The sequence below is a fragment of the Cornus florida genome, unplaced genomic scaffold (assembly GCF_030987335.1).
Source record: "Cornus florida cultivar Cherokee Brave unplaced genomic scaffold, ASM3098733v1 CherokeeBrave_3.0.0_Hap2_Chr06, whole genome shotgun sequence".
NCBI classification, from domain to species: Eukaryota; Viridiplantae; Streptophyta; class Magnoliopsida; order Cornales; family Cornaceae; genus Cornus; species Cornus florida.
Genome location: NW_026775576.1, coordinates 106,140,144 through 106,284,322, shown reverse-complemented (window position 1 = coordinate 106,284,322; position 144,179 = coordinate 106,140,144). Strand labels below are relative to the sequence as shown.

General features: G+C 34.3%; 11 protein-coding genes across 16 annotated transcripts; 5 read left to right on the top strand and 6 right to left on the bottom strand.

Annotated features, from left to right (window-relative positions):
* Positions 1-25,365: 25,365 nt before the first annotated feature.
* LOC132313704 (protein SRC1-like) lies at positions 25,366-26,430 on the bottom strand. The gene is made up of 2 exons (XM_059812608.1): positions 25,982-26,430; positions 25,366-25,594 (listed from the first exon to the last, which is right to left on the bottom strand). Exon 1 carries the CDS (start codon positions 26,349-26,351, stop codon positions 26,019-26,021), a length of 333 nt encoding a protein of 110 aa, XP_059668591.1. The 5' UTR covers positions 26,352-26,430; the 3' UTR covers positions 25,366-25,594; positions 25,982-26,018.
* Positions 26,431-29,327: 2,897 nt separating this feature from the next.
* On the bottom strand, positions 29,328-30,282 carry LOC132313703 (protein SRC1-like). The gene is made up of 2 exons (XM_059812607.1): positions 29,781-30,282; positions 29,328-29,557 (listed from the first exon to the last, which is right to left on the bottom strand). The coding sequence occupies exon 1, from the start codon at positions 30,205-30,207 to the stop codon at positions 29,809-29,811; it is 399 nt and encodes a 132-aa protein (XP_059668590.1). The 5' UTR covers positions 30,208-30,282; the 3' UTR covers positions 29,328-29,557; positions 29,781-29,808.
* Positions 30,283-34,812: 4,530 nt separating this feature from the next.
* Positions 34,813-52,698, bottom strand: LOC132313702 (FH protein interacting protein FIP2). 3 transcript variants are annotated; one of them, XM_059812604.1, is made up of 11 exons: positions 52,574-52,698; positions 51,754-51,863; positions 44,763-44,897; positions 43,676-43,831; positions 43,201-43,284; positions 42,905-42,951; positions 42,631-42,704; positions 41,532-41,590; positions 39,838-39,897; positions 36,397-36,477; positions 34,813-35,088 (listed from the first exon to the last, which is right to left on the bottom strand). In XM_059812604.1, exons 1-11 carry the CDS (start codon positions 52,620-52,622, stop codon positions 35,035-35,037), a joined length of 909 nt encoding a protein of 302 aa, XP_059668587.1. In that variant the 5' UTR covers positions 52,623-52,698; the 3' UTR covers positions 34,813-35,034. The 3 variants fall into 3 exon arrangements, with proteins under 3 accessions (XP_059668587.1, XP_059668588.1, XP_059668589.1); XM_059812605.1 differs by having other exon boundaries at positions 52,564-52,677; XM_059812606.1 differs by lacking the exon at positions 43,201-43,284.
* A 4,396-nt stretch (positions 52,699-57,094) lies between these two features.
* Positions 57,095-60,690, bottom strand: LOC132314768 (co-chaperone protein p23-2-like). The gene is made up of 3 exons (XM_059813588.1): positions 60,671-60,690; positions 58,824-59,007; positions 57,095-57,283 (listed from the first exon to the last, which is right to left on the bottom strand). The coding sequence occupies exons 1-3, from the start codon at positions 60,688-60,690 to the stop codon at positions 57,110-57,112; spliced, it is 378 nt and encodes a 125-aa protein (XP_059669571.1). The 3' UTR covers positions 57,095-57,109.
* Positions 60,691-62,723: 2,033 nt separating this feature from the next.
* Positions 62,724-65,879, top strand: LOC132313701 (membrin-11-like). Its single transcript, XM_059812602.1, has 4 exons — positions 62,724-63,050; positions 63,726-63,846; positions 63,952-64,101; positions 65,148-65,879. Exons 1-4 carry the CDS (start codon positions 62,806-62,808, stop codon positions 65,307-65,309), a joined length of 678 nt encoding a protein of 225 aa, XP_059668585.1. The 5' UTR covers positions 62,724-62,805; the 3' UTR covers positions 65,310-65,879.
* A 4,728-nt stretch (positions 65,880-70,607) lies between these two features.
* LOC132313700 (GDP-Man:Man(3)GlcNAc(2)-PP-Dol alpha-1,2-mannosyltransferase) lies at positions 70,608-75,322 on the top strand. Of its 4 annotated transcripts, XM_059812600.1 has the most exons (8): positions 70,608-70,666; positions 70,753-71,015; positions 71,767-72,053; positions 72,568-72,754; positions 73,442-73,510; positions 73,871-74,064; positions 74,734-74,843; positions 74,945-75,322. In XM_059812600.1, the coding sequence occupies exons 2-8, from the start codon at positions 70,776-70,778 to the stop codon at positions 75,187-75,189; spliced, it is 1,332 nt and encodes a 443-aa protein (XP_059668583.1). In that variant the 5' UTR covers positions 70,608-70,666; positions 70,753-70,775; the 3' UTR covers positions 75,190-75,322. The 4 variants fall into 4 exon arrangements, with proteins under 4 accessions (XP_059668583.1, XP_059668582.1, XP_059668584.1 ...); XM_059812599.1 differs by having other exon boundaries at positions 70,625-71,015; positions 74,734-74,828; XM_059812598.1 differs by having other exon boundaries at positions 70,627-71,015.
* Positions 75,323-77,228: 1,906 nt separating this feature from the next.
* On the bottom strand, positions 77,229-85,989 carry LOC132313699 (ubiquitin-conjugating enzyme E2 2). The gene is made up of 5 exons (XM_059812597.1): positions 85,698-85,989; positions 85,563-85,588; positions 83,050-83,139; positions 82,815-82,903; positions 77,229-77,778 (listed from the first exon to the last, which is right to left on the bottom strand). Exons 1-5 carry the CDS (start codon positions 85,820-85,822, stop codon positions 77,650-77,652), a joined length of 459 nt encoding a protein of 152 aa, XP_059668580.1. The 5' UTR covers positions 85,823-85,989; the 3' UTR covers positions 77,229-77,649.
* A 6,933-nt stretch (positions 85,990-92,922) lies between these two features.
* Positions 92,923-95,185, top strand: LOC132314765 (LOB domain-containing protein 20). Its single transcript, XM_059813587.1, has 2 exons — positions 92,923-93,300; positions 94,847-95,185. The coding sequence occupies exons 1-2, from the start codon at positions 92,923-92,925 to the stop codon at positions 95,183-95,185; spliced, it is 717 nt and encodes a 238-aa protein (XP_059669570.1).
* Positions 95,186-104,620: 9,435 nt separating this feature from the next.
* Positions 104,621-113,999, top strand: LOC132313698 (uncharacterized). The gene is made up of 10 exons (XM_059812596.1): positions 104,621-104,806; positions 105,795-106,020; positions 106,128-106,285; positions 106,381-106,526; positions 107,182-107,244; positions 107,344-107,436; positions 110,835-110,996; positions 111,477-111,568; positions 112,342-112,508; positions 113,286-113,999. The coding sequence occupies exons 1-10, from the start codon at positions 104,728-104,730 to the stop codon at positions 113,582-113,584; spliced, it is 1,485 nt and encodes a 494-aa protein (XP_059668579.1). The 5' UTR covers positions 104,621-104,727; the 3' UTR covers positions 113,585-113,999.
* A 3,015-nt stretch (positions 114,000-117,014) lies between these two features.
* LOC132313697 (cationic amino acid transporter 2, vacuolar-like) lies at positions 117,015-125,431 on the top strand. The gene is made up of 14 exons (XM_059812595.1): positions 117,015-117,637; positions 118,270-118,471; positions 118,672-118,756; positions 119,815-119,955; positions 120,067-120,185; positions 120,275-120,371; positions 120,495-120,667; positions 120,789-120,855; positions 121,767-121,925; positions 122,459-122,735; positions 123,386-123,494; positions 123,829-123,941; positions 124,262-124,337; positions 125,036-125,431. Exons 1-14 carry the CDS (start codon positions 117,472-117,474, stop codon positions 125,190-125,192), a joined length of 1,941 nt encoding a protein of 646 aa, XP_059668578.1. The 5' UTR covers positions 117,015-117,471; the 3' UTR covers positions 125,193-125,431.
* Positions 125,432-127,627: 2,196 nt separating this feature from the next.
* Positions 127,628-143,975, bottom strand: LOC132313696 (replication factor C subunit 3). The gene is made up of 11 exons (XM_059812591.1): positions 143,830-143,975; positions 143,582-143,692; positions 143,448-143,480; positions 142,626-142,794; positions 141,918-142,099; positions 135,497-135,633; positions 135,244-135,342; positions 133,007-133,076; positions 132,850-132,924; positions 130,812-130,857; positions 127,628-127,911 (listed from the first exon to the last, which is right to left on the bottom strand). The coding sequence occupies exons 1-11, from the start codon at positions 143,911-143,913 to the stop codon at positions 127,853-127,855; spliced, it is 1,065 nt and encodes a 354-aa protein (XP_059668574.1). The 5' UTR covers positions 143,914-143,975; the 3' UTR covers positions 127,628-127,852.
* Positions 143,976-144,179: the final 204 nt, after the last annotated feature.

The following is a 144,179-nucleotide window of genomic DNA, read 5'->3' as shown; positions in this document are numbered from 1 at the left end:
CCCCACACAATAGCCCAGTAATTCCTGGCAACACCGCTCTTGTCCTTGGCCACTAAATTGAGTAAGTGAGTTTGTTTGGTCTTGGATATAACTAATACCTATCCCCCGCTCACCATCACTAATTCCAAACCCTGTCCGGTGTTCCTGTTGTGCTCCGCCACACCCCACGCTCCCAAAAATGGCACATGAGGGTCTTCCGGGTTCACCGGAGAGATCCTAACCGTGTGTAAAGGCACCACCTTCCCTTCGTTTCGAAGGGACACGGGCTTCCCGTCACTCCCCATCTCAAGGCTAAATTTCTCGTGATTAATGCTAGTAGGGTACTGCATTACGGTTGCTGCCATTTTTTTTTTTTTTCTCTCTCTCTCTCTCTTAGTTACAGTATTTATTTCTTTGTAATCTGCTCTGCTTATAAGGAAAATGGAGGTCCAGCCTCACCTATTTATAGAGCCAGCTGAGCCCACTAGTAATTAAAAGTACTGGAGACTAGTAATTAAAAGTACTGGAGAGAAAGACAAATTAAGTCACTTACAGAATCTCATTTATATTATATCACTTTATTTATTTCATACCTTAGCTTCATATATATATATATATAAGGACAACTACCTTTTCCTAGCTACTTCCCTTCCTTTATTTCTCTTTTATTATTATTATTTTTTTTAAAGTCACACTGCTCCAAAAAGAATATCTTATTTGGGGAACCGCAACCCACGCTACTGGAACATATTTGAAACATACTACTCCTACTAATTTGTAGGCCCACTAAAACAATGATTATAAAATGAAAAATTAATGATTACATGAAAGTGGCATCTTATATATTAAACTATTCCTTTTCAACAATTAATTAAGTTCAAAGTAAAAAAAAAAAAAATTGATCAAATTAAGATATATATACACTTTCTTCGTCATAATTTTTGAAATCGACTTTTAATATGGAACAGAAATTATATATATATATATGTGTGTGTGTGTGTGTGGATAAAGTCACATAAATTATAAAGATAAGAAAAAAGGAATATATAAAAGAAGAAAAGTATTGTGTCGCTTCCCAAAAAAAAAAAAAAAAAAAAAAAAAAAAGGTGATAATGAAATTGTTCGAACAAGGTCATCTTCAATAGCATTATCTAGCTCATTCTTTGAAGCGACTCAACCTTCTTTTATATATTCCTTTTATCTTAACTTCATAATTTCTATGACTTTATCGATTGTTACAAAATTTGTAAACACGCTCTCTTTTTATCTTTTCTATCATCTATTGAAACATTTACGACAAATAGTAACTTAACTTCTTTTTTTTTTTTTTTTTTTTTTTTTATCAACCTTTTTATTTGTCCTATTATCTCTCTCTATATAAATTTATATTATATAGATTTTTTTTTTTTTTTTTGGAATAACTCCAAATATATGAGACTTCGGATTGGGTAAGTTGCTGAGTATGACCGTAGAGGCGTAGCCCTATATTGTCGTAAGCTCCTAATGAGAATCGAACTCCAGACTAGCCTAGTGCTAGTTGTCGTTATACATATATATATTTTTCTTGGAAATTTATCATCTATATAGCTGTCCCTCTATTAATCAACAAATAACTTATTGAGAAAATTACGACATGCATTCTTAGACAAATTTTAATATATAGGTGAGTATATATATGTGTGTTACTTCTTGTATAACGAAGATTGTCATGTCACAAATAAGCGCATTGAAGATTAAAGGCACCCCCTCCCTCCCATCAATATTCTTTTAAAGGCAATGCTTAACTACTCACCCCTTATGTGCTCCAATAATAAAATAACACATCAGCTTTAATAACAAAATAATCCACGCTCTCCTCTGTTTTCTCAGATCAACTATTGAATAAACGTCCAATCAACGGGTCAGTGGCCTAACGGTATCAGCCTCTTATTTCCTAAAGGGAGGTCAGGGGTTCGAGTCTCGAAAGAGACAAGTGTGTGAGAGTACCAACTAGAAAACAAAATATAAATAAATAAATAAACGTACATGGCTTTTTTATTATTTTGCTGATTTTGTTATTAAAGCTGATGTGTTATTTTGTTATTAGAACACAAAAGGAGTAAGTAAGGTAAATGTAATATCCTTATTTTTTAATAGGATATAATTGAAATTTAATTATGTGTTTTATGTGCACTTTAATTGATTAATTGATTATTTGTTTTATTTGTATTTAAATGTGATTATCTGGCTATGTGTTTAATTGTAATTATTTTAAATTAATTGTTTAATTGTTATTTATTCTAAATTAATTGTTTAATTGTTATTTAATTGTTTATTTGTTATTTAATTTACTTAGTTGATTTAATTGGTGTTTTCATTGATGTGTGTTATCTAAGTGGCTTGTATGACTTAATTGATTATAATTTGTATGTGTCGTATATAGTTTAGGTTTAGGGTTTTTATGTTATGGGGTTATGTAGCCGACGTGTAGTTTGGTTGGAGTTAGAAGTAGGGTTAATAAACGCCTATATATATAAAACAGTATATGTCTACTAGGGTTGAAAACCTTATTCACGTAATAGTCTTGAGAGGGAAAACAGAGGCACACGGAATGGTTTTGAGAGATAAACAGAGAGGGTCTTAAGAAATAAACATAGACGGTCTTGAGAGATTAATTATGGGAGTTGCTTGTGGGTTGAGCCAAGAAGCAACAGAGGAAGAGAACAGTGATCAGAGGAGGAAGAGATAGTCTTAGGGTTGCCGAAACGTAGAGACGATGTTAAAAAGTTTCAAACCGAAACCTAAAGGCAAGTTTCATTCTATCTCATTCCTGTAAACTTGTGTTTTGTGCATTCTATATGGTCTCCAGGAATTAATTCAACTTTAAAAATGGAAATTTGGTGCAAGTTATCAGACTGTAAATTGTTTGTATGTTTAATTAACTGATGTCGGTTTTCTTGCATAAACTGTTTTGTTTTCGTTTTAGATTTTTGTCAATTAATTCATACTGGAATGTGAGGAGTTTCTAGGACTATAAGAACTTAAATTAAACCCTAAGAATGTTAAAAAGATTCGGGACAGGGACGTTGAACTTCGCCGGAAGCGCAGAAACAAACAGATGAAGCAGAGAGGGGTTCTCATGTAATAGACTCTATATATATAATTTAATGGAAGCCAGGCATGTTGGTTTATACTGTGTTAATAGACTCTATAAAAGTTAAATAATAATTTACTTGTTGTCACGGAATAGGGAAACTTTATTGCTAGTGGTTGGATTAGCAAAGTAAACAGACTAATATGAATGAAATTGTAGGATTTGAGTATGATTGTATCATGCCTTGGATTCATAATGAAGGATTAAATGGACATCATGAAATTTATATAGTAATTCGCATGCTGTTAAGGATTGTGGAAGGTTTAAATTGCTAGTCTTGATTAGTAAATTTAATGGACTAGTATGAAAGGATTTATGGGATTTTTGTATAATGTGCTCAGTTAATACTTCTGATTATCATTATAACATGCTATGGATTTTAAATTGATGAACGATTATAATATCTGTTTTGTCAATTGGATGGATATGGATAGTTTAAATTGTGTATCTTTACTTTAGCAATTTAAACGGAGGTTCTATGATTATAATCATATATTGGATGCATGATAGGATCTTATCTATATCTAATTTCTATTATGTTTGTCTCTGGATGTATTTGATGTTCATTTGAGTGTGCATCATTTATGGATCATATGCATTGTATGCACCGGTATGGGACGGTGGCATATTGGGGATGGATTAGATTAAAACGCTAAATCCTACTTCTTCATACATACAGAATGGATTAACTAAAATAGTTAAATCCTACATGGATGCATGTCCTGTCAACTAAAACAGTTGAATGACATAACGGATGTTTTTTTTTTTTTTTTTTTTTTTTTTTTTTTTTTTTTCTATATTAGGAAGGATTTATATATATACTTATGGTACTGTGATATGAGTTTGATTCTCAGGATCATGGTTAGGGTGTGTATACCGCAAAGGATGGGTAACTGGATATTGCTGATGTTCCCTGACAGGAGATGTACATGGTCACTGGAAAGTGTGATTTTCATGTTACCTTCTATGCAGACTGAGCTACACTATAGGCTAGTGAGCATCCTATAGTGTGTATCTATTTCTATATGAACTATTTTAGTTATTGCCGAGCTATCTAGGATATATCTGCGTATCTGGTTTATGTATAGATTGTAGTCGGATGGAACTTGCATGTGGGCCCGACCCACTCTTATTTTTCAGGTGTTCGTCAGTACCAAGCTTAGAGCTTGATCGTGATGAAGCAGTAGTCACTCACTCTTCTGACTACATAAGATTTCCGTTCTTATTTTAGTTTTGGATTTTGGTTCTGTAATTTTTTTCATTTGGAATTATTAGGGGTTCACTGGATGGATTCTCGAGTTATACAGAATGGAAAGATTAAGTTATATTAATCTATTAGTTTGGAGGATTTTTATATTTAGAATTCTTTTCAACGTGTTATTTTATTTTTAATTCTTTTGTACTCTTACTTGTTTACATATTAATTGTTTGGTATTCTTCGGATCTGTGTTCGAACTTGATCATCCGTGACTCTAGAATCGAGGGGTATCACTGTAAAGCTACCACCGGCGAATAGTTAAGTATTATCCTTCTTTTAAAAAGACAGCAAACAAATGAGACAACCAAAGACGTCAATAGCCCCCCCCAGCGGTGAGTAGCTAAGCATTATTCTTCTTTTAAAAAGACGACAAACAAATGAGACAGCCAAAGACGTCAATATCCCCCCTCCCCACCGCACCCCAAGCCTCAGTACAGGCAAAAGAGTATGTTTGTTTAACCAATGATCATTAATCAATTATTATCTCCGTTCCAAATTAAATGTTCATCTTTTTAATTTTGGCTATCCCATTTGTAAAGTCAAAGTATCTTTTTATAATATTAGCAATTTTGAACTTATAAAAAGTAAAACATCACAATTATAAATCCACTATGAACATATTTGATAATTCATTCACTACCAATACAATAAAAAAAATATTAAAACATATCATTTTAAAAAGTTAGATTTTCCGAAAATAGAAGTTTAATTTGGGCCAGATGAAGTATAATTCATTAATATAAATAAATTCCTCTAGCACACACACACACACACACACACACACATATATATATATTGAACGTATATGCAATATTATATATATATATGAAACTTTTACAGAGCCATTAGTCCAATGGCACAAACAACCCAACAACAAGGCAGCCCAAAATAAATACAACACAGTGGGGGGTGTAGCCCAATTAGCCGATGCTATTAATGGAGACAGAATCATTTTTTTTTCCCGGTAAGTTAAAATTTATTAGAAAAGAAACAAAATAGAAGAAAAAGGGAAGGGCCATGCCCAGACAGAGGAAGGCAAAGAAAACTCCAGACAAGCTGGGAAAAGATACAAGCACTAAAAGAAAAGGAACCCAAAAAAACACACCCCTACCCCCCAAGTTCTACTACTGGGGAATGAAAGCGATGACTGTGCTCGGAAGGCTCCAAGTAGTGGCGACAGACCTCGACAAAGTACAGTCTGTAAAACGAACCGTGGAGAGCTTGCTCTTGACACAATCCTCAATTTGTTTCCAAAACTGCTCCACTGTAAGTCTATAATTTGTAAAGGTTCTATTGTTTCTCTCCCTCCAAATGAAGTACACAGCGCATGCGAAACATAATTTGTACATCACCACCTTAGGAGATTTTGACGTCGAGCACCACAGGTTGGCAATCCAGTTTGCAATGGCCTCAATACCCTGCTCACCGGTGTAAATTCCACATTTATGCTGTAAAAACTGCCATACTATATTAGAGTAAGGACAGTTAAAGAAAAGGTGATTATGACTCCTATCTTCCAAGTTGCAAAGGGAGCAGGCTCTGTCAAATTGCCTATTCGAAAAGCGAGATTTATCTCTGGTTTTAAGCTTGTGATGGATAGCAACCTAAGCTATAAAAGAATGTCTCGGAATGTGGTTTTTGAACCAAATGACATGGGACCAGCTAATCAAAGGACTAGGGGAAAGGAGAGCAGTATAAGTACTTTTAAGATTAAAGGACCTAGTAGGGGAGAGGGAACAAGAGACTTTGTTAGAAAAATTGTTACTAATGGGAGGAAGTAACTCAGTAGTTCCCACTGTTGGAGCTAAAATCTAGAAGGCTCTGGGAATTCTCCAATGGGATTGCCGAATAAGAGAACTAAATTTGGGATTAGCACTCCAATGAGAATTTAAGATCGATTCAGCACTAATTCTATTATCCAGATGACCTAATGGTAGCCAGTAATCATGCCAAAAAGAGATGTTCTTGCCATCACCTACCATGTGTCTGATGAAAGGCCTAGCCATTCCTCTCAGCTTCAAGAGCAATCTCCAGTTGGAAGAGCATATTTGGTTAGTTTTAATGGTCCAAAAGCTACCCTCTTTGATGAGGTTGGAATGAGCCCAGTCGAACCACAAAGATTGACCTTCATCACTGAACAAAAACCAAATGTGTTTGAGGATAACAATTCTATTAAGGGAGTAAAGGTTAGGTAGACCAATCCCTCTATAATCCTTAAGTTTACACACCTCTTTCCATTTGATCATAGCACCTGTAGACTTGAGGTCAACACCAGTCTATAAAAAATTTCTTTAAGATTCCATTAACCTATTGGAGAACTTGATTGGGGAGAATGATGAGGCTGTTCCAGAAATTATGGATGCTAATAAGAATGGACTTAATGAGTTGTACTCTACCAGTATAAGACAAAAACTTAGAAGTCCAATTCCCCACCCTAGATGTAATGTTTTCCACCAAGCTTCTACAGTCAGATGCAGATAACCTGCTAGAAGAGAGGGGAAACCCAAGGTACCTAAAAGGAAAGTGCCCCATCTTGAACCCACAGGCCTCTATAAGGCTTGAGTAGACATCAGTAGAAATATTAGAGGTAAATACCTTGTATTTACTAGGATTTGGTGACAGACAAGATGCTCCATTAAAATCATTGAGGGCATTAAGCAGAGTAGATAATGAACTGAGGTCCCTATGAAAAAACAACATCAAATCATCTACAAAACAAATGTGAGAAAGCCTATTTTTCTTGCATCTCCAGTGGAACAAGAACTCAGGGGCCCTCTGAATAGCATTGTTGAGGAAAGATGATAAAACATCCATAACTATAACAAAGAGGAAGGGGGAGAGATGATCACCTTGCCTTAATCCCCAGGAACCCCTGAAATACCCCACAAGTTCTCCATTAATTGCAATAGAGTATGAAGGAGTAGAGATACAGGTGGAAATCCAATTGATGAATAAAGGAGGGAACTTGAGAATAGTAAAGGCATCAATAAGAAAAGGACAGCATACAGAGTCATAAGCCTTCCCGAGGTCCACCTTCACAGTACACTTTGGAATGGGAGATGATGTGTTGTGATACCCTCAGATTTTCGGATGCGGGTTGGCCAGGCCCATGCCCGATTACCCGAGGATATCAAACCAATTAGCAATAATCGAACACAGAATAATTATATCAAAAGAGATAAATAAAATTTGCTGAAATGAAAACTAAAAGAGTAATCCAATATTTGAAAACCTCAGAATAAATAACTCCATTGATAAATAAGATATTTCAAATACAACTGATTCACTACGAACACATATCGTTCTCCAACTTATACAACTTGGGAATCCATCCAGTGGACCCCTAAAATAACCCACTGAACTCAAAAGACTGGAAACAAAACCCAAGTCTAAACACAAAATATATTCCAATGTCATCGGTGGAGTGAACAACTATATCTGCTCAGCACGATTAAGCTCTGCAGCCTGGAACTGACGAACACCTGTAAAGAATAATAGAAGAGTGGGTCAGGCCCATGAGCAAGTTCTAATCTAGCTGCAATCCATACAGTGACCCGATACGCAGATACACCGTAGATACCTCACAATATTTATCTAGTCCATACATATATATATCCACACTATGGGACATTCACTGAACTACAATAGGGGTCTCAACCTGAATAGAAGGCAACATGCGAAAACGCACCCAAAGGTGGGCATGAGTACCTAGACCTAACAGGGTACACCTCAACCTACTATAGCTAGCTACGCATCCACTGCATATACGCGTCCTAACCAACGAGTCTGAGACTCAAGCTCATCTCGTGGTACCATAACCATATATTTAAAGTCCATTCAAATCCATCCATAGGAACTCCAATAAATCGTTCAGCTTATTCAGCTGCACAGACTTATATAAGAGATCCAGTAAGTCGTTCAGTTTATTCAACTGCACAGACTTAAATATAAGGAGAATTATGTTTTTATAATTCGTACCCTTCTTCCCAAAATAGGTAGGACTGAGTATTTTGAATCAGTCTGTCCCTAGTATGTCACCGTCCCAAACCGGTACATACAATCCACAAAATCCATATAATTGATAGAACAGGCAAATCTGTTCACCAATTAAAATCCATAAGGTAGGAATTAACATTTTGAGCTAAACCATACCTAGTATGCCACCGTCCCATACCGGTGCATACAATCCTCCATATCCATGTAAATTACAACATTCAAATGATAAGCAAGTAATTTACAATGCAAAACCAAACCCAGATAAATGACAGAATTTTAATGTGAGAATTCAGCAATTAAAATCCAATACATAATTCCAAATAATTGGCCAAATTTAATATAAGAATTCAGCAATTATAATTCAATATATGATTCCAAATAATTGACCGAATTAAGTATAAGAATTCAGCAATTATGTTCCAATACATAATTCCAGGTAAATTACAAGGCATAATTAATAAGCACGTAATTTATAGTCCAAAACCAACCATCCATATCATTGCAGAATAGTATTTAATATTTCAACCACTTAAAACCAAAACCATGTAAATTACAGACTATGAATGATAGTACAGCAATTTAAAATCCAAAACCAATATCCAATTAATTGCAGCAGATTTTTAAATGTTTCAGCAATTTAAATCTAAGCGTTAAACCATATAGTTGCAAGAAGCAATTAATAATTCAGCAACTAACAACCAGAGAATGCATAGATCACCTCTAATATACCAATGACTCTATCATGCATTTAGAATAAATTCTATAATCATATTATAGTCTAATAAATTACTAAATTAATTTAAGCAATTTAATTCCTTCCATCCGACAACAGGGTACTAAGTTGTATACTTATATTCTGTTTTATCGTTTAGCCAGAGCCATGCACTATGCCCTAGGTCCAATCTATTAATTTAAAAGACTTAACTGTGCTTTTAAACTTAATTTAGAATCATTATATAACACCTTAAATTGTCAAATTAAAACAAGACAATTAATTTCCTTCCAGCCGTTAACCGACGTGTAGGGGTTAAATAGCACACTATTAATTCCATTAATATAAAGAGGGTATTTTATGCCATTCAAGACCTTAATTACATCTTAGAATAATTATTGAAAACCCCCATTAATGTTTCAAAACTGTTCATGAACCCAAGTGCTCCAACAGTAAAGTTTTTACGCCTTAAAAATAAATCAAAAATGAATTTCAGAAAAGAGCCTGCTCAAAGTTTCTAGGAGCAGGCTCTTAGAGCCTTTTTTATGCATGGAGCCGGCTCCATGGATCCTTGGAGCCGGCTCTATGGTTGGTGGGAGACGTCTCTCTCCTCCGTGAAGCCGTCTCTTTCCCCCTCTGTAAGCTTCAATCTGTTCCTGCTCTGTTTCACCTCTGGTCTATTCTTAACACTCAATTGGTATTTAAATCTGATCTTGGAGTTTAATTAACATCTAGTAGCATCCCATTAGTTTGTTACAATATTTGAAATCAATTGCAGAAATTTTAACAAAGCCATTAAACTAAGATGATTAAATTACAATACTGAAACTAATTGGTAGGATCAGTTCTAATCCATCCCCTCTGTCCTTCATTACCCCTGAACTTAGGAGTCCTATAACATCCCATTAACATCCCCATAGTTTGTTTACAGTAAACAAAAACAAGTACAGTACACCAAACACAATAGAACTATCATGCTTTAAAGAACGGAACTGGAAACAGTCATGCAAAAATTATATCAGTTTTAATTTCCACACAAACATACCATTAATATAGCATACAATAATATGAAGTTCCAGTTAATGATTTGCTAAATCCTAGGGGCTACCTAGGTGCACAGAACACAAGCCAGAGGGAAGGAGGAAGATCAGAACTTGCCTCTGTAATTGTTGGTCTGCTTTCCTCTGTTCTGGCCACGCTGAAATACTGCTTAGCCTCCTATTACTTCTGTTCTTCCCTTCTCCTAGGTCTGACCTTGAAGCTTCAGTCGAAAAGCTCACAAACTTGCTCTGTTCTCTCAAAACCTCACTCTGTATCTCTCTGTGTTTTGATACGTGAATAGGGTTCTCCAACCCTTCCTTCAGATTATAACCGTATATATATAGGCATAGATAAAACCTAATTCTAATGATAATCTAATACAGAAAACCTAGATTAAACCCTAATCGGCCATAGGATAAAACCCACGTTATAACCCTTGTCTGCTTCCAACTACTGGACCTCTTAACAGAAAACCTAAATAATTATTAACGTAATCCAACAAAAATTAATTAACTTATTATATTAAAATTAAAATTACTAAATTACTTCAACTAATGAAAAAAAAAAATACCAAACACATTTAAATATAAAAAAAACAATTCAAAAACACCAGAAAACAATTAATGCAAATATACCTCCATAATTAAACAATTAAACCACAATTAAATCAAATAACAAAGTCAAACAATTACACACTTAAACAACTAGTCACATAAAAATAAAATAAAAATACCTGAAATTCCAATTTTATCCTTTTTAAAACAAGGGGTATTACATGTGTGGTAGCCCTTCATCAACTCTTGAACAATAAAAAAGTTATCACTGATTTTTCTACCCTTGATAAATGCAGTTTATCATTTATCAATAATGGAGGAAATAATGTTTTGAAGCTTTCTAGCCAATAGCTTGGAGATGACCATGTAGATAGTATTACAGCAGGAGATAGGTCTAAAATCATTTATGGAGGTGGGATTGGGGACCTTGGGAACCAAGGAAAGGTAAGTAGAGTTGATCTCCCTCGGCATCTGCCCATTGGTGAAAAACTCTCTAACAACTTTGGAGATATCATTGCCTATAATATTCTATGCCTTCTTGAAAAAAATAAGCATTTTAACCATAGGGGCCAGGAGCCTTAGAGTTCTTCAAGGAGAAGAAGCATTGTTTGATGTCCTTTATGGATGGAATGTTGAGAAGATCAGTAATAGAGGATTCAGGAATGGACTTGTTATAATTCTCATGAATGGATTAAGAGCCGGAGTAGGGACTAGCATTACTCCCAAAAATATCCTTAAAAAACCTCAAAGCTTTATTCTTGATGACTGGGATAGAATCAGTGATCTCTCCACTAGCCAGAGTGAGTCTACTGATTTTCTTTTTGTTGCATTTATTGCTGAAAGTTTTCAAAAAGAAGGCTGTATTTTGATCCCCATCCTTGAGCCAGTTGACCCTAGCTTTTTGTTGAAAAAGGAGTTCCTCGATTTTAGAGAGCTCAATGTATCTCTGAATGAGTATTTTCTCAGTACTTCTAATCTCCTCATTAGAAGGATCATCATCCAGACTAGTTTGGCATATCTGTAACTCACCCTTGGCAGCGAGAACTCTGTTGGAAATATCACTAAACTCCTTGTTGTTGAGTTGTTTCAGCTTGTATTTGAGCAGTTTTAGCTTCATGGCCACCTGGAACATGGTAGAGCCGTCAACTTGTTGGGACCAAACAGTAGCAACAATATCATTGAAGTCTTTGTGGTTAGCCATAAAGTTGAAGAACTTAAAGGGGAACTTCTTCTTATGGTGCCTTTCACCACATTTAAGAACCATGGGAGAATGATCAAACACTTCATACGGTAGAAATTCATAGCAAGAGAGGGGGAATGAGGAGGACCATTTATCATTACATAAAATTCTATCAAGCTTCCTGGTAATATTTGCAATCCCTGGACTCTTATTTGTCCAGGTAAACCTAAAGCCAGAGTACCTAAGATCAGATAGTTTAGCATTATGAATGCATTTATTGAATTCAACAATTCCACTATTCCATCTACCAGAGCCACCAAAAGCCTTCCTTGGGTGTCTTATGACATTAAAGTCACCCATAATTGCCCAAGGAGATTGGCACACAAGAGAGGCAAAGGCAACTAACCCAAACCACAACCTCCTCCTTTGTAAGGCAGTATTATAGGCATAGACAACAGAGATATAGAACTGCTTCTGATCCTCGATTAAAGTCACACTACAATGGATGTGTTGAGCACCATCAGACATTTTATGGACAGTCAGAACCTTGGGATTGTACAAGATCCATATCCTACCCAGAGAGGAATGGGAGTAGTTGGGAAACATTTTCCATGATGGAACAATCTTCATATGGATAGTAGAAACATTAGCCTCTTGAACTTTAGTTTCAATAATGGCTAGAAATTGCAATGAATGATCATTAATGAGCTTTCTTATTTCAATTTATTTTTTAGGGGAATTGAGACCCCTGATGTTCCAAGCTGCAAGGATCATAAAGAGGGGGAACAAGCAGTGTGATACATCTCGATTCTAGAGCCACGGGTGATCAAGTCCGAGCATAGATCCGAAGGATACCAAACAATTAATACGTAAACAAGCAAGAATACAAAAGAATTTAAAATAAAATAATAAGCTGAAAGAATTCTAATATGAAAAATCCTCAAAAGAATAAAAACATTAATATAACTTAATCTTTCCAATCCGTACAACTTGGGAATCCATCAAATGGACCCCTAATAATTCCCAACTATAAATGAAATACAGAACCAAAATCCAAAACTAAAATAATAAAGGAACTCCTATGTAGTCGGAAGAGTGAGTGTCTGTATATGCTTCATCACGATCAAGCTCTAAGTCTGGTATTGACGAATACCTGAAAAACAAGAGTGGGTCAGGCCCACATGCAAGTTCCATCCTACTACAATCCATACATAAACCCGATATGCAGATACGTCCTAGATAGCTCGGCAATAGCTAAAATAGTCCATATAGATATAGATATACACTATAGGACGCTCACAACCTATAGTCATCACACCTGAGTAGAAGGTAACACACAAAACGCACGTAGCGTAGTCATGCACACCTAAACCTACCAGGGAACGTCATTAGGTCCAGTTATCCATCCAAGGCGATATACGCACCCTAATCGTGATCAGGAGACTTAAGCTCATATCACGGTACCATAATGATATATATTTAAAGTTCTCTCCTATCCATCCCTAAGAAAACTAGTTAGTCGTTCAGCTTATTCAACTGCACAGACTAAAAATAAATAGGATTTTATATTCACAATCCATTTCTTTCCTAATACAGAAAAGTAAAACAACCATCTGTTATGTCGTTTAACTATTTTAGTTGACAGGACATGCATCTATGTTGGATTTAACTGTTTTAGTTAATCCATTCCGTATGTATGAAGAAGTAGGACTTAGCTTTTTAATCTAATCCATCTCCAATATGCCATCGTCCCATACCGGTGCATATAATGTAAATGATCCATAAATGATGCACACTCAATTGAACATCAAATACATCCCCAATATCCATATAATTAATAACGCTAGTATTTAATGGTTCATCAATTAAAATCCAGCACAATATCCATGTAATTGACAGACATATTTTAATAGTCCAGCAATTAAAGTCCAAATCAATAATCTAAGTAATTGTAGAATCAAGTCTAATATTTCAGCAATTAAATTCCAAAACCGTAATCCATGTAATTGCAGATTAAAATTTAATATCTCAACAATTATAACCCAAAGTAAGTGTGACATTCCTCGAATCCGAGACATGACATAATGCTAATCAGAAATATAAACTGAGCACATTAATCTAATCCATGACGTATAAATATAAAACGATACATCAAGTAGTCCAAAATATCATGAATAATATCATATATTCAATTATTGCATTTAATCTAAACAATAAAATAGTTCTAAGTAGTACGCATTTAATTACAGAAAAAGAAATTAACATGCCTCTCAAATAGACTGTAAAACATCCACAGCATGATTAAACTATTTCAATTCAGTTGATTGATTTAAAATAGTTTAAAACAATATCCATAAATTAACCATTATGTTAATTTTATCCCAAACCTAGCATACTATTTTATATTATGCATTCCAGTTAATTGTCGGGTCCCAGAAATTCATTAAAATTATTTAACCAGGCCCAACCATCCCTAGATACCAACTCCCGTGCCAAAATACAACACTGGACAACCCATATGATAATTCCAGGAACCAGTTGATGTAAAACCCCAAGTGTTGACTGTTTCGCCTAAACCGGTTGATGAAAAATTCTAGATGTTGACTGGTTCGCCTAAACCGGTTGATGTAAAATCCCTAGATGTCAACTGGTTTGCAAAGATCCACTGAATCTAAAAGATGTCGACTGATTCATCATAGATGTCGACTGGTTTAATAACCAGTTGACGTTTTTCCCCAAGGTGTCAACTGGTTTCAACCAATTGGTCGACCGAATTACCAAGGTGTCGACCGGTTCATGCAAACCGGTCGACGTATGCACTAAACCGGTCGATCGAACTGTGACAGTTCGTCTTCCATGGCTCCGACGACTACGTCTTCCTCCATTAAGGTCCTAAGACTACTGTTTTAAGTTCAGAACAACCCTAAACATTATGTAAACCTCTTATGCATAATTTAAACAAGTTAAAATCACAACTTATGTGATAAACTTTAAACAAAATTCAAACTTATACACATACAATTAACATACTGTAATTCAAATTTTAGCATGCATATATGGTTGATTTTTAATAACTTAAAGTTCCTGGAGACTACCTAGGCATGCACAGAACACAGGTTTAAGGGAAGGAGAAAGAAATAGAACTTGCCTTTAGGTTTTGGTTTGAAACCTTTCAACGTCGTCTCTAAGTTCCGGCAACCCCAAGTAATTCTCCTCCTCTGATCACTGTTCCATTCCTCTGTTACTTCTTGGTTCAACCCACGACTAACTCCCTTCAAGAATTCCTTGAGCCTCTATATGTTTCACTCAAGCCTCTCTCTGTTCTCTCTCAAGAACCCTTACATGAATAGGGTTTATTTTCCAACCCTAGCCAACGTATACCATTCAATATATATAGGCATTTACTTAAAACCTAATTTTAATTCCCAACCTAATTATAAGACGGCTAACCTAATTACATAAAATAAAACCCTAAACTATATATGACACCTACAAAATATAAACTAACTAAGTCACACAAGCCATTAAATAAAACACGTCACTTAAACACCAATTAAATTAAACAATGAATTTAAACTAAATAAACAATTACAATTAAACATATAGCCAGATATTAAACATTTAAATGCACATAAACCAAATAATCAAATAAAATGCACATAAAACAAATAATCAATTAAAATGCACATAGAACAATAATTAAATTCTAATAATATCTTTTTGAGAAGTAGGGGTATTACAAGCAGTAACCTGGTTGGGGTCAGGATCACCTTTTTTTTTTTTTTTTTTTTTTTTTTTCCTTCTTCTTGATGGTGCTCTCAGTGCAAGTAGAGTCCTCATTCGGTGTAGAGCTAGAGCAGCTAGAGTATGAAGGTGCATCACTTATAAGTACAGGTCTCTGTGAGGTTGCCTTACCTGAAGCAACATTGTCAAGATTTTGTGAAGCAATAGCAGCATTTTGCACCTCTTCAACAATAGAATCATCGTTAGTGGCCTCCTCAGTGTGCAGATCCCCACATATACCACTAACAGACTCCTTCAACTTGCTCTTCAATGCAGTAGTAGTAACTGTATCCTTTTGTTTTCCTGTGCTAATGATCCCATTAGAGCAATTCCCCTCCACAAACTTTTGGTTCGAATCTCCATCTGGAGCTTCACCATGTAAACCTTTTTTCTTGCTCACCGTAATCCATTCTTTCTTATGACTAGTGCTAGTACCAGGGTATGGAACAACAAAGGGGGGTTGATTAATATTTGGACAAGTCATTTCTTGATGGCCAAAACAAGAGCAGGAAGAGCAAACAAGAGGTTTCCATTAGAAGTCAGCCACAATATCAATGATTTCACCACCAGGAAGTTTGAGGGTAAATGATTCAACTAGAGGCTTGGAAGCATCAACTTCGACACAAATTCGAGCATAGCTAATTTTTCTTCTAGTTTCTGTGAGTTCATCAGCAAACAAGGGACGCCCAACAGTACTGACAGCATAGCTGAATCCCCTAGGAGTCTAGTACTCAAAGGGGATATTGTAAAATTGTATCCAGAGAGGAATAAATCTGCAAGACTCCTTAGTAAGCTGTAATCCCTTGTGCCATTTCTTCAGAATAAGGGGTCTTCCCGCAACTATACAGGGACCATTTTCAAGAACCATGTCACAGTCAACCTCACTACCAAACTTGAAGATGAAGAAGCCTTTGTCATCAGCCAGGACATCAGTAAGCCCACAACCGCTCCACATCTTCATGGTAATGGTTTTGACAAGGGAGTAAGGCAATTTTTTTTAGATTTAATACCCCACAATGGAAGACTTCCATTCTTTCTCACCACCGCCGATAATTTCATTTGGCATGGTGACCATGGGAGGAGAATTGGTAGAAGGGGGTGGTAGTATGAATTCAAAATTCATCTTGGGGCCCACCCTATGACCACCAGCTGTAACGTTGGCCCAGCTCCTAGTAGGCAGATGAGGTTCAGGGCTTGATGAGGTATGGGTAGTAGTTAGGGAATTGTGTCCAGACCCACAGTTGCTACTATTGTGTAAGTTGGTAGGTTGGTCAATAGCTACATCAGCTAAATACCCGGGATATGACTTGTCTTTGGTAATGGTAGGCACTTTCACAGGTGACGCGTGAAGAACTTGGCCTTTGGTGTGGCTTTTAGCAGCCTTTGCCTCCTCTCCTTTCCCCCATTGGGTGCTTTTACCCTCTACCCTTTGTCTAGGTTCAGAAGGTTAGTCACCAATAGGGAGTTGACGTTCCTTTAATAGAGCTAATTGAATGTTAGCAATCATCTCTCTTGCTTGTGCCAGTTCAACAATCGCATTACCAAGTGCTTTAGCTGGAGCACCAGCCATAATCTTTTTCGCTAGAGCTGCGGTTCTATTTTCATAGGAAGCCTCAAGATCATCCACATTAGTGGGCGTGATCTGAACATTCTCAAGACTGAGGTGAGACCCCAGCATGGTATGGGACAAATTATGTGGTGACGTGGTTTGTGGGAGGAGAATGTTTGGGCCAGAAAGAGGTGAAGGGAAGTGGGTAGGAGGTTTGGTCTTACCCATACTTTAGAGCTATAGGGTTGGGTTATGGCGGTGGCGATGAGGTGTAGGAGGAGGTGGTAAGGGGAGGGAGATGGTTAGGTGGTTCATCGCTGGGGAGGATTTCATTAAAAGATTTGTTGTCCAGAATCATTTTACCAGTGCACAAAATAGCCTTTGTTAATTGCAATAGTAATACAATTCAGTAGTAATGGAATAGTAACAGTTAGCAAAGGATATCCACAATTTGATGGTGATGGAATGAAAACAGGCAATTAAGGCGTCGTTACGACATGATTACCCACGCTGTTGATCTGGTGGCCATGGGGAATGCGTGATCGATTCAGGTCTTTTGAGTCCCTGTACTCGGTAGCAAGTACCTAGATGGTATGCTTCTTTAATACTCTAAGAGTGTCAACAATAGAGGTGGTTATCCGTCGTAGTACCTCTGACTGTGAAGCAGATGTGTTCCTGTAAAGTATTGAATTCCTTTCTTTCCAGACAGAGATGGATTCTAGGGCTTCGATTGACACAGTGGTAACTAGCCCAGATTACGAAACGTTTATGACATATAGTAACTTACTTTTTTTTCTATTAACCTTTTTATTTAGGGTCGTGATACTCAGACCGACGATTTTGGCTTATTTCTTAGGCAGAATCCAATGTGGCAGTCCAACAGCTAGCAATGAACCTAAAAAAAAAAGACGTCTGGAGTGGGTTTGTTCGGGCGTGGGTTTGTTCTGGAGATAGTGAGCTTGTAGCAAAGACGGCTGGGTAAACCCACTTTAATTTCTCTTTAAGCCAATACTGAATCTAGCCGGTTAGTTCAATCGCCCATGGATATTATACCTCCATTAACAACACCCCAAATCGATAAAACAACCCCATCCGCCCACAACCTTCACTACCACCCAAGCCACCATCCATCCGCAACCAAACCATACCTACAAACAAAAATCAAAATCGCAACCCCAAACCTCCATTACCACCACAATCAACCTAATCATAGAACCTGAAACCCGAAACCCAATTGAAAAACAAAATAAAACAGACAACAACAGTGGACAACCCAAATCCCGGTCTAAAGAACTGAAACCAACCATCGCTGGAATCTCGCTATTACAGTCACTATTCAATAGCATTTTAGTCCACTTCACCTCCATTCCGTTCTCCTTCCTCGTTGCCTACAGTCTCATCGGTACCATCTGTCTATCGCCGGCATACAAACGCTCGCCATCAGTTCGCCATCTTGGTCACCGAGCAGTTCTCTATGCTCCTTTCTTCCTCGCTGCGGTTCTTAGCCTTGATTCATTTTCAGCCATCCTCGCTACATATCAGGATCAGTCCTCACCGATCTTTGATTTATTGCCCCCAAACCTAACATCAGAGGGCAAAATGAGCCCCCCCATTGCTCTGAAACACAAAATCTTCATCGCCTTTGTTGAGTAGAGAGACGAATACGGAGAGAAAGTTTAGGATTCAGGAACGTGTGCGCCGGTTTGAGCCGGAGTCGGAGTAGGGGATGACAGACCGGCGCTTTAGGCTCACGTTCTTCCACCGTTGCATGATTTATTTGAAGCCCACGATTTGGGTGATTTTGTTGACCTTGACGGCGGAAGACAATCACTTCACCCGCATCTTCTCGCCGGATTTGTGTGTGGTGAGTGAGATACTAGAGAGAGGAAGGAAAATGCCAACTAAATTGCCACGAGTATATCCACGTAGACTCTGCCTAACTAATCGGCCAAATACCTCAGCCAAAATATCATTTTCCTTTTATTTATGTACTTATATTCAAATCATAGACTACATGACGAATATCAAAGCTTAATGATTATAGGTATTTAAAATCCAACAATTGATAAGATTGGTATCCTCCAAATATGGGTTGTCTTAAATTGAACTGGGATGCCTCTTTCTCTACGACTTTAAAATGGTGGGGGAGTTGTCCTTGGTGATTATTACGGTTTTTCAGTCAAGATTTCGTCTTTCTGTTTTTCAAAAGTGTTTTATGTATACACAAATTTCGTATTCGAAAATTAAGGAACAAAAATGCATAACATGATAAATTTAATATAATCAGGAAATGAGTACAATCCTTTGTGATCGACTTCCTTTACAACAAAAAATAAAAAATCTCCCTCTAATTCAATCTCCTTGATGTTTGGTGTAAGGACTTCACAAGCTTGATCTTGAATATGTTGTGATGAACTTTCTTCAAATTTATGAGTTTGGAGAAGGTTTGATTGGATTTTCGATCGAAGGCTGATGGAGCTTGATGTCAAACGGTGGATTGAAGGTCTTCAAAGAAGAACAACACTTGTGTGGCTTGCTAGCTCTTGTTGTACTCCGTCTTCAGAAACTTGAGTGTTGAAGGTCTTTAAAGAAGAATGACACTTGTATAAGCATGCTTGTTATACTTTATCTTCAGAATTTTGAGTTTTGAATGTGTAAGGCTAGGCAAAGTTTTAGTAGTTTCTTAGTCTCTCTGTCCGTCAATCTCCAAATGTGTAGGGGTAGCTTTGTATTTACAGGGGAAATGGTGGGAGTGTTTAGTTTGAAAACTCCCTAATAATTGTGCAAATTCAAATTTAAATGTTAATTAATCACATTTTTTTTTTCCAAAATTTGAACTTTTAGGATTTTGACAGGACACGTGTTTATTGATAGGACCCGCATTCATAGAATTAAATTGACCGAGAATGTCTGACTTATTGACAACTATGATGAAGCAAAAGCAAAATTTTAGTGTCTACGTTCTCGAGGGAAGTTGCAAAAGTGCTCATTTTGAAAGAGAGCTCAAAGCTGCTGTTAGCATGGGGTTATAATTTGATTTTTGAATACTATCTAATTATTATATATTCGTGTGGGGCTGAGCAAGTATTTCCATATTCATTCACGTCTGAAGTATCTTTTATGGGTAACACCAATATATTTTACACACACACACACACAATTATATAGATAATAGATGGATAGTTCCGTGCATTATGGAGTGAGGGCATGTGCATGCAAGATATTTAAAAACAGAACAAACAACATATGTATTAAAAAGACATGCAACAGGCCGTGATGGTAGTAGCAATAGTCTTGGCTTTTATTTAAAACGGAGTATTACATATATCAATTATATATATATGTATATAACAAGATATATGCATGCAGAGACCTTTTATTTACTACTACTATATCATATATATATATATATATATATATGAGCAGGCCAGCAGCTTCATCGGCCAATGCATGGGAGGATGGCCCTACTTAACTTTTGAGGACGATCTCCCCAGAGGGGAAGAGGTTCCAATGCATCTCAATAGGATTTTTACGGTCGGGATGCTCCATCACAACACCCTCGTAAATCTTGGGAACACCCTTGTTCTTGGCCTCTATGTAGATGTGGTAAAGTACTTTCCACTTCATGCCTAAATCATCTATATCTATTTTCCAGCCACCAATCACGCACACGAACACCAAATTCTGACCGGTCTTCCTGTTGTGCTCGGAAACAGCCCAAGCACCCACCGTTTGCACACGGGGGTTTTTGAGGTCAACCGTAGTAGTGGTAGTCTTCTCTAAACCCACCACCTTCCCTTCTATTTGAAGGGACACCGGCTTCCCATCACCACCCATTTGAAGGCAAAGTTTCTCATGATTAATGCTACTAGGGTACTGCACTATGGTTGCTGCCATTCTCTCCCTCTCTCCCTCTCTCTCTCTGTCTCACTACTTATTTCTGTGTCTGCTCACAAGCAAAATGGAGGTCGAGGCTCATCTACTTATTGCCAGCCACTACGAATTACAAGTGGAGAGAAAGACACACTTATTAGAGAATCTCATTTATATTGTAGGGACTATATGATACCTTAGCTTTATATGTATAGGACAACCACCTTAATTTCCCTAGATCCCTTCCTTTATTCCTCTTTTATCTTTTATCTTGTTGGAGAGAGAGGTCACACTCGGGCGAGTTGGATCCATCAATCATGTGTGTCCAACTTTTAGAAATTAAAACAGATTTAATTTTATTAGGAGGTTCAATTCTCGAGTTTACGATTACTTGGGATCATGCATCCGTTGCCATACTTAGCAATTTACTTGGCCCGGAGTTGGAAGACGCCATTCCTGGTCTTCTGATATTAGTCGGGACGAAACCTCGAAAACGCGGGTTAACTTAAAAAAAATAAAAATAAAAACTCACTTTTACTTTGTAGGCGGACTAATTTATCATGCTTAAAAAAGAATAATTTGGAGATGGAAAAAACGTTTTTTCCATCTCTTTCTTAATTTCAAGATGAACAGGGAAAGTGACATCTTCTTATGCTATTCCTTTTTGACAATTAAGTTCAAAATAAAAAGGCCAAGTGATAATAAATTGTTCGAACACGAACAAGGTCGTCTTCAATAACATTATCTAGCTCATTCGTGGAAGTGACTCAATACCCTTCTTCTTTTATACTATATTCCTCTTATCTTATCTTTTTGTAGTTTCTGTGACTTTATTCTTTATTACAAAATTTGTTAGCAGGCACACTTCCTATCTCTTCTACCATCTATTGAAACGTTTTGTTTTTACCGCTAAATTGGATAAGTATTATAGACAAAATGAGAGAAGAGTACATATGCTCAAGGGAGCAACTAAGGCTTTGTGACAAGGTGTTACTTATTGTAGAATGAAGATTGAGTGAGAGTGTGTGACAAAGATTGTCAATGTAAAATGTATGCATGTGCGAATGTTTTACTTGTCAAAATAAATAAATAAAAATACTTATTGTATAACGAAGATTGTCATGGCATAAAGATTAATGGCACCGTCCCTCCAATTATCTTCTTTTAAAAAGAAGGCAATTAAGCAAGCCAGAGCTAAAGAAACAGTATAAGAATGGTGAAGTGAAGTTGAGGATGACCCTCTTAATTTATTGCGTTGAAACGATGAATTAGTTTGTTTAAAATTCATTAATATAAAATTTTCAAGCACACTTCTTAGATAGTTACATACTAACATAAAAGATGGGAAGCGGTTTCTCAATTTAATGAATCTTTTGTAATTCCCACCTTATCCTTTAGTCACAGAGTAAACAAATGTTTTTTTTTTTTTTTTCAGATGTGTTCCAACCAAAACCCTACCACTTCACGATCTCTCATGTTCTCTCCAACGTGAGCTGCCTAGGTTTTATCCGACAACAACAACCGTGCTCCAATCCTACAACGACGCCCGGGAATAAACGATTCGATCTACGCTGATTGTTTCCTTTGTGTTGGGTTCGTTATTTGACTTTGGGTAAGAAAAAATGAAGTATGTTAATTAATTTTTCTTAAACTATCGATTTTCTTTGGTTGTGACTTATGAGGTATAAAATTTCTCTCAATTTTAAACTATCACTCTCGGATTTATTTCATAATACAGCATCCTTGATTTTATTCTCTTATCGCTCACTTTTAAGGCTTAGTTGTATGGTAGGGTTTTTATTTGATTCTATCATGTTTAAAAGAAATAGCTGGAATAAAAATAATTTTTACCATAGGTAGAGAGTGGAGAATATTTTTTATTAAGTGGTTTTAGTTATGCATATCATCTGTTTGATATATTTTCTCTTTGCACATCTGATTTATGCACATCACAACTTTGAAGAATCTATAGCTGTTGATTTTCTATACTGTGTAATTCAAGCATATCACTAAAATATATTCTAACTTGACACTGTATATTTGAAGGAAATGAAAGCTATTTCTTAAAAAATTATTTACACTTTTCTATATGTTTTCTCAAGTAAATTAGTGTCGAATAAAGAAAATCATACCTTCAATCAACTTGGATGTTTTTCAATATAAGAGAACAATTTATTGCTTCATAAAGCACCGTTTGACTCTTTACATCTATGATCCAAGAAAAGAATTGATGAAATTATAATTATGAAGCTCATGGAAGAAATGTCAATTTGCAACTTTCCCTGTATCCCTTTGATTACAAGTCACACAGATAAACATGATGAAAATTAATAAAATACCTAACAATAATTACTAATAATTGATGAACCAAGAAAAAGAAAAAAAAAAATTTGAAGTTGACAATTTTTCTAGATGGTGTTTTGCTTATCTAGTTGCACTATGCACTCTAATTTTTGGACCTTCAAACTAAATTATCACTAATTGATAGTGAAAAAAAAAAATTAACTGATTTATCTTACTGTCCAAAAAAAACACTGACAAAATAGTTATTTTTTTAAAATACAGTATAAACCAAATGAAAGTGGTAGCTTTTTTGTCTTCTATGTAAAAGTAGAACCCTTTCTATTTAAACGAAACAGAATCATTTTCACTTCGAACTTGGACTATTAATGCAACGGGCCAGCAGTTTGTCCAGGCCCGCCGGGCCCTTAGAATTATAATAGTAGAGCCCAGTGCTGAACAGGCCCAGCCGATGAAGAGAAAAGTTCTACAAATATCATACTTTTTATTGATATTTTATTTATTTTTGTTTCTATATTCTTTTATGTTATATTATATATTTAAATTTATAATTATTTTAATTAAAGTTCAATCTCAAAAATATTTTGTAGATTTTAAGGCAATCATTTTTAATATGTTAAAATTTTAAAGTTATAATTAAAGTTCAAATCCAAAAATCTTTTGTAGATTTTACAATAAACATTTTTAAAAGTTGATCAAATATAAACGAGTATTTTTGTTTTGCACTATAAGAATATTAGAAGGTATTAAAAATGTTTAAAGAAATAAAAAAAAATTCTAAAGAATGCTATTTACAAGCTATAAAAACAGAATCCTTCTATACATTAGTCAACTAAAACATCTATTTTTGCACAAACATGGAATCAAAACATTTTCGCATTGCAGGCACTGCTTCAAATAACTCCACAACTTATATGAATTAAAAATTATTATTAAAATTTTCTTTTTCTTGAAAGGAGTAAGTATTCACACTTTTTATCCGAGCCCTGTCACGTTTTGAGGACGCAGATAAGTGTTTTTATTTTTTGAATCTCAATGATTGATATGTCATAAATAAGCAGTAGCAGCCCAAACACACTTATTTATTACTATCATAGGCCATCATCGCACATACAAAATTTGTTGAATCATAAAGACTAGTACAATTTAAATTTAATGGATATAACCATTAGAGATGTGGTAATCACTGCTTTTATTTAATTTTTTATTATTTTCTTTTATTTAACCAACCACAAGGGTACAATGTTAAAAAAAAATTTAACGATAAGTAACCGTAGGTACATCTTATATTTCAACTTGGGCCTGGTGTCCAATTCTTTTGTTTATCCTTGGTTTGTAATCTTTACTGTTTTGATCGTGGGCCTTCATCGCAATTGGATTGTAATCTTGTTTCCCAAAAAAACACACTTGGGGCTTGGTAGCCGAAGATCGGACCAGGCCAAATCCGAACTGCATTATACTCGTCGAGCTTAACACTGAACAAGGCCAACCGACAAATGCCCGCCTCAAATCCCTCTCTATCCATCTCATTTTTGTGGTGCGTATATACCTCATTTATGTTTTTGTTTTTATTTTTCGGAAGAAAAAATTCTTATTTTTTATTTTTATTTTTTGGAAGAAAAAATAAACCTCAATAAATCAAAAAATTTCTTATTGCTAGGTGAAATTCTTAATAATGCTATGAAACTGTCGTAGCTTTGAACTAAATTAAAAACATGAAAAAGTTGATTGATACCCTCAGATCTTTTTCCAAATTACACCTTACACCATGTACGGTGCAACAATTTTTCATTCGTTAGTTTTCACCGTACAAAGGAGATTTGTCCAACACAGTCCAGATGCTCACAACACAGTCCTGTCCTGTTATGTCATAGAAATATCATTTTCTATGGTCTTTGGTGACTATGCACTATAATACCAAATTTAAATTTTCCAAAAAAGTAACACAGAAAAGGATAAGATAAATTAGATAATCAAGAACCAAGACAAATACAAAATATCAATAATAAATCCATAAACACAACAATATTATTAGCACAATATAAACATAACGTACTAGGCATTACATTCACTCCTTCACTCGAGTAAAGACAAACTCCATAATAATACTGTTCGGAAGTAGCTATTCAAACAGCAAATATCCATTTCTTTTTTCTTTTCTGTTTTTATTTTTATTTTGGCAACAGTAACTTAAAAAAAAATAAAAACTCCTTCCACATCACTCCATCCACCTAGCTGCAACAACCAAAAAACACAGAATTAAGAAGTTAAATTAGACTAGCCAAATATTGCATTTATATATAAATGAAAAGTGTGTATATATATATATATATAAAACAAAAATAAAATGGATATATTTACACAAACACGATCCACATATATGTATGTTAAAAAAACAAAAATAAAAGGGATATATTTACACATATATATAAGCGCGTCTATTTTGATCCATATATATGAATGTTAAAAAAAAAAATAAAAAACAAAAAAATAAAAAAATAAAAAAAAATAAAAAAAAAATTGGATATATATATATATATAAGCGTATCTCCGTTGATCCATATGAATTCGACAGTTTATATATACATATATTATATTATATTATATTATACATGTATGTACCTAGATAGGAGCGTAAAAGCGGAGAGATCTATGAGATCTAATCGCTGTCGCTGCTGCTGCTGCTCTCATGACCGTCGTGGTGCTTCTTCTTCTCCTTTTTCTTCTTTTTCTCGCCCTTGTCTTGGCCATCGCCATGGCTCTTATCGCCATGGATCTTGTCCTTCACCTTATCCATGAATCCTTCCTTGGGCTGGCCACTGTGTTGCTCCGGCTTGTGATCTCCGCCATAGTGCTCCGGCTTGTGCTGATCTCCGCTATAGTGCTCCGGCTTGTGCTGTTCTCCGACGTGGTGCTCCGCCTTCTTCTTGTCCTCCTCCTTGTTGCCTCCCATGTGGAGGGTCTCTCCGATCTTATGCATGATTCCTGCCATTTTCTCTCTCTACTTTCTCTTCTCTTAAAATGGATTGCGAATTTGTGATTTGATCTGATGGAAATTGGATGTGGAGGATCGTGTATATTTATAGGCGCTAAAGAGTACAACAAAAGACCATTCCCCTCTTATTGACAAAATTACCCTTGACCCTTTTCTTATGTCTCTTTTTCTGGTCCCATCCTCATCATTACCAAAAAAAAATAAATAAATAAAATAAAATAAAATAAAAAAATAGAAGCTATGAATTAACGGTAGACTGATCACTTTCATTCACTATAACAAAATCTTTCTTAAGAACTTGTCCATTGAAGCATCAATAGGTCACAAAATTACCCTTACCCTTTTCTTATCTCTCCTTTTTGATGATCTATCCTCATCATTATCAAAAAAAAAAACGAAAATATAGTATATCTTTTTCTTTTTAATTTGTTAAAACAAATAATATTATAAGAATGGATTATTTTATTTTTTTAATTATATTTTAATTATATATATATATGTGCATATATGTATTTACATTCAATTTTTATAATTACAACTCATATTATTTTCTTTATTTTTGAATTTGTCAAAACGAGTAATATTATAAGAATTAATTATTTTATTTTCTTTTTTAATTATATTTTAACTATATATATATGCATAAGTGTTATATATTGATAATAAGTGATATATATGTATATATATATAATGACAAAATATACACATAAACATTAATTAAGTGAGAAGAAAATAAAAGAAGAGAGATAAAAAAATATTAAAGAATAAATTTGTCTTAAAAATTTATATTTTTAATTTTTTTACACCTTTTAAGTAAACATAAAATTATAAAATTTGTGACTAGTAAGAACCGGCATCGTGAAGGGTGCAATTAGTACTCCTCTTTAATCTTTATCCTCTTAAACTGATAACGTGGCTTAGTGAAATCGGAGCATCCAATAATAATGTGACAACACACCAACGGATAAGTTAAACATATAATACCACTATAAACAACACGTGGCAAACCAACCCTCCCCTCCTCCTCCTCCTCCTCCCTCATTCACGCCCTAAAACTGAACAAAGACAATATCTGGATCTCCAACAAATTTTGTATGTACTTTTTGGTAAAATCTCTTGCAACATCTTCAAGGAAGACTACCAGGCGGACTCCGATGACCTCAAATATCACAACTCATGTTTTCTCAACTCTCCAATCATTGATTTGATCAAATGATAAAGCTTGGATCCCCGATTTTAGACCAGATAATCGATCGATATATATATCGAATTTTTTGAAATTTCGTCGTCGTCATCATCATCATCATCTCCATCATCAGAGAAACGACACTAAAAAAACAGAGAAATCTTCCTCAGCTTCCAAATGCATCACCTGTTTAGACCTCAATCATCTTTTACTATCTCTTGTTGATGATAGGAGGGAAAGCGATCCGAAGTGTAGCTTCCAAATGCATCACCTGTTTAGACCTCAATCTTCAATTTTTTCTTCCTGTTCCCAATTTCTATTTGGGATTGGGTGGCAAAACAACTTTGAGCTTTGTAAATTTTACAGTTCAGGATTTATTTATTTTTGTGTTTTCTTAACTTAAGTACTTTGATCCATTTTAAATATGTCTTTCAGAACAGACAATATTTAAAATGAGACCTAAAAAGTAGTCGCAGTAAATTTGTGGATGCCATTCAAATATCTGATTGATTGATTTCATTTTTAGTTATAGTTTCTTTTTATATATATATATAGATATTGTTTCAGTGAGATTTTATATATAGAATTATATACAAATATGAATTTTTGAAAAGAAAGATTTATACATACTGTAAAAAGATATATCTATATAGAAAGAGAATTGACTTACAAAAATTTTAAAAAAACGTATTGGAAGAAGGGTCTTAAAATCTTTTCCGTATAAAGGTGTTATCAATTTTGATGCTTTAGTATAATATTGTGTGTCATTTGATCACATGGGCATGGCGGGATAAACTGCAATAAGAATGCATAATTTAGGGGTTTATTTTTGTAAATTTCGTAATCCAGAAGGGTGTTGTAAATATGTCAATAGTTGGGATTTTTTTATTTTTACCTTATATAATTATATTACATTATCCATTAGGGGAGTGAAATAATGACAATGCCCTTGTTATGCGACGCGGCATTTGCATGACAGATGTCACATCATGGTTTGGTACACCGTCCACTTGGAATACTTTTTTTTTAAAGTTAAGAAGATTCGTTGTTCATGTTTAAACATTTTTGAGCTTCTCTCGATATCATACTCATTGTGAAACTAAAACCTAGGATTGAAATCAGAAAATATTAGTTACAAATTTGAATAATAATTAATTGACTGAGCTGATCATGAGTCTTAACGATTTTTTATTTTTATTTTTTGGTGAAATTCTCAAATGAATCAATTTTTTATTTTTATTTTTATTTTTGTTGTTAATACACGCTCTAAAAAAAAATAATAAACTGTTGTAATTTTTAACTAAATTAAACACATAAAAAAGTTGATTTGAGACCATCGTATCTTTTTCCAAATTACACATTAGTCCTCGAGGTGCATTCTCCATGGTGCGCGCAACAACAATATTTTCATTCGTTAGTATTCAGCCCTCGTACAAAGTAAATTTGTCCAATTATAAATAAGAATTGTTTAAGTATTTTATTTGGTGATTAATAATTAATGGATCCATATGCTAACAACAGATAACAGTCGTGTTACGTCATACTATAAATACTACGTATCATTTTACTTGGTCTTTGGTCAAGGTAGTCCGTATGGCCATAGTAAAACAAGCACCAAATTTATTTTTTCCCAAAAAAGGAACACAGAAAAGGATTGAAGCGGGCATTTCGAAATGACAGCATCGAAGATATATTTCTCTATATACACGGTTACGGTTATCTCCGACTGCGTTCCGTAAAAAGTGGCCCAAGATAAAAAAAAAGCTAGAACCAAGACAAATACAAAATATCCAATAATACAGAAACACGATATTATTAGCACAATATAAAACTAAGATAACATACTAGGCATTACATTCACTCACTCATTCTTGCGTATACATAACACTCCATAGTAACACTCCATAATAATACTGTTATGAAGTAGCTACTGAAACGTTTTTCTTTTCTGTTTTTATTTTGGCAACACTAAGAACTTTAAAAAAAAAACTCCTTCCACGCCACTCCATCCACCTAGCTGCAACCGAAAAAACCACACAATGAACAAAAGTCAAATTAGATGAGCCAAATATTGCATTTATAGATAAATGAAAAGTGTATATATAAACAAAAATAAATATGACATATTTATATATATATATATATATATATAAGCGTATCTCTGTTGATCCATATGAACTTGACAGTAAACATATATATATATACATATATTATATTATACATGTATAGACGGTATATACCTAGATAGGAGCGTAGAAGCGGAGATATCTAATCGCTGTCGCTGCTGCTCTCATGACCGTCCTCGTGCTTCTTCTTCTCCTTCTTCTTTTTCTCGCCTTTGACTTGGCCATCGCCATGGATCTTGTCCTTGACCTTATCCAATATTCCTTCCTTGGGGGGCTGGCCACTTTGTTGCACCGGCTTCGTATCGCCGCCATACTGCCCCGGATTGGTCTGACCTCCGCCATACTGCCCCTGATTGTGCAGACCTCCGCCTTGCTGCCCCTGATTGTGCAGACCTCCGCCTTGCTGCCCCTGATTGTGCAGACCTCCGCCATACTGCCCCGGATTGTTCTGACCTCCGACGTGGTGCTCCGCCTTGTTCTTGTCCTCCTCCTTGTTGCCTCCCTTGAGGGTCTCTCCGATCTTATTCATCATTCCTGCCATTATCTCTCTCAAGCTACTTTCTCTTTTCTTTAAATGGATTGCGAATTTCTGATCTTATGGAAAATGGATGTGGAGGATAGTGTATTTATAGGCGCTAAAAAGTATAGAAAATCTCAAGAAAATCAAAGTATGACTAAACATTTGTACGGTAACGGATAATGTTTAATTACTCACCTAGTAGTTCCATCTTATTCACTATTTATGTGCTTCAATAATAATTTATCATATTTATTTTAATAAAAAAAATAACTCATATCTTTCTGTATTTTTTCGAATGAATGTGAAATTTTTTTTATTAAAACTGTTATGTTAAATTGTTATTGAAACACACAAAAAATAAATAGGTGAAGCTACTCATCAGTGTGTAGGTGAACATTGTCCTTATATACTTATATTACATTATCCATTAGGGGAATGAAATTATGACAATGCCCTTGTTATGCGACGCGGCATTTGCTACTGACAGATGTCACATCGTTGTGTGGTGGCACCATCCACTTGGAATACTTTCTTTTTAAATATTGCCTCCAATTTAAAAAGGTTTTAAAATTTTAAATTTTATTATATATAAGTTATATTTTAATTATTTTTTAATATTATTAAAAATTAATAAATATAAAAATTTAATACTAAGACTAAAAAAATTATATTCTAAAATAATTTTTTATTTTTTCTCTACTCTTCATTCACATTTTTTAAGACAAAAATATTGAACTCAAAAATTTATATCCTTATATATATATATATATATATATTTTTTTTTTTCCCTACCTATTTCTCCCTGCTTCTCCTCCTCGTACATAATCTTAATATCGATCCCATTTATATCATTAAGAATAATGATACTTGGTGGGACGGTTTTGGCCTAATTATAATCCGAATCCAATTTGGCTGTGCCACGTCATTCCTTCTTCTAAAACGTTTTCTCTCTCTTCGATATTATCTCCTCGATTTTTCCTAACTTCATCTTCTTTTCTTCTCTCTATCTCAATCTTTACCAGTTCTTTTTATCTCATCTCTTCTATGTATCTGATTCTGGCTTCTCTCTTTTCATCTCGATCTTCCTCATTCTCTTCTCTCCGGTTTTAGTTCTCTCTTTTGATTTGGCAAATTCAAATGGGAAAAAAAGAATTGAATTAACAAAGGAGAGGTTGTTCAGTCAAGCCCTTGATTTTTTTACTCATGAGTTGAAGAAAGTATGATGGGGCTATTTCTCTGTTTCAACATAAGATGGATGTTTAAGGGAAGATGGGTCATTCCTGAACTAAAATTTTAAGCCTTTTGGATTAGAAAAGATTGCGATTGTGATACACTCAGCGTTACTTTATTTACATATACACATGTGTATTAATTTAAAAGATAAAAATAAATATACTTATGTCCTCTCATTGTTTAATAAAAATGCATTCACTTCATTTATGTTTTGAGACTCAAATACAAAACGCGAACAACAATAATAATATTATATATATTAATATTTTTAATTGTTACGTATTAAATGACAAATTTTATGATTATTAATTTTTTTGTATATAAGTTATTAAAGATATAGAACTAGTATAATTTTATTTAATTTAAATTATTATTTTTTTAATCTTTTATAAAGATAATAATGATATATTTTTTTGTCTGGGATGGGTTGTTTGAAGAAGCAAATTTTTTATTTTTTATTTTTTATTATTGAATTGAAGTGGCAGCATATGCGAGGACATAATTCCACCAGGAAGGAACATATCGTGGATGAGAGAGAGAGAGAGAGAGGATTTAGCTTCTCGTCTTTCTGCATTTTTTTCTGGCAAAGGAAATATCGAGGAAGTTAAATGACGTGACACATGCACGTCAGATTCGGACTATAATTCGGCCAAATTAATCGGCTCAAGTATTACTCTTTTCTTTTTAAAGAAAAAATCAAAAATTCGAATTTCAATGGAATGGCAGTACAGTGGGTGCGTATTTGTTTTAAAAATAAAAATAAAAATAAAAATAAAAAAAAAGGTGTCATTACTCTTTGTCTTTTTACAATAACACTACTTTTTTCTTTTTTCTTTTTTCATAAAGTATACCCGTAATGAATATTTATGTATTTTACCGTGAGTTTGGGAGGGTGTTGAAACTTTTCATATAATTTTTTAAATTTTTTTCTTTTATTTATTTATTTTATTTATTATTCCTCACATACTTTCTCTCCTCTCTCAACAAGTAGTCTACTTCATCTCTCATTATAAGTGTATATAATTCCTTTTTTTATCCGCTCAATACTCATACTCTGAATTTGAACTCATTTTTTATTATACCAAAGAATTTGTAAGAGCATTAGATTAGAGTTTTCTAAATCAGGTTTTATTGTTCTTTTTCTTTAATTATTTTTAGTTTTATTAAATTTTGTTATTTTAATTTTTTGTATATATATATATATATATATATATATATATATTTCATATATTTGTGTATTTTAACCAAACTTAAATACAAGAATCTAATTAATATTTTTGCATTTCACAAAGTGAGAAGTATGATTTTTAAATAAATATTATTTAATATTGATATATTATTAAACGACCACTTTTTAATTTTTACTTAAGGCCTCAAGTTATTTTGAGTAGCTTTAGTGATTATAATTATTTTGAGCAGCTTTAGTGATTACAATTTTAATAAAAATTTTGCACTCTTATAATTTTTTTGACTAAATTTGTGAGGAAGATGTTGGAATTGAGTACGGTGACATCTGATTAATCCATCTTTTCTAACAACTAATTCGTTACTACTATATAATAATTACTTCTTTTGTTTCATTTTAAATATCAATTTAAAAAAATGTGACTTACAAAATTTGTCTCATAAAAAATGTCATTTTTAAAAAATTGTGATAATTTAATTGTTACCCAAAAATGATACTTTTTATAAAGCCAAAGGATTAAATTACATTTTTTGAAATCCACATTTAAAATGGGGCAAAGGACGTTTGATTGATGACAGAACTTATTTTTTAATATTTTGAGATTGGCTTTAAGTTTTATCATTAATATTATAAGTATTGAGATATTTTGTGCAAGCCAAAATATCCGAGGATTAAGCCAAACCCGCTAAATGGGCGTAAATGATGAATGGATATACTTTAGTAGACAAAAAGCCAAATAGCTTGTGATGACTATTGATACAGATGTTTCTAGAAGACACGTGGACACTGGATATGGAAGTGATGGGACTATTGATGCAGATATTTGTAGAAGACACGTGGACGGTGGATATGGAAGTGATGGGGAGAGGTTAACCAGAACCACAAGTTTTACGACATCAAAGAGATCCACATGACTCTTACACATAGTCGTACCACTTCATGGAGCCCACGAAACACTCTTTATTTATTCCTCCTAACTTATTATCGGGGCAGGAAGAAATGTGGACAATAAATCTATCTACCCTCCGTAAAAGTCGTATCAACGCTTTATTATTTGTGTCTCATCTCTTGACACGTGGACAGTGTACAGTAGCTTGCCGACACTATGGTCTTGGTATCCTAAGATGAGCGACCACGCTATCAACACTTTGGAAGGACTACCAGCATTGCACTTTTTAGCGTTGCCGACTAGAATTTAGGACACGTATTTGCTCCTTTTTTTTTTCTTTTTTTTTCCTTTTTCTTTTTCTTCTTTCAAGTAACCTAAACACGGGGATAGTATCGAAATGATAAATTACGGAGTATATCATTTTGAGAATTTGTACATATATATATATATTAAGTTACTTAAATACACGAAATAATATCGCAATTAAAATTCAACTGAAGCTTCAATCGAAATTGGGTTCATATAATTTTTTAAAAGAGTTCGAATTGGATTAAAATTCAACTGAGAAGTTTCAATTGAAATTGAGTTCATATTATTTTTTAAAAGAATTCGATTAATGTGTATTTACTTTCATTTTTAAAAATACATATTAAAAAAAAAAATCCACTTTGTTCTGCATGTCTTGCGCTCCTAACTGATACAGCGAAGCGTCCTTTGAGGTACCGACCAATTCTTCTCTTTTTCCCTTTTAGTTTTGAGCAAGTGACAAACCGACCTTTTCTCAAAAACGAATGGACTTAACGACCCTTATTTTGCTATTTTTAACTACCTTTTATTTTTTATTTTTTTATCTTTTTCAAATCACTGACCATAATGGTTCTGATTCATTTTCAGAAATACCCAGAAAAAAGTTAATTTAAAAAAAAAAAAGAAAAAGAAAAAGTAGGAAAAAGCCTTCACCAGGTTCTTTAATCTTTTAACGCATGCTAGGAAATAAAAATACTGAACACTTCCCACCACCAACATTTTCCATAACCTCCATTACAATGTAAACTACCAACTACTTAAAAAAGTCCCAAGGCCTTCTAGGTTGAGAATTTCGTAAACATAATTCTCTGCCACACACACACACAAAAAAAACCTCAAATTCATAAATAACTACCTTGGAAACTGTTTTTTTTTTTTATTATTTTAAATATTGAAAAAAAAACTATTTTTTTGACAATTGAACCAAGCAAAACTTAAGCTTGATAAGAAATGGACCAAAGATATTACTCAACATTGTTAGCTTAAACAGGTTAGCTTCCCAGTCCAGCAATTATCCACAAACCAAAATTTTAATATCTTATTCTAGTCCACTGTTACTGAATCTCTGTACACTACTCTGCACATTAGTCTCAAGTTACTAGAGTCCACTGGCAGAAATAGGGAAAGAGATAGGGGGTAAGACTTAAGAGAAATACGATTGTAAAGGGAAACAAGTTAGGCATAGAGGACAATAATATCAGTTACATTAGATATATATTGCATTACTCCAATGTCATCTGATAGCTCCAAGCAAGTTGGCACCATCCAGCTTTGCACCTTCCAAATGCTGCGTGCAACAACAGAAAATGTACTTTTAAGCAACATAAAATGGAATAATAATAATAATAATAAATGCAAGAAAATAAAACCTGAGAAAGAAAAAAGAAATTCGATTTCATACGCAAAGAATTACCAAACAATTAATAGATCTCCTCTCTCCCAACAGGACAACTTCAAAGGGAAAGGAATAGAAGAGAGGAGTATAATGGTCAGAACATTTTTTATTTCCTTTTTCTTTTCTTCTTTTCTTTATTTTGTTTTTCTTTCTTCATTGAGTATAGTGCATTGAGGGAAGGGGGACCTGAAAGAGCACTAGAATTTACAAATGTATATATCAATTTTCCATTTATTATTTGTCTCCACTTTACTAGAATATGCAATAGAATGAAGATGGAGGAGAACAGATAACAGTAAATCGTGGTGGCATTTATACACATCCCTGATGCACAATTTACATCTCTACCAAAACATGTGTAGAAATGAAGGATCTAGAGAATTACCAACAGCTGGAAACCTATAAAACCTATGGTAACACAGGCATAACTGTGTTATAATAAAGCAGGACAAATTTCAAAAAGTAGACACCGTCAACCTATTGCCTAAAGGACGAGGCATGCCAAAAAAAACTTAAAATAGAAAGTTTGGATCATTTTTGTTCAGGTCACTTGGAAACTCTTGGATCATATTGTTCAGGTCATTTAGAAACTCTTAAACTCATGACCAACATATCTGTGGTGTGGTCACTATATGCAGTCCCATGTTATGATACAGCAGGAGAGAAAATAACTGCTGCTTCAAAAATAGATTGCAGCAGTAACTTCTCCAAATCAGACCTTGGGCATGAAGGATAAAGAATTGGTCATTCGCGAGATAGGCTGACGCGGACACAAGTTTCAAGACAAGTCACATCCGTTAAGTGTTCTAATTCACAAATCTCGACCTTAGCCCTGAGAATGATACGAGGATACAGGCCAGGGGGCAATAAACGTGGGAACTAATTTGAGAGAGCCTATTGAAAGCCAGTTAACTAATAATAAAATGGTCAGTAGAACAGGTTTCCGATTTGGAACAGTGTTCCTGCACTTCAATTCATAAGCTACAGGACATCATGAAAGCTTAATGGATATAGGTATCAACCGTTGAACAGATGAGAAGAATGCTATTCCATTTCCAGGCAATGTTAAATAATAATGCTCCACCTAGGAAAAATTAATAATAATAATAATACACCAAATATATTGACGATAACACTGAAAACTTAATTTTTCACACAAGTTCACAAATTCTTAGAATTCAGTTGTATCTGTTTTCTTACTGTATCACGAAGATTGACGTGCCTTAAGTAAGCTCGCTGAAGATTTGCACCCTTCAAATTTGCATTAGTCAATTTTGCACCCTGAAATATACATAATCAATCCCACACATTACTTATGCTATTCAAGTTACTAAACAAAAGACGAATATATTGGTAACCTGAAGAAGACCCAGAAAGAGTGGACGACTATTATTATCATTGTCATGACGATGATGATGTCCAAGGATAAGGCTCATAAACAGATAAGGTTCACCATTTAAATACAACAAAAAAATTGAGATATCACAAATTGGAAGAAAATTGTAGAATCATTCACAAACACTTCCACAATTTAAACAAATAATTTGATGTAACCATTAAGGCGAGCCTTGGCGCAATGGTAAGGTTGCTCCTTTGTGACTGAATGTCACAGGTTCGAAACAAGAAACAGTCTCTCCATAGGCGGAGGTTAGGCTGGATACACCTCTCTCTCCCCAGGCCCCGCAGTGGGGGGAGCAACTCTCCCCAAACCCTACAGTGGCAGGAACCTCGTGCATTGGGCCTAGCCCTTTTTTGTGATATAACCATTAAAGGACTATTCAATGCTTGCTCAAGTGATTTCTGCACTTTGGCCTTTGACCCAGAAGCAAAGAGGAATCTATATTTGAAAAATAACCCAAAAAGAAAGAAAATTGAACGCATTTGCTTTTGCAACTGAATGAGTGTGCACGTGTATAAAACTATATACTGGTTTAATAACATAATGAAGTTCTCCTGCTCTAGTAAATAACAACTAAAACCCCATAAAAGTAGTGTGTACATATCTGTATTCAACATAGTAGCACAAACAAGTTAGCAAGCCAAACATCTCATTCACCTCGATGGCTCAAACAAGAACCAAGTACATGCTTCCTCACCAGAAAGCAAAGAAAATGAAATATCGCACCTTGTATCCGCACACATTCCTCACTTAGCTATGAACATGATTGCATAATTAATTTGAAACCTAATTTCAGAAACTTCTTACCAATCAGGAGAGAGAAAGGAGGCAAAAAAAAAAACTGGATTTAAGTTCTGTTTAATTTATTTTCAAAGAGGGAACAAAAAAAAATAAAGTGCTACCAAAAGCAGGAAAGGAGGATGAATTTAGAAAGTCCCCACATGATCCTGTTCCAAAATAGAGGTAACATAATCCCCACTTAAAATGATGGTAAGCAACAAAATTTCCTTTCCCTGTCATGCTAGGGTGCCCCCAACTCATTTTGAGTCGGAAAAAATCTTTACTAATGCACAAAATCACTTGCAAACTCCTAGCATCAGGTAACTCTAGCAAAGTTGAACATGAGGTATCTGGTTCCTGAGCTGCCACTTTGACCAACTCATTCATCAGTGTGGGTTAGGCAACAAATTTCGTACTTCAACTTCATGATTTTCCATTTTCCTCGGGCGTCCCAGCTCAAATAACAAGTCTGTCTTCCAATTTCCTTCATATCATATTTGACGTACTAAAGTTAGTCTCAAAGTTACTCATCTAGAAAAAGGAATATCAGGCATCTCCTTCCTGTCTTTCTTTTGTGCTATCATGTTCCAAACTTTACCAAATTACATAAGCCGGTAGCAGTATTAAGGATGATATAACATCGATTTTTCTCTCCCTCATGTGTTTAACTCCTAAATTAAGCCTCTCATGGTGCAGATCTTAAATGAAAAACATGTGAATTGCTAAAGCATTGTAGAATTTCTTATTGCTCAAGAAAACTACTACATTTGCCATATCTACTTTAGTTCATAGCATGTGCCTCTACTGTAGTTCATCAAGTAAAACAATATAACCTATTGAACATCAGTGGGAAGAAATATTATGAAGCACGCAGGGGCGGAGCCAAGGGGGGGCTGGGGGTGGCCATGGCCCCCCCTAATTTTTTGGAATTTTTTTTTAGTAGAGGTAAAAATAAAAATAATATAGTATGTATGGTATAAAATCTGTACTTGGCCTTAAGAAAAAAAAAAAATTTCTTTAATTATCATTTAACAAAAGATAATTTATATATAATCTAAAAGAAAGTGATTTAATTGACGACTATAGAATCCCGATAAAAACTGACTCATATAAAAATTTAATGTGACTATCTTAAAATTTCAACTCAAACATAGTTCTTTCCATAATGTGACTATCTTAAAATCCTTCCAACTCAATTACGATTCTTTCCATAACCTTATTATCCTAAAATTCCATCTCATACGTGATTCTTTACGATTACTTTTTTTTTTCTTTTTATTTATTTTTATTGGAATGCTTTTATAAGAATTTTATAACATAATAAGAAATTAATTTTTACAAAATCTAGAACAAAAATTTCTTTTGAAGTTTTGAATACCAACAAAAATCGATGATTGAAAAATCTAAATTCTTATTTTATTAATTTGCTTGTGTTTTTTTTTATCATACTTATAATTTTTATTGATATATTGTGTAATGATTATTAATTTGTGCAAGTATTACATGAATTTCTTATTTTTTTTACAAATTAAAATCTAATTGTTTAATTAAAAAAAAATTTATTTATAATTTTGGCATAAATCTTATTTGTGTTTGTTCAGAAAGTTTGATAAAAAGCTTAGTTTAAATAACTAGTTTTTTTTATTTAAATAAATTGGCAAAAGTTTAGATAGATATATTTTTGTATGAATATAATAAATAGTAAAATATTTTTGCCTACGTAATATTTTTTTTTCTCCCCAAAAGTTCAAATGTTGCTTATAATTTTGGCCCCCTCAACCTCAAGATCCTGGCTCCACCCCTGGAAGCACAGGTATGGACATGCGACATGGGTATGACAATATATGGGAGATACATCAAATTTTAAAAAAAAATAGGACACTGGCACAGCAGGGATATGTCAATAAATTATATATATTTTTGTGCATACAAAATATCAACTTTTGTTCATTTTATCCACATAATCATGAATATAATCACTAATTTGGAGCTTAGAGTTGGATGAGTGTTATTATTGTTTGCTAAAACTGTATTTTATTTTTCTATTTACCCATAATATGTATTAAAAGTGCATTGGAAACCCCTTTTCTTTCGTAATTGCAAAACTACCCTGTCGTGTCCTTAAAGTATCCCAAACACGTCCATATCCTGTCCCCACTCTGTTCCAATGGACAACTCTCTTAGTGCCGTGTCCAACTAGAAAAAATATAGAAGTTTCGGGACACTCCTGGCAGTGTCGGACACATGTCAGGCCGTGCCTGGGTGTGTCCCTGTCTTACACCACCACAGCACCTACTAGTGGAGTGTCTTGTGTGCTACTAGGAGAAATATTAAACTTTGAAGATCTATAAACAATTCTGTTTGTTCGACTCCTTATCAGTGTACATTGTTTATATATACTATTTAACGAAAAATCAGAGCCAGATATTGGTGCATAACCACAATCCTGAGAAAGATTTTACCTTCAAATTAGCTCCTTCCAGATTGGCTCCTTCCAAGTTGGAATTGGTAAGATCAGCAGTCTGAAGAATTCAGTACAAAGATTAATAAATCCTTCCAAGTCAAAAAAGAAAGAAAGAATAGGAAAACTTTCATAAATGTTCAAAGACAAACAAATCCTTCCAAGTCAAAATAGAAAGAATAGGCAAATTTTCATAAATGTTCACCAACGACAAAAAAAAAAAAGAAACTTTTCTTCTGATCTTTCTTGTTTTCAAAGAACACATTTTCCCCTTTTCTTGAAGTATATATCTTTCTCAAACAAATAAATGCTTTCACCACTCACTAGAACATCACAAAAAGTATTTAACTTCACTACAGCAGAACATGCAGCAAATTCATCTACACAAAATTTTCTATCCACATTGATCAAAATTTTGGAACTTTGCAGTAAAATTTTTCTCTTGCAAAGCATTGGAAGATTGATTAGTTGACCAATGACTAGATATAGTCAGAAATTATCAAAATAACATAAGTAAACACTAGCATTAGTTTTTTGATCTCAGACTTCTTCCATTGCTAGCTATGACTGATAACTTCTTGTGGAATATCAAAGAAACAGGTAACTTCTTGTTGACTATCAAAGAAACAGGAAACATAAAATTAGGAAGGAGTATTGACAAGCTAGTAAAGATGTGTGATATATTGTTTTTTGAATCTCTTACCAATGCTAACAAGATTCAGACCACAATGAGTTCTGCAACAGTAGCAAGAGGAGCCAGGAGGGTGACAATTAGAAGCTTGTCACTAAGCATTTTAAGTCACACGGAAAGAGAGGTCAAATGGTAGCGGGTTCTTTGTGGAGTTCAATTATCATCCAAAAATTTGATTGGGACCGGGCTAATGCCCATCAAGATCCAAAGGAAAGCCTATTTTAAATTATTTTTTGTATTAATCAACTATTTTAATGTAGTCCATATATGTGTGTATATATATATATATATATATATATATAAAAAGAAAGATCATATTTTAATATAAACCCAGTCATCCAATATATTATGTCTGATTAAACTCGAATTATATGTGATCATTTATTATAACAATTATTGAAATTTTGTGAATATTTAAAATTATTTTCTAGTATTTGTATATGACTACTATTTTAAGAAATTGATTATATTAATTATTTTTTAACTATCTCCTGCAAACACGTTTATGGAACTTCCCTGTGCTCAAGTTTCATTTTTACTCCTATAGAGATGGAGACGACACAGCCTACCAAAGTCTGTGAATCGGATTCCTAGACAAATGAGATTCTTAGGATTAATAAATGCATCTCCTATGCGGGAGTTATAATGGGAAAGAAAAAAGGACACCAATATGCCACTTTAAAAGAACTACAAAATAGTCTTCAGAGCCTTCTTATTTAGGATGTAATGCAGGTCGGCTGGCAAAATGATTTAACCGAAAGAAACAAAAGAAAAAAGAAAGAGGCTATTAACACCGACAATAATAACCAAAGTTAAGCTTTGGTCCAATGACCAGGTTTGTTTGGGGTCCTTTGGGATAGCATGATGCAGCCTTCAGACAAAACCACTTCAGGCAGATGACCGTAGTCACCAGGCCCAATATAATGTCAAATCAATTTCAAAGAGAAACCAAACATATCCAAATATGAGTGAACCATATAATTTATATTTTATAGATACTGAACCTGTAGGTGTGCAGAACGCAAGTCTGCCCCACAGAAGCTACAATCAATCAAACAAGCATCTGCAAAATAAAAAGAGAAGATTTAATTCAATGCAATTTTTCCATGAATAGTCAGCTTTGGAACTATGTTACATGGACTTGGGGCCCTCTTTCGTGCATATTTTATTCATCTTTGTATGAATGTAGTATATGTATTCTTACAGACATTTTTTTGAATAATCGAATACATGACTTATTTTTCTTCTCTTCTTTACTGTAGGCACAAACCCTGAAACTGAAATCTTAGCATAAGTGTTTCCAAAAGTTGGGTGTGGGTACATAGGCATGTCCTATACATTTAAATACATTATAATGTATGACATTTTTGCTTAAGAATATATTTAATAGAATTTAAATTAAATGGGACTTTGGTGAAATTAAGGAACTTCCATCCATCTCTACATGTGAAAGTAGAAAACCCTTTACTATCAAATTTGTGCTTTTCACTCTTCTTCCATCATCGCATGTAAAGGTTTGACATATAATATTTGGATTTGTGTATTTGACATATACCCCATACCAAATTTGTGTGGCATTGTGTCGACATGGGTACCTTGGAGGAACAAGAGAGTCCATCTAACACAGATCTAGAAAACATAAACAAGAATTACAGCGATCAAGTTTTAAAATTTACAGGAAAAATCAATCAAGCCCTAAAATGAAGGAGCCAAAAATGAATAACCAGAAAATTTGAGCTGCAGGGTCCCACCATGGGATTCCTACGGTCCTACCTTCCAGGACTTAGTCCAAAAGACCAACAAGAACCAAACATACACTATCTTAGATTTAACAAAGTCCAAATTCGGTCCAATTCATCTTACAAGAGCTTAGTGGCACAAGTTCATGCATGAATTCTTCGACTCCCTAAGTTAGGAGTGAAGTAGTAAATAAAATTCACAGAACCCGGGAGAAAGGAGTTCCAATCATTTTTTTCCCTCAACTTCATGCTAGCGTCAATAATAGAAAAGGTCAGAGTCCATCAGAACATAGCTCTAGCAACAATTGCAAATAAATAATGTAAAGATTATTGAGTAATTATCAGGATAAGAAATAACAATTGCCTTGTAAGTTTGCACTCTGAAGATTAGCTCCAGCCAGTAAAGCTCCACGAAGATTTGCCCCTGTGAATTCACATCTTCCCTAGGCAAGAGAGAATTATTTAAGGCAGCAGCAATCTATACAAAAGTCTATATGAACTACAAAGTACCAATAAGGTAATGATAATCAAACAGTGGGGACTTAAATAATATTAGACAGCAAAAATTCAGCAACTTTAAGATGGCTGGCAAATTTGAAAAAAAAATTACAACTTAGTAGGAGTTTGTCGAGTCTTACTCGCGCAATGTTGCATTGTGAAAAATGGAAGCCTCAGCATCCACATCCTACAATAAAAATCAAAAGTTGCATGTATAATTCGAGAATCCTCCATGCTTTTATATATAATATCACAAAGCAAACTTAATATACTATAAGTAAAAAAAATCAAAATAATTGTCTGTCCATAAAATGACTCAGATCGCAGACTGGCACATGACAAGAATATGGTTTCCATTCATAACAAATATATCCATACAACTCTCAGGAAACTAACAATAAGCATAGCAGAGATATTGCATTATGTCGAGACCTACCCGGAACTTCGCACACTGGAGGTTTGCACGTGAGAAGAATACATTTCTAAGACATGCATAACTGAAGTCCACATATGACAAGTCCTGCATATTTTCAGAACAGATCAAGTTGGAGGGAGCAGTACCTTCTGTACATTTTTTGTCTCACATCCTTCGACATCTTGCAGAGATTTCCAAAAAGGAAGGATGAAAAAATGGCAAACGAAAAGTAACAAAAAAAAAAAACACAATTTGTCAAATTAAGAAGCACTCCACTCTTTCTGTCATCCTAGATTGAGATTTCTATAGTTACACCCCCACAAGAAAGCACACAACTGGAACTGGGCTATAAAAAAACAGAACCCCTCGTGTATAAACTAATTCTAGAAAGCATAAATGCTGTAACAGCAAGATAATCACTTCCCCTTTGAACCAAATCTGCAAGCACAAATATGGAAGTCATTATGAAGAAAGATCTGGGAATGGGAAAGGTTACCAGTTTAGAAAGATCAAGGCCAGAAAGATTCACCCCTCGAAATCTGACTTTCTCAGACTGAATGCATTTGATAATATCAATGCGTGTCAGTTCAGTATCTAACTCCTCACCTTCATTCTTCTTATTCAAAACAGCATTGATTCCATCTATTAGTCCCTGAAACATAACCGGTACTCTATGATTGAGAGACAACCAGAACTTACCTATAATTGTGGAAAGACTGATACCAAAAAATAAAAAATAGAAAATAAAGAAAAGAAAAAAGAAAAGACAAATAAATAATGTATAACATTTCCGAATTCTTGCAAGAAGATCTATAAATCTTCAAAACATTTTCAATATGTATGAAGTCAATTTGTTCAGGATGTTCAAGAAAATATTTTATGCATTGCTTGCTGTAGCACAGACCTAAATATCATGGCGTTCAACTCTCTCTCTCTCTCTCTATATATATATATATATCAGTCTCAACAAATACATCAATTCTCAACAAAGCCTTTCCTAACTCTTGGGATCGGCTATATGACAAAAGCATACAGTATGTGGGGCACATTATAATATGTATCTCCTTAATTGGATTACTGCCGCTCTCTAAATGACAATTATCATAAGAAGTTCGAGTTCCTTTTCAAGAAGCTCCCATTCAAGCCCAAATTGCAATTTGACCAAGGCCTTACAAATTGAAAAATATCAAAACACGTCAGTTCCCAACCATGTAAATCAGAAGTTCCGAGATTATTATGTTCTTTACAAAGCTGAACACTTCCCTAGAAGCTGGACCTTTTATATCACAAATGAAGGGCATCTAAACAACAGGCATTGGCTTATTTTAAGAGAAAAAGGAAAAGTAAGAACAGGAAAAAATAAAAATAAAAAGGAAAGAAAGGAACAAAGAAACTAAAGGAAAAAAAGGTAATAATCATTGTTGCGTTGCAACTTAGTGTGAACCAAATAATTTGAAGCAGCATGAACATTTCATCAGTTAATGGCATTCACTTGACAAAATGAACACAATGTAAAGCTGACAATAAAGCTCGACAACCAAGACAGGATGGATGCTATTCAACTAGATGTAATAAAGACTTACAAGAAGCTGAAAGTACTCTGCCTCTCGAAGAAGCTCTGAATATTCAGAATCCTTTAGTGTGGGAATTACGCCATCCCTCAACCAATTTAGAATATGACGAAAATGTTCCCCATCCCTATCAACAAAGACATACCCCTGCAAGAATTCAATACAATTAAAGATTGATTTATTCATAGACTAGACATAATAGATCGGGTATAGAATTCAAATATGAATCCCATTGAAGTATCAGTTTATGAATGAGCTCATCAATACACCACACCAAACATAGCAGCTTTCCATGAGTGTCCTATTCGTAATTATACTGCCATTCTAATCATAGCTGGCTAAATGTTAATCTTTTAGCTTATTTTTCTTGACATCATATAACACGATCGACTATGAATGTTGAGTTTATATAAGTTTTCAGAACTTCCTTTGTTTTCTGAACAAATCGAAAAACCAAATGGATCAAACTCATCCTTGGCTGCTAGAAGACATATTGGCGTTGCATTGAGAGGAAGCAAAATATGATTGTATCTTGAGTTGTAGGTCAAAAAATGTTGCATTAAGGAAGCGACATATGATTGTATCTTGAATTGTGATGTTGTGACCCGAATTTGGTGCCGGGTTGCGTTGCAACCCACTTATGACCCGACGACCCATTGGATGAGCTTTTTGACCCCTTTTTGCTTGTGGACCGTGGACCCTTATTAGTATCTCTTGTAGCCCGATATATAAGGGCACTTAGGGCGGAGACTTTCGCCAGATCTCTACCGTGGACGTAGGCTTTGCCAAACCATATATAAATCTTTGCGTCCTTTGTACGTGGTGTGTTTTCTTTTCTGTCATATTTCGTGATTGTTGCTTGGGTTCGTTGCAATTGTCGTTACATGAATTGTAGGCACAATTCCATCAATTTTTGTCACGACTATTACTACTTTAACTCAAGGTCAATACTATCTACCGTTGACCTCTAATTAATTAACACTAGAAAACATTACTGTTTATGAGATAGGAAATACCATAGATAGTATCATAGTAGATAAAAAATTATGACCTGTAATGCATTGTGATAATACAGCTACAGTACTGGAACCCACAGATAAGTTTATGTAACAGTATTGATGCTATCTCAACAATGATCCACATCAATGAGAGATATGCTACTCTCTCCAAGATGAGAACACTGATGAAAATTTCCACGCCGTAGATCCAGATATAAGATTTTGTTGGATTTCACAGAAAGGAAGCTCTAGCGTCTTTAAGTAAAGATTTGCAGCTACTCCATCATAATTCTATAAAATTGTTCTAGTTTTAGTATTAGGAAAAAGATGCACTCATTCTATGTGTCGGTCCAGCAAAATTGTTGAACAAAAGTGCAAGTAAAACGTGCTTATTGATCATGGGATGCAGAGTTGGTTCTGTTGACCTTAAGGATTCCATCCAAGGACAATCTAGAGGTTTTGATGATAACAAACCATTAATGGTGTTTAAGGACTAATGTTTACATTGAGTGTTATAAATTATTCACATTCAAAGGATGACCTAAATGAAGCACGAAAGATCATTCCAAGTATTCCATTATTCAAGATCACATCAAGGAAAGTAATGGATACAAAGAAGACATGAAATTGCAAAAAACCAAATGCAAAGTCCATCCAAAGATGGCTTGGACTACAACGAGCAAGAAAGCAACTCAAAGAAATGAAGAAAGCGAGTCTACTTAAAAGCCTACACGATCATGGACAAAGCGTGAAGAAAGGGGTAGATAAGATGGTGAGTGTTTAGGATTCAATGTCAAAGTATTTATGAATCCATTTGAAGCTCATTTCTATAGGACCATGCATATCGTGTCATCATTCATATGCTCCTATATCCATTAGCAATAGACTATGCACTTCATTCATATATAATTGACACATAAAGTTATTGCTAAAGAGTGAGTTAGTTCAAGCTTGCATAAGCTTTGAAAGAACTCATCACTTGTGCTAGAAATGCTAAGACCATACACATCAATCATATAATTCATATTGGTCAACAATTAAGGCATGAGAAGCCTTCATTACCATGAGTTGGTAACGGACATTAGGACCCCAGAATGCGCGTCATGAAAAACTGTGTTTTTGGCTAAGTGTAAAAAATGGATTTTTGAAATAATGATTATTTCAAAATAATTTTTCCCGGTAATAACTCTTTATATTTCAACTAGCCTAAACTAATTTTATCAGAATTTTTGACCAAGTCTACATTGGTCTACATGCGGATTCATTTTTACCAAAACTGTCGGAAATCCAAATTTGTACTAAAACTGAATTTCTACATTTTGATTTAGTTGGATTTCAATTTTCTAGTATTTTTTATTGAATCCAAATGGGGGGTACTTCCTTATTTACATTGTAAACTTAAAGTATATAAACACATTTACTTAAATGTTTTCAATGGAAATAAGGTCTGTGCAGATGTCCTGTAGTGCACTGTCTCACCTGTTTACTTAGAACAATTCATGAGGCAGCAGGTCTATTTCGGTCTACCGAAATTCAGGACCATTCTATTTCGGTCTACCGAAATAAGGAATCATGGCCAACCTGAACCATTTCGGTCTACCGAAACAGAGAAGGGTTTCACTTCGGTCTACCGAAACACAAGGGTGTTTCATTTCGGTCGACCGAACCTTGCCCAGATCTGAATCTGAACGGCTATTTCCTCTCGAGCAGTGTGCACAACAGCTCTATTTTTGAATTAGATGCTAAAATTCTATAAATAGAGTAAGGGGACTTCGGGATTAAGAGTTGCTACCATTGACAAACATTATATAGCATCCAAAGAGCTTTGTTCTTCATTATATATCATACTCTCTCATTCCATATCATTAGAAGAGTATTGAGCTTCATTGTATTCATATACATACTCTAGTGTGAGCTAAACATTGTATATCAAATCTGTGAGAGATTATTGTGAGCTTTGATTTGCATATCAATCTTTGAGAGATACATTTGTATGCAACAAATTTGATCTTCAATTTGTAAGGGCTGGTGTGGCCCGAGGAAGAAGAAGCAAGCTAGCTTCAATTTGTAAGGGTTGGTGTGACCCAAAGGAAGACTAAGGGAGGTTGTCTCTTAGCAAAGTGAAGTAAGGAGTTGTTTCATGCAAAGGTTTGCTCTCCACCCGTAAGGAGGTGCCATAGTGGATTGGAAAGTCTCAAGAGGGGTCTTGAGCCGAGGAGTAGGAGTTTCCGAATCTCGCTAAAATCGTCGTGTGAATGTTTGCAAATCTCTCTTCCCTTATCTCCTTACATTTATGCTATTAATTGTTCATGTCTATATATTTATTATTGCATAATTGTTGAAGGTTTTAAATAGAATTTGCAAATCGGAAAATTGGCCATTGTTTGCCATAGACTCTATTCACCCCCCCTCTAGAGTCAATACTTGGGCAACAAGTTGTTTTCCGATTTTGTATTTGGGCTTCCCTTGGGGGCGTCATTAAGAAGATTATCAGTTTGGGATCCGGTGGTTGAAAGATTTGAGAGGCGGCTTGGGGGTGGAAAAAGTAGTACTTGTCGAAAGGGGGGAGGCTGACGCTTATGAAAAGCACTCTTTCGAATTTGCCTACATACTTTTTGTCCCTATTTCTGATGCCTAAGACAGTGGTTCAAAGACTTGATGCGATTCAGAGAAATTTTTTTACGGGGAGTCATGGGAGACGAGTACAAATACCACCTAGTCAATTGGGAGAGAGTTTGTACTCCTAATTTGAAGGCTAGATGTGTTCAACAAAGGTTTGTTAGGTAAATCGTTATGGAGATTTGGGGGCGAGAGGGAAAGATTATGGAGGCGAGTCATCTCTTGTCACTACGGGTAAGGAAATGGAGGCTGGTTTTCTAAGGAAGCAAGAGTCCGAGCAGGTATGGGGTCTTGGAAGCTCATTTGGAATGGGTGGGATGAGTTCTTCAAATGTATCAAGTGCAAAGTCCAAAACGGAAGACAAGTCAGATTTTGGAAGGACTGGTGGTACGGGGATTTTTCTTTGGCTTCTAGATTTCCTCGCCTTTTCGGGATTTTCATGAATAAGCATGCTGTAGTTGCTGACTGTTATCGGCTTGATAATGGAAGGGTTACTTGGGATGTGCAATTTCGTAGAGAGTTTCAAGATTGGTAGATTATAGAGGTCACTGATTTCCTTGCATTGTTGTATTACGATGTGGTGGAGGCTGTGGGAATGGATGAGATGGTGTGGAAGGCTTCCTCGAGAGGGGGGTGTTTGAGGTTAGATCTTTTTACCGGAATCTAATGGAGACTCCTAGCCAACCCTTTCCTTGGAAAGCTGTTTGGAGGACAAAAACCCCTTTGAAGGTGGCTTTATTTGCATGGACCGCTGCCCTTGGAAGCATTCTCACTTGTGATAACCTCGGAAGGAGACACTAGGTCATGGTGAGCTGGTGTTGCATGTGTAAGAAGGCGGGGGAGTTTGTGAACCATCTTGTGCTACATTGCCCGGTGGCGAGAGATATTTGGGATATGTTCTTGGTTGCTTTTGAATTGGCTTGTGTGTTTCTTGAGTCAATGGTCGACCTGCTTGAGGCTTGGAAATGGTATATAGTGGAGAGCCGAGTGCGTGATGCTTGGAGGGCCACTCCTCTATGTTTATGGTGGGGGCTGTGGAATGAGAGAAATACGAGATCCTTTGTTAGGGAGGAGTCTCCTATTTGGTCTCTCAAATACAACATACTGAATTCATTTTTATTTTATTTTTTTTGTAAATGGGCAGAATTGTATATCTACGGATAGTCTTTTGGATTTTTTTGATAGCATAAAGTTGTAACGTCACGGCTCGTGGCTTGTGATTTCTTTTGGTATCGCTCCCCTTTTGAGGGCCTTTAATGAATTTTTACTAATCGCAAAAAATTTGATCATTAAAATAAATACAAAAAAAAGGTTAGCCAAATGCACGAGACTCCCGCCACTACAGGGTTTGGGAAGGGTAGATGTATGCGGTTTTACCTCTACATGCAGAGAGGTTGTTTCCTGTTTAGAACCCGCGACCTCTAGGTCGCAATAAAAAATAATAGCTGATCAATAAAAAAATTGATAAATAAACAAACAAAATAAGTTTTCATCTGTCATTATAGCCAATCAATAAAGTAATTCAAGTACTTAGTGACCACAAACCATTGTTACCATCCATGATTTTATACGAGTTTTTTTTTCTTTCCTGAGTGCCTAACAGTGTATATCTAAAGAGGAGCATCAAACATCATATGGCCATACCTATCCAAAATCTATTGATTTAACTAAGCATTAAATACACTAATGCTTCCTCCACATCCAACAAAGTGACTTTCCACAGCTTCAACATATGAGAAGAGATCTTATTGTCATCCAATAAAGCAATGCATAGTGCAGAATTGTAAATGACAGTTTCTCTAGAAAATTAAAATGCATTACATGTCACAAATGTCTACAAGAAATAATATTGTAAAACTGATATATACATAGCATTCTTAGCTTCTATCTAACCAATCAACCCTTTCTTAACAGAAAAGAGATCCACTAAAAAGACTGTCAAAATGAGGTTAAACCCATGTACACACAAAGTACAAAGGTATCACACAGAAACCAAGCTCCATCCAAGAAACTAATGTCTCAAATATATAAAAGAATGGGAAAGAAAAACTCCCTGACAACCAAAAAAGTAGCTCAACATCAAGCATTTTAGCTTATAAAGCTGCATCTCCACTCATTTATTAGACTGCCCCCAAAAAATCTAGCCATCGGCCAATTAAATCTAAAAGGGTAAATAGAGAAGATATTAAATTTCTAGCAACACCACAATGAAACATAAAATCATCTATGGTTATCTTTTGTACTCCTTCACATACAAAACTGTCAACAATAACTTGCCCATCTGCACTAGATTCTCAATGGCCGAGATAGCCTACAAGGCTGCTATCCATACCTAAAAAGCCACCCCTATTGAAGGCCCCCCAGCAAGTCTACATCCTTCAAAGGAAAGTTGAATGCACCCTCATAATACGACACTTTATAGAACTATCACACATCAAACTTATGCTCCTAAAGAATTTACCACTTCAAATAATCCTCCGTATCTCCATGACTCTCCAACAAAAAGCGCAATACAGAAACTAAAGAACTCATCAAATTACTTGATCTCCCAAACCTGTACTCCTCGACTAATCAAGGATGCCGATGACACCACTCTGAACAAAACTCACATGATCATGATTGCTTTCTCACACACTGTGATACAAAATGGATTTGGAAGTAGCCAATCAATCATACTACTTTTAAAAAGCTATCAAGCTAGAGAAGCACTATGCAAAAATGTAAAAATTAAAAAAAATTCAAAACATTTGTATATAAAGCGCCCGTCAATCATGAGGTAAAATTTAACATGGTTCGCACCTCATTATTCCATCATACTTTAATGATTAAGTCTCATGGGGGCTAATTTACCCATAAATGTTTCAAGGTGTTTTCTAAAGCCTTGTATTGAGATGGAGCTTAAGGCATAAAGCTCAAAAAGATTTGTAAGACTATGGTGATCATGTTAGATGATTTTTTCAAAAATCCTTCCACTGAGAGTATCTTGTGCCCAGCAATGATATCTAAAACATTTGCCTACAGCATAGCTCACGCATGAATTAATCAATAAATTGAAAAGGTACATGATCGTCTCAAGTAATGTACAGACATTGCTCCATGAAATGAGTATCACAAAATTGTTATAAATATTTATCTTATGGATGTTACCTAATTGATAAACTCAAATAAATCTTGATCAAATAAAGTTTAGCAACATTGGCAAACTAAATTAGGTTTATCAAATATGAATTTGGCTTATGAAATCCATGGGTAAAAATTAAAGTGTGAGAAATAACATAATTAAATCCAAAGAATCATAACAGACAGTGAATTTCAAAAAATAGCTACAAAAATACTGAATGTAAATTTGTCCATAAAAGTGGATATTCACATTTTTGTACACATACCTTCTCGGACTCGTGGCAGATAGTGTGACGGCCACTGAACATTGCAGCTAGCATTGAATCAGGCTCGCGATGAGTCAAAGTATCAACCGTCGTGCAAAATTTCTTTCCTCCTGTGAATAAAAACATAATACGAGTGGACTTATACAAAGATCGGTTTCAGCATTCCCGGGGGTTGATTAATTCTATATAGACAATGGGGGGGATTAATTCTATATAGACAATGCTTATGGCCTTCAGTCTGTACTTGTGCACATATGTTTCAATTTGTGTGTGAGAGAGAGAGAAAACTGACATGAACACTAAATTTACCAAATTATGAAAAGTACGGCATATCTAATGCTGAAAATTTTCGCTGATTGATCTCATTTTTTGTTGTAATCTGCCATATTTAATTCTTTTCTTTTTCTTTTTTTTCCTTTTTCCTAAGTACGATTTAATTATACATAAAAGAAAAGAACTGGCAACCACGAGCCAGGCACACAAATTTTAGCATGAAGAGTCTATTGCTTATGGCCTTCACTCTATACTAATGCATATATGTATCAGCGCGCGCAAGGTAAGTAAGGGAAAAAGAGATACAGAGAAAGAATCTGACATGAACGCCATTAAATTTACCAAATTATGAAACTAAGGTTTCCTAATGCTGAAATTTTTTGCTGATTGATCCATTTTTTCGTTATAATTTGCCAGATTAGTATATTCGCTACGTTTATCATCAATCCAAAGTCATTTCAATACATCACAAGCATCCACAAAAATATCGAAGAGTATAATCACATCGAAATTCAAGGAAGCGAAAAATATATATACCTACACTCACCGATGTTAAGACGAACCAGCGTAGAAGAGGCATCGGAGTACATCGTCATCAGTCCGATGCTGCTAATGCCAGCGACAGAATGGGCTGAAAGGTATGACTTCCAAACAAGTTTCAGATATTTTATTATGTGATGAAGACGGTGACCGACGGTCACTTGAAGCGTGTGGATTCTGTAACGCCGTTAACCATTTCAGCCGTTACATAACCTAATGATTGATTGCTTAGCTGATTTACAACTAAAATTAATTTAATTTTTTTTAATATGACGGAAAAACTAACTTGAAAATCCCATTCAACCAAACCTTGCACTATGTAGTAATAAAAATTAAATAAATTAACTTTATATGATTATATTCATATATATCTCACACTCTCGCTTCCAAAAAAATATCTTGTTTGAAAAACCTTGATTCAATTATTTAAAAATAATATCTTATTTGGAGAAAGGTGACTCACAATGATTTTTCAAACAGAACATCTTTTTTGGTACAAAGGATTTTTATCATAATTCTAATTCAATTCAGTTAGCATTTAGCAAAAACCATCATGAAATAGATTCAGTAATTGTGATAAGTCAAATAGCATTTAGCAAAAACCATCATGAAATAGATTCAGTAATTGTGATAAGTCAAATAGCATTTAGCAAAAACCACAATGAAATAGATTCAGTAATTGTGGTAAGTCAAATAGGTCTGATATCTTACTCTAAATTTTAATCCCATGAATACAAATAATAATTTCTTAGAACTAGGGGAAAAAATCCAACCTTTACCTGACCGGCACGATGTAAAAAATGGCATAGGACTATACCCATTTTTAATTAAATTTCGGGTATAAATATATATACTGAAAAAGTGAAACAATATTCAGTGTCTTTGATTTATTAAAAGCAATACAAAATTAAGGAATGCGTAAATTTTGGTCTAGGGTTGCTGAAATTGCCAGCGAATTAGATTACATTTTCCTTCCATTCATCTTCATCCTCCAGATTGTTCTCTCTTCTATAAATATAAATAAATAAAAAATAGTCCTCACTTCTCCATAATTTTCCATTTGGACAACTTGGATGTGATACAAAATGGGAAAGGCAATTTACGTCGGTGATATTTCCAACCAATCCAGGGCAAAATTTCATTTAGAATAATACTGTAGTTAAACCCAGAAATAGAGGTGAAGGCCACTGAATGATACTCAGTGATATTACAGAGTTGTCACCATAGTCTCAAGAACCTCAAGCGTACTAAAAGATAGTCTCTAATAAGATATTCAAGTTTTACATGCCAAAAGACTGAAAATCAAATTTCAGCCCCTACTTTCCATACCCACAACTTAGATCAGATATATATACAAAGTAAAGAGAGGACCACAGTTCACATTTTATCAAAGGTTAAAACTCCATCATCATCATGTTACTCTAGCACTTCGTCTCTTGTTAGTTTCCTCTGGCCTTCTCCAAGTCAGGAAGATCTGCAATGTATGTCAGAAATAAACAAAGTAAGACAACTAAAAATCTGCGAGAAATTATGTTTAACAGAGTAAAATTAGCAAGCAAGCTATACAGAAAAGCTATAAGACAACAATGTTTAGATTGTTGGCAATAGAAACTAAAATTCTGATGTTAAGTTCACATGCCATTACAACATTGAGTAATTCTACAGAATAGATGGAATCAAATATATGATCACCGCAACTTCAGCCATTGAAATATTGGGTCTGGGATGCAATTCTTATTGTCAAACCAACGAAACAAGTAGGATTATCCATAAGAAAACAAAACAGGATCACAGATAGATATTCTAGGAAATTTTTTTTTTCCCAAGTATAATCAAGGAATATTTAAGTAACTAACATTTTTCAAAAAGGAGAGAATCAACCTCAATATCCAATAATTTCTCATTAACAGGTAGAGAGGTGACCAACCATATGGTATTGAAACCCTTCTTACTTTTCAACTGGACTAAATAGTACTGAAAAGCATTTCTCTTACACAGGTCAGATTTGCAGCTTTAGAATACAAAGAGGTACTTGGACAAGTATGACATGATATATGTAATTCTATATACATGTGTGTGTGTGTGTGTGTCGTGGGTACTCCAGCAAAATTGAAAGGCATTCCTTGGTGCAACAGCTTGGGCAGCCACTCTATAAAAATAAGGGAAAAAGTTAGGTATGTGCCTATTCCGTCCCTCCCAATATCCTTAATCAACAGGGACCAACAATGCTTCAAAGTCAAGCTAATTTACTTGGTCAAAAGGGCTTTAAAGTAGCAATGAGGGTCTCAGTACTGTTCTGGGCTGTAGAGTGGCATATCTCCTTTCCTGGTACTGCAACTGGGTTCTCCCATCAGATCCAAAAGCAGTCTGGGGTACTGTGAGAGGTTTGAAAAGAGGCAGGTGGGTCGAAGAGACAGTACCATCCAAGGGAGAGATATTGACTCGCAAGTTTTTACCATCTCTGTCTCAATGCCAAAAAGTTGAGAGAGGTAGGAGCATGATTTCTTTGGGGTAAAGGGGAGGAGTTCTAATACATTTTTCCCAATTATTAGCTCTCCAGTTCAAGTTGGTGCTTTGTGGATAAAATGTCTAAAGGAGTAACCATGCTTTGTTATGGAAGTAATTGTACAAATATGCCTTAAACATGATGGCCTGTGGCATAGGATAGGGTGGGGTGGCAGCCTCAGAATATGGGGACACCTCAGGGGACTGGTTTACAAAGTAAACGGGCCTCAGGAGATGGGTGTCAACAAGAGCATTAGGTGGGGATGAGGAATTCACTGCAAACATTGATTTTTGAGTACGGGATGAGGGAGGACTAAATTTATATTAGATGTTTTGCATGGAGAGGGCTCTTTGATGGAGGCTTTCTCTCAATGGTTTAGGCTATTTAATTGCTGACTTCCACACACTTGGCAGGAATAAACTGCTCTTCGGATGTCCGGTTTGTGGATCATAAAGTATTAGGAGAGATTCGAGGATGGATTTCTTATAGCATTTCTACATAGTGGAAATTAGGAGGGCGGGAGCAATGGTAAATTCAATGTGAAATCTTTTTACAGCTACTTGGTCAGGTCCTAAGAGGGGGGATCTCCTTATAAAAGTATTTGCAAGGTTAAGACTCCCTTTAAAATATTGTCAAGGTGTAAATTTATACCTAATTGGTGTTACGTGGGTAAGCAATAGTAAATAAAGGAGAAGGGTTGCGTTAAGTAGCTTGGCAGCCGGCATAAACCTTTGCCATGACCAATAGTGGATTGATTGAGGCCATGGCCTTAAATAGAGCGGAATGAAAACATGGGATTCATGTAGACAACCCCAAATAATTGGGAAAAGGCTTGGTGGTTGTTGTTGGTGAAGGTGGTGTTACATGAGTAAGCAAGACAGGAACGAGTGGATCACCTCCTAAAATCATAGCAAAATGGCTAGAGATTTGGTTCTGCATTTTGGTGTTGATTGCATTCTTGTATCTCCCAGACGGTGCCAGATTTGCTTCATAGTTGGAGAAGGGGTTGGAGAAGTAGGAGGAAGAAGACCACCTAGGAGGCAATTCCCATTTGTGTTATGTGGCATTTCTGGGGAGGGGAATTGGCACCATTTTAACAGATAAAGGGAGAGGTCAAACTTGCAAGAACAACTACTGATGTCTTCTGTTGGTATGAGAATACATCAGTACCAAGGGTACAAAGAAATTTTCTAAAAACTGGAATATTTGCATTTTAAAGTAGAGCAAGTAGTCGGTAATCGAGGAACTTTTAAAGTTCCATTTCCTATAGAAACTAATGATAATTGCTTCATTAGGTTTTCTAGGTATACATTAGTCTATTTACATTTTGGCGAGGTACCAAAAATGGGTATAAGGAGGTTGGTATTTTTCGGGGTTGCACTAATACAGAAAATAGACAAGCTGATATCAAGTCGGATATTCTTTTATAAAAGAAAAAGACCATTTGAAGTGGATAAGGTATTGCATTAATGTTTTTTAAGTTTATAAAAGATGAAATAGAGAAGTAGCGTACATGGGAAACTCTGTTTCTAGAAAATATCAATATAGTGATTTCCTTAACATTAAAAAGAAGTGAATACAATCAATGGACAAAGGTCATGCGAGATCATAAGCAAATAGCCATGTTTAGAATAAGCAGGTCGTTTGCGTATTTCATTTGTCAAATAAATTTTTGGAGAACCCAGAAATTGTTTTTAGTACGTGTCCACCTAACAAATAACCACGTCACTATCACAAAATTCATTGACAGAAAGGAGTAACAGAGAAAATGATCATATAAAATACTCTAGATAATGCAAGATGCTTCAAGTATTCAAAATGGAAGAGAACAAAGTACACAACTAAGTATAAAATCTATCTATAATATAAATTCTCATGATTTGTTGTGGTTTATAAACTCTTGTCATACGGGAAAACAGCTCAAATATGACCACCGAGAAGACAATATAAAGTTTGGGAGAAAGGCTAAAAATAAACACCAATAAGAGACTATATAAACTTCGGGAGCAAGGCCCATATATAAACACCAATAAGACACTATATAAACTTACAACTGCTCGACTCTTCATCCTCATCACACCATTTGTTCCAATCAACTTTAAGGTACGGAGCAGGTTTTTCTTCAGACTTCAATATTCTTTTCCACCAACCCTTCTGCTCTTTTTGAATTGAGCATGGTATGTTCCTTAACCCAATGTTAGTTTTGCAGCCCTGAACAATAGGAAATAGTAATCATGCCATTACAAAGAGGTACATCTTATCCCTTCAAAGTTTAAACCAAAAGAACCTTGATAATGTGACTAGCTAACAACCCCAGGGCAAGAATGATCATGCTTTAAACAATAAACTTGCTGGATAAATAACTAGGAAAAAATAAATAAATGACCATAAAGACAAGGGATTGACACAATTTAACACCTTCAAAATAAACAGCTAACATGATTTCTTTTAAGCGTCACATGAATTTCCTAAAACTTTCATCAGAGAAGAATAACTCAAAAAGTAATTACAGAACAATCATGGAGACTTTACTAATGATTTGGTGGAAAACTCAAGTGTTCAACAAATATTATGTCCTTTGCAGGCTTGTAGTCCATCCATTTGTTGCAAAAGAAGTTTGTGTTTCACAACTTTTACAATCACATATTAACTTCAACAACAGTTTGATGTTGGGAACAAAAGTTTCAATTTTTTAAGTTGTTATTGGCATTTTATATTGATGATGTAGAGTAATGCTACAGACAAATATAAAATAAAATCCTAAATTGCTCAGACTCATTAGACTAAACCATTGATCTCTGAGTAATCTCTAAAACATAATCTGCAAAACAAGCAAGAAGGAATGCCAGTTGTGTTTTCCCTTTGCCCCTATGGTACTTTAGCAGTGTGACACTCATGTTACCACTAAATTCAATGTAAATTTTAGTTTAAGCCCATCCATGGCTCAGATGCTGGCCCTTAAAGCAACTTTGAAAAAATGTTAGAAAAGTCTAAAGCATTCAATAGAAAGCCTGCATTTCAGATGTGATAGTTTGCCACTTTGTGAAACAACACCAAAATTGGTTCTGGCAAAAACTTTAAATTTTCCCCAATCTTTTGTTATAGAAATTTAGTAGTTGATTCTGATTTTAAATATCTTTATTAGCAGCCGAATCAAATTTGAAATTTTCTATAACATAATCTTGATACTTCTAAATTTTTGATGCATCTATCCTAAATCAGTAGGTGGTCGGCATTCGGTTTCGGATTACATATATTACATGGACTTGAGTACGTGTGTTGGGTAGGGGTATGTATCAGACATGTCAAATTCGAAAACAAAAGGATATAGGGACACTGCCAAATATTCATATTATTTAATATTTTTATTCTATTTTCTAGGTAAAAATAATATCTTTATATAACACACCATCCAATCTATGCGTTTCACTCATTTTAAAACAATAATAAAATGAAATTGGATTATATGATATACTTTTTAGGTGCATATTCAACCAAAAGAGTTTGAGACATATTCTATACCCATGTCCGTGTAATGTGTGTCCGACACGGGTACTTATACTACTTTCGAAAAGTCCATAGTTGAAGATAAGAGTTGCATCAAAAATAAAAGATGAAATTATATATTCTAAACATATAAGAAGAGATAGTAAAAAGCATCATAGAATACAACAAAACAAACATAAAATTGATCAAGGTTAAAACATTTGAAAAAAATTAAAAAATTAGTAAAGAGTAGTGAAAAGCTCACCTCGGGTACAATTTTACCATAAAGTTCCAAACTGAAGTCAAAGGATTCACCTTGCACACCCACAGCAGAGAAACTAAATAACCCCTCAGGCTCACATTTCACGGATACATTTTTTGCATCAGGTAAAGCAATGGTCAGGAACACTTTATCAGAACGTTGAGCCCAAAGAACCTCCGGATGGCAACTTCATCATTCACGTAAATCAAATCAGAAACAGGCAATCAATCTAAATCCAGATATTACACAACAACTAACACAAGTTCCACTACATGTTACTTTTAAACTAGTAAACTTTAATTTCCTGCTATTGTTTTTTTTTTCACAGGCGCAATATAATCGGTCGTGGTTAATAAGGCCATACATTTTCCTTGTGATGCCGTTGAAATGGTGATAATTCAACTTAATAGAAGCTCAAGCTAAAATGGTTGCAGTATCAAAGTGAAGCATAGCCGTATATTGGCATATACATTTCAATCCAAGTGTCCTTATATTCACACACACATACCAATCAAGCTGGATCTTCGAAATGACATCATGATAAAAATAATAATAATAATAATAATAAATAAATAAATAAATAAAATAGAGCCACGATATACAGGCCCAGCCTGTGAAGCATTTTCGTTTCAAATAAAAAAAAAATGTATATGAATTCATGTATCAAAATTCCAAATGGGTTTTTTTTCAAAACAAACGTAATTGATACTAATACTTAATAAAATGATTTTAAATGGTACAAACAACATAATACAATCATTCAATTCCTATCATACTTTTCAAATGAAGAGAACAATCACAAACTCATATACTTGGTTCATCTTTTCACTGTTTTGTTTCTTCCTTTCGACGTCAGCACAAAAATGGGAGTCGTTCAAAACTTAAAATGAACTGACAAAAATATAGTAGAAATTAAAAAAGAAAAAATCAAGTGATGTACCACTTTTGAGGTACAGTGCTATAGCTGCCAGAAATCATGGAATTGTTACCGAAATTAAAAAATAAATAAATATTGCAAGTTAAATGAAAATCGGAAGACATGAGTTTACCTCATTTTCAACGAAAATAAATAGTACTTCGACTGGAGAACTGTACAAACCCTCCCGAGTCAAAAAGAGTCAAAGAAAGCCCTCCCAAGAAGACGAGTGTAGTACGGGTCGGGCGAAAACCATACACAAATAGAAACTAGAGAGAGCGTATTATGAGAGCCGCCCCCACATAATACGCTTCGTTCTTTTAAAAATAAAAACCAATAAATCCTACTAAAAAATAATAATAATAATTTATAGACACTAAAATTTTCATTTATACCGCCTTACTAAATAGACGTCAAATCTTGTAATTATAAATTTATTCAACTAGTATTATATAATCTAATTTTTAATATATTCCTTTAAGTTTTAATTATTTGATAAAATTTCATTATGATTTAAATAATAATTAATTTAGTTAAAATTTAATTAAAAAATACTCCTTCAGTCCTAACCTACGAGCGTCTTTTTAAAAATAAGTCAAGTGCACGTATTAGATTCGAAAAAGGAAAAAAAAAACCTTTAAATTATGACACTTGTGCACAAATTCCTGCTTACACATTTAGAAATTAGATTAAAATAACCTTAACAACACATTTTATAAAATATATACAAAATTAATATTTTGTGAATTAACTAAAAAGGGTAGCTCTCACTGTTTATGGGTTTTCGTTTGCTCACCAAGAAGAAACCAGTTGGGTCTATAAGATTACACAACAACACACTGAAACTCGCCGAAGCTAGAACTCATTAAAGCTCCATACGTCTGAAACTTAACCAAAACCAAAATTGGGTCGCTACACTGTCGTTCCTAAAAACCTCTCACTCACCGACGACATCACCCATGACACGTGGCAGCTCTTTGTTTCTCCTCTCTCTAACACAGACCACAAAAAAAAAACCAGTACAAGTAAGAACTCAAAAAACCCATTGTGGACAAAAATTAGGCCATGTCATCAAAATTCAAATTAATCTGACGTCACTAAAGGTCAACTTTAAATGAATAAACGAGAAGCCAAAATTGACTAACACTTGGTCGATATAAGCGCTCCAACAAAAAAACAAGATGAACTCATAAAATCTCAGACTTACAGTCGATCGACAGGCCTTGAACCTCAATTCGACCAAGCCATCTCCTGTCAAATGAATAATGAAGAGTGATGGTAGGACTCTTTGAAGCCAGTGGGAATGCAGAAGGGACTTTGGAATGGAGGATGAAAAATTAGCTAAGTCTTGCTAAGGCAGGACCCAATTTGAGGATAGAAGTGAAAGACATGCTGGAGTAAGTACATAGACCTTTATAGCTACCCTCTATTTAGGTCATTCAAGGAAAGATGTACACCTGGCGACATAACCGAAAAAACAGGGATTAGGGCATCATGATCCATAAAGGAACATGAGCCTTGACTCATCTTATTCGAAGGCCCAACATGTACAACCTGAATGACCTAGGACTAAAAAAGGTAGCAAAGGCAAGAAGGATATGGACACACGTAATTCGGGCTCTAACAATACTCTAGACTCCATCTTCTCTACCATCATTTCAGTCTTCATATTGGACTGGTTTTCTCTCCCTTAATCCACTCTTCTGTATTCCTTGTATTGTTTTAGTGGTATTCCCAGATATTTTCATCTCTTAGTTTGACTCGAAAAAATGATATATACACCCATCAACCGGTGGGAATCTTCTCAAACGCGGTACTGCCTTCCGTCAACAAATCTTCAACGACCTGGCATGGTTGTGGACTTGGAGGTTGCCGTCGTTGCTGCTGCTCTGGATAGAACACTAATGTAGAAGTTTTCGTGTCTCACCTGGACTTGAATGAACGGAGATAAGAGTTGTAGAAGCTTTTTCGTGTGTTCTCATGATCTAGTGGTCAGCTAGACTCACCGGAATAGTTTACTCTTCGAAACTCATGTAACTGCTCATCTCTTGACTTATCACAACTTCTTGAACCCAACTCATTATATGAAATACTAAACTTAAGCTCAACCTAACCCTATTTTCAACTCTAACTACTCAACTCAAGGCCAACCCATCATTCTACTTTTAAATTCGGGCTTGTAATTCGGGCTTAGATTCCATATTAAAAATTGAGGTGAATTCAAGTTACTCATATAACTAATCTTCACATCAAAAATTTAATATGATTTGGAATTAGTTTTAAATTAAATTACTTTAAAAACAATATTTAAAGACATTTTATAAATTTTCAATAAATTACAAACAAATTCTTAAAAAAGTAATTATGTTAAATGTTAACATACAATAAGTTAAGATTTAACAAAAAGTTAATCGTAATTTAAATATTATATATAATGTATTTAAAATAATATATATATATATACAAATAATATTAGAATTCGGGTTCAGGTTGCTAGTACCTCAATCTAAGCACAACTTTAATTAAATTCGGGTTGATATTTTTCAACTCAAACCCAACCCTATCTATAAAAATAATTGTCCAAACTCAAAAAAAATCAGACGAGCTCGAATTACCTAACCCAAGTTACACCCTTACTTTTAACACAACATTTAAACATTATAAAAGTTTTAAACACACGTTTAAAATAGGGGACAAAGTCCAACGAAGAGTATACAGGGAAAAAAATTCACCCTTGAGAATAAATCTGGTTCAAGTTGATAATGCTTTATTTATTAGTCTAAATAAATTTGGTTCAAGTTAATAATGCTCTATTTATATTATTCTAAAAATAATTATTATTAAACGTCATTACAAACACAATAGGGTTCTAACGTGGCAAACTACTATTGCAACACGATGTGGCATGTAACTTAAATCGGAGGATCCGACCGACCAGAGTTCCGTACGAACCCAATCAGTGAAAAAACAAACAAACAAAAAAAAAAAAAAAAAAACTGAAATTAAACTCCATACCAAACCCCTTCTCTCTGTAAAATAGTCCTTATCATTTTTTCTCTCTAAACCGCCATGGCTGTGGAAGGAGGGGGGACATTATCGGAGCTTTACCAAAACTCGAAGAAGCTCTTGCTGAGGACCAGAGACGGTCTTGAGAGGCTCGAGAGGTTGGAGCTCTCGTCGTCGAACAGCCTCGATTCACCGGAACTCTCAGTGGCCGTCAAGAGGGACATTGCTCAGATCCAATCACTATGCGTCGATATGGATCGCTTGTGGAGGTCCGTCGCAGCCAAATCTCAACGCGATCTCTGGAGGAGGTTCACTTCTAATTATCTATATCCTCTATGTATATATATCCTTTTATGTGTTTCTGGATATCAATTAATCACATGATTGATCTTGTTTTGGTGCGTTCTCTGTTGAATTTTTATTTATTAATCGTTTGATTTTATTTTTTATTTTTGGAATTTGTGGTTCACTTATCTGTTTAGGTATTGTCATTTGAAATTTATTAATTCTAATTTGTCATGTTTTAGTTTTCTGGTGGAGGTTCAATTCTAGTGATGTCTCTTTTCTATGTTTTGATGCGTGTTCAATTGTATGGTAATATTTAAAGGTTGAATTTTTGTTTCAGTTATTTGTTTGGGATTGTAATTTGAAAAGTGCGCTCAAATTTGAATATGGAAATTGGCACATTTTCAAATGTGTGGAAAATAAAAAAGTGGTGGGAGACTAGTTGCTACCACTGCTTGGCAATTAACATCACCATACAATTCTTGGTTTTCGAAAAATTAAATCTATTGAAGTGATCTTTCAGCAGCACAAATACACTGATTATAGTCACTGTTAGTTTCTTATGGTTATTTTTTTAATTCAAGAATAAATAGTTCTTCTGTACATCGGTTCTATGTTATATTGTAACTGCTAATGCAATTTGATGGTCTTGTATTTGTACTTGATGCGATAATATTTTATGTATTTTTTACGCACAGAAAAGTGGAACAAGTAGCTGAAGAGGCTGACTCATTGACAGATAGCCTGGATAAGTATTTTTTACGGAATCAGAGACGGGTGCAAGAAGCTAAAGAGAGGGCAGAATTGCTTGGAAGAGCCGTAAGTTATTATTTCTCCCCTTGATGGATTAGCAGCAAGCTTTTCTATGTTTTGTCTTTTGTAGTCCTTTACTAAACCATATAATGGATTTGTTATATTTTACAGAATGGGGAATCCTCTCATGTATTGAGAATTTTTGATGAGGAAGCACAAGCAATGCAGTCAGCCCGTAACTCTTCCAGGATGCTGGAAGAATCTCATGCAACTGGAGTTGCCATCCTTGCCCAATATCACACACAAAGGGAGCGCTTGAAGGTATCTGGAATCAAACAACTGCTATGCATTTATATAAATTTATGTTTTACTGTGCATCAAGATTCCAGCATTGCAAGGTTATATCCACTATAGGATTTCTATTACGGGGCAACCTAAGTGGTGGTGACATACTATAAACTTCTCAAGAAGGTTCTTTGAGATTAGGAGCCAACCTTCACCATAGTGGCAATATATATTGTGATTGGTACCCAACTCCATTAGATTGAAAGCCTGCAATTGGGACTGTTGTAGGAGGCAATTAAATTTTAAGAATAATTCATTCTGATATAATTGGTAACAGTGTTTTCTATGTTTGTTTCCTGTTCTATGTTTTGTTTTTGAACCTCTATCCTTTGCCTTTTTTTTCCCCTTTCTTTTTAATTTTGATGAATGTTGGGATTTGGGTATTCTACAGGGAAACACCCATTTTAGATTCTTTCTTTGTACAGGGATTTCGGAACTGTACAGAGCTTACAACGTTCTCGAATGACATTGACACACGTGTGTGTCTTTGCCAGTCTGCCTGATATCTTTCCAAACTTGTAGTGAGTGTGGACACTCTATAGTGGTAGTACCACAACATTAGATTTCCCAACAAGGAATCTGGGATCTAAACTTGAAACCTTTTAAGCATTGCTGGGGAAATATATCACATGGTCAATAGTCCATTTTAGCATTCCAGTTCCAGTATTAAATTGACGGTATATAAGGGTCATCCAATTAAATTCTAATGGATAGGTAGAGTTGTCATAACATAATCTATGCCAGTGTTCTTCGAGTTTTCTACTTGCCTTACATTGTCTATAACAAATGTTTAGAATTTGGTATTGCAATAGGCATGAAGGTGCACTGGTGTCAACTTTTACTCTACTCTTTATCCCAATGCTGGTAACACATTCTTTAAACATAAAATAGGAGAGACTGTTGGATTCTGAGAGTGGTGTAAACGGTGAAACATAAAAGGATATTACTTCTAGAAGTGACATTTTTTGGTAAGCATTGAAACTGGTAAAGACCTTATTAAAGTAAGTCCTATTTTGGTGCAGGGTGCGCAACGGAAAGCACTGGATGTACTGAACACACTGGGGCTATCTAATTCTGTATTGAGGCTCATTGAGAGGAGGAATCGGGTTGATCAATGGATTAAATATGCTGGCATGGTTTTGACAATCATCATCCTAATTGTGTTTTGGAGGTGGACGCGATGAACTGTGTGACCGTGTATTGAGTGGGTGAAAAATATATCTTCCCTCATTCTGATATCCTCTCGGATAGCTAAATGATGCTGTAAGATGCAATTGCTGAAAGCAGGCAGACACAGAGAATTTGTTTACTGAGCCCTTTGTAGATTTTACTTGTAGGGTTGAATTGGTGGTGGTATTGTGGGACACAGTGTAGCTGGAAGTGGAAGAGAAGAGAGTGAGAGAGAGAAGATGTCTAAAGAGCTTTAAGAGTATCGGGTAGGAATAGGATTGCTTTCTTCAGCTACTTTCAGGTTGAAATGTGGCTTTCCCCTTCGCGACACTGTAAATTCTGTAATGACTCCAAAGTGTTAAATCAGTTGTCAAAAGGGTAAAAAGCCAAAAGGACACTGGTTATATTTCTGATTGCAAAGACAAATCTTTACTGTAAATTGTGCCTCAATCTTTATGATTTGAGAAAGAGGTTCACGATACTTTTTGTAGCACTTTTATTCTCCAATTGAAAAATAAGTTGTGTAATATACGTTTTTAATATTTTAAAATTGTGCAAAATTATCCGGCTAAATTTGACATAAATGAGTGTTATAATATTTATTTTACTCGTGTCATATATTACTAATCTCAGTCCAATAGAGTTCATTAGGATTAATGAACAATGAGGTTGGCCTCTGGGCAAAAGATTGCTTCCTATATATAAAATCAAGGGCTTTGCTTCTATGAATCCCTAATATGGGATGTCGTAATCAAACAACGGATGAGAGATCCTTAACATACGATGCACTTTTGGATCCACTCTCTTTGTATATTATATCCTTAGCGACCGCTGCGAACCGCCTGTGGATTGTATCCTGCTGTGATGGGATAATGATTTTCACAATGAGATCCTCGCGCGGGAGTCATCTTTTCAAGTCTCCGTTGCCAACCCACCTGCTATTAGATGCTCTAAGTATCCGCCTCAATGGATCGGGGAATCTGCTGCATCCACAGGACATGTCGCGTAATATTATTGATTGAGCAAATTTGTAAGGTGAATTAAAAAAATGGAAAATGATTTGTTAGGAATCTAGGAATTGGCTGCGTCAACCAAAAAAAGGTAATTCAGATGATTGCAAAACGTTTTAGTTGGAAAAAAAAAAAAAGAAAAAAAAGAAGAAGAAGAAGAAGAAAACAGCCCAGGCAAACGATGACTTAAGTTCTAGACCCTACCCCACGCCCCCAAATATGGTTTATATTCTCTCTCCTTTGTCTTTCTCTCTCTAACTGTGGTGTGCCCTCAAGAAACTGGGTTTGGTAAGCAAAGTACTATGTTGAACTGTGCAGCTTCTTTGTCGACATCATCTTTCAAGCTTGGTTGATCTCTGTTATGAAACTCTCCGTTGCTCGTTGTTGCTCAATGCTTCTAGTCGGTGATCATGGTGATCGCCGGACTTAGGACAAAGTGGTTGGTGAGATGGGGCCAAAAAAAAAAAAAAACAAGGATGTCTCAAGAAATATTACCTTTTTGGTCATTTCACAAAATAATATTTTTTATATATATTTTATAAAATGCCGGGCAATTTAATTTAATTTTATCTTAAATTTGTAAGTAAGGTCTATCTACACAAATATCATAATTTAAGAATGTTTTTTATATATGAATGATTTAATATGTTCCATAAGTATATTATAAGGGTGTTTCACTTCATCCTTTTTAATCACTATGTTTGTATCTAAGGAATTGAAATCATGGAAAATGATTATAAATTTATAATAATAGAATAAGTTTCAATAATCTCATTAACTAGATTACATAGGTGCGGTGGCATAGCCACACAGGGATAAGTGTAGGCAATTGCCAACGAATTTTTAATTTTTTTATGAAAAGAATTTTATATTTGTATTGTTACCCTTTTTAAAATTTGACAGTGTACACATAATATCCTATATATATATATATATATAACCAAAAATTCATTCACGGGAGGAATATAATCGTGACATAATTGTAAATATATATAACATATCTATCAATTTATACTTTTCCAAAAAAATATGATATTTTTTTTTTACTTTCTCAAAATATTATATTCTTTGTCACTTTATAAAAAAAAATATTTCATACTACCACACTTTTTGCTTTTACCATAAATAAATGGATTATTTTTATCACATCTTCATCTTTAACATTTTTCACAATCCAAACAAAGTAAGTGGAACAACCATTTACCAATAGATAGAGATTCGAACAACCATTTACAAGTAGATAGAGACTCGATCAGTTGTACTATAGTGCGGCAGACAGGTAATTTCATTTTTTTTTTTTTATCATCTAAATTTATTATTATTGATATTATAATTTTAATTAAAAAAATTATTAGTTATTACTATAAAAAATATTTTAGGGCTTGTTGTTCTTTTAAATTTATTTTGTGCATTTTTTTACATATGTGATATATAAATAATACAGTTAGGCAACTGTATTATTTTCTTTTTCATATATTATTCTTGATTTATTGAATATGATTTTTTTTTAAGTACATTTAATTAAATGAACTCAATTTTGAAATAATAATGAATAATTTGAAAAATCGTTATAAATGTTTGAATAAAAATATTATGAATTAATATTTTAATTTTTACATATATTGTTTTAATTCAAATTTTATATATATATATATATATATATATATATATATTATTGCTATTAAAAGTTTTTTTTTTTTCTTTTTTTTTTGGGAAAGTTATTGCTATTAAAAGTTGCTCCAGTAATAAAGAGTCACGCCTTTAGCCTCGTGGATATCAGGTTCTATTTGTTTCCCCTGCAAACTATCACTAACTAGTGACCATTTCCTATGTAAAAAAAAAAAAGGGAAAATTACATATAAATGGAGTCAAAGTTCCATATTTACTTAGAGACTGAGTCAAAGTTCCATATTTCTCTAAAATGAATTGCTGAGGTGGCACATGGTTTTTTACTGTTTAGAAATTGTGGTGCCTAAAATACCCTTCCGCGAAGGTACTACTTTTTCTTCGAAGGTACTACTTTTTTGAACTGAAGGTACTACTTTTTGGAGTCTAGGTACCATGTTTTTTAAACACCCGCGAAGGTACTACTTTTTCTCCGAAGGTACTACTTTTTTGAACTGAAGGTACTACTTTTTTGTTAGGGAAGGGTATTTTAGGCACCACAATTTTTTAAACAGTAAAAAATCATGTGCCACCTCAGCAATCCATTTTAGAGAAATATGGAATTTTGACTCATTCTCTAAGTAAATATAGAACTTTGACTCCATTTATATATAATTTTCCCAAAAAAAAAAACCCCTACATTACATCATTTATATGATTTGATTTATTTATTATTATTATTATTATTTTTTGACAAGTTGATGTCGTGGTGATGGAAAGAAACTAGACATCATGCACATTGAATTAATTCACAATTAGAATATGTTCGATTTGGTTATAGATGTCAGCGGGCGGGCTCCAATGAGGCACTTTTCCATATTCGTTTAAAAAATCTTTTCATCATGTTGGAGTCGCCCTAACATACATATGTTTAAAAAAAAAAAAAAATCAACTTGAACAAATTGAAGATAAATTATATATATATATATATATATTTTTATTTTTTTTAGTACAATCAAATATTTAACAATCATAATAATAAAAATGTTGTTAAAATTTTAAAATTATTAAAAGAAATAAAGTAAATTATAGCTAATAAAACCATCTATTATTTTTTATTTTTAATAAACATAGTTTGATTCATCACTTTCGTTTAATCTTATCTTCTGCAATCATATGCAGGGGCGGAGTCAGAATTTTATTTCCGAGGGGCACAATGCACTTGTTAAAAAAAAAAATTAATAAATATGACAATATAATTTTTTTAAATCAAAAAGACAAATAAAAAAAAAATAGTTGTAAAATAATATACTAAATAAACACCGTAAAAAAATATAGTTACAAATATAAGAATCAAAATATTAATTAATAATATTTTAATTAAATATAATCATAAATATCATCGATAAAAAGAAATAATTTTTAAAAAAATAGAAAAATAAATAATTATACATAAGTGAAAAAAATAATTTTTTTTTTTAAAGGGAAACAAAAATTAGAAAAGGAAAAATATATTGTATATTTGAAGAAGGGATATATGTAATTTTTTTTTTCAAAAGGAAATTAAAAAAATTTGAAAATTTGAGGGGGGTACTATTTAAAATTACCATGTAAGTATATATATATACCAAAAATATATACCTATGTATAGTAGGTTGGAGCAAAGTGAGGGGGGGCACATGCCCCCACTGGGCCTTAATTGGCTCCGCCCCTGATCATATGGTAGATTCTAGGATTTTTTAAATTTTTTTATCCTTTTACATTATATTCTAATAAGATAAATATGTACTAACCAAAAATTAGATATATATTTTAATCACTTAGTTTCTACATACTTAAATCTTATTTTATTATTTGTTATAAGTTAGAATTTCGTTGGCGACGACATAAAAGGTTTGCTATTGGTGGGATGGGAAAGTGAAATATAAGGGGAAATTATTATATTTTTCCTAATTAAGGAGAATTGGGACGTAAGGTTTAGTCGCGAAAAAACATAATTTGAATAAAGTAGGTTTGTAAAAGTTATGTAGGGCCTTGGGTATGACACGTGATGGGTTGTTATTGAGGTACAATTTTTTATACAAAAAGGTATAAAATAACCGCTAGAGCTAAAAATAGTTAGTACAATTTTTTTTTTTTTTGTGTAAATCTACTCTAACATATCAGATTTACCAAAAAAAAAAAAAAAAAAAATTTAACAGACCGCTGGAGATGCTCTTAGAATTAAGAAAAATTTACCATATTCTAACGACACTTAACATCGTTATCTCTCTCTTTTAACCTGACCGACGTTTTATCTCATCTTTTCTATAAATAGGGCTTTTTAGTTGTATATTCATATATATATATATATATGTCTTGATATTCCTCCAATAGTAGGAATGAGCAAGAGCAGAGAGAGGGAGGAGGGAGAGATAACGTCGTGAAATTTTTTTAAAATTTTGATAAATTGTTTTTAATTTTAATTTTAATTTTTTTATAAATTAATTGACGTGATTTAATACTAATAGTAAATAGATTTTAAGTATCACATGTCATAATTAGAGAATATTTAAATTAGAGGATTCAATTCCATAATTTAGACCATGTAATAACAGTATTAAGGTACATAGTAACTTTTGAGTTATTTATTTATTTATTTTAATTTATTTTTTAACAACAGTTATGAATCAGGACTAAACATCATGTATACAATTTTGTATAGTTGTTTATAGAAATGGTCGAATAAAGACTTCCATTGCTTTGAAGACTTTATTGTAAGTAGGATATATCATTCTTTCTTGTTCTCTCTAAACAGAGTCGATGGCGATTGTGACATTGATATGGGCTCTGATCTCTGCAGTTTCAGCCCTAATAATTGCAAGAATGGTATGGATTGTGATGGGAGGTCGCTGGAATAGGAAAAGGGCCGTAGGGTTCTTCCACCCCTATACCAACGACGGTGGCGGTGGAGAGAGAGTTCTCTGGTGCGCCGTTAAAGCCATTCAAGAAGACACTCCTCATCTTCATTGCATCATCTACACCGGAGACCACGACGCTTCCCCTGAAAGCTTGACGGCCCGAGCCCTAGATCGTTTTGGTGTCAAATTAGTCTCTCCACCTAAGGTGTGTAATATATATATATATATATGTATGTTTGTATGTGTATATGTGTAACCCCCTTTTTTTTTTTTTTTTTCCTTCATCCAAAAAACTGAACTTTGTTCTTACTTTTCAAGCAATGGGAAAATCATACTTGGTCTTGTTTTTAGTTTTAGGTGCTTGAAATTCTCACATGCTTGATTTGCAATGTGATGCTATTAGAAAAAAAAAATCAAAATTTTTATCTAAAATTTTAATCGGACATTTTTATTTTTTAATAGTTGTATTGAGGAAGAACTTTAGGGTGTGTGAATGAAGACATCATTAAATTGGATTTCATTACCTCATCCATTCCAGCTTACTTTGCACTGTTTTCAATTGAGTCCCTTCCATGTGTCATTATTTACATATGATTTGTAACACCTTATTAAGTCAACACCTCCAATGTGCAGTCCATGACAGAACTACCAATTTACAAGTTTTTCTCCAGGTTTGTGTGTCATGCATAAAAAAGATCATGAAACTCAACATTTTGCACCACTTTTGCTTATAAATATCATTACTATCCAACACATGTTGAGAGAACAAAAGTTCAACTGCCATTAAATTTTCACCATACATGATTCTGCTAGTGTAATAATACCTTCTTCTTCTTTTTTTTCTTCTATATATAATAATTCTTGTTGTCTGATTGATAAGTCTATTTTAATAATTATATTCTTTATTCTATTGTTTTTTTTTTCTTTTTATTTTTTCTCTTTTTTGTGGGTTTCAGGTGGTACATTTATATAAAAGGAAGTGGATTGAAGAAACCACTTACCCTCGTTTCACCATGATTGGTCAAAGCTTTGGTTCAGTCTATCTTTCATGGGAAGCTTTATCCAAGTTCACCCCACATTACTATTTCGATACTAGTGGATATGCTTTTACTTATCCGGTTGCACGCATATTTGGATGCAAAGTTATTTGCTACACACATTATCCAACCATCAGTTTAGACATGTTATCTCGTGTTCGTGGACGGAATTCAATGTATAATAATAATGCGTTGATTGCTCAGAGGTTTGTTTTGTGATTGCATGCTTCTATTGTAAGTACTTTCTCTTGAAAGGCACGCATGACTTTGGAAAATGATCCAAAAGTTTTTCTACTATAATTAGATGCTGTGAGGAGGAGAATAGATGGCTCCTTCAGCCTCTGATAGGAAGGGCCACAATTCACATGTTTGTTGCTGTTTGTCTAAGATTTGTTTGAGCAAAGATATACCCAACCACGAATTATAACATTGTTTAGCTCATCCAATCTTATTATGCCCATGCCCTCTGCACAGTCACGTCTGTAACCCTTTCTTTCTAATAAACCTGAGAGTTCTGGAAGTTTTATTTTACTGTGGTGGTTTTCATTTATCATCTGCTTAAGTAGTTGTTAAATTTCTGAATTTTTATTATTATATTTTTTGAAGTTTGATAGTAAGTTAAGTCTCCTATTAAGTAATTGTTCTCCTCATAAGTTAAGTCTCCTATTAAGTAATTGTTCTCCTCACATGCGAATCTTACAAAAATCACTCATGTGGCAGCATTTGGCTATCCCAGTGCAAGGTCATCTATTATATATTATTTAGCTGGATGTATGGGATAGTAGGCTCTTGTGCACACCTTGCAATGGTGAACTCTTCCTGGACACAATCTCATATTGAGAAGCTCTGGGGAAATCCAGGCCGCATTAAGCGAGTTTACCCTCCTTGTGATACTTCAGGACTTCAGGTTGGAACTTCTAATTTCTCTGGTTCTTTAATTATGTAATGCTCTGCTAGATTCTTTCAAAGAACAAGAGAGACATTTTGTTTTTCTTGAATGAGATGATTAGTAGAAAACAAGAGAGACATTAATTAAACCTTAACAATTTTTTTTATGTTGGCTGGTACCTCTATGTTTCTAAGCTCTGAAAACCAGGACTACTATCTGGTGGATGAATTGGATTGGTGTAATACTTACCCACCAAGAAATGGAAAAGCATTATACTTGCGGAAAAAGAAAGGGGCAAATGTAGAAAAGTAGATTCGTTTCTTATACATTCTTTAAAATTTCCCTTATATTCTTTCTGAAATCAGTTTTGGGGCTAAATGTTCCAATATCTACCAAGATTTCTCTCTCATAATCATGGTTAATTATTTTGTTGGTGAATTCCTCAATTTGCTATTGGGGGGAAGGAGTCTGCTGCCACCAGGGTTTTATGCCTACTCAGTTTGGCCTTCAAGTTAGGTTTCTTATTTATTTCTAGCAAGTTGTTTTGCTTCACAATATCCCTTTATGTTTTTTGTAATGGAATCCCTATCCTATACTTGGTTTCTGTATATATTGTATATTTTTTTATTTTAATTCTTCTACCATTTGTCTTGATATATTTTGGTTCAAATTCATGTATATTTTAACCGGCTGTAGTCTAAACAGGTACTTCCCTTGGAAAGACAAATGAAAAATCCAACAATAATTTCTGTTGCTCAATTCCGTCCAGAGAAGGTGGGCATTTTTATAAATCTTTTTTGCACAAGGTGCTATAACTATAGTGGTCATTTTTGGGGGCCTCTATTAGTTATTTCAAATCCCTTTATACTTCATTCTTATGTGCGTGTGTGTATTTATATGTCTGAAAACCCTAAATTCTGAACCCCATATATATATATATATGCCTAGTTTTGGTCCTCGTCAATTGAGGGTGCTTGGAGGGACAGATTCACTATCAGACCTACCTCTGCATAGAGTGGCTTTCCCTAGACTCAAAACCTGTTTTCACACGCTTGGCAGCATGGGCTTTTACCTTTGCACAAAGCAATGGCCCCCATGCACGCACACTAACAAAAGAATTCATGTATATACCAGGCACATGCTCTTCAACTTGAGGCTTTTTCAATTGCCATCAATAAATTAGATGCAGACTTGCCTAAACCAAAGCTCCTATTTGTGGGTAGTTGTCGGAATAAGGCAGATGAGGAAAGACTGCAGAATTTGAAAGATCAAGCTATTGAACTGAAGGTGGCAGAGTATGTAGAGTTCTACAAGAATCTGATGTATAGGTTTGTTCCATGTCACTTCTTATCAGATATCATGTTGATTCTATGAATGTGAAATGCCCATATCTGAACAACACTTTATTTTACTTTTACGTAATTCCATGAGAAATCCATGAAACCCTCAATGATTTCCCACGGGTTAAATTAGAGCGTTGATCTATCTTTTCCTTTTCCATTTGACAAGTCTTGAGCATTGCCTTGAGGAAGATGATTATGTGGCAAGTGTTAGATTCAAATTATGTAGTGAAAACATGGTTTTCTGGTGGAGAACTCCTGGTGATTTCCTTCACTATAGTTATATACATCCAACTTTATCATATCTTATTACAGTTCATGAAGATGCAAATAACCATGGATCCAGACAAACTTGGATGATATGACTGGTTTATACTGTTACTGGCTTACTGCCTAAATCTTGGATCCAAATACCAACACCTAAATAGAAATCAATTTTTGGTTGCATATGTTGGTGATTGATTTAAAAAAAGTCAATCTGATCAGGTTGAACTGAAGTTCATAGACCATATAATGGATTCTTCTGTAGCAAGAAACATGGAAATATCCTATGGGAACTCTTAGATATATCTTGTATTACTCTTGTATGATAGATTCTTCCCGTAATTTCCTTTTTAAAAATTGTAAGACTAATTTGATTTTTCTTTTGTACTGCAGAGACTTGGTGAGACTCCTAGGGAGTTCTGTTGCAGGGCTCCATTCCATGACAGACGAGCACTTTGGCATAAGCGTTGTGGAGTACATGGCTGCAGGTGCCATACCAATCGGTGGGCTGTTTTAGATATTTGTGTCTCGAATAATGATAGATCCTCTAAAAGAATTTATGTGCATTTGCACGTATGTAGCTTACACATTTCCTCTTTTTCAGCTCATAATTCTGCTGGCCCAAAAATGGACATTGTGTTGGAAGAAGATGGACAACAAACTGGATTTCTTGCCCAAACTGTGGAAGAATTTGCAGACGCCATACTGAAAATTACTAGGATGCCAGAAACGGAAAGACTTAAGGTGGCTGCAGCTGCAAGGAGACGGGCATGCATGTTTTCAGAGCAAAAATTCTATGACGATTTCAGAGCTGCTGTTCGACCAATTCTGTGCAATATGAACGCATAAATATGTCTCACTTGTAATGTACACTAAAGGGATCTCACTTGTTTGTTTGTGTTTTTTTACCCAGGAAGAGCATAGGTAGGAAAACTGTCATATTTCAATATAATCAAAGGAATATAATGTTTTTTTTAATCCACTTGAGAATTGAGATGTTTCATTTAAAATTGTAAATATTTTAATATCTTCCTTTCCAGTTTAGAAATAGCCAAATGGAAAACGATATATCAAGGAGAGAAATCAGGTTCGTAGAGGAATCACTGCTAGATTTGATGTTGACTCATTGAGAAACTAGGGGCCTTGTTTTGTTCAGTTTTCTGTTGAGAATTAAAAATTAGAAAACTGTAAAACAATTGCAGTTTTTTGAAAACCATTTTATAAAACTTAATTAAAAATTTTATTAAAAATTTCTTTTATAATTCTGAAAATAATTATATATGTTTTTTAGATCAAGACTTCTAGAAAACTAAACCAAACATTTTTGGTTAATTTGAAGTATGATGAGATTGCATCACTTTTGGAATGAGTACAAGTCTAGACGTCGAATCTCCCACTAAATTTCAAATCTTCGTCTTTTTTTTTTTTGTTTTTTTGTAAAATATTTTTCATAATTTTTTTTTAAAAAATTTTTTAGTGTTTAATTGTTGTAAAATATTTATGAAAATAAATAAATTAATTATTAATTTTTGATAAGTTATTTTACACTCTTCTAGAAACCAACTTGCCAAATTCGCATTTTATCCCGATTTTCAGTTTCTAACCCGCTTGATAGACTCGACCCAAATACTGAAAAATAAATTAGAATGTTTTCTTTATTTTTTATTTTTCTGGTGTTTGGCAAAAGTTTTGAAAACATTTTTTGTGTCTGGCTTCTTAAAGTATTTTTTAATTAAAATTAAAATTCTTATTTGAGTTATTGATTGTTTAATTTTTCTCTTATTATCAATTGGTCCAATTATTTTTATACCAACATTTGATTATTTAATTTTTCTTTTTCTTCTTTTACATTTTTTTTTTCTTTTTTTTTTTTTTTTTTTTTTTTTTACCAAAGGGCCTGTGACCAAATGGTATAACCTCCTCATCTTCAAAGAAGAGGGGAGGGTTCGAACTCGGGCGTGGGCAAAAAAGTGTGTGTTTGCTTTAACATCCAAAAAAAAAAAAAAAAAACATTTTATTTATTTTTTTTCTCTACTCTACGTATCACTTTTAAGGATTTAGAAAGTAATACGATTATTAAGCCAATAGTGATGACAAAAAAAATATAATAATAAAAGCAAATTGAAGAAACCAAAAATAGGAAATTATATTTTAGAAAGTAATACTACAAGTTAAATATTAAGACAATAATGATGACAAAAAAATATAATAATAAAAGCAAATTGAAGAAACTAAAAATAGAAAATTATATTATTATTGTTAAAGAAGAGATTCGCTTCGTATTTCTTGCCCCACAATAAATATTGGGTTTATTTGCTCTTCTCTTAAGAGTCGTTTTGTTTCTGGTCACTATAACACATGTAAAAGAAATCATTTCTTTCTCTCTCTAAAAACTCTTTATTAAGAGGCTCGTTTCTCTGTCTAAACTCTCTCTAGATTACTTTTTGACCACTATGTAGCTCTTCCATGTACTTTTTTTTTTGAGGAGATTGAGAGGGAAATTGATAGGTTCAAAAAATGACTTTTGAAAGATTAATTAATAAGCTATTTTGGTGAAGTTTTGAGAAATTATTTGAAACAACCGAAATACACAAAATATTTTACTCGGATAGACTAGTTGAAAATTCAACCTATCCAAAATCTAGTTCAGGTGAACTCATTATTATGCAATCTGCACACTTTAAAGGCAAAATATCTACATAACGAAAGATGTTACTAATCTTTATATAATAATCAATATCTATATATATATGAGTCGAGCAAAGAAAGAAGTCTGAACAGTACCAACACCAACAAGCCAGTGGCCTAGCGGTACCAAGCTCTTACTTCTCAAAGAGAGAGGTCACAGGTTCGAGTCTCAGTGGAAGCATGTGTGTGTGAGTACCAACTAAGAAAAAGAAAGTCTGAACAGCAATTCATAGTGTTCAAATGTTCTGTAAGAACATTACAATAGAAAATCTATCCTTGACCCCCACAATGAACAATGACAATATTGTCCTAGACATCACTACAATAATACTTCCTATACAAATGCTCCAAAGACCACACCGTGGATATATGAAACATTATAACAGAAGAACCGGGAGCAATCACTGGGCAATCATGAGTTTCAATCATAGCTGTCTACAAGCGGAAATCAAGTCATTCGAAGCAATTTCCTAATAAAAATGCTAGAAAGTATATTGTACAGCAAACACAAAGGTTTGGAGAAGTATCACTTCAAAACCAACAACATTAATACCACTCTTTTTTTTTTTTTCACAATTATTTTTTTGGGCATGACAGAGACACGTGATGTTTTTCTCGTTTTTAGTCAGCTGTCCAGCTCTGCTCCACTATTTCACGCACTCTTCGGTTGTATTCCCGCTTATTTTCACTGAACATGCGAGCTGCCTCAGAATTTGCCGGGGAGTTTGGGTTTGGATCGCAAAGCAGAGACTGGAGAGAACATAAGCAATATGACTCTTTAGTGTTAATGATAAATTATGTGAGAATCACAAAAACACATGATACCTAAGGTGGCACACAAAGTCAATCATTCTTGTATACAGACACGTAAAAAATCAACATTAAGACTGAAAATCAATTTAACTAGGCAATACAATCAAACCACTTCAGTTGTTAAAGAGAACATCATAATAATTATCAAAAAAAAAAAAACAGAACATCATCATAAAATCATAACGATGGGGCCCACAATAAAGGAAGTTTAAGATAGTTTATTGACATAAGAAGGGGACACCATGATGTCAGTGAATCAGAAATCAATGCAGAGCAAAACCAATCAATTGGAGAAGTTTCTATATGAGAAACAGGTCTGCTCTAACTAAAATGACCCATGATCATATGCAAAATTGAAAATTTTGCTACCTGAAGAAATGGCACTACATAACATATTATTAGGACATAGTGAAATGAAGCTTTTCATACAAACGTCACTTCGTAATTTTTGAAATGCCTACACCCTAATGCATGCCATGAGCTTGAAATGCCAACAGTGCATTTAAACTCCCTAACTCAAACAACTAGTCTATAATGCTTAAAAAACAAATGGATAGATGCGGAATCTCTCACTAATTATAGTGTTCCTATATGGCTATATGTTAGTTGCAGGGTGGTTTTAATACAGGTTAATATGGTTTTTATCAACTAATAACTTGTGTGTAGTATCAAATAGTGTTGTTAAAGGCGCGCTTAGGCTCGAGGCGCAGGTCTAGTGCTTGTTGTCATCCCAGGTGCATTGATGTTTACTAGGCGTGCGCCTCGTCCTATTTATCGGGCGCGCCTCGCTGTTTTTTTTTTTTCTCTAAAAAATTATTATTCTCTTTCTTAAGCTAAAAAGGGTACTTTTGGCAACTTAATAAACAAATAAAAAAACCTAAGCGTATGAGAGAAGGAACTTTTGTTCAAAAGAATAAACAAATAAGAAAGCCCAAGAGTCGGTGTCAACCAAACATGGAAAGAGTGAGACTGTGAGACCAACGACGAAGCCCTAATTGTAGAGATGAACGATGAAGCCATGTCAGTTCTTTCTTCTTCTTCTTCTTCTCCTCTCTCCTCTCCTCTACCCCTCTTCTCATCTTTGCTTACTTCTCTCTCTTTGTCTCGTTCTCTTCTCTCTCTCTCTCTTTTGGGCTCTGTTTTTTCTTCACCCTTTATCTCTCTTCATCTACTTCTTTTGTTTATGCATTTTTTTTTTTTGGGTTAATAGATTTATTTCTTTTTGTGCTCTGCTTTTCCTTTCAAAAACAAATTTTGTTTTGCCTTTCAAGAAAACAAATTTGTGCTATGTTTTATGTTCTTGAATGCTTATATAGTTGACGGAATTATTTTTTTACATTTGATATTAATTTTTAGAATATTGATATGACTAATGAGATGAATGCTTTTATGGTAGTTTAAAATTTCAATGTGCGCCTCACGTCACTCAAGCGTGCGCCTCACGCCTAGGCTCCAAAGGACCACTAGTGCCTTGGTGCACCTTGAGCCTTTAATAACACTGCTATCAAACAACATTAAAGTGGCTGCATATGAATTTGATAAAATTGCATGAAATACACTGTTTAGCAACCCTGTAAAACATATTTACCTGTATTGTATTGCTCCACATGCTATCCAACCCTATCGACTCCTCGGCTCAAAGACATAATTGAATAAATCATCGGAAGTTACTGACCCTATGTTTATAGCTAAGATATACCAGGACTCAGAACTAGGAAAGAACTCGCATCACCCATAGCATTTTCTGATCTCATTAAATATACAATCCAACTTACAGATATTCAAATATTCTCCAGAACTTGCTATTTTATGATAAAAAATAACCAAAACTCCTAAATAATCTAGTGTTCATGAAAGTTTTAAGATAAAACCATGTCAATAGTTTGTGGTTAAATTAATCTACAAATGATATAGCATTCATGAAAGTTCAAAAACAACTACTATAAACATCTTCTGTTACATAAATCCTATTTTTTAAAATAAATAGGTCTGACAGTTCATTTTTCATAATTCTCTTTCCAGATTTGTTATTATCTCCTTTCTGCTTCAGTATTTTGTTTCTACAGTCATATACGGAGATTTAAGGTTTATAAAATTTGGTCATTTTTCACTCCCCAACACTTTTTTGGTCACTTAAATGTTCTCAAATTCATTTCTCTACTTAAATATAATTATATACACATATATAATATGTATACCAAGTGAAGAAGGATTTACTTTTGTTGAAGGATTCATATATTTAAGTTACACCCTCTCTAACAACTTTTGGAGTAGATGGTTGTTAACATGGTATGAAAGCCAAAGGTCTTGAGTTCAAACCTTACCATTACCCTAATTAAAAAATTGAAAAACACGCGTTAAACCAAAAGAAGGCCACACGTGAGGGGGCGTGTAATGTGTTGAAGGATTTATATATACAAGTTACATCCTCTCTAACAGTTTAAGCTTTTGGAGTAGATGGTTGTTAACAAGTTTATTTATACTTTTTATGACTTTCAAAGAAGGAAGTAAATGCTTATTTATGAAAAAAAAAAAGAAAAAAAGAAAAAGGAAGTAAATGCTGATAGATTTATATAAGCAGCATTGCTACAATCAAGTAGCAGCACAAAGAACAAAACTACATTGGATGCGCAAATCATTGATATGTGTGATGCTATTCACAAAAATGAAGAAAAGAAAGGTTTAAAAGTAAAATTGGTGAAAATTGAAGTGACGTTTTTTTCCCCTTTATCGGGGAAAGTTGAAGTGACATGTATTTTGGGCTGCTTTTGTTCTCTTCAATGGGGGGAAAATTCCGCCAATGGGGCTTTCTTTATTGGGGACTTAAAAGACAGCATTGCAGAAGTATTTTGTCATAAAAATTGGTATGTGCAAATCCTATGAAGCACAAAAAGAATTAGAGGATTGTTGGGGTGGGGGCATGTATCTGTTTAAATAGATTTCAAGCTTTTGATCAATAGAAAGCAAGATTAATTCAAGGAAGTTCGTTGAACTTTAGGTGTTCAGAGCTGACTTGGACATTCCCGGCTCGGCTCCAATAACGCAATTTCAGACAAATTACAGAAGTGTCCACTGAAGGTAAAAGCTAAACAAAACTTCATCCACCAAAAAAAGATTACTAAATCCAGTTTCCAAGGAATGCCAACAATATGCAGTTTACCTAAACCACAGATCCTACTCATGGACGAGTAAACAACTAAGATAAGGTCAAAATTGGTCATCCTTAACAGGTTGTGAAAGGAAACATTTTATGTTGAGCATAGAAGTAGGAGGAGAAAAAGGTGGAGTGTGGAAAGAACCGGGGGAGCCAACTCTCACCGAGAGAGAGAGAGAGAGAGAGAGCAGATTCACATCTCCTATACCCTATGTTACATGGACTCGGGTATGTGTGCCGGATATGGGTATGTATCCACACACCGGATCTTCGTATGTGATTAACTTGCATGCATTGTATGGGTACAAACACAATGGAAGCCCCCATGATAAAAATGATTGTCGCATTAGTTGACTAGCTCTGTGAGTTGGTTGGATTTAGATCTAAACATGACAGACAAATCGTATAGCAGCTATTTTGTGGGATGAAAAGTTCTGGACATAAGATTTTGAAATTTGATAGAAGAATGATAAAATATTAACAATTGTAAAAGTGGTTCAAAATTATTCTTTTTGTCAAATCCGCTAGACAATGGGATTAAGCAAACAATGAAGATCTTGAAAGATTCAGGCCGTGCATATGTGGCTATTAATAGAGGGAATTCCACAAGCTCAAAAACTCTAATAAGCAATAACTTGAAGCTTTCCTAAAATTTTTTAAACATTGTTAACCACCATCTACTCTAAAAGCTTAAGTTGTTAGAGAGTGAGTAACTTCAATACTTATATCCTCTAACACGCCCCTCATGCCTGGCATTTTTTTGGTCCAACAAGTGTTTTCAATTTTAATTATCAAGGTGACGGTGAAGTTTGAACTTTGAATTTGAGACCTTTGGCTCTGATACTGTGTTAACTGCAGCTACTCTAAAAGATTAAACTGTTAGAAGGGATGTAACTTTAATGTTTATATCCTCTAACAAACATAAATCTCACTCCAATCATCATGACAGACCATTTTACAGCATTCAAAGTATTCACTAATATAACTTATCAAAAGAAAAAAGAAAAAAGTATTCACTAATATAAGCTCTATAGAGGTGCTTGGCCTGATACTTTGAATGATGTCTTTAACCAAAGTTGACAACAGACTGGATTCGGCAGGTTTGGATGACTCCAAAATTACCCAAACCCATTTGAACTAACCCAAGTGCAACCAACCCCATATTTCAAGTATTTCTTTTTAATATTGTTTTATACTTCTATATTTACTAAATGACTGTTACCGCAGGATGCTGGAAGGGGTGGAGTGGGTAAAGACATTTTTTCCTTTTTTGAAAGGCAAGCAATTTCATTGAATAGGCAAAATAGCCAAATTATACACAATCAAGTGAGTACAGACTCAATCTCAAACTCTCATTTTCTTTTTCTTTTTCTTTTTTGGTTTAGGTAAATACTCACACACCAATTCCCACTATTGGGCTCGAACTCTCACCTCCCCTTTGGGGAAGAGAGGTTACACCAACTTGGCTAATGGCCCCTACAAGAGAGGTTTAAGAATAATTCTAAATATTGGTTTACCTTTATGCTACAAGCTTCAATAAGAATACAAGGTTCAACAGATATGAATTGGAACATCATTTTGAAATGCTCAATCGCAAAACCAAGTTGTATAGTGCGCCATATGCAAATGGTAAAAACAAGTTTTGTGAACACAAATACTATGGATCATTAATGAGTGAAATGATAAAAACTCAAAGTGTTAAGTCTGAAGATGCGGGTTGAAGCATTAATCAGTCACTTTATACAAAATAATAACATTAGAGATAAACAAATATGTGACACGAAATAGCAATTATTTCCTGATTATCAAGAGCCCACACCTGAATAGAAGTGAGTATAGCTGCAACATCATATATTGGACTCCACTGATTCTGTAGAATATCCAAGCAAATGCTTCCATCTGCATAGACTGATCAAATCCAAAAACATAATCAGCAAAAGGACCTGCTGTGTAGGTATGCTGAAGGTAGAGTATGGCTGACTGTCAATCAAGACAATGACAGCAAGGAATTAATCAATTAATGGACAGCAATAAAGTTAACAAGTACGACATACTGTTTGGATGGAACATCCGTGAGACAAATCGGACTGTAGGTGGTTTGTTTGGGTAATCCTCCGTGAATTGCAGAGTCAACTTAAACGTACCTGCACTTATAAATACTTTAATGCTAAACAGAAAGAAAGTAACAAACGATTTCTAAGCAGAGGTGAAGCAATATATATATATATATCACTAAAGTACCAATGAAACTAAAAAGCCAACAATATTTAGTTATCTACCATAGCTAACCTACAAATCTTTCTCCATTATATATAATACAGTACTTCAACAACCCACTTCATGTTACCCAACACAACTCATGAGCAACTGTGAAGCATGGACATGGATACGGGATACGGACAAAATATTACAGATTTGGCGATATGAAAAATTCTTAAAAATAGGATATGGACACGACAATATATATGTTTTATGTAAATATGCATAAAAAATAATACACACACACACACACACAATTTAAAATAATTGGCCATCTTGTTATATATGGTGTTACTAACATGCTCTTATAAAAAAAATGACAAACAAGCTAAGAATTGAGAGTTGTCTTGCATGGATAAATTTTGGACTTAAATTAGTCATGATACATTCTCATTATATCTCAATACTTCTTCCTAAGAAATTCTAAGATTTTTCTAATAATTAAATTACGATACTATACTTGGAAGAGTTACATGTTTAACGTTCAAGACTTGCAAAAAATGCCCCGAAATATCTGAAAGTATTGGATGTGTGGACAACAGAAATATCAGATTCATGTTCGAAATATGACATATATAATATATTTCAAATTATGGATACATTTAAGTATCGGACACGTATTCGAAAGTATCTGATATGGACACAACATGAATATGTCTCCTTATAGAAGTATCCATGCTTCATAGATGGGCTACAATCCACAAATGCCAAATTAAACAACACTTGGCATTGACAATGTGAAATCATAATTCAATCACATCTAGATCACACCTCCTAAACAAGATAATGCATTCTCAATGAAAACAATGGCGAAAAAGCAATCAGATTAAGGTTTACACAGCACCTGAAGTCATCCCAATGTGATTCTTGTTAATTAAGAGTGGTTGGGAGGGGTATACTGGATACAACTCATAGTCGTATTGTCCCAAAGAAGAATGTCAAAACTCCCAAGATATTGAGAAACAATGAAACCAGTAGGCTCATTTGTATACAAAGGTGAAGAGGTTGATCCCCTTGCTCCCAGTGAAAAACAATTAAGTAGTAGTGACTGTAGATGTATAAATAACACCAAAGCCTAACTGAGAGTCTTGTTTTCCATCAACAATGAAACTCATATAACCAGTTCCAAAAATAAAAAATAAGAAATCCAATAATGCTCAATAGGTAACTAGGAAAAAATGATGCTCAATAGGGAGATAGATTACACTACACAATTCCACTAAAATAGACTCTTGAAAAGTAGAACTGTCCTCAATAGGATGTTTTTTTAACCTTAAAAAAGTTTTTAAGACATTATGTCAGCATGAGTCATGACAATATGAGAAAAAACCCTCCATAGGTCCACGTACTTCAGATAACCATAGTGATAACTTTCTTTTGGCTCACATAGGAAAAAGTCGTTAATCTATTATTTTAGAAGTGAACCTTTATTTGGTTATATTTTACACATAATGCACCATTACACAGATTTTGGAGTATTGCAACAGGTAAGAAGAGCATACAAAATTTTGATGGTTCTTAAAATATAGAACAATTATTTCTATTGATTGTCATTTCAGTGACCTAGAAGCTATCACAAATAAACATTAAAGAACCAATTTTGGATCCGGTTACATGAATTTCCAAAAATGTTACATTAAAATATAGGCTTCCAGGAGGTTACTAAACAAAAATTATGTTTGGCCAAAGAATCTAAGATAAATCAATGAATTTCACTGTTTGTATTCTTCACCCTCCATCTACTAGGAAGTGCAAATTCTACCTATCATGTCTATACACTCTAAAGCAAAATGACTTCAAACATGAAAGATCACATTTTTGCAAGACTATCAACCACATAGTTCTTCTTCCACTATATTGAAAATGAAGACTTTTACTAATGCTTCACTAAAAACCCCTTTCTTCTTCTTCTTCTTCTTTTTTTCCCTTTTTTGATAGATAAAATAATCATTGTATTAACTTCCGGGGAAAAAAAAACATTGTAATGAGCATCCTTGAGAATAACAATCGATTTCTGAACCATGATTAAGAAAATAAGACATTAACCAATCAACACAACACACACACACACACACACACATATATATAATCTGTGTGCGTTCAGAAGCCCAAAAATGACTAATCACAAACACTATAAACTAAAAGCAAACAGCAGCCACAATTAAACATAATCCAGAATCTTAAAATCTCATCGAATCTGAAAAATTTACCAAATTTCAAAACTATGACGAATGAACACACGCATATATATGTTATATAGCTTAATTGAAAATCAAATGGTAGAATTGCAGAGACGAACGTCACTAACCTCCATCCCAAGGAGTATCATCAGGTCTACGAAAATCAAAAATCACAAAATGAATCAGAACAACAAAGTTAGAAATCGCCCAAATAAAAACACATAAATCGCATATGTATAATATATGTATGTATGTATATATACCCAAAAATCACAGCGTTCCACAACATGATGTTGTTGTCCTGAGGAGCACCACTGATTCCGGCGGGTGGATCTTGCTGCAACCGCTTGAAATCCCTCATCAACCTCTTCCTAGCCGGCGTCGACATGGCTTTGAGTCTTGTGCTATTGCAGTTTTACCAATAAGAGCATGTACATAGATACATATACATATAGAGAGAGAAACTACAGAGAGCAGAGATCTAAAAGAATCTAAGAATATGAGAGAGGGAGTTTCTTTTTCTAACAGGTCAAGCTCGTCCACGCCTTCTGTGTCCCGTCGTAGAATAATTGAAATTTTAATTTTCAATCGATGATGTAGCGACATGATGGTGACATAATTTTGAAACCCAACCAATCAGAAAAAGCCGCCTCAGAAAAGACCATAATTTTTTTAAAATTCTAAATTTTAAAAAGAATTACTACTTCGCACTTTTTTGTTTCATAATTACTACTAGAACTGATTACTTCACTTTTTGAACAATTGTGTCGAAAATAATTAATAAATGCACAATTACACATACATACATAAAGTGAATTCACAATTACTAAGAAGAAATAATAAAAATACTAGAAATAATAAATAGGAAAAAAAATACTAGAAATAATTTTACTTTATGATAAGGTTAAGAAACGTGAGGTTATATTTGATAAAATTAATAATTTAAAATTTTAATAAGTAAATTTTAAGTGTTGAAGTTTTGAAATGATAATTAAAAATTTAGAATTCTTTTTTATATCTTTTTGAAATTTAAGTATTAGCATTGGGTGATAAGTAAAATTATTATCAGTTAAAAATTTAACCCAATTTAAATGCCCTTATCTTTTTGAAGTGATGTAATTTTTAAGTATTTTATCACCAAAGTGTATCTAACGGGTGGCCATTTGTGTTCACATGTCATAATTGCATTGTGTCGACTTAAGTTTATTTTACTAAATAGCTTAATCTGAACACGACTTATTTAATATTTGTGTCAGAAAACCCTTAATACTAACCCAACCTGTTTATTAAACGAGTTACACATGTAATCCGTTTAATAACCTATTTACTAAAATAAAAAATAAAAAATTATTATTTAAATTATTAATAATACTCAATCAAATAATAAATAGTGGGAAAATCTAAGTTTCAATCCAACCAAATTACTAAATAGTCTCTAGTCTATAAAAGAGTAAATTATAAGACACAAGTTTAGATAGTTATTTTTGAACTTAAATAGAAATTTGTTTATGACATGTATAGTTAAATGAGTTGAACAATCTCAATCCAAACATGACACAATTAACTTAATAGATTAATCGTGTCAATCCGTTTATGATCATAACTCATTTAACTTGTATCGTGTTCAAGTCCTGTTGGTGGGTCATGTCAAAATTTGTCACTTCTTCTCCATTGCAAAATGTTATTTCTTCATGGTAAAGTTATATTTTGAGAGAAGTTACAGTGTCAAAATGTTATATTTTAACAATTCTACCATAAGTATCTTCAATGCCCTCTCAAAGTCAAAATATAACAGGTAGATGAAAATAATACGCTCAAATGGGCTCAAAAAAACCTCTCATATTTTGAGATTGAGCATCTCCAGTGCAAAAATGCTATTTTTCCATGCCAAAATTATATTTTGAGAGGAGTTACAATGTCAAAATGCTATATTTTAGCAATTCTACTCCAATTGTGCATTTCATCCAAAATGCTATTTGGAGTGTATTATTTTTATCCACTTGCTATATTTTGAGAAACTGCACTTTATGAGAAAAAAGAGAGCTCTCAAAAATTTTTGAGAGTATGTTGCTATATATGGCAATACTTTTGACAATCTCAAAGTATGAGATGTTTTTTGAGAGCCCATTTGAGTGTATTATTTTCATCCACCTGCTATATTTTGACTTTGAGAGGGCATTGGAGATGCTAAGAGCATCTCCAACCCACATGTTATTTGGGCTGCTAATTCAAAATATGGCAGGTGGGCTTAAAACTGGGCTCTCCAATGCAATGCTATTTGGGCCGCTATTTTTTAACTTTGCTATTTTTTATGCCAATTGTAGCAAAACAAATAGCTATTGCTATATGGGCTGGGGCTACAGGAAAGAAGGGACGGTTCCAATTTCGTCTAAGGCAACAGAGAGAGAGAGAGAGAACGGTGGCAACATAAACAATAATACGGCGAATATCCGGCCACATTCCACCGGAATGTAAGATTCCGGCGACACTGCAGCTTCAGACAAGGTCACAACCTCCTTCCTCTCAAGCTCTATACTTCGATTCTAAGCTTTCGCTCTTCGTGAAATCTCTAGCTTGCTATGTCAGCAGTTTGCATTTTTTTGACTCTACGGCTGTGTTAATGTACGCCGTTACTTTTCGGTATCGCCTTTTTGATCTTTGATTCGTTCGCGCGTTTTGAAGGTAGTCCAATTGATTCTTTCTCTGTATCGCCTTTTTATGTTATTTACTTTAATTTTGACCTAATTTACTCACGAAATGTGAATCTTCACTTTTTTATCCAAAAAATTGATTTTTTAATTTACATTTTGTCTGAATTCCTTTCTCAATGGATGATTTATTTGGATTGATAATTATATTATTTATTTATTTTATTTTCCTGTTTTTTTTTGGACTTGAATACTTTGGTTCTTGAGGTGACTGTTTCAGAAATCAGGGCTTTTTCTAAGCTTCTGTTTGTGATTTGAACATGCTGGTTCCAATTTGAATAAATGTGGGTTATTTGATCATTTGGCAACTGTTTTCTATTAGAGTTTATTTAACTTATTGTGGTTGCTTGATGTGAATTTTCATGTAAATATGCCGTATTTTCACACAGCACATAGTAGCTTGTCTCTCGGTTCATATATTATTTGATTGCCTGTCAAATTCGTGCAATATACCAGTTATTGGTATCTATTTGTATCTCCGAATTTAAGCCCTAGATTTGAGTTTGAAGTTCTTTTTTATGGTGAATTTGAATCGAGTCTTGTCTGTGCATGATCTGGAGGGACGGAAGCAACATTGAAATAATTGCACAAGTAATAGTTTTTGGATTGAGAAATTGGTTGTGTTGTAAACTAAATTTTAGAGTTTATGGTAGAGCACTGTGTAGTGTAGAGATTTATAAAACTTAGAATGGTGGGAATAGTAGTTGAAAAAGAATGGTGGTTGTGTCAAAAAATAGCATTTTGTATGAAATACACCATTGGAGCAGGATTGCTAAAATGTAGCATTTTGACACTGTAGCACTGTCAAAATATAGATTTGGCATCTGAATTTAGCATTTTAGCATTGGAGATGCTCTAAGGGTTTCTTAAAACCAAAATATAGCACGTGAATGAAAATAATATACTCCAATGGGCTCTCAAAAGGCCTCTCATATTTTGAGATTGTCAAAAGTATTGCCATATGATAGTTGGGAGTGGTAGTTAAAAACGAATGGTTGTTGTGTAAAAAAATAGCATTTTTTATGAAATGCACCATTGGAGCAGAATTACTAAAATATAATATTTGACACTGTAACTCCTCTCAAAATATAGCTTTGGCATGAAAAAATAGTATTTTGCATTGGAGATGGTCAGTGCATTTCATCAAAAATGCTATTTTTTACACAACAACTTACTTTCTATCTTATTACTTTCCTTATTTTAATCAGCTTTTTGACTTTTCAACCAATGTTGCACAAAAATAAAAATAAATGTTCGACATCTCAACATATAGCAACCCGCTGTATATGAGAAAATTTTGAGAATCTTATATTTTGAGGCAACGTATAACATACCATTTGGAGTGCTTAAAAAAAATAGTCTCTTATATTTTGAGTTTGAGAGGACATTTGAGAGAGGATCGTAGAAGCTCTAATCTAACATAATTGTATAACATTATCATCCTCAAAGAAGAAATGAGGGTATGGCCCAGCTTTGGTAAAAGTGTGAATGAGTTTTTGAGTTCCTGTAATTTTTTATTTTTTATTTTTTTACTTATGTTTATGTGTATTGCATACTTAGGGTTAGTTTCGTTAGCGTTAGCGTGAAAAGAAAAGTTTTCAGGAAAGTGATAGTTTTCAGGAAAGTGATATTCCCGCAACTGGTTGATTTTTGAAATTTTAGTTTCGCGTGAAAGTTATATTATTATGTGTTAGTTTTCAATTATACCCTTGTCAGTTATTTCTCTTCTTTATTTTTAGACTCACAGAAGGAGTGACTTCTTTTTGATAAATTAGGACTCCTACTTATATTACAACTTTCTAACTTTTTAAATTAGGACTTCTAACTAACTTATAATTTTTTGACTCTTTAAATTAGGATTATATATATATGCACACACATATTTTTATTCAAAAAATAATTATTCATATTTTTTATTATGCTTGTTGCATGATGTATTTTATTTGATTAAGTTACAATTTTTCTGACTCCTTAAAATAGGACTTTATATATATATATATATGCACGCACATATATTTTTATTTATAAAATAATTATTTATAATTTTTTTATTATGCTTGTTGCATAATGTATTTTTCTTAGTATTGAATTCATAAGGGTAATTTTGGTTTATAAATCATTTTCTTTTCACTTTTTTGCTAACCAAATTAATGCAACATTTTCTCACAATCATGCTAACCAAATGTATGATAGAAACATAATTTTCTTTTATTTTCCTTCACTTTCTTTTACTTTCACTTTTCACTATCAATTTTCGGCTAACCAAACAGACCCTTACAATTTTCTTAAAATTTTACCTCCACTGAATTTTGGCGGCCCCAAATGACATTTTGTAACACTCTCGTTTTCTTGCTTCTATATATCCTCACATCATCTATATCTCTCAAAATTCTAAAGATTAACAAGTTGTGCCAGGAACCATAATTTTCACAGGCTTTACTCTCGTTTATGAGTCTAGAATATTCTTTCTCTGTGTGTGTGTGTATATATATATGGTAAATTTGATATAAATAAATAAAATTCATTTATTTGCTTGTTATGATTCAAAATTTTGCAATGAAGTTGGAATTATATTTTGTAATCAAGTTTAGTTATACTCAATAATATATATATATATATATATATATATACATATATATATATATTATTTTATGTTAGTTTGAAAAAAAATAAAATATTGCTAAATTGAGTTGTAAAATGATACGTAAAATATAGTGGAGTGGATATGTGGAATTGACTTTCCTTCAACTTGAAATGTATTTGTTGGAAGCTATGCGACAAGAAGAAAGAAAATGTGATATATACATTTTGTAATTGATGAACTTTTATGTTAAAATGTGTTCGATTTAATTGTAATTTTTATTTTATTTTAAGTCTTCATGTCGGAAGCGGTACTCGTTCAAACATATTTGAATTTAAAATCACTTAGTACATACTGTGAGTGAAAATACACATGCATAGTATGTGTCGAATTAGATTGTCTAAGTTATAAGTTAGGACTTTTTAGCACTTTTTCTCTCATAATTGATTACGACTTTACGAGATCAATTTACAGCAATTTGAGAGAGCCTTTTCGAGTGTTTTTTTTGCGGAATATCGTTATATATATATATTTGTTTATGTATTATTTTGAGAGCACACTGTTTCACATAAGTGTGTTATTAATGTGTTTTCTCGTTTTGATGGGAGCTCGTGTCAATTGAAGATTCAGTTGATGTCGTTCAGAAGAGAAGGCTTTTTGTTTGCCTTCTCAAAATACAAATTTAAAGGAAAGATGTATCAATTACAAGAGGGAACAATACGTACATTCGTCCATTTTTTTTTTTTTTTTATAAGCTAGGATTGATGAGTAAGTTAAAAGTCAGCACTAGTTGGATGAAGAGTTGCAAGAGTCAACCTTAGGCACTCTGCAACTGGATTTTTGGTAGAGTGGGGTGGGTGTAAGTTTGAGACAATTTATTCTATTTTACTTGGAAATAATAGATTGTTTCATTGGAGTCTCCGTGGTTTTCGTTCCGGTTGGTTAGATTTCTTTTAATAAGAATTTTAAGCCTAAAAACCCCATGTCAATATATCTCTTAGTATTCTCTCTTTACATTATTTCCATCATATTTGTGCGATGTTAATTTTATTTCGGTAAAATTAAGGTAAGCAAAATTGAGACAAAAGAACAACTTAAACCCTATTCGACCAAGTACCTTTGTCTAGATTAATTTTTATCATATTATTTCCACATAGCGCAACTCATAGGAAATGGACGCTGTGGTTTAAAACTTAGCATTGTAGGCTTTTGAGGAGGAGATAATTCCCCCTTTTTTTTTTTTTTTTTTTTTTTTTTTTTTTTTTAGTTTTCAAGGAAAAGTACTTCCCTAATTGCAACCTTTTAATTTTAATTTTTAAATTTTTTTTTATAACGTGAGAACTCTTAAAACCGCGCCCTTTGAACTTGTGTCCGGCAAATAAATCTTCAATATGTACAATCCTCTCCAAATCAAACTCATGAGTTAAGTCTGAATTTGGAAGAGTGTTAAAATAATACAAAATTGGGAATGGATCCTGGACTATATATGGTTCTTAGGGTGATCGACAATCAAAGGGTCATGCATCGATCGCAAGCTGCAGTCTGGAACAATCCTTGAAGACGTCAAATTTATATATATAAGAAAAAATGTAGCAGGCATGCAGGTCTCTTGAAGACGTCGAATTCAGTCGTTTGGGTATCTAGCTATTCCTTGTTTGTGTCGGGAGAAAAAAATAAAAAATAACTCCATATGTGCTTAATTTGTAATAATCTCATGCTATAACAACCAAGTATGCGTGGCTTCCACCGTCCCACACGCCACGGCAGCACAAATCTTGTGCCTAGTCCCCTTCCATGTATACAACAGTTACAACCATGCCTATATGCCACAAGCTGCACAAACAAACCAATATATATATATATGTACTATTATTTATATTATGTACGTTACATTGTAATTAAATAACCCTTTTTAGTATAAACACTCCCTTTGCACGTGCACCTCACACCAAAGTACTCTTCCGGCCCATTTAACCACCCATAACGTCTCTCTCCCTCTCTCAATACATACATATAATATATATATATATAGGTTACCACATTCACCTTGCCAACCCTCACGAGACATACATGCCTCCCCTCTTCCCACATCATTCATGCGTATAAATACCCACCTTACCCCACTCTCTCTCTCTCAATATATATATCACCCTTAGCGACCTTTACTGATCAGCTCCTCACACTTCCTTTAATTTTTACATGGCAGAGACAAGAGGTGCTGATCATGCCACGTCTGAAAGGCGGGGTAAGGGCACTGCCAAACGTGCCACCGCTCCAATGGAGGCTCCGCCAGTGGGGGTGTCGTCTACGGCTGCTCCTTGTGGGGCATGCAAGTTCTTGAGGAGAAAGTGCATTAATGGCTGCATCTTTGCACCCTATTTCAGCTCGGACCAGGGTGCGGCTCGGTTCGCGGCTGTGCACAAGGTTTTTGGTGCGAGCAATGTCTCGAAGCTCTTGCTCCACATTCCGGTGAGCAGGAGACACGATGCTGTGGTCACCATATCTTATGAAGCTCAGGCAAGGCTATCGGATCCGGTTTACGGTTGTGTGTCAACCATACTTGCTTTACAGCAGCAGGTTTAATTTACTGGCTAGTACTATACTGTTTGTTTCTCACTAAAGACTTTAATTTCCTTTCAATCTAAAGAAAAAAATTGAAAAGCTTTACAAAGTTCTCTACACACCTGACATATATATAGGCTTAATTAATTATTTCCAAAGAACTCGCTTTGCAAAACTGGCGGTTACAGTGCAAGCCTAGGCCAAAAACAAAATGGTAGAATATTAATTGGGCATGCTTGGGAAAAAGACACACATATATATATTATATATACACACACGCAAAAGCTCATATATTTTTTTTTTTTTGTGTGTGTGTGTGTGTTGCATGTTAATTTGCTATATACACTAATATTATTAATATTACAGAAGTCCAATAAAAAATGCATATATAACAATCAGGGGCAGCTCCTTAGACGAAAATTATAAAAATGATCTCTTAATATATTAATAATATTATTTAAATGAAACTGTTTGATAGTAAGTAGAGAGTAAGTAGGGCAACGTAAATTTAAGTGAATAATATTTTTTTTCACTATTGTATAAATTTTAAAATTATTTAAAAATTAATTTCCACAATTATTAGTTAATTGTTTTAGCTTAACTATTAGTTAAATATATATTCAATAGAAACATGGAAGAAGGAGAGGAGGAAAAAAAATTAGATAAGGATAAAATTGTGAATTATGATAGAAAGTGAAGTGAAAACTTTAAAATTAATCAATTCTCTAGTGACGAGAAGTATAATAATATAATAAAATAAAGAAGTCTATAATATATTCTTTTGTTAACCTGGCAATATATATATATATATATATATATATATATATATATATATTGTAAATAATAATAATAACAACAACAATAATAATAAACAGTTAAGAAGTAATAATTTTAGGGCTTTATAGTATGGAAATAGTTACAATTAGTTGGAATTAATAATATAAGGAAATAAAAATGTTAGGAACTTAGAAAGATAAAATAATAATTTTAGGGGTCTAGTAGTATAAGGAAATAAATTTTTTAAGAAGTCTAATAAAGCAAAAATAATAATTTTAGGAGTCTTCTTATTGGCTCGGCTATCTAATAATGTAAGGAAATAAAAATATTTAGAAGTTGAAATAATAATTTTAGGAGTCTTCTTAGGGCCTAACTGATAAAGAAAATAAAAATTTTTAAAAGTCTAATACAATAAGAAAATAATATTTTTAAGTGCCTTCTTATTGATTGGGGCTTAGACTGCTTAAGTCGCCTAAGGGTCAAGCCGGCCCTAATAACAATATATTTACAGGTAAAAAAATCATTTCATGTGACCGTCACATGAGTGATGATCAATTTAATTTCACTGTTAGAACACAATGCTTATATAGAGGCAATTCAAGCACTGCATCCCATGCATGATATTAAAGATGATAAGCGAAGAGTACTGATACATTACATATATACAAGTTTTCGAATTCAAAGTATGTAAAGAAAAAAATTAAAAGAAAATTAACTTTCTCATCTATTTAAATTAACCACACTTGTGTCATATATGTGCTATTATTGTTGTAATGTTTTGTAGGTGGCATCCTTGCAAGCCGAGCTCGCAATGGTGCAAAATCAGCTAATCAACAGTAGGTTTGCAGTAGCAAATGCGCTTCAAAGCACACAACAGCAGCAGCAGCAACAACACATTACGTTGTTACAGCCAGCATACTCAAATAACTCTTCGGCGTCGAACAACTTGGTTCACATGAGCAGCTTCAACTCTAATTTTGACATTGCAGTCGAGACAGTCCCGTCTGGGCGTATTTTTGAGCCTCTTCAACTTTCAAAGCCTTCCCGAGAAGAGGATCAAGAAGATGAGGAAGAGAGTCGAAATCCGGTTGCATTTGCTAACCAGATACTTCATCCAAGTTAAAAACTTTCTGATGCATGGTTGTTTCCTTTTTTTTCTTCCTTCTTATTTTCCACAAAATAACTGGATGTCCACTTAGGCTAGCTGTTATGAATTGCAATATAAAGACTAATACAAACAACTGTCATCTCTCTTGCATGCTCTCTCTCTCTCACACACACATTTATACGTACGTGTGTATTGGCACCAAGCAGATAATTGGGTCACTGTGGCCTATTGAAACAGCTATGAGTACTGCGTATATGCAATTATGCATTCATGATCACCATGTTGTTTTAGGCTAGTCCATAAATGTTCAAATCATAGTCTTTAGCTGAAAATCGAAATATTTATATATATTCCTCCGACAAATAACTCATGCACTCTTTGTCGGACTTGAATCTCCAACCATACAGTTTTGGGAGTTATAAAATGTAGGTAATTTCAAACAATATGTTAACACATTCGTTGGGCCATCGGGTGTAAGAGGCTTTTTACCGACTGGCATGTGCATTGGGCGAGTAGAATGCATTGTATGGGACTAGCAAAATGTGTAGATGCAGGTAACAGCGATTTTGCTATTGAAAATTGGTTCGACTTTCATTTTCTCTCCTTCTCTCTTTTCATTCTCTCTCTCTTCTAAAGTGCTCGTCCTATAAAAATATTGTCAAAACATCTATCACTATACCATACAAATGTGGTAACTAAATATTGCAACTAGCCACGTTAGACGTAATAGGCAAAAAATTGTGCATAGCCATCCGGTTACCCTATACTGGATGCCCTTAAGCCGACAATTTTGACAAGGGGCAATGGAAGAGCAAATAATTCTTTTCTATAGGGGAACTTAATTTCGACAATAATATAAAAAAATAATTTAAACCAAAATAATAAAAAAAAAAAATTAAAATACATATATCAATATATATTTTCATTAGGGATGTAATGAGGCAATAAATATACTCACTTGTCATATTTGGCATGCTAATTTGTTTCTTTTATTCCTTACGCCAGGGTACATCCATGAGAGCATACAAAAGCAAAAATTAAAATAATTTTCATAACATTCATTAAATTGCTTTGACGGACTTTCGCTCTTGTCAGAGATAGACTTTCACTCTATTGTCTGGTTAAATTACGTGTCATTTCATTCATAATTCAGAACGTTTCCATCAAAACTCTCTCCCCTGCCTTTTACTCTCCTTTTAGTGGAATTGGAGGAAGCCGAGTGTTTTTTCATTGAGAGACCACTTTTTATTTCGGTAGGATGAAAAAGTATCACTAGCTATTGCAATTTTTTGTATTTATATAGAACTTCATATTTACATGATTAATTAAATAAAAAATTATATGCAAAATAAAAATACAAGAAAGTCAAGTGGGGACAACTGTCCCTACTAGATCCCATGTGGATCTGCCATTAAAAAGGGGCGTTATACACTTTTATGTGTATTTAACTTGAAAATAAATTTTGGAACTTATCTAAAGGTCTAGTTGGTAGAATGAGTCCCTTTTAAAACAAAAATAAATTTTTTCGTGCTTTAAGTTTAGGGTTAAGTGCAAAAAACCCTCCTTTAATATAGGTTATGTTCACAATAAGTCATTCCTTTTAAGAAATTTGCATTTCAATCCATAATCTTTAAAAAAAAAAAGGTACAAATAAGCCCCCTGACCACTTTTTGGCAATTTTATTCCTAATTTGCCCCTCATCTCTCTCTCCGACTCTCCCTCTCTCTCCTCTCCACCAACGAGCCACTTCCTCGCACCATTATTACAGGCCACAACCTCGATCGTAGCCACACCTAAAAATGTGTGTGTATATATATATATGTATTTATGTTTACACACGTGTATATAAACTCAAAGCCCATCACTGACTCATTCAACAACTTCCATATACCATCACTTACTCAATCAAGCCCACACACAGTCTCTATCCATTGATGAGAGAACCAAAAAAAATAGAAGGTAGATAATCAAGAGATGCAATTTTTTGGCCGCCACCCCGGCCCACTAACCACCACCATCACCGCCCTTCTTCTCTCACATTCCTCGCAATGGGAGAGGCTCTGCAACAAACGATTCAATTTAGCGACAATGATATACACATAAACGGTTTCATCAATTTGTCCTCCATTAAGAAAATTGAATCTCTTTTGTGACTCACAAAAGGGTTTTCATCAATTCGTTCCAATTCCACTAATTGGGGTTTGTACACCAAATGTTATATATATATATATATGTTGTACGCGCGAGAAATGAGGATGAAAAAATATATATTTTTTTACTGCGTGCATCTAACATGACAATTGGTGATGCCTCAAATAAATTAATAAGTTTGTATAAAAAAATATATTATGACTTATTTACAAGTACACTCAAACAGAACTTATTACCTCTTTTCTTGCTCTAGTGCATTCATGGAACTTTCCTTTCTTAATGTTGGATCAAGATAATTATGGGTTGGATTTGGTGGCAGTGGTGATGGCGGTGGAAATGCAAAATGGTTTGGGTTATGTATATGTGTGTGTAGGTTTGGGTTTGGATTTGTGATTCTGGTTTTTGAATTTGGAAAATGTAGTTGGTGGTGGTGGTGGGTGGAAAGAGAAAAAAAGAGGGGGAGCGAGGTTATTTAAAAAATTCATACACAATTTAGACAAAATAGTCATTTTACATGGTTGGTATTTATACTTATTAATTTATTCTCCTAAAATGAGGGTATTATCGCCATTTTAAGTCTCCAGGGGACTTTTTGCACCAAATCAATAGTATATGGGTGTTTTACACTACACAGAGATTATTATATCGATAGTAGAGGAGATTTTTTGCACTTAACCCTTAAAGTTTAAACAGTTTAGTGATTTTAAGTATGTTAAATAAAATTATAATCGTACATCGGGTACTTAGTTGTGATACCCTTGTCTATTGGCTGGGACACCACCTGATAAATACATTGAGTATTATAAAACGTTTTCTATATTTCTTTTATTCTGATTAGGCACAAGCCTATGTGGATCCCTATTCCCACCATACCACATAGGTGATATGCTTTGGCTGAATTAGAGTTGGAGCTATCGTAACTAATAAAATATATATTGTTGTAATCTAACTAAAGAATATAAAAATTGAGATTGATAATAATTTAGGGGTGCACAAAGAACCGGTGGAATCGTTGGGAACCGAAATCGGTGCTGGTACTTCGGTTCCGATTCCATACTCCGGAACTGAAACTGGAACTATTGAATAATTATATACATTATGTTTTTTATTATATAAATACTAAGTAATATATATGCCTATTGATGCCTACAAAGATATATATATATATATCTAATAAATTTATGTTCTTATGTACAATATTATATATCAAAATGTATTACAGATGGGTTTAGAGTCATTCAATTATTATTATTATTTTTAAAAAGGAACCGATATCGAATCGGACCCGTGGAACCGGTTAGGAAAGGTTCCGATTTTGGTTACAATTTTTTGAAACTATTGGGAACGGATCCGATTCCCATTCCAATTCCAATTCTGCCAAAAATTAATTGTAGGAACGAAATTGTGTACACTCCTAGATAATACCATATTACTCACATAACTATTTCACTTTAGTTTTCAAATCGATTAGTCGGGTTATCTTTCAAATCTTAGGGCCTGTTTGATTTCCTAATTCAGCGCTAAATGCAGAACACGGTAAATGATTTTTAAAAATAAGTTTGTTTGATAAAATTCTAAGACACCGCTTAACATGATAAGTACCGTTTAAAAGAGGCCAAAATTTTAAGCGGAATGTTACTTATCACTTATTACAGAAGACGGTAAGTGGTTGGGTTTAAAAAATAACTTTTTAATGACTACTCTACCCTCAATTATAACAGAATTCTAATATTATGTAATTATTTATCTAATAGAATTTTATTCTCAGAGAATAATTATCTTTCACGTACGTTCTTAACACTCTTTGCAATACCTTACCATGTAATTCAAAACCCATATATTTTAAATTTTATTTTCTTTAATCTTTTGTAACATTCTTTTTGATATCCAAAATCTATATATTTTAAATTTTCATTAATTATTTATATAAGATAATTTTGTTCCTAGATAAGAATTCTTTTTTCACTTTCCTTAATTTTTGTAACACATTTTTCAATATCCTACATAAATATTATGTATTTCAAAACACATATATTTTAAATTTTAGTTTCTTTAATTTTTGTAACACCATACCTACATAAATATTAGTATGTAATCCAAAACCCACACATTTAAAATTTTCATCAATTATTTATATAATATAATTTTATTCCTAAATAAGAATTCTTTTTCAAATATTTTCTTTAATCTTTGTAACACCCTTTTCAATACCCTACCTAAATATTTTTCAATTCAAAACTCATATATTTTAAATTTTACTTTTTTTAATCTTTGTAACACCCTTTTCGATACCATACATAAATATTATGTAATACAAAATTCATATATTTTAAAATTTCATATTTATTTATTTTATTGAGTAAATATGGTTGTTTTATTAATATTTTTGTATTATAAATATAAAACTGTTATGAGTATCAGATATTGAGGGCAAAAATGTAATACGTACAACTTTCAAACTTCTGCTTTTGTATATAACAAACAACTTTAATGAATTCAGCGCTTAAAATTAAAACGTTATCAAACAGGTTTTCAAATTAATATATTCGGCGCTTAAAATTCAGTATTTCAGTGCTTAATTTTCAGTTTTATCAAACAGTACCTTAGTAACATTGCAGGTGGTACAACGAATATTAATGTAAAACAATATATAATTTTTTCCATATCTACAAATTTAAAACATGAATCACTTTTTATGTGCAAATTTACTTCTAACCCACTACTATTTAATTTTCTTCACTCATCATTTTTTTCTTTTGAAAGTTTAACGCAAATGTGCACATTCATAATATAAAGCCATTCATCTTTAAAGAGGAGAGATTATTTCATTGGGGCTAGTGGCTATATATATATTCGTGTTTTTGGAAGGTAGTGTGGCTATTGATTTATGTTACTAGGGAAATGACTTTTATCCTTTTTTAATATATATTTTTTATAATCTTAAATATATACTTTTAACTGTCACTCCACTAAGATAGATAAAGTTAGGATAAATTTTAAATCCCACTACTTAATTTTGCATATTTTAAAAAATGCTAACTTTTTCAAACTATTAGGTTTGACTACCAACTTTCTGAAACTAATTGCAAAAATATACAAAAACACTTTTTTCATTTTCTCATGGACCAAAATGTTCCTTTCTACTTTATACTTTCTCTTATCTATTTCTCTCTAACTTGTATGCCCATATCTTTCTTATTCATTCTTATACCTTTGCAGCAATCACCCACCATATCTAACCTGGTAATGGTACCAACCCACTCCCCAAAAAAACCACGATCTTTGTGTCGAACACCTCGCCATTGCCGGTGTTCCAGCTTACCAGCTATCCAGCGTCGTTTAATTCATCTGATTTGCTCATTATTGAATACTTTGATGTCGATGGCGGCACCATATTCGATTCTTTTTGCACAGAGAATCCAAAATTCGATCGGGCACTGATATCTTATATGGACTTCTTATCCTCTTCTTCTTTATCAGAGGATTTAGTTGTGATGTAGTGGTTGCTGCAAGGGTGGGGTGGAGAGGAAAAAAATAATTTACTGAATGATGCATTTTTTGGTTGCCAACTGTGTTTATCTGAAGATAAATATGAAGGAGGAGGAAAAAACATTCAAGAATTACTAATTTAGTACTTTTGCCTTCTCCCTACAATCTGCATGTATAAATTATGCTTATATACAAATATATACTCTGTATATATAATATTTAGAGGTAGGCAGGTTGGTTGATTATGTGATGGCCCGAATTATCTGAACCAAGTGTGCCAGCAAGTAACCTGAAAACTGACCTGATAACGGATCCTAAATGCAAAAGCAATGAAAGAAATGAAGTCTCTAGAGATGAATACCATCTCTAAGATGCCGAGACTCAAATAAACCAAATGCAGAAACTAGGGTTTAAAATAGACAAAATGAACCACTAGGGGTAAAATGGTCATTTCAAATAGAAATGGATACTATCGTGCATATCATTGGATAGACAACGAAAATTTAATAAATTTAGTCTCAAAAATCACCTAATTTGGAGTTAAAACGAATAAGATATGAATTTTCAAAATTTTGAAAAGAAATGTCAAAATGAGTACAGGTAGGATCGATCACAGATGGTGTGACCAATCGCAGAATCCATGAATGATGGACAATAGCCAAATTTTAATTTTTAAAAACATGAAGTGTCCAGTGCGATCGATCGCCACCTTTGCGACCGATCGCAAAGTTCATGAACGGTGAACAGAACTCAAAAAGTGCAGCTGCAATCGGTCGCTACTATCTGCAACCGTGAAGTTTTTTAAAACGTCTGTTTTTCGAAGCAAAAATAAATTCGAAGTTCGTGAAGCAACTCCCCCTAAAAATGAGTTTTTTAAACAACTATAGTTTAAACCAAAATTAAAATGCAACATGAAATACCTAAAATGCCCCCAAGATAAAAGACCCAAATTAACTAGGGTGAGTAAACGAGTTACTCAGTAGGATGAAACGCATGCGTATGCCCTAAAGTTTCAATGATTCTTTGCAAATATAATATAAACCAAACACATGTGGATCATGCTCCTTAACATCTAGTTTTAAAAGGGAAGCTAAGGGACCATCCTAAGCTATATTTGAAACATTTAAACATAATCCACAATGAGGAAAGAACATAAACAATAATGGAACAACTAACACAACCAACAAGTTATAATTACCTAGTAAGATCAACTTGGAAATAAAGATGTGAAATCAACAATAAGTAAATACTAGCAAGAACAACTACCATAAAGTTAATAAGATAACAAAGTGTACACCACTCCAAGAACTACAAAATAACTTGCACATAGACTCCACTATGATGCAACCCACACATGCAACTTCATTATGCAATGTAATGCATGCACACATCGTACACGATGATAAAAACGGTGCACTTTCACACCCCGCTGGCCAAGTGTACTATGGGACTTTCAACCCACTAGACTCGATGTCCACTTTTTCAATGTTCGGATGGCGTCCATCCTTCAATCATGTTATACGTGCTGTACATACGCAACTTATAACCTTATAAATGTTATGAACAAAATGGTAACTACCATGCTCCTAAGGCCAAGGTGGCATACACACACACACTATGATTTACTCACAAGTAGATATATCAAAGATGTCACAATTCTAAAACAATGTAAACAATTTAATAGTTACACAATCAAGTCACTAAAACCACAATAGCAATCACATAAACAAGTTTACAAAGAAAATCAATTTAAAGTACTACCATAAAATCAACCTATGAAATTTATTCATGCTAGTATACTATAAGCTTAAGGTCCATGATTTAAACAATAACAAAGTATCAAATACATAATTAAATCATTGACAAAAATTATATAGAATTACTCTAAAAATTACTCTAATGAAAATCTCTAGATTTCAAAACATCACTTAATGAAACAACTTAACACAAGTTAAAGATCATGTAAAAGCCTTAATCAAAACAAAGCCCTAAGTTAATTTCATGCAATATACATCTAAATACAACCCTAGAATTCAAAATATATGCATACAATGTATATTAACTCAAAGGAACAAAGATATAACAAAAGTATAAACATAGGACAACTCCTACCTCACTAGAGGATTGTTCCTCCAGAATCCAAGGCAAACAAATTCAAATTGAAAAACTCTGAAAATGTGTTCTAGAGAAAGAAGAGAGGAAAAGTCGGTCTTCAAGGTGGAAGACCAAAATCCCAAGGGAAATGGTTCGATTCTCAGAAATGGAGGCTAGGGTTTCAGGATTTCTCAAAGTGCCTCACTAGAGGATTGTCCCTCTAGAATCCAAGGCAAACGGCATCAAATGGAAAAACTGTGAAAAAGGTGTTCTAAAGAAAGAAGAGAGAAAAATTCGGTCTTCAAGGTGGAAGACCAAAATCCCAAGGGAAATGGTTCGAATTTCAAAAATGGAGGCTAGGGTTTCAGGATTTCTCAAAGTGCCTTACTAGATGATTGTCCCTCTAGAATCCATGGCAAGCGACATCAAATGGAGAAACTGTGAAAAGGTGTTCTAGATATGGAAGAGAGGAATATTTGATTTTCAAGGTGGAATGCCAAATTCCAAGGAAAAATGGTCGAAATCTGAAAATGGTGGCCAGGGTTCAAGGTGGCTGCAATGGTGGCCTTTATGAGGAAAACCACTTTCACATCGTTTCCCACTAACCCTAAAGCTTTGTTAGCCAAACACATACACACCAACACTACCTCTCTCTCACACACACATCCACCATCCACTTGTCACCAATCTAGGCCTCCTCACTAGGCTTAATCCAAGCTTTACACTTGTCACCATCCTAGGCTTCCAAGTGTATCCAATGGTAAGTCAACAAATGGGCGAATGGGAGAGTGTCACTTGTCACTCTTTGCCCAAATTGCAACTTAGTCCCTTCACTAAATATCTCAAAAAATATTTGCACAAAAGTCCCCAAGGCAAAATATCTCAGAAACTTAGTTATACAAAACACCTCAAAAAATAAAAATATTTCTGAAAAAACTATGCATCCATACCCCTAGAAAATAAAATAAAACGAGCATGCTTTTCAACAAAATTAAATCATACAGGAACTGTAAAAGATAATATAATGCAATACACATGGTGTCGGAAATCGTTTCCGAGCACCAAAGCCTACCTCTGGCGCAACAAAATCCTATGGCAACGCGTGAAAAAAATAAATCAAATAAATGATTAATAAAAAAAATAAATGCCAGAAAAAAGGACAAAGATGACACGGTCATCACAAATTATTTATCCAGAATTGCAATTTTGTTGAAGTGTTTATATATTTGTTTATAAACTAACTCCAATATGTTTTCTAGGTGGCTACCGATAAAGCTAAGTCAACTATGTTTATCAGAAGATGAATATGAAGGAGGACAGGAAGTCATGCGTTGGTGCTTGGCTTTGCTTGATAGAGTGAATGCTATGGCGGCTTCTTGTGATATGTTTGATTTTCGGAAGAACCTATTCTAATGGACCAATTACAAAGATACTATAGCATAGTAGATATAAAATAGGTCTACAGCTCAGAGAAAGAAATAGAGGAGAGAGAGGGGTATTTTAGACCATGATAAAATATAAAAAGTGTTTTTATATACTTTTGCAATTAGTTTCGTAAAGTTGGTAATCAAAGCTAATAGTTTTAAAAAATTAGCATTTTTTAAAATATACAAAATTAAGTACTGAAATTTTAAATTTTACCGACTCAAATATATTTTTTATTAACGCAGTAATATATGCGTGCGTATATATATATAGTTTTAGGTAGGTGTGTTTTTTTTTTTGAAAGATAGTTTTTGGAAAGTTGTATGAAGAACTCGAGAGACGAAGCGAGCGTTCTCTCTCTAGAGAGGGAAGAGAAGAGGTGACACAGAGAGAGAGCGATGGGCTCATCTACTGCCATTTTTGTGTTCTTCCTCTTAGTTTTGCTTTCGATCTCCTCACGTTCGACCCCTGTGTCAGGTACTTATCACATAATACAATTTCGAGAAGTGCTTTTCGGTCTTATAATGAGGTGTGTGAAATTAATGCAAAGAAACTTTGATATTCAGTATTGTAGTTTATTTTATTTTATTTTATTTATTTTTAAAAATTGACTACACGAAAAATTAGGGTTTCGTCTTGTAGTTTTGGTTTAAACAATTTGGTGTAGACTCTGCAGTGTTTGATCTCAGCGTGCCTTTTAAGCAGTTGGTTTGGAAGGTTGATAATTTGCTTTTCTTTTCTTAAACTTCAGTCCTGATTTTTTTTACATTAGAGCATTTACATTATTTGTTGGATTTTATTGTTCGTTTGATCTCAGCCTGATTTTTAAGCAGTTGCTTTAGTAGATTGATAATTTGTTTTTCTTTTCTCAAACTTCATTCCTGAATTTTATAATTAGAGCGTTTACAATATATTTGTTTGATTTTCTTGTTCGTTTTTGATGTATTACTCTATTTATTCGATACGGAGAAGTTGCATTGCTTTTGTAACATTGATGGCAGGGTCTTATATTGTGAATAATTGGGACGCAAGTTGTACAATATGTATGTGTTTTTGGGTTGATTTGTTTCTACTAAAAATATATTCACAGAAAATTCTTCTACAGATTAAAGTAATTTTTACCAGCAATATATCTTTTTTCCTTTCCAATAACTGAAAAACTCTACATAAATGTTGGGTTAACTTCATTTCCTAGAAAATCTAGGAAACAAGGAAAGAATTGAAATTTCTTTGTTTTGCATGTTTGCCTTGTTCAATTGGAATGACTATTTTAGGTTATGGATGGTTCAGTAGTTGTTTCTATATATGGTGCTTAAGACGCTCAATTTAGTGATGTGTTTGAGATTATGTTTGTCATGGAAGCTTGGACAACCACATTTATGCAGCAGCTTTCATTTTTGACGTTGACTCTAAGCGGGTATGTTAGATATTAATAATCTCAAGCATATTAAAATTGAATTTTCAGGCATTGATGTGCAAAATCCATCTCTTGATGTAACTCCATCCACCCTCCCTGGCCATACATTATCTGCTCGTGGTTCTAAAGATGTTTTACTGTGTAAGCGTATTCGAGTTGCTGGTCTATCGAGATCAAAACTTGGGAGATATGCCAGTTCGTTTAAGGTTACTGTGGCCCCATCGGTAGCTATCCCTGAGAGATTACATAGCAAAATTCAGATTTGTTTTCACCAGTAAGCCAAATATCGTGGACTTACAGCTCCTCTCTCTCTCAATACACATTTTACCTTAAGTGCTGAAGTTTCATGATGGTGGAGATCACTGAGTAAATGTTGTGCAGGAATGCTTCCCTTGGATTATGTCAATGTGAGAAGAATGAATGGAAATCTGTCCAGAAGGGGCTATGGAGCTCTTTCATGTCACCTTATCGGGACAGATACATTGATGTCAAGTTTGTTGGTGATGTTTCTGGTTCTGTCACTGTCACTGTTGAAGAAGGTCGGGATTTTTCTTTTATTTATTATTTGTTTATTGTATTTTCCTGAAGCTCAGATTTAATTTGCTATCCTGCTCCACTTGTCTGTTGCATGCAGAGTTTCAACGATGGCGTCTGCTTTGTCTTGCATTGGGTCTTCTTTGTCTTCTCTTGGCACCAATTATCAGCAGTTGGGTTCCCTTTTATTATAGCAGTTCAATGGCCATTGGTGTGTTGCTTGTCATTATAATCCTTCTGTTTCAGGTATTTGGGTCCAGTATGCATGAAATAGTTTTTTTAAAATTTAAAATTAATTTTATTATTATTATTATTATTATTATTATTTGCTTATATTGTTGCTATTTAGATTTACACAAACTCTTTACTATCATATGGTCTTGTTTGTATGGTTCAGACCCTGTACTAGGACCCAAAAAAAAATCATTATTATTTGATATGTTGGGAAACACTTTGAAATGTTCTTAGAATTGCAGGCCGAAAAAATTAGAAATGGTTGTCAATGGTTGCATTTACAGTCTGATCAATAACTAAAAGAAATATTGAATCCACAATGACTCTGTGTAGTGTTGTGATCGTGCCAAAGGAAACTAGAAATTTCATTGTGGGATTTTAAAGTGTCATCATCTAAATATGTATTTACAAGAAAGTGGTATTCTTGTTGAGAGCTATAAAATGGACAAGGAAAGGGAAAATAACTGTTATGTTATGACGTGCATCGATGCATTCATCTCCAAGTAAAGTCTTACTGCTTAATTAATTGTTGAAGCATGATTTTGCTTACTATAGAATTGCATCTCAGCTGTATGATTTTATAGAACATTTCTTTCGTCTTAGTTCTACAACCTGTTATTATGTTCATAAAAAATTAGATGTCTCATTAGGCTGCATTGTGGCACAGGGAATGAAATTATTACCAACTGGAAGGAAAAATGTCTTCTACCTTACTATATATGGATCAGTGGTAAACGTTCTTTTGCTCCAGTCTAATGCTGTTAGAAAGTAATTCATTAGTTTTGTTAAACATCCTACATTTATGAACCTTACCTCCATGTTGTTTCAGCTTGGAGCAGGATCTTTTCTGTTACATCAATTTTCAATGTTTGTTAATTCTATTCTTATCAATTTTGGGCTGAGTGAAGAGATGCACAACCCTGTAAGTACTCTTACTTTCCTTTCCCATTTATCACCTTCTAGTAAGCACACATCTAAACTGCTGTAGTCAGCTTCATTAGCTTTGCAATATAGTTTTATGGATATTAAATAACTTTTTGTGTAAATTAAGTCATTCAATTTGAAATGTTTTGCCTAGTACCCCTTAATTGAAACTTGAAAATGCTTCTTAAGATTTTTATGCAGTGGCACTACCACTTGTTGCCCTAAACCTACCACCAGTCATATTTGGTTCTTAAACCAGTCATATTTTTATTTTTTTCCCAAGTAAACCAGTCATATTTTATTGGACAAAATGTTGGGCGATAAGAAATGATATTCATAAAATGAGTGTAGCAAAATTGTTGAGATGAATATGTGGCAAGATGGGAAAGGATAAAACTAGAAAGAAATATACTGATGAGATGTTTGAAGACTTGAGGTAACACCAATTTGAGATTAAATCAGAGAAAATAGATTGAGATGATTTGACCATGTTTAATAACAACCAACTTCTGTGCTAGTGATGAAATATGATGTAGTCCTTATTATAGGGGAAAGAGTAGTCTAAAACCGACATGGGTTGAGATAGTTAGGTAATAGAATTCTTGTATCCAGACCCAGGCCATCTAACTGGTTAGGAAATGCTCTGTTTAGTCTAGTTGAGGCTGGTGTAATTCTTGTGTTATTATTATTATTATAATTTTTTGTTTTTTTACTGTAATTAGTTAAGCTGTGATGAAATATTTTCTATATGTTGTATGTGTAATCTTTGTTTTTTACTTTTGAAAAAAGAATTTACCAATTTTATATTTAGTGTTGATAAATTCCAAAATTTTCTTCTATGAAAGTACTTTATCTTATCATTTTTTAGATTGATGTTAGGGAATAAAATTATGTTATTTCAGCAGTATTTTACTTTAATGTCTTTCAAATCTTATTCATTAATTAAAAAATTCATCACTAATGCACAACATTATTTTCTTTAATAATTCAATAAGTTTGTGTAAAAACTTTTGCTAAATTTTCTTCCGTCAAGGAGATTTTATTTACTTATTTTTTCTATCTGGGGAACATCATGTCTTCCCTTAATATATTAGATTTTGGGCAGAAAAATGCACTAAACATAAAAGCTCATTTGATGTTCTCTTATACGGAGTAATTTATTTTTTGTCTTTATGACGGATATTGAGATTGCATTTAGTCATCTTATTGAATTTTGAAGTTTTTGTTCTTAACATTTTGACTCTAGAGAAGCATTTCCATCTATTCATTGCATGTATCAAAAGGCCAGTTGACAACTAAATATTACCTTCTTCTTCTTCTTCTTCTTCTTCTTTTTTCCTCTTATTTATTTATTTATTTATAAATATCTACTGTTGCTTTTGTCAATATGTAAGGTTTCCCATTAACAGGTTGTACTTAGATTTTTTATTTTTATTTTTATAATTGACTTTTAAAATGAACTGACAAAGTTAACACTTCTATTATTAGAATTAACATAAAAGTTGAAGTCCTGCTAGATTTAACATTGTGGAGAGTCATGAGATTGTTGACTACAGATATGATTTATAGGTACTTCCTTGCAAAGTAGCTTGCTTACAAGTAGCTTCTTGTGAATCCTGTGGTTGTTGGAATCATATTTCATAAAAAGCTGTATCACCACAATATAAAGTTGTCTTAGCACTTCTAAGATACAAGTGAATGTGTTTTAAAGTTGGGGAACCTAATTTCTTTGAGCAAGGGACAACTTTCCTGCTGGTCTGCAGATTGGGTATTTGAGTGCGAATCTATCCTAATGTGCACAGATTAGATTACAAAACACAGTGGGGAATTCCTTGTGCCTAAATGCTGGTAAAAGTATCGAGTGATGTGAGTTTTGATAGCGCAATCAAATAAGGAAAAGCAACATCTTTGAGGCTGTGTTGGGAACAGTAACTATGCTGTCTGAATGTTTGGATGGAAGGAAAGTGTTCGGCTTGCCTAACCGAATCTTTTTAAGGGATAGGAAAAAGATAAACAAAGGGAGGTCGGGGGTTGGGATGTGCAAAATAAATTAAGGAAAGAAGGAGACGTGTGGAAAAAGTTGGGCCCATTACGTTGAATTCCTTAGGCATCATCATTGCATCTTAGAATTCAAAAGATAGCGAACCTTACAACTATAGAAATTTCGGTTTCACGCCTGCCCTTCTAATATCATCTGAAGGACAATGTTTCAACTTTCAATCTGCATGATTCAATTTTCTTGGTGTAGAAGTATGCAAGTGCTGTGAAATATGTGAAACAGTCATAAATCCTTTAAAAAATTCGTTCATGTTGAGTCTTAAAGGTTTTTTTCCCTTCTCTAAAAAAAAAAAAAGAAGAAAAAAAAAAGGCAATTTATCCATCATTGCAAAAATCATTTATAGGTTTGATTTCTGTTACTATTTCTTCTATTGAATATTAATTAATTTGAATGATCAAAGTTACTAGTAGCTTATGAAATTATGAATTTGCATACACAATTACACATGCTGTCATTTGTGTCGTGTGGCTATGTCATATTTTGGAACAGGCATGATTCCTTTGAAATTATTTCTATGCAGTTTTGCAATTGCAAGCTTGTTATGAATCGCAATCGCATAGCACCCATACATAACATTTGGACAATTTCACTCATAATTTAGTCTTTGGGTTCATAATCTGCAGTTCACTTGCTCGGGGGCGGAGCCAATTAAGGCCCAGAGGGGCCACGTCTCCCCCCCCCCCAAAATTTTCAAATTCCTCTAATTTCCTTTACACATATCCCCCTTCTTCAATTACTCCATATTTTCTTTCCTTCTCTAATTTTTCGTTCCTTTTTCAAATTTTTCTTTCTTCACTTATAATGTATGTACTATAACAGTTTTTTCTCTTCTTATTCTTTTTATTTTTCTTCTACTTATTTAAATCAATTCATAAATCGCTTCAAAATGAGAATACCCATCAAAGACAGTTGTGATTGTATTTTACGAAAATTTTATTAATCAATATTTTGGTTCTTATATTTGCCCAAGTATTTATTTATTTACACTACTTATTTAGCATATTATTTTACAAATTTTTTTTTTTTTTTTTTTTCTCAATAAGTGCACTGTGCCCCCCTAAAATAAAATCCTGGCTCCGCCCCTGCACTTGTTTGGCAAGAGGACTAGTTTGGTATCTTGATGTGGTGGTTCTTGAATCGGTACAAAAGGTCCAAAAGGAATATGGAGGAAGAAACTAACAGTAATCAATGTGAATGTGACACTTTTTGTTGGCTTCTTGGTGTGTGTATAGTTTCGTTTTTGATTTCTTTTAATGATTCTCCAGTTTTCAACTAAATCAGGTTGACATATTTGTTTTCCCTTTATATCTTAACAGTTTCACCTTGCCCTTTTACAGGTGTCTGTATTTCTACTGGTCTTGATTATTCTTGCAGGAGCTGCTCTAGGTTACTGGATTGTGCGGAAATATGTTATTTCAGAAGATGGAAGTGTGGATGTTGGCGTAGCTCAATTTGTGAAATGGGCAATGCGCATCATTGCGGCAACATTTATTTTTCAGGTGCTCTGTAAATGTAATTACGTATAAAAATTAGGAAGGTTTTAATACTCATAATGGGGAATAGTATGCTTGTAATGTTGTATAACTGAAATCACATTATAATTGTCCCTCAACATTAGTCACTAAATGTAGGCGACCCTGCCATCAAAAAACATGAAAATAGATGTCCTTTTACTTATCGCTGACATCCTTTGCTTCTAATGTTTTACAACTCAAGTCACATTTTATGTGTCCCTCAACATTACTTATCAAACGTAGGCGACCCTGCCATCACAAAAACACTTACTGAAAGCCTTTTGTATTTGTTTTATTGCGTATGAAAATAGATGTCCTTTTACTTAATGCTGACGTCCCCTTGCTTATGGATCTGGAAATATTTGTGCAAATCGAATTTTTAGGTAATTGGTTTAATATTTTAATATATTTATATATCTTAAAATTTGTGCTGTTCCTAACTTATTGGTTTTTATCCTCTGTCAGAGCACTCTTGATACTCCTTTGGCAATGGGGGTACTGGTTACTTGTGTGACAATTTGCTCTCTTATCACTTCTTCAAAGTGGCATGTTCTAGAGTAAGTTCGATATAGCTTTTCTTTCCTGCCACCTATTTCACAACTCATTCTGGAAGACTGGTACCCAATAGATATTTTATGCGGTTGACCAGTCTTTTCAATATGTTTCGTTTACGACATCTAAATCAATGCAATCTTTTATTAGATATGTTGAGTAAAAATTACCTAAGCCATTCATTTGGATGATCAGAATTGGTGGCCTGTGAAAGTTGGTTGAATGGACTGATGAACATGAACATTGATTAAAGAGTTCTTCGGATGTTTAATGGGAATATAGTAATATAATCCTATTATATTTTAACTTTTGTCTCAACATTTGGAGGTGCAGAAACTATGATACAGACTACAGGATCAATGTTGATGGTATTAAGGGAACCAAATAGGCTTATTTAAAATGGTATTAAGGAACCAAATAGACTGATGAGCACGAACATTGATTAAAGAGTTCATCGGATGTTTAATGGGAATATAGTAATATAATTCTATTATATTTTAACTTTTGTCTCAACATTTGGAGGCGCAGAAACTATGACACAGACTACAGGATCAATGTTAATAGACTTATTTAAAATGGTATTAAGGAACCAAATAGGCTTCTTTAAATGGTAGACAAATAAAATGGTGGACCATGTTCCTTTGTGGATCTGAGCTATGGATAATTGGCTTCGCTGTTTTTAGTGGTATTCTGGTGCAGTTGATAGGTCAGATTCCAAAACTTCCTCATTTACTTTGTATTATCAATAGATTAACATTAATAATGTAATTCAATTTAGGTATCCATCATGTTTTGGGGACGAGACTTGGCCACAAAGTGGTGCTTGGACAACTCCAAAGCACAATCGTGCTGAGTTCCTTAATAGGTCAAAGAACATGGGTGCTCGAGGAACATTGTTGAATAGCCCAAGGAGTTTGTCTGCTTGGTCCAATTCTCCTGTTGAAGGTTAAAATCTTTTTTCACTCATCTTAACCCTCCTTTTCCAATTCGCATTGATTTTAAAAAGTGAATGCATATAATATTTTTGTTTTGGCTTGGAAATAATTTAATTCCAATGAGATGCTTTGTGATTTCAACCAGTTCTTCAGCATGAATGGATCCTACCAAAATCAATATTTAGTGGATGATTATCACATCCTGCTGTGATTTGATAGCGTATAGACTGGTGTCTGTCTCCTGCTGTTCACACTCCTTGGTTTTGGCTGTTGTTGCATTTTGAGGGACTGTAGCAACTGTCTGAGAGTCACCTACTTTTGCTTGTGTGAATTTTGGGTGGGTAAATTTTGTAGTGTGTGTCAAGCACACATACAGTCGTTTCACTCTTTTCTTTTTACAGGATTGGTATGCGTCCTTTCTGCTATAAAAAACTAAGTAAATGATATTACCTGCCTTTATGAACCAACAGTGTATACTTCAGTAATTTTAAGACGCCGTGGCTTTCTCTACTTTCATGAAGGTTTCTATTGTTGGGATATGGACACTAAGAATTTTTAGCAGGCCTAAAAATCAAATGAAGAAAATTAGGGAATTGTATTTTCTTTGGAAGAAATGTTGTAGAAGAGGATATCATGTGGATGATGTGTTGTGGAAGCTGCTTCTGTGATTTCAATATAATGATACTCCGTAATAATTTGTTTTTTCGGGCATATTTGGCAAGGATGACCTGCCATTTGCTGTCTATCCTCCATTACATTTGACATTCATTGTTTTTGGTGGTTGCAGGTTTGGTGTCACCTTCTAACAGTAGAGTGATACGAAATGAGCAGAATTACTATTCTACCTTCCATAAAACACCCAACAGAAAGAAGTTCTCAAAGGAAGAGTGGGAGAAATTCACAGAGGAATCAACGAGGGAAGCCGTGGCTCGGTTGACATCCTCCCCAGAGTTCACTGATTGGGCCATTAAGCATGCTGATAGAATACAAGTCCTTCCGGATGACAGTTCGGATGAAACAATTGGAAGTGGGTCAGATGAGCAGAATGCTGTAGTGATTGGAACTTGGTCTAACTTAAAATATTAGATGAGTTACTCTAGGGCTTCATGTGGCCATTTTTGAAAATTTAGATGAGATCTTGCTCCCTTTATGTGGTGATCGTTATCAAACGCATTGGTTCTCTTGATACCTATGCCTCCATTAAGGTTTAAGGTTTCAACCCTCAAGGGCTTGATACTTAAGGGCTTGATACCGCTGGGCGACTATTTGTTTTTGTAACCATAGTTGTATTGATGAAAGCTCATTTGTGAAAAATTTCAATCAAGTATATAGTCAGTTATTGTGCCCATCTCTCTCACTCACGTGGATGGCATGGACCTCAATAATACGTCTTTTTCTGAGCTAATCTTACACATGGACCAAGTACCCAAGTCAATTTTTCTGGAATTTGGACGGATTGGGCTTCAATATTGTATGCATATTTTATTGTGATGTTACGTAACTGTCTTAACAATTATTGCCATATGGAATGTATATATTGCATTAATTAATGTTTGCTATGATCTATCTAATCTACAGCCCATGCTTACGAATGTCCATATTACTTGTTGGACCGCACAACATCATACATGTTACATGGTCGGTCTATTCACATTCGCAAACTTTTTATTCTTATGTCATGTTCAATAGGATTGGTTGAAGTTGTATTACATGGACTCGTCTAGTCATCTTTACTGAACACCATCTTCATTTCTTGTTAGGTAATTATTGTAATGGAATTATTTAGAGCAACCTTTTTGTACGCTTCTACTTTATTTTCCAACATCTTATGATAATAATTGTTGTCTTATACCATACCAAACAAATGTAAAATAATTGAGTGACTCTCTTTAAAACACAAAGAGTAGGAAATGGGTGGGGGATATAATTATTAGGAATCGGGACTATGATTGTCATGTTGCACAGATCGAAGTGTAGATTGTGACGTCCCCACCAAAAAAAAAATTAGAAGATTTAGGTTTAGATTGCTTTTACATCTATATGTTAGATTTCTTAAATGAATTCAATAAAATAGTAGTGTGAAGATTTTAAATACTTTTAAACATGTTATTGGTTGAAAGGGGCCATTTAAAATAATAATAATAACAATAATAATTCAGAAGGGGCATTTGCTCTTATTTTGATATAGATTTGTGCGATCAGATAATCAAAAGTCATAGATGATATGTGCGAACAGATAGAGGAAATGTGGGATTTGTTATCACTTAGTTATTTATTTTAATTAAAATAAAATATAAATAATTTGCAATTCAATTTTTCAACTTGGGATTCTACCAATAATTTGGCTGGGAATCGCAGCATCAATTATAAATTCAATTTTTCTATAGATCTATTCGAAATTATCATTCATCTTACCAAGCACACTGAAATTGAAACACTCAGGGAAATGCATGTGACCAAGTAACCATTTTGACCATAATGAAGAAGAAAATTCTCTACAGTGTGCATGTCTATGTCTCAGCCGATTAGGAGAATTAATGATATACGAAAATGTTATAATTGGGACAAATATACTGTAGCACATAAGAGAATTTTGATCCTCCCATGAGGAATGCATATAATTTGTAAATGATTGCGTGTATGAGGACTATTTGGTCTCAACTATAATAATATTGAGGAACTCCTTGATGAAAGCAAAAACTGACTTGAAGTAATAAGAAAGAAAAAAATATATATAGTAATTTCATATTACAAAATATTCATTTTGTGTAAAATAATATTAAATTAAATTAGTCTTTAATAATATTTTTATTATTTATTTCGTCCATTATGTTAATTTTGAAGAGAAGGAAATTGATAATATGTGTGTGTGTGTGTCAAGTCAAATTCAATAGTATTTATTTGATTATGAGAAGTCAATTTTCAATAATTGTTGTGTAACGTAACCTAGGTGCATGATGGGCATTAATTAATGTGCATTTTTCGTTACAGATCTCAATTTATTACGCAACTCATAATTGGTCTTCTCTGTTCCAATTTAAGTGTCTTATTTTAATAATGGTGACTCACGTACTACTCCTTAATAGGCTATTGGTTGCCTTTCATTTTTTCTTATTCATTGACTTAATTCACTTGAAAACGCACCTATTCAAATTTCAAAGCAAAGCAATGGCCTCATCTTTTATTCTCACGTACGCATCTATAATATAATGTTGCTTCCTTTGACTGGATTCTTTTATATATGTGTGTGTATATATATATATATATATATATCAGTCTATCAGAAGGACGTAAGGATGTAAAGTGACAATTACAGGCTGGGCAAGAAGCTGACTTTGCCATCTTTGTACTGTTTTTTCTTTCTTTTTTTCAGAATAATTGTATGCTTGGTTCTACATGCATGGGTTAATGGATGGCAGAAAACGTTTTTGAATATATTTTGTATCTTTAAATCTTTTTTGAAAGGTTTTTGTTTCTTTAATATGCTATATTATATGTAATATATATACATATGTTATGCGTAATAATATGCAGTGATATAGTGCAGCATCTTGACTATATCATGTGAGGGAGAATTAGAAAGAAGTTGTCCCCTTCATTCTGAATTGTATATATAAAATATAGAGAGAGTGGTCTTCTTGATCACTACTTGCAAACAAAACTTCCATTTTTAACCTTAGGGATGTGTGCATGAATTTTTTTACAGTATTTCTTTTCTTCATTTGTGTGCATAAGTTGGGTACTGCACCATGGCAACCAAAATTAAGGTTCGATGATTAGTTCTGAAAGAGTAATCTTTTTCTTATTCCCCTCCGTATTCACTTTTCATAACCACTTTAATAATTTCTTTATGGTTTCCCCAACAAGTGCTTCAAATTAGATTACTTCTTAAATACTTATGAATGTATATTTAATATTTTTTATATGTATTTATAATTTTAATTTTTTTTTATAACATATATCCTATACTTTTTAAATATTTCGATCACATACTAAATAATTCTTAAATACTTCAATCATTAATTTTAAAATATTTCAATATATATTTTTCACGAGTTTTGAACCTTAAAATGTAACCTTTTTACAATAATAACATATAGAGTAATAACATATATTTGTAAATTGTGTGTGATGAAACATTGATATTTGATATACACGTTTGTGAATGAAATAAAAAAAATGAAAACATTTATCTCCAATTCGAAGTAAATAAGAGAAGGTGGCATAATATCATAATTACCGGGAAAAAGGGCACATGGTATCATTAGGAGAAATAGGTGGATTCAACTATGCATTTGTAACATATATATGGTCATGATTGACCAGAATAAAATCACAAACTTTATCAAATGAAATGTAAATTTTTATCAATTTACATGTCATTTCATTTCGACCCCAATCCACTGCGGACATCTTTGTAGTTTTTGTGCAATAGTTGGGGCATGATTGACCTTCCACATTTTCTGGAAACCAGTAGCAAAAAACAGACGTCAGAATCAGCCGCCATCAAAATAAAAGAATTGGGTAAGCCCAGCTCACCTAACCTTGCTGTTGCGGCTGAAGAGGAGAGAACAGAAATAAATGATGAGCTGAAACAGTTAATGTAAACGACTGTTTCACACATTATATCAAACAATTGGGCTGCCAAAACACATCGGGCAGACCAATCAACGAGTGTCCTTTAGCGCAATTAATCTGCCCCTACTTCCCTTCATTGCCTAAATTCTTTGCTTAATCAAGCCAATTCTGCCCGTTTTCCCTCTTCCAAAGCGCTCGAATCTCCAGGAATTTAGCTTCTTGTTGTCAATAGGGAACGCGGGCAGGTTAGTTAGTTGCTGCAATACAATATATACATACATATATATATATATATATATATGTTTGTGTGTGTTATATAGACTCTTTTTTTGTTGATTCTTGAATAAGATCACCAGAATTTTCGTGTACCCATCAAAGAATTCTTTGATTTTTTGATGGGCTTGTTTTCTGAGTCACAAAAGGGTGGTAGTGAAGGAACTTCTCCGTGGGGTTATAGAAGTCTGACAAGGAGGAAGCAGGTTGATTCAATCCATTCCAAGGCATCCGATGGCGGTCATCACTTGGCCAAGGAATTATCTATTGCTCACCTCATTGCAATCGGTAAATCTGTTATTATATTTGTTTTGTTTTGTTTTTATTTTTTTTACTTGAGGATGTTTCTGCTTATGGGTTTGGATTCCTTATGTCTTTCATGGTGTGATTCTGATAGAGTTTGGTTCATGCCCTTTATTTCCTTTCACTGGATTAGATTCTTTTGAATTATTATTTTTTTTGTCAGATTTTTGCCTCAAATTTTTGGGGGCCAAAGGTTGTGTTGTGTTATTTTTATGCAGCATGGTTCTGATTGTATTCACTGACTCGTCAATCCAACTGTATTCTGTTTCATATGTAATTTTAATTAAATAGTCATCAATCTAATAGTACCCTGTCTCATCGGTAACTTTAGTGGCTTGTGGATGTTTATATGTTAATCCCAGTATTTATGATATTGTGAGGTTTTTTTTTTTTTTTTTAAAGTAAATAAATAAATAATACTTAATCTTGAATGTGGTTAAGGTTGATATGCTTATGCTTTTTTTATGCATTGAATTCCTTACTATGGGTGCATTTTACATTGCCAAACTGATAATTTCTGGTTAATTTCCACTTTATTGTAGATTTGTAGTTTTTCTTAATTTACTTTTTCATGTAGATTCATTGCTTATCATTATGGTTATGTATCCTCTGATTAGGAGTCGGCTCAACAATTGGTGCTGGAGTTTATATTCTTGTTGGCACGGTTGCCAGAGAGCATGCCGGCCCGGCCCTTACCATTTCATTCCTTATAGCTGGAATTGCAGCTGCTCTTTCTGCCTTCTGCTATGCGGAGCTCGCAAGTCGTTGCCCATCAGCTGGGAGTGCCTACCATTATTCATACATATGTATCGGAGAAGGGTAAACTCTTAGGTTTCTTCTCTCTTTCAAATGTCTAGTTTTATGTTTATTCCTTATTGAGATAGTTGTTGATATCATATGTGATCTCAATGATAGATTTTGATCTATGAGGCGATCTGTTTTGGAAGCATGTCATTTTTCTATGTTGAGGATTAAGATTCTCCTTGCAGATAGTGATTTAGCACTTTCATTTCCTGCAGTGTTGCTTGGCTAGTTGGTTGGGCTCTGATATTGGAATATACAATTGGTGGTGCTGCAGTTGCTCGTGGCATATCTCCCAATCTGGTGCGGTTGAACCCCTAAGAAATTTTACGTTTTTAAAATTGGACTTCTCCTGTTGACTGTAATAGGATTTATTATTTATGCCTTCTAGTTAATGGTGTCCATTCTGATTTTATGCCAAGCTGGGATTCTTCTATTGTCTTTTTGATAATTTTGCATTGTTATCATTGTGGTTTGACTGCAGTTGGTTTGTTTTCCAAGTGGCTTTTTCTCTTGCTTTTACCATCAAGTATTTTTTTATTATTTACAAACATAGATAGAAGTAGTCTCTTAATTTACTAACATTAGCTGTGAAGTATGGTGAAAAGATAACTGCCAGATGTTCTGTAAATAAATAAAAGCTGTTTTTATATTCTAGCATGTCAAAGCCTTTAGTCTAGATTTTGGGCTTTGTGGAAGTCAATGATAAAATTTGCTTAGAGGAAACTCTCGCCACTCTCTAGTTATTGGTCTTCTTTTTATATATCCACAGGATCTTAATTGATTTTCTCTCATTTCATTTTCAATTTGTGTTACTTCAACTATTTTAAAAATGTACTCATTTCTAATTCTATTATTTCTTGTCTTGCCGCACATCCATGTCAACATTCACATTTCCACCACACTCACTTTATACATATGTTGTTTCTTAGCAGCTCAACATTCTTTCATAAAGAACAACTGGTCTAATAGCTGTATCATAGAACTCTTTTTTCAATCTTAATAGGATACGCCAAGCACGCAATATACTAGATGCCTCTCCTTCATATAACCCATCCTGCCTTCATTCTATGATTAAAGTCATTTCCAATTTCTCCGTCATTATGAATAATTGAGCTTAAATTTAGTATTGGTGCCTTTTGGGCATTCTTCTTTTTTCTTTTTCCCGTGAAAGAAACTAGAGCCTAGAGGCCCAAGTGGCAAGAATTTTACTTGATGAATTTCTTCAAAGATGATGCTTAATTAGTTCTTTTTTCTTTTTAAGAGACTGTCATGCTTGTTTGACTATAATGTATTGCAAAAGTACTGTACACTCTGTTTCAGAAGTCACTATATTATCTATTTCCTTTTTTCCCCTTTAGGCCTTGCTTTTTGGAGGTTCAGATAGTTTGCCAGCTTTCCTAGCTCGTCTGTATATTCCTGGGCTTGGCATTGTGGTAGACCCATGTGCAGCAATTTTGGTTTTTGTTGTCACTGGGCTCTTGTGTGTGGGAATCAAGGAGGTATCTTCACAACCTATTTTCTCCTTTTTAGCAATGTGTCCTAGAAAATTTCTTCTGTCTATGTGAAGTTTTTTTTCTCTCTCCTTCACTACAAACATATAATTCTTGCAGAGTACTCTGGTACAAGCCATTGTCACAACAGCAAATGTGTGTGCCATGATTTTTATCATTATAGCTGGTGGATATCTGGGTTTTAAGAGTGGATGGGCTGGCTATGAACTTCCTGCTGGGTAATTGATGACAGTTGGTCGCACATTTTTGTTATATGTAATTATCTTTTGATGACAGTTTGTTTCATCTCGTCCTTTATGATTAATAGGTATTTTCCCTTTGGGGTAGATGGGATGCTTACTGGTTCTGCAACAGTATTCTTTGCATACATTGGTTTTGATTCAGTTGCCAGTACTGCTGAGGAGGTAAATTCCTACTTGCATTTCTATACAAATGTTTTATATTTATTTTTTTGAAAGGTTTTCTATAGAAATGTTGACATGAAGGAATGTTGAGTTTTGCAATTGTTCTTTATCCTCATCTGACAGGTGAAAAATCCTCAACGAGATCTGCCATTGGGTATAGGGGCTGCACTGTCTATATGTTGCATGTTATATATGTTGGTTTCTGTTGTCATTGTTGGTTTGGTACCCTATTATGCAATGGATCCCGACACCCCCATCTCCTCTGCATTTGCAAGCCATGGGATGCAGTGGGCAGCGTAAGGAACATTTTGGATCAATTTGTGTTGCATTTTGTTCAGTTCTTTCTATAAGTTATGTGGCATTTGAGTCCCCCTTTTTAAAAGAAAAGTGTTCCTTTTCTCCTCTTCTTGATTGCAGATACATAATAACCATTGGAGCGTGTACTGCTCTCTGCTCAACACTAATGGGTTCACTGCTGCCTCAGGTGAATAACTAGAAATACTTACTGTTTTTTTCATATTAGAATTCTTAATTTTTATTTTCACTTCAAGATGTGATCTGTTTGATGATTGTAACTGCCCTCCTTTTTTTTTTTTTTTTTTTTCTGTTCCATATTATTTCGTTCCTTTAGAAATTAATATATATTCATGATATCAGTGCTTCCAAATTCTGTAATTTATATCTCAATCACGATGTCCTTTGAATCAGTGAACTAAATTATGCTCTGGTGACCATCATACTGGTGAGAGACCCAGCTCGACAGGAAATTTGTAACCCTTGTGTTCAAGTTCCGCTTTCAAGGTGTCCCTTACAATTGTTATTTTCTTTTGAACTGGTGTGAACAGTATCTGAAGCATGTTACATGTAGATGCCATTTTTTTTTTTTTTTTTTTTTTTTTTCTTAAGAAGTATATTAGAAAGGTGTCAGATCAGATGAGATGTACATTGGAGTTATATAAGCTTTACAAAAACTATACTGATGTGAAGCGTATGATCTTGGATTCCTAACTGGAGGTTGAAGCATATGATGTAATGTTGAGTTCCTTGGCTTTTGATAGGTAATGACATAAAGAAGAATTCATGTGTGCAGGCATTCATGGATGCATACCTTTAGTATAGTGTAGGGAAAGTTATACTCGTTTAGGCTCATGGAGAGATTACTCGAATTCAACTTATTATTATTTCTCTCTTCTTTTTTAACTGGCCAACCCTCAAAAATAATAAAGGAAAATGAAAAATTTTACATTTCTCTTTTCAAAGTAAAGGCTGAGCCTATTTGAATATATTTTGCTTTCAACTTGGCTTATTTGTAGAAATTTAATTGGCTTATATTACAATATGGGTCTTGCTTTGCCTAATCTTTAATTAAATCCATTGTCTTTATGCATATCTCAGCCACGGATTCTGATGGCAATGGCAAGAGATGGATTGCTGCCAGCATTCTTTTCAGATGTTAATCAACGCTCCCAAGTTCCTGTCAAGAGCACAGTAGTGGCCGGTATCATTGCTGCAACTTTAGCTTTCTCCATGGATGTTGCACAATTGGCAGGAATGGTACGTTAACTTCTCTGGTGAATATAGGATCTGGTGATTTTTAACCAACATAGAAGATAATGTATTTATTTTTATTTTTATTTTTTTTTGTATCAATTGAATAAGGAAGTGGACATTTAGTGAGAATATTATGCAGTTGTTTACCATACAAGACCACATTCATTGGGATTGAAACCACTACAAGCTCAGCAATCTTCGAAACAAGAAAATGAACCATCTAATGATTATAACTGTGTAATGGATATATCTCCATGGTCATAAGAGTCCTGGTCGTAAATAATGCTGGAGTTCCAACCTTAATGTCTATGTCACTGGTATTGGTGGCTGTTTAGTGAGTCCAAAATGTTTTATAAGGTTCATAGTGGATAGTATATTCATGGAGAAAGTGAATGATTTTTTTTTTTTTTACCAAGTAATTGAGACACCTGAATAAAATTCAATTGAAAGTACCCTTCTCCTAATTTACCCTCAGAGAAAGAGAGATTTCTCGAATAATGAATACTAAGATTTAGAAAGTTGCACTGTTCATGCAGGTCAGTGTGGGTACTCTTCTTGCGTTCACTATGGTGGCAATTTCTGTACTGATACTTAGATATGTCCCACCGGATGAGGTGCCACTTCCACCGTCACTTCAGGAGTCAATAGATTCAGTAACGCTGCAATATAGTAGCACTAAGGATATTGATGGGGAAAATCCTAATAATGATCATGTTGGAACCTCTGAAGAAGATACTCGGTATTTTTTGCTTGGCAAGGGGGAGGCAACTGTTGCATGGCCTCTTTTATTGAAACAAGCAGCTCAAGGCAGTTGTGAGTTCTGTCTCTCAATTCTTATTTGATGATTTTCTATGTTACATAGATTTCATGAACCATGGAATGGTTGTAGTACAAGTATCAAACATGTTTGAACTTGAACCCTTGAGGCCTTTATGAGTTCCTGGAGGACATCCATCGAGTACCTTTTCAATATGTTTGGAGTTTCAGTTTTACATGTATCTGCGTCCATGGTAGCAACTCTGAGAATTAGGATTTCATAATGTTATCAGACTGGTCAATAGTTTATGTGAAAGGCATTGGTCCACTGGAATTTCGAAGTACATTTTTCTCTTTTGGAAGCAAATCTTTTTTATTTCACTACATATAAGTATTAGTTCATTGCTAACAAAGAGGAAGAAAAATGTAAATCATTTCTTACAGTTCAATTATTTGATTAACGTTGCTCCATAGACTTGTCTCTCTCTCGATATATTCCCAAAAAGAACCTTGGAAATTGTGTATTATTACTCTCACTCCATTTACAAATCTGTATGCCTTTAAATGTGAAGAGATGGATGTTGGATGAGTGCAACTCCAAGAAAACATTTACACTAGAACCCATGCGGACTAGGTGTGTCATGGTTCGCTTATATTGGATCTGCTGAATCATTTGCTTCTTTCTTTCATGTTCTTTTTGGTTGCAGATGTACTAGACGAGTACAAAAGGCGGAAAGTTGCTGGCTGGACTATAATGTTTACATGTGTTGGAGTTCTGCTTCTTGTGTCTGCAGCTTCAATTGTCGGTCTACCTAGGTGGGTAGAATTCCAGGGCCTCATCAAGTTATTTTACTAAGAATAGTTTCTTGGTAGCTAGTCCTTAAAAGTTACTATGATTGGTTTGCCTTAAGAGAGACTACCATGTTAATTGTTAAGTTTGTTAACTATAGCTTAAACCCCAAGCGAAGAGCAATATATAGAATGCCGGATTGATGCTGCCACGCCACTCATACGGATTTCACCAAGACTGAATAAAAAACTTGTCTACTAAAAATTTTATGAGCAATGGAAGAATTTTATTTCTTCTTTATTTCCATTTTGGAAGTGGTCCAGGTAATACCGTGTCCTAACTCTTGGATTCCTCTGCCAGCTTTCTCCGATTTATGTTGTGTGGAATTGGTGGCTCTCTTCTTTTATCTGGTCTGGTAGTACTGAGCTGTATAGATCAAGATGACGCAAGGCACAGCTTTGGGCACACAGGAGGTTTGTTCTTTTTCCAAACTCTTGGCTATGTTATTCTTGCCTGATAGAACAACTGGATTGTATCCTAAATTTACTTTTCATGATGTGCATTCCATATAGCAACTTGTACCCTCAAATTATGGGACCAATGTATAACCAGTCTGTATTATAGTTATATAATGTGGTTTATAGTTGGCTTAGTCAAGAACCCACCTGCATTTTGAACTGGAGCTCCAAGTTATGGCATGAACATTAACTGATCTCACATTGTGTTAGCATTCAGTATCTGTGCATTGAAGTATGGTTAAATTTCTCAACATGAACTTTTTATCTCTATTCAGGTTTCATTTGCCCGTTTGTTCCCCTCCTACCTATTGCCTGCATACTTATCAACACCTATTTACTGATTAATCTTGGGTGAGTACTTACTATTTACTTAAGCTGTTAACTGTTATCTTACAGTATCCAACTTCCTTGATATGATTTACCATATTTTTTGAAATTTTAGATTCTGTATGGTAACAAGCGAAACTATATGCAATTGTTGTGGAAACTGGTTGCACATATTTTTCATTATAAGAAGATTGATATTTGTTGATGAAAGGTTCTAATTAATTATTTGAAACCAAAGCAGTTTTGTTTCGTTATATTAGGAGGCGTGCTTCTAAGAGAACAGCTTTACTGCCTGTGTTACTCATCTCACATTACATGAACTTCAATGCCCTATCATATATCATTTTGTCCATTAAAAGAAGCAGAGGTTCATCTTCCACTTGATTTGCCGAGAAGTAGATAATCTCTATAAAAGAATATAGAACTTGGGATCTCAAAACATTCAGTCCTATCCATATTTTCTTCTTGTGGCCAAAGAAAATCAGTGACCAGATTTACTGGGGAAAAAAAAAATTAAGTGACCAGAATAATAAGGAAAAAAAAAATGTTTCTACCTTCAATAGTATTTGGACTAAAAAATTCTCAACGAACTATTTATTGAACAATCATTATATTTTTGGTGCAATGCAATTGCCTTTCTGAACTTCTCCCTGCTATTCTAGTACAAAATGTTTCTTTTTTCCCATCTCATATAATAGTATGTTATCTATCCAAACCCTCAGAGTTGACACTTGGATCCGTGTATCAATGTGGCTGGTGCTGGGAGTGCTTGTTTATGCTTTCTATGGCCGGACTCACAGCTCGCTGATGGATGCAGTTTACGTGCCTGCAACCCATGTTGATGAAATCTATCGGAGCTCTGCAAACTCTCTGGCTTAGTTGTATAGGGAATGAAATCTTCCAGCCAGAGAGTTTGCAGAACTGATGGCTAAAATCAGTCTGTTGTTTGTAATATATGTGTTATATCTATCATCAGTGGCATAGGAGTTATATTACAGAAGTTGTAAATAATTTTCAATTGAAATACATTGTTTGAAATGTTTTCATGAACTATTACAGAAATTGTAAATAATTTGCAATTTAAAAACATGGTTTGAAATGTTTTCATTCTGACCTCATATTTTCTTCTTCTGGGAGTTATCTTCATATAATGAGGTTTCATGACTTAATTGTACAAGTGAAGTGTTAGGTTTGAAGTTCTTGAACAAACAGTGACTGCGTGCGAGTGCATGAGAGAGACCTAGTTTGCGTGCACGTGTTACCTAATGTATGTGAGATTGAGAGGCCTAAGTGCTTTGTGTGTGTGTGTGGGTGTATTATTTGTTTAAAGACAAGTACACGCAATGGGATTGATTGTTCAAAGATTATTCCAGGGCTCAGAAATTTTGCAACAAAATGTAACATTTGGCCACGGCCCGGCTCTCAAAGCAGTAGACGAATAGTTTTACTAAAAGGGGACACCTTTATCCAGCAACAAAAACTCGTCTTTTGTTTCATATTTAAACTTACATTGTGGGGTTTCTGGTAATGAGGAAATAATTGTCAATTTGTGTGTGTGAGATGCTTTAACGTAGCTGCCGACATCAATATGGTTGTATTCATTCAAATTTAACACCATTTACAGCACATGATGTGAATATAAAACCACCAATTGGCGTCTCTTTTACTACAGTGGGGATTGAGTACTCTATATTTTGAGAAAATTCATACGTGTGAATTGCCATTGTTGCCCTTCACCCAAAAAATTTTAGAGCGGGAGCGCGCATTATAAACATAAAATATTCATTTATAATAGTAAATATATGTTTTAAATAAATTTCGTGTAAACAAAAAGACATAATAATGAATCAAATATGAGTCCATTACAATCAATATAACTTGCTTTATAAAAATGCATAAATTAATCAAAATATGACAATCAAACAAGCTGCTTTATAATAACAAAAAACATCACAGTGAATAGGGCATAACAGATTTTATTTTTTATTTTTTACTTCCAAGCATAACTGCGTAACAGCAAAAAAATTTAACAATGAAGATGCTTTAAGGTCTCAAGATGACAATCATTATCTTTGAAATAGCAATGTTCAAAATCAAAGACTTTGTTCGAATCCTTCTTTCACTTCAAAGAGCCCTAAACTTAATAGCAGAGAGAATACGAAATGTTTTAATATTTGGAACGAGAATAAGTGTGAATCAGGATACAAGAGTCAAGAGACTGAAGACTTTGTTCTCTCCATTTAAAGAACCCTACACTTAATAGTAGAGAGAAATCATAGATTCATAATATGAAAAGTTATTCCTTCCTTTATTTCTTTACTAATAAATATTGAAGATAAGTATTATTAAATATTAACTCTATTATTACATTATATTATTTGACCTATAAAGGACATAGTTTACTTAATTAAATTAAATTGGTTACTTTTTGACATAATTAGCCTATTTGGCGGTAAAACTGAAACTTCTCAAGATTCACATTAAATCCGTGAACTTATTTTCCAAAATCGTCGAATTCTTGAACAGAATATGCAATTTTACCTTACAAAATTCATCGAATTGAATTTTAAAAATCGACAAATTCTTAAATTGAATTCGTGAATTCGTAATTTTGAATTCGCGAATTCAAAAACACGAGTGTGAATTTTTGGCAAATTTAAAAATATGAGAGCGTGAATTTTTAGCGAATTTGCTCTTAAAATACCAATTCGCACGCGGAGTGATGGAGCGCGCGGCACTAGTTTGAACCAATTATGTGATTTAGCTAACTATCCCTCATTTTATCATCTAGATGACTAAATGTGATCTTTCTCACGATATAACGATAAATTTTTTTTTTTTCCCTCCTAGTTAACGATTAAACTTTTATCAAACTAATTTTAAATATTTTCTATCAAACCAATTTTCATCATGTTTTAAAAGTTCATGTTGGATCAGAGGCAAATCTAAAAGTTCATGTTGGATAAGAGGCAAAAAAAGCACCACCGGTCATTCTCCAAAAAAAAAATTTGATCTTTCACCATTTGAAACGGATTCCACATATAATTTGCAATACTCAACTTCCAAGCAGCACCTTCTAGAATCCCAAAAGTCGAACCCGGCTAAAATTGACACTACTTCCTTCCAATTCAAGGTCATCAAATTTCACGGGTGTTCAATTCTTCCTTTGGAAGAGTCGCCATTTTTATTTCACCAAGACTTTAACCATTGTTATTATTTCTTTAACATCCACATAGACATCCATATTTTGGATCTCAAGCTTCCTGATGCAACATAGTGCGTTCAGTATTATGCGGGTTAAACATTCATCCATAAGAAGTTGGTGAATTTTCTCATCAGTTATCTTTTCAACAAGAACAAATAATACATCGATGAATGCTCAAGTCCTCAATATTACATAGAGAGCCTACCAAGTAAAAGAAAAAAGCAATACATAGAGCACGCTTAATGAAATAGGAAGTTGACATTAAAAAGGGCATCTGCTAGGATCTCCAATAAGAAAGGAAATGATACTGTAGCGGCTAATGGGAAAATAGACTTTAGCCAAATGTTGCAATGAGGAAACCCTTGTAAATGCTCATGAACTTGGCTACAAATGCTGCACAAATGAGCAACAAAAAATACCATAAAAAAGCAGGTCACAACAACTTAAAAACAATATATAGCAAAATTTTCTAGACTCTCCAACAAATATCCCAGTGCAATTTTTTAAAAGGCAAGTACTGTCTGAAGATTACACTACAAAAGGTCCAGTTAGACTGTCTTTGTATTGGAAATTTTGGTAGGGAGTGCAATTTTGTGTGCATGTGCCCATGTGCGTGCTCTGTGTGTGTGTGTGTGTGTGAGAGAGAGAGAGAGAGAGATTTGTTTAAAACAAAAGTATTTCTTGGAAACTGTAACAGCACAAAAGGGTCCAGTTCAGTTAGATTATCAGGTCTAAATTGAGATTCTGTGCGCGCATATGAGTGAGAAAGAAATTCTAAAGTCGCAAGACTCATAACTAGGCGGAGGGAGGTCACTTGTGACACAAAAACTTAACAAAAAAAATACTTCTTTTTACTTCTCTCTTGAGATGAAGTTGAAAATACTTGAATCTATAATAATTAAACTAACTGAATGCTATCAGACTTTGCTTATTTTAATCACAATAAACTGCCAATCCTTAAATGAGTTAAAGAGGTAATTTAAAATAAATGACACCATCCCTCCCACTCCTGCAATCAGCCACAAGGGTAGATTTTACTCCTCGTGGAAATAAAAAAAATATTGCACATAAAATAACAGCTTTTCCCTTATCAGTTTACAGACTATATAATTAATTCAAGCTATGGTGGTTGTGTTGCAATATGATACTGCTTGACTAAATTTCAATGTTTTACTTGACTTTTGGCATGTCAGTTTGCACAACGACCATCAATTTGGGAAGGGAAAAATATAGTAGTTTTTTATTCGGAGGTGTTATTTGCGCTCCACAAGTATCCTCTCACGCTCCACCCCTTTTACTGAATTATTGAAATGGCATATTTAGCCTCATTGTATTTATCCTCCAAGGCACCTTGGTCAGTCAAAAAAAACCTCACCAGACTGCAATTTCTTTCCTGTCTATGCTGCATTCATATTCATAGATCATTCCATCTGGGTCTCTCTCATATCCATCAATGGAAACCTCGTCACCCAATTCAACCCAACAAATCCTTCAATTCCAAGCCCCGCAATAAGAGTCCCCTCGAAAGCCACAACCTTTCAAGACAAACTTCTGTCACTTCTCTTATGGAGGCTGATACAATTCGCACCCCATCACTCAAAGAAGACACGTGCTTTGTTTCTCACCTAAAATACTCATAGAGAAGAGCACACCAAGTGCTTAAAGACAAGCTTATTACCGAGTCTTGATTCGATGTGGGATGTTCCACTTTTGGGTGGAGATGAGAGAGCAGAATTATGTACTCAAATTTCTTCAACCTCAGAGTTTCAATGCTTCTCAAGTGCATTTTATGGCAAAAAGAGTTCGACGATGGAACTTATTAATTCTTTTTCTACCTTTTGTTTTGTTCAATTTCTTTTCCTACTGGCTTCTATTGTCCCCTCTCCCCTGTAACTTCTATATAACATTTTCTATAAGTTCTTTTTCTGTGTTTTATTCTGTATACAAGTAATGAAATCATTCACCCAAAGAAAATATATATATATATATATATATATATATATATATATATATATGAAAAAGGAGTTGTGGATGACGTACTTATCTATTTGGGGCTTTAAACAGTTCACAAGGAGCTTGTAGTCTGGTAGTGGTAAAGGAGGAAGAAGAGGTTTCAGGAAAATCAATTGGTCATGAAGAAGAGGAAAAAATTGACGTTTTTTTTGTTTACTATGTAACAGGCGAGAAAAGGGGGAAAAGATAGGTAAGAAAAGGGTATTTATGTCCATTTTATTAAAGAAGAACTAAGGTGGAGCGCATGAATACTATTTGGAGCACAAATATCACGTCCCTTTTTATTTTACATAATTTATGTAAATTATAGTCCACGGTTTTTGTTAGTGGACCACAATTGTTGGATACTAAAGAGGGTGTGCGAGTTTCTTGCCAAGGTAATAAAAAAAAATAAATAAATAAATAAATAAACTGCCTGACATGCTAATTCTTAACAAAACGACTAGTTTTGCATATCAGGGCTATTTCCCCCTTACACCCAACTCCAAAAGCCAGCCTATAGTTTTTGTCATGTACTAATCTTATGTAACTTATTATTGTCAGTTGCCAATCATCACCCCAACATCACTACCTTAATTGTCATCCAACAACCACATTTATCAGCACCACTGCATGCACTTACATCTATGTTACATGTACCTAAATATGTGTATTGGTTGTGGATATGTGTGTTAGTATTGAATTTATCAAATCTCCAACCCCAAGGACTCATGGACATGGCAAAATATTTATATATTTTAAATATTTATTATTTTTATAGTAAAATGGCATCTTTATGTAACTTATAAAGTTCAGATGATGGTAATATAGATGAGAAGAATTTTTATACAAAAATACTCTATAAAGAAAAAATTGTGAAACCCATAAAGTAACCAAATAGGTGATAGATGCGAGTGCAGGTAAACATGGTTTGAAGATGAATGAATGAATGCCAATGAGAAGAGATCAAGTACAACTCACTAGCACATGGACACTTTATTAGGAGGTTTGTAACACAAACAAAATAATAAAGAGAGAGAGAGAGAATTAGTTAAAAATGTGATTTGAAGTTCCATGTCTTAAAGTAGTAGTTGACAAGAGATTGTAAAGGTAAAGAAAGTTTTCCACGACAATCCCCAAATACTACGAACAAAATGTTATGAGTAATTATTGATATAAAATCCATAAATAACTAACTAGATCATCTAAAATTCATAAATTAAATCAAGCAAGAAAGCGACATGTATGTTTGATGGTGATGATTCAATCCTACAAAATTTCAGAAAGCTTGAAAAACGTACCTTCAATGTGAAAGATAGCTTTCTGTCCAAGGCGCATCCTATGTTCCTGGGACAAAATAAAAATTGCCAAGTTAGATAAAACCTACTTTGTCATCCTCAAAGTGCCCAAGAATTCTTTAAAAGTTTACGAGTTTCCAATACAATTCACTGAAAGCATTCAAGGTTTGCATGGTTTCACTCAGAAAACAGTTCTCAATAACTCAGAAAACAGAAAACAGTTTTATGGTTATCTGATAATAGGCCTGTTAGTTTTTTTTTAACCAGGTTCTCAAGCAATAGAAAACTATTCTCAGAAAACTAAACCAAGCGGACCCTAAATTTCTTGTTTTCTTCAAAAGAACATCTGTTTGTCAATTCTTTACTGAATGAGTTTCTATTTTTCTTCCTATAAAACCAATAGGGAGTCTTGGGTGGGTTGAACAAGCAAAGTTCTAACATCTCACAACTTGTGTCAAGCTCAAGTCTCAAGGAATCCAGCACATGCATATCGTATAGATTTTTTGGATTACTCTAGTCGTTCAAAATTTTTATAGCAAACTAATAAATAAACATTACCAAAAAATAAATGTTTATAACTACATACACTTGAGACAAAATAAAATCACTCATATCACATTACAAGTAAGGTTTGTTTAGAACTCCGGGTGATCAAAACTTGTGGAACTTAATAATATTTCTTACTGAATGAGTTTCTTTTTTTCTTCCTCGAAAACCAATAGGCAATAACAAATGGAGAAATCAATATTCAACGCCCATACTACATCATGGTTGGCATGTAGAATTCACATGTAAGATAGAGGACCTATTCTATATGCACAATGATGCATTAAGGATAACATTGCAATTTCGGCACAAAAAAAGGAAGAATAGGAAGCCAAAAACCTATCTGCGCAATCGGTGGGCTCTGATTTAGAGGATTCCTTGAGATTTAAGTATTTGAAGGGCCAAATTTGACATTTGCTCTTTTTACAGAATGCTTTAAAAAGATTGCTCTGGGAATTTTTTTGGAGGGTTATTTGGTGATCTAAAGTTCCTCAAAAGGTGGCATTCTATGGGTGGACAGATGCCAGGATAGATTCTGACAATCAATAATTTGATGAAGAGGGTGTATCCTATTCCCAATAGGTGCTAAATGTGTAAGAAGGAACAGTTAAGGGTAAATACTTTGCTGACCCATTACTCAGTTGCCACAGATTTCCAGTTTCTTTATCTTTCCTGTTTGTCCCTTTGTATATTTTTCCTATTTACATCACAGGTGCAGTTAGCTGGACAGAAGCTAGGGTTAGCAAGAGAGTCCAAGTTGCATAGCAGGCTGCCCCCCTTCATGCTTTTGGTGGTGTATTTGGAATGAAAGGAATATGAACAGTTTTAAAGGTATAAAACTTTCCTGTTTTGATGATGAATATTTTTTTGAGCTCTGTGTAATTTCTGCTTGTGGACATTTTACTCCGACAATCAATTCCATTTGTAAAGTTGTCAGGAGTTTTGAATGTATAATTTTTTTAAAGTTTGTTTTCTGTATGCTTGTACATAGGTTTGTGACCTTTGGTGCCTTCTCGGTAATTTTGTACCCATTAAAGGTGAGAATATTATTTAGAATTCAGGTGAAATTAAAAAGTTTAAAACTCCTAAACATTTCCTTCAGTTGATAGAACTGATCGGGATTTAAATGGAAAAAGTGAAACTTATCTGTAATTACCTCCCGTCTTTGGTTTTCTCTTTGGCTTGAAAAGGGGATGGTGAGAGGGGTTTTTAGCAGAGCACACAAAACAATAATATTTTCTAAAATTTATGAACCAGATAGGAAGGTTTGTCTAGTAGGCCTGAAATTCTGAAAAGGAATCTGGTTAGGATCAAAAGGGCTTTGAGTTTCAACAAGGAAGTCTCAGTTCCAGATATGTCCAATGCATGCTACACAAGATGGTTCAAGTTGGTACAGAAAGCAGATGGCTGTCGCAGACAGCTAAAGCTGACCACTACTTAAATGATTATTCACACAACACAATATGCATGACCAGTGGAAAGAACCAAAACTTACATAATATGCAGCCCAATGACAAACTTCATGCTTTAGTTCAGCATCCAGTTTCTTTAATAGTTCAAAAAGCAGCCTCTGTATAACAGGAGCAAAGAGATATCGCAAGTCTGAGTATCACAAAACTTCATGACAACAACAGGAAATCATGTTACTTAACCTTCAAAATAATTTCAGGAGGAATGCAATTGATGAGTAGCTCGTATATCTTTCCTCGAACCTGGAACAGCCTGTGGCATGAGAAGCAATGTTTAGATGTCTGTGGCAGATTGCATTTAGAACACATGTATGGGAATTTTAAGTTACTTGATAAGAACACTTAAAAGGAGAGGAAAAGAAAATCAATATCTGCTATCAATACAATCAAATGAAGAAAGTAGAATTGAATTACACTAGCCATTTACTAACAGTAGGCCACTATAATGATCCATCTCAACAAAAATAAAAATTTCATAAGACCCTTAACAATACTTCAAATAAACCAAATGACAAATTAGTTTTAAATAGAAATAGGAACATGAAACAAGACAAGACCAAACTGATAATAATGCTAACCACTTGCGCTCCAAAGACATTTCTTGGGCATTACTACATCTGTATATGATTGATGAGCTGGTCAACAATAGTGATCAATTTGCCTGAAGCTAAGGTAGGATAAAAGCACAAAAGACTAAGCAAGCAGTCTAAAGTATATGAAAATGCTTTTTAGCAAAGCATTTGATTATCAGATATGAAGCCACAAAAGTTGGGTGGGTGAAATGTCTTGACAGGTAAGAGGTACACAAAGTTAATGATTTGTATTATTGTCTTCACAATAAGACCACAAAACTAAATAATCTAGAGAACCAAGTGTTAACTGTGCTAACAAAATACCTGTGCACACACACTCACACACACTCACACACACTGAAGATTCAATCAATTGAGTACGGCTTCAAAGCGACAATCAACAAGAAACTATACTAAAAACTAATAAAAATAGCATGGTCTTTATCTTCATCATCGAATACGAACCCAACAATGTAGTTGCTTAAAGGATGCAACAACACTATTTTATCGTAAGAACAGAAAAGCCTACCTGATTCCCGAATTTGTATTCCATAAAAGAAAAAATTCCTAAGAGAAAAATCCAAGAGCCCTCGAATTGTGGAAGCGCTCAAGTCAAGAACCAAACACTGCAAAGCCAATTTGTGATAGATCAAGAGAGTGAAAACACCCCCACAATTTTTTTCCCCTTTTTCAGTAAATCACCCCCTCCCCACACACGCGCATTTTTCCGTAATGAAGAATCAACCCTCCCACTAGCCACTATGGACTCTCCAAAGATTTGCAAACCCCAGATGCACATAAACCACGTGCATCATTTAAACCCAGGCCTCACTTTCGGTGAGACTCAAATCAGAGACCTAAGGGGACTACCCCAAAGACCTTACCAGCCGAGCTGCCCATATAGGCTACTTCCTCACGTAAAGTTACAAAAGAAAAAGTAAACAAATTCTAGATAACGAAGTCCATTGAGTCAATAATCAACCCTAAGAAGCTTCTTTCTGTCAATACTTTATAATGCAATACAATCAAAGATTCAAAATCATGTTTCAAAATAAGAAATATACAGAGCTTCCTAGCATAGTAAAAATAAAGTTGGTTGAGTTGAATTGGAAGTTTAGGAATATAAAGATCAGATATGTCTCCAATCATCAATTTGTCTAACTTTCCCATGGTCAATAGAATAGATCTCCATTCTAAGATAAGGGAAGGAATTTGAGGCCTGCAACCAGAGACCTGGCGCTAAAACACAAGGCCTCACAATCAGTATCATTGGTAACACATCCAAGGCCTTCTGATCATTGGTAAATGATTGGATGGAACATTCATATTGTATGAGAAACAAGGCAGTACAAGAATAAAAATAAGAGTAAAATTGCAACGTTTGTGACGAAACGGTAAGGAAACACATATCCTAGAATCATCTCTAAAGTTAGTTTAACAAAAGTTTACCAAGGAAAAAAAAAAAATTTACAAATGTCTACTTCTAGCAAGATCATAATAGTTTGCCACAGAACAAATATAAAGGAAAAAGGAAATTTTGTTATGTTTATCAGGTTTGAGCCATCAAATAGTTTGTCTCCATCCAAACTCCATAAAGAACTGTGGCATGTATACCATAACATGTTAGTACCCACTAGTATTGCATTTACTAAAAACCTATAATTCTTCAAATAAAGACAAAAATCAGAAATTCTAGATAGCTCCGTGACCATTCAAATAGGAAATAAAAATGAAAAAGAAAAACAAAGTCCAGAAATCAAATTTTGTGAAAGCAACCAACTTAAAAGGATACGACGTCAAATCATCGAAATTTCAAGACAGTTAAACAAAGATGCATCAATGTCTAACCTTTTGGGGCTCTGCTCCTTCATTATGTCGGACGCTATTTCAGAAACATATTCCTCCCAATCCATTGGGGGTATGGCTTGGTTATTAGTGAAAGGATACCTATAGCCATATTGACAGTACAGAGAAAAAGGTAAATAGTTGGGAACATTGTAACGTGAAATAATCAAGTTCCAAACAATTGATTAAAGAAAAAAGGGTGTTTTAAATGGCATGGAAGTTCTTCACATTGAACAGAATTATTGCGGAGCTTAACTGTTGAACACGGCAAGTCTCAAATGACAATATAGCTCTCCTTAAACTTCGATTTGATCTTTCTGCTATACGGGCAGCAAATCCAGATGGAAGTTGCAGGCCTTCTTTCTTTCCAATGAAATCCAGTACCTTAACAATCTGGCATAAGAATTTCACACAGATTTATTGAACATGGCATTAACAAAAACCACTCAGTCTCAATAAGTAGTTAAACCTGTAGAAATGCTATTGGAAAGGATTTATTCAAACCTATATTGTTAGTAAGAGCAATAAGACAAATAATACCTTTAAAACGTAACATTAGCCTCAAGTAAACACATGGCAGGTTGATAGAAAATAACCTACTATTGTTGCACGTGTCAAAATCAGATGTTGGAAAAGAGAACAAGATTAGGTTAGAACCAACAAGAAGAAAGCAATTTTTAAAGATAGAAACCTGTTATAAAAATTAAGTTGTGACCACAGGAAAGATTAAGTTTTCTTTTCGCTTTTTCGAAAGGAAAGGAAGAAACAGTTTTATTCCTTAGGGCACCAGGACATAACGTGGGCAAAAACTCAAAATTCACATATCTGAACCCTATATTCTCGATTTGGAAAAGGGAGAGTGATGTAGGACAAGAGAGCGGCCTTAAATAGCTAAGAACTCAAAGAATTCAGAGTCTGAAAGTTCAAGAACTAGGGCAGAATTTGGAGGTTTGATAGTAGAAATGTAGAAAACCAAAGGAGAAGTGGTTGTTAATTAAAATAAACAGAGCTATGGTTCAAAATATTAGTAGAGAGAAAGGATTGAAAACAACAAAAACCTACTGGAATCACTCCAATAGGGTCTAGGCATCACACCTAGGGAAGGCCTCACACCCTCAGAATTTGTGAATCACTCACAAAGAAATCTTAAAAGATATTTTTATTCATTCATTGACTGCCTCAGCAAGTTTACATCATACCCTTCTTATAGCAACTTATGACCCTCAGATTACCCCATGATTGAGGTAATCAAAAGTTGACTCTATAGCATAATAAAAGTAATCACCCCGTAATTGAGGTAATTAATATTTGACTCTAGCATAATAAAAGTAATTACTATGGACGGATGTAATTTGATCGAAATTGATGCAAGCTACCATAATTATGCAATTTGACCAAATCTCCCTAATTATGCAAGACTCCAAGTGGACCCATCGTCTAGCATGTGCCAAATTAAGGTTTTAGCCTTAGAACCCTCCTTGCCACGCCTTTTATATACCTTAAAAGGCTGCTGCCACTGTTCTCTATCAATTCTCCCCGGCTTGGAAAAACTCGACCCCGGCGAGGTAAATGCATGAAATTGTTCATAGAGGTCTGGAGCTAGATGTTGGAACTCACTGTCGCTAATCCATGTACAATCAGAAAGTGGCCGTCCTTTCCACTTAACGAGGAATTTTTGATAACCGCCAGCCCTTGTTGAAACAAGTTGATGATCAACAACATCTTTTATTTCCTCCTTTACATGTGGGGCTGGGGGAAGGCGAGTGGTAGGATCAACAAGAAATGGATCAGCAAAATGGCCTGAATGCAAGGTGAGATCTTCAATGTTGAAGACTTTACTGATACCCATCTCTTCTGGTAGGTCAAGAACATAAGCATTGGAGCTAATTTTCTTGAGAACTTTGTATGGGCCAGCACTCTTTGCGTGAAGCTTCTTATAAGCACCTTTAGGATATCGTTCCGGTCTTATTCGCACCATAACCATATCTCCTTCCTCAAATTCAGCAATCTTCCTCCGCAAATCAGCTTGTGTTTTGTAAGTCTCATTGCTCAGTGCAATCTTCCTTCGAACTTCCGCATGGATGTCTCTGATATGCTTACTAAAAGCTTCAGCTTCAGCGCTAGGGCGTGCCATAATTGGTAAAGGAACTAAGTCAATTGGTTTCCAAGGACATAAACCTGTCACAATCTCAAACAGGCTGCGCCCTGTGGATCTATTTACAGAACTGTTGTAGGCAAATTCAGCCATAGGAAGAATCTGGTCCCAGCTACTAATATGGTCACCAACAAGACAGCGAAGCAAATCACCCAAGCTGCGATTAATAACCTCAGTTTGGCCGTCAGTTTGGGGGTGAAAAGAAGAGGAAAACTTCAGCCTTGTATTCAGCATCTTCCATAACGTGCACCAAAAATTACTCATAAATTTTGTATCTCGATCAGAAACAATGGTGTTTGGCAATCCATGAAGCCGAACAACTTCTTGAAAGAAAAGCTTGGCAATGTGGACAGCATCGGATGTCTTGGAACAAGGAATGAAGTGTGCCATTTTTGAAAAACGATCCACAACAACAAATATAGCATCATGACTGCGACTTGTTTTAGGCAACCCAAGAACAAAGTCCATGCTTAAATCTTGCCACGGCTCATGAGGGACTGGGAGTGGCGTCTATAAACTTGTATTTTTCTTTCTTCCCTTGGATATTTGACAAGTTCTGCAATGAGAAACAATTTTGGCCACATCCCGTTTCAAACTTGGCCAAAAAAAACAATCTTCCACCATGGCGATGGTCTTATCTCTTCCAAAATGACCTGCTGCCCCACCAGCATGCAACTCCCATATCACATGTTCATGAAGAGACGTCTTAGGCAAACAAAGTTGAGTTCCTTTGAAGAGATAACCATCATGGACCGAATAATTAGGATATGTACCCTGCTGTCCAGCTATCAAATCAGCATGTATGATACTAAAGTCCGTGCAAGATAAGTAATCTCGTTTAAGCATATCGAAACCAAGAACTTGAATAGCCATGGAGGCAAGAATATGAACAACTTGGCTAAGTGCATCGGCTGCCTTGTTCTCAACACCAGCTTTATGTTTGATGACAAATGAGTACTCTTGCAAGAATGAATCCCACTTCCCATGTCAGTGGCTTAACTTCCTTTGGGAGTTAATATATTTGAGGGCCTCGTGATCAGAATACAAAACGAACTCCCTAAAAAGAAGGTAATGACGCCAGTAGCGAACTACCATAATTATGCAATTTGACCAAATCCCCCTAATTATGCAAGACTCCAAGTGGACCCATCGTCTAGCATGTGCCAAATTAAGGTTTGAGCCTTAGAACCCTCCTTGCCACGCCTTTTATATACCTTAAAAGGCTGCTGCCACTGTTCTCCATCAGAGAGGGTTGATAGATTTCAGTTCAGTCAAATTCCTCTACTGAAAAAGGCGAATGAACAGGGCTCAAAGAACCCGACACGAGCGGCTCACATATCTCAATGGGATTGTTATGACAAACGCAAAAAACCCAAAATAAAATCAAGAATCACAACAGGAAAGTAAGCACACCACATAAAGAATACAAAGATTTATACGTGGTTTAGCAACAGCCTATGCCCGCAGTTGAGATCCGACGAGAGTCCTATGTGTAAAATCGGAGATTACAAGTTTTTAGCCCCTCACTCTGTTTCTGTACGAATTTCAGAGTCTCTCTCTTGCACCACTCCAAACCCTAAGCGCCCTTATATATCGGGTTACACGGGTCAAAAATTTTCCTCGAGGGCAAGCCCCCTAAACCATCCACCGAGTCGTCGAGTCATAAACGGGTTGCAATGCGACCCAGCACCAAATTTGGGCCACAACATCACAGGAATGAATTGATACCTCCAATAGGAAAGTAAGTATAAGAAGAGGAAAAGAATAGGATGGCAAAGAGCTTATTGAAATAGTTGGCTGCTAACTCTTAAAAGCTAGTTTGCTAATTGTTTATACGCTGGTACTTATTCTAGTGAAATTAGGTAATTTCTTTTTCTTTTTCTTTTTTTTATAAGTAAAAATATATTAGAAAGTATTCAAAAGGGGAACGCGTCCCAAGAGCTGTACAAAAACCAAGAACAAGAAACAAGGAAAAGACCTATGGTCCCAAAGAACCCATAAAGTCACCAATTCATCTATGGATGAATAATTTCTCCCCTAACCCCAACAAAAAGGAGAAAAGATAATGGAAAACTTCAACGCCCCAATGGAAGATTCCTCCCCATCAAAAGATCTTCTATTCTGCTCTTTCCAAAGGCTCCACCAAATGCAAAAGGGTGTCACCCTCCAAAAAACCCTAACAAGCGCCCCCACCCTTTGGCCCCTCCAAATATCCATTAAATCCCTTGAGGTCCAGAACATGACCCAATGGACACCAAAGAGTCCCAGGATAAGACTCCAACAATAATGGGCCACGGGACAATGCAAAAAAAGGTGATCCACGGACTATCCATCAATCTTGCAAAGACAACACCAGTTCACAATGATTTGTCTTCTCTTCCTCAAATTGTCGAGGGTCAAAATCTTACCCCAAACAGCTGTCCACACAAAAAAGGCCACCCTAAGAGGCGCCTTTGACAACCAGACCGTCTTCCACGGGAAATTGGAGCTGTGAAACCTAGAGAGACAGAAAAAGAAAGGACGGACCTGAAAAGTCCTTTACGCCAACGACAACCAAGTCAAGGAATCCGCATCAGTACCGTCCACCTCCTATCTATACAAGAGAGCCAACAAACCAGTGACGTCATCCAACTCCCAATCCTGAAAGGAATGCCGAAACCTCACATCCCATGACAACCTACCGCTACTAAGACGATAGCAGTCAGCAACCAAAGCATGTCTGTCAACAGCAATCCTGAACAGCCTTGGGAACAAAAGAGACGATGGGCGTTCCTCGCACCAGGAATCCTCCCAAAACCGGACAATCCTACCATCCCGAACTCTGAATCTAATATGTTTAGAAAACTCAACCCACCCTTTCCCGATGGATCTCCACACCCCCACACCAGCGGCAAATCTGACTGGCCTAGGTGACCAACCCCCTCTCTCCTCCCCAAACCGACAGACAATTACCATATCAAAATGTCTACTTCGTGTATATTATATGGTTTGTACATGTTATGTCAGTATTTTATTTAATATAGTAATTCAATATTACATGAAAAAATAGCTTTAAATCTTTTATACTTGTTTTCCAATTGTAAGGAATTGTATGCAGTACATTACCTATTTACAATTTTGACTTTATTACTTGTTTTCCAATTGTAAGGAATTGATCCTTTGAGACTTTATAGTTCCGGGCAACCCTACTCTATTTGTTAAGCGAGCGGGCATACAATAAGGTTTTCTCGAAAGGCTTTCTGGCTTTATTTACGTAGATAGGGAACAAACTCTTAATTCAACTCTCTCGATTAACCTATATGGGCTATTCCTTTATTTCTCTTTTCCTGTTGGTGAGTGGCGTAGGCTATGCATTAGCATTCCATGAAAACAGGGTGAAGAAGCCGAGAATCTTGAGAGAGAGACAAGTCCCTTATATAAAAGGAAGACTATTAATCTCCTAAAGGCTATAGGGAATTTTATCAAAAAACTTGCTTGTAGTGCTTACCCTTATGGAACAGACCTACCTATCGCTTTCAGTTCTTGGCTGCCTTCTCATACCTGCAGGGAAGCATTTTACTTGCCAGCAAATGCCCGGAGCTCTGTACTTACTAGATGAAAGGAATGAAGTGAAAGGACAGCAAGAGAGATAGTGAATTTAATGAATAAAAAGACGATTTAGTAAGTCAAGGTGCATCGGGTTTTGCTTGAGAGTGGCAAGCGATCAAGGTGGCTTGCTTCTACAAACCTTGTATGTATGGATCTGGAACATAACCATTAAATCAATTATTGGGTTCATCGTCACTCATTCACATACTTCCCTTTGCGTTTCCAAACATTTACACGCGCCTTCCAATATTTTCAGCGTTTACGTTGTGTTTCCAAGATGTTTCCTGAACTTTTTCCATTCCAAGACAGTCAAAAGGCACTTTGAAACTAAAATTTGATTGTTGGCCCTTCTTTAGAAGAGATGGAAGTTAATGGAAACGGGGTGCCTAAAGACTGATCAAATTTCAGTCAGGGAAAACTTGTTCCTTCAGAGGGGATGGGGAAGAAAAATAAATCAGCATACTATTACTCGTACATGAGAGTGAAGAAGGATTGTGGCATACAGGTTACAGTTGTCACCTTAAACGATTCTATGTGTAAAACGCAACTTTATCTTTACCCTCATGGTATTTCATACTTTCAAGTAAGCTAGACACTTGAGGCTCACAAATTTCTTAACAGATTTCGGTTCATCAAACTATAAAAGCATATCAGGCCATGCTGTCAGCTTCCGAAAAAAAGTTCACTAGAATATAACATAAAACCTAGGTGACTGTAAAGATATCTCTTGAGTATTGAAAAGATTGATTATAAATGACTAAAAGTTAACAATGTTTGTGATCCCCAGAGTAAACAATAAGCCGTACAGAGTGTATCAACAACTGTTAAGTCAGATTTTTACAGCTATTCCCTACGTAAACTTCTCTAAACACACCAAGTTAGTCCCAAAAAAGAATTTTCCAGAATATAAAAGCTTAAAAATAAATTTCCAAACCTGCTCTTCGGTTGGTGCATTTACTCGCACATTCAGACACCGTGAACGGACTGCTTCAGTAACCTTTGAAGAGCTGTTGCAACATAGAATTAGACGGCATGATGCACTATATTTCTCCATTGTTCTCCGCAGAGAATGCTGGGCTTCTCTAGAGAGCTTGTCAACCTCATTGAGCACCAGTACTGAATTTGAAAAGCATGAACATACCATCAGCACAGGAAAGTTCAATGACAGCTACATATTATATGACCAAAGATTTTCATGTCAGTATAACTGCCTAGCCTGCTCTGCAGGCACAATTTAGTCATGTCTCCTCTAGTCATAAAGTTCAGGAGGCAAGGATACTAAGAGAATGTAGACAAGTACTATTTACAAACCAAGAAAGATGTGGTACCCATTATACATTGGATAAGCATGCAATATACGAACAGCATTAGCATGTGCATAACAGTTCTTCAGAATGTTATCAATGTGGTAAGACAACATAAATGATTATTTCATTGCAGTCTCCATTAAATCTACTCAGTAAAACCAATGTTCATGGTTAACATGACGTCTTCTCGTACACAATTAACTTTTCTAATAGGATATAATACTGTAACTGCAATCTGTATAATCTTTCTAATCACATGCCAATACAAATTACACAAATCCAGTGCCAGTGGTATGCAGCATAAATCAGATGTATAAGACAATTGACAGAGCTACCTTTAAACCCCTTCTTCCCTTTTGTGTCAATTGGTCTATTCTTTGCCATTTCTTTAATTATCTCTTGAACAATATATCTGTCCTGAAAACCAGCATCGCTGGGATTCAGCTCCACATGGTGGGTGCTTGATAATGTTGTAAGCTCTAGATCAAGAGTCCTAGTTCCAGCCTGAAGAGAAACAATAGAAGAAAACCATCAGAATAACACAACAAAGAGTTCAACCATCCAAATATCTGTAAAAGCTAGCTGAGTCAAGGGAATGCAAGCTACCAATTTTTTTTCCCTGCAGAACATAAAGCTTTTACGGAAATTTACTGGACCTATGAATCTTTGAAAATAAGAATTGCACCCATAAAATAGGAGACAAATTATTTCTTAGCAACCGCACAGAAACAAAAGGAAAGAATATATTTACTCGCAAGGCTTTTCCAACAAACTCTACAATAATTTACACAATTTATCACAAGATTATTGTTCTGAGAAGCACTGCCACATCCCTTTCACTTATAATGGGCCTAAACATTGTTGAGTAGCGCTGATCTCAGAGGCATCCTAATTCACTTGTTACCCGCTTTTTAGGTAATGTACCATGCTTATTGTTTTAAAGCCTTCTCTGTCCTTTGGTTTAGAATTTTCCATTCCGTTGCTTATTTGTTTTCTTTTGACTATTTAAAATATAACACAAATCAATAGGGCATCCAAACAAAATGCAAAAATTCACAAACCTTAGGCCCTTTTGTAACAACTACGAACAAACTATGTTTTAAAAAAAAAAAAATTATATATATATATATAAAGGAAAATATAATGAGAAAGCTTACATCGACTTTCCAAGTCTTGTTCTCTACCTTCACCTGAAAACAATAAAATCAACAAAACATTGAGAATCAAGAATCACAAAGTTCAAATCAAAATCGAAGAAAAGGCAAAACAACAAAGAAAAATTATGCAAGACCTTCTCAGCACCAGGTCCAAACATCTGTCTGAGTAAGGCCATAATTAGGGTTTTCTTGCCGGAACCAGATGGCCCATAGAACAGCAGATGCGGACAATCTTGCTCCGTGACCTATACAATAACATTCGAGAAAGAATCATAACCACAAAATTACGGAATTTGACAATACAAACACATATACAAATACCTATATATGTGTAAGTATTATATAAAAAACATATATACAAAAACAATTAGGGGAAGTGTACCAGTTTCTTGAGGTTTTGGGCCACTTCTTCGTGTACAATGACTTTGTCTAGGGTTTTTGGTCGGTACTTGTCCACCCACAACATGTTTAGAGAGAGAAAGTTGAGACGACGACGACGATCTAGTGGACTGCAAAAGTGGCGGGAAGAGAGTAGGAGGGGGAGGGTTTTATTCACAGGGAACTGGGAAAAATCACCTGTTCCTTAGTCTGTTATCGAATATGTACAACCGCCTCCATGATTTCAAATATCGATCATATGGGGCCATTTAATACTACTGGGCTTACACGAATTCAACTTCGATGGGCTAATCCAAACTCAGTCCAAAATCGTTATAACTTAAAATTCTATTT

Bases quoted from the DNA above. Each gene is read 5' to 3' on its own strand.
- LOC132313704 (XM_059812608.1), bottom strand. From the start codon at position 26,351: ATGGCAGGAATCATGCATAAGATCGGAGAGACCCTCCACATGGGAGGC.
- LOC132313703 (XM_059812607.1), bottom strand. From the start codon at position 30,207: ATGGCAGGAATGATGAATAAGATCGGAGAGACCCTCAAGGGAGGCAAC.
- LOC132313702 (XM_059812604.1), bottom strand. From the start codon at position 52,622: ATGACGATGTACTCCGATGCCTCTTCTACGCTGGTTCGTCTTAACATC. The intron at 44,898-51,753 runs GTATGTGTACAA...GAATTCTTGCAG, and splicing joins TCTGCCACGAGTCCGAGAAG to GGGTATGTCTTTGTTGATAG. The intron at 42,705-42,904 runs GTAAGACTCGAC...TGCCTAGGGAAG, and splicing joins CACAATGCAACATTGCGCGA to ATGTGAATTCACAGGGGCAA.
- LOC132314768 (XM_059813588.1), bottom strand. From the start codon at position 60,690: ATGTCGTCGGTGAGTGAGAG. The intron at 59,008-60,670 runs GTTTTTAGGAAC...TGAATGATGAAG, and splicing joins ATGTCGTCGGTGAGTGAGAG to TTGCCATCCGGAGGTTCTTT. The intron at 57,284-58,823 runs GTGAGCTTTTCA...CCTATTGTTCAG, and splicing joins ATGGTAAAATTGTACCCGAG to GGCTGCAAAACTAACATTGG.
- LOC132313701 (XM_059812602.1), top strand. From the start codon at position 62,806: ATGGCTGTGGAAGGAGGGGGGACATTATCGGAGCTTTACCAAAACTCG. The intron at 63,051-63,725 runs GTTCACTTCTAA...TTTTACGCACAG, and splicing joins CAACGCGATCTCTGGAGGAG to AAAAGTGGAACAAGTAGCTG. The intron at 64,102-65,147 runs GTATCTGGAATC...ATTTTGGTGCAG, and splicing joins CACAAAGGGAGCGCTTGAAG to GGTGCGCAACGGAAAGCACT.
- LOC132313700 (XM_059812598.1), top strand. From the start codon at position 70,713: ATGGCGATTGTGACATTGATATGGGCTCTGATCTCTGCAGTTTCAGCC. The intron at 74,065-74,733 runs GTTTGTTCCATG...TTTGTACTGCAG, and splicing joins TACAAGAATCTGATGTATAG to AGACTTGGTGAGACTCCTAG. The intron at 74,844-74,944 runs GTGGGCTGTTTT...CCTCTTTTTCAG, and splicing joins TGCAGGTGCCATACCAATCG to CTCATAATTCTGCTGGCCCA.
- LOC132313699 (XM_059812597.1), bottom strand. From the start codon at position 85,822: ATGTCGACGCCGGCTAGGAAGAGGTTGATGAGGGATTTCAAGCGGTTG. The intron at 85,589-85,697 runs GTATATATACAT...TGATTTTCGTAG, and splicing joins TGGAACGCTGTGATTTTTGG to ACCTGATGATACTCCTTGGG. The intron at 83,140-85,562 runs GTTAGTGACGTT...TTATAAGTGCAG, and splicing joins TGATACTCCTTGGGATGGAG to GTACGTTTAAGTTGACTCTG.
- LOC132314765 (XM_059813587.1), top strand. From the start codon at position 92,923: ATGGCAGAGACAAGAGGTGCTGATCATGCCACGTCTGAAAGGCGGGGT. The intron at 93,301-94,846 runs GTTTAATTTACT...AATGTTTTGTAG, and splicing joins TACTTGCTTTACAGCAGCAG to GTGGCATCCTTGCAAGCCGA.
- LOC132313698 (XM_059812596.1), top strand. From the start codon at position 104,728: ATGGGCTCATCTACTGCCATTTTTGTGTTCTTCCTCTTAGTTTTGCTT. The intron at 104,807-105,794 runs GTACTTATCACA...TTGAATTTTCAG, and splicing joins ACGTTCGACCCCTGTGTCAG to GCATTGATGTGCAAAATCCA. The intron at 107,245-107,343 runs GTAAACGTTCTT...ATGTTGTTTCAG, and splicing joins TTACTATATATGGATCAGTG to CTTGGAGCAGGATCTTTTCT.
- LOC132313697 (XM_059812595.1), top strand. From the start codon at position 117,472: ATGGGCTTGTTTTCTGAGTCACAAAAGGGTGGTAGTGAAGGAACTTCT. The intron at 118,472-118,671 runs GTAAACTCTTAG...CATTTCCTGCAG, and splicing joins TACATATGTATCGGAGAAGG to TGTTGCTTGGCTAGTTGGTT. The intron at 120,856-121,766 runs GTGAATAACTAG...TGCATATCTCAG, and splicing joins TGGGTTCACTGCTGCCTCAG to CCACGGATTCTGATGGCAAT.
- LOC132313696 (XM_059812591.1), bottom strand. From the start codon at position 143,913: ATGTTGTGGGTGGACAAGTACCGACCAAAAACCCTAGACAAAGTCATT. The intron at 143,693-143,829 runs GTACACTTCCCC...GTTATTGTATAG, and splicing joins CCCAAAACCTCAAGAAACTG to GTCACGGAGCAAGATTGTCC. The intron at 135,343-135,496 runs GTTAAGCTCCGC...ATATGGCTATAG, and splicing joins GAGACTTGCCGTGTTCAACA to GTATCCTTTCACTAATAACC.